Raw genomic sequence first — 144,179 nt, forward strand, 5'->3', positions numbered from 1 at the left:
ACAAATTTTAGTTTCAATTTCAACCTTTTTTTCTTTTATATGTAGGCCTATTTACAACAAGCTACATTTTTCTCGAATGACTTTAAACATGTCACTAGAATTTTTTTATATACACCATTCAGATTCTTATATTTCTGTCATTATCCAATTATGACCTACTTTTGAGTTTTTAATTAATTAAGAAAATAAATGCTTAGGCATTCATCCATTTTTAACCAACATTCATATTCTTCCTGTCACCTGTTAGTATCAACACTTGAAGACTTAATAACTTGTGTTTAAGTGATAATCAGAGCGGTATTTATTTTGTAAGAGCAGGAATGTAAAAATTATAACCAGAGAAATATACTTGAACATTCGGCAGACAGATTATGTCATAAACTAATATGCAAATTGAATTGATACTACTAATAAATAGTTAACATTGCAAACAGTTTTTCTTCAGCATGTGTCTAATCTGTCAGACATTTCTCTTTGAATTTTCAAAACATGAATCTTACATTATTTTTTTCAGAGTAGATATGATTTTAACTAAAAATGTAAAACATAATTTAGTATATATATATATAAATTATTACATTTAATATATAATTTTATGTGTTGACTTGACAAGGCCATGGTGCCAAGACATTTGGTTGCATGCTATTATTTGAATGTTGATAATTATTTCTGGATTAATACAGATATGTGTTATCTGTATTAATTGCAGCTGGGAGGCCCACAACCCTCATGTACCTGAAATTTGGGAAACACCTAAGTCTTCCTTCCCTTGGCCTAAGAGAAGCGCAATATAATAATAACAAAAACCCAGGAAATCTCTAAAGCTTCAGGACAGATCACATAAGTGTTACATCTCTGGCCTGATCTTCAGTAAGCGTTTCCCTAATGGAACCTCATTTAAGGTTTATACAAATGGATTGCGTCTCATGAATATGATTTGATCAGAGTAAATTCTGGGATAGGCATGTGTGTTACAATGTCCCTGAGATGACTCAGTGCCCTGTCAATCATTTCTGTAAATCTTATCCAATGACACAGTGAAACGCACCTGGAGTAGGGTGCACAATTTTTCAAATCCTAAAAGCTGAGTTTATCTGCATGCTTCTTATTTTCCTGTTGTCGCAATACCACTTTTCTGTGAGTGCCACCTTTTTCTTTCTGTTGGCATGGATATGCTCTGAGGATGCTACCTTTCCAATATACTTGGTAAATACAGAAGCTGCTTTTTCTTCAACTATTGGATATATATTTGCAATTCTTTGCAGTAGAATCTGAAATCTATCTCTCAGATCCATTGTGTGGTGTAAGGATGAGATTATTTGAATCAGTAGCCTGAGTAAAGTACTTTGAAACAATATGAATGGGATTCACTTAATCAATTAAAAAAATCTTTAAAAAGACTGAGTAATAAGGAAATTCTTCTGCCTAACTGGAAGAGCTGTTATGTGAGTATTTTTCCTTTCATCAGATTCTAACAGTTGAGCCTATTGGTTTTTGGACTGAATCTACAGTAGCAGCTTTTCTGAGTCTCCAGGCTGCTGACTGCAGGTTTTGTGACTTCTCTCATTTTCCATAATTCCATACACACACACACACACACTTTACTATATATATATATATATATATATATATATATATATATATATATATAGTTTCACAGGAGAACCTTGCCAAATATATTGCACTATATAATTAAAATAGAAATTAAGACAACATAAGATATCATAGTTAAAGCCAGATAGTGATTTAAGTGGAAATTAAATTCTTTAAAAATATTTCAGTCATTAGTAGCATTCATCAGATAGTAAACCCAGTCTAACTTTGTATGTCTCTAACTCATTTCCTTCATTCATAGATAAGAATATTGGGGTCTGAGGGGGAAATTAATTTCTCAAAGGTCTTAGACTTGAGAGTAATATAACCTTATTTTATTTAAATTAATCCATCATTAATTAAATCCAAGAATCAAAATAATCTCAAAATTGTTATATGAATCATATTCTAAGCATAACTGACAAATGTCCTCCAAATCTCACCTTCTGATGTGGAAATGGTCCAAAGACATGGTTTGCTGGGACATAACTTCAAGAATATTTTCTCATCTCATCTCTTGCTCCTTCTTGTGTCTTTGCTTCCTGATCACAAGGGAGTTAAGAGCTTTCCTCTGCTAGGCTTTTCCACCATGTGGTTTATGGCTTAGATCTAGTTCACCATGAACTGGATTCACCGAAACTGTGAGCCAAAATAAAGCCTCTCCTCCTCTTAATTGCAATGTCTAGTATTCTATCCAAGCAATAAGAAAATTAATGCATAAGTAATATTTTTAAAGAAGCCTAAGAAAACAAATAATATTTAACTATAGTATGGAAATATTAAATTTGTCTAAACTTATAATTTACAGATAGCTATGTAAGAAAAATCTCTGGAGTATTAAATAGTTTATAAGAAAGACAATAAATAATAAGAAGTGGAAAACTGATATTATTTTATAAACTTTGGTTAAGAACTCTGTAATTCTGTCTCAAGATAACTTACTGTTGATCTGAGGAAATGTTATTTGTCCAGTGATTAATAAATACTCTGTCATAAACCATAAGAAGGATGTCATATATTTTCATTCAAATGTTTCTTTCAACCTGCCAAAGCAATTTTGTAACTTCCTAGAATCTTTAGAAAAGATATATTGCCAAAATAGTAACTATAGTTTAAAAGATTTTATTCATTCTATTTTTGTGAGTATATTTTAAGCAGAGTTTTAAAAAATATTCAGAGAACATAGAGGCATAAAATCTATAAATTTTTAAATCAAAACATAGTGTCATAAAACCAATCCTCATATTTTGACTCACCAACATTATAAATAGTTGAAAAAGTAAATATAAATCATTAATGTTAAACAAGTACAAAAGCATATATTTCATAATATATGATTCATAGAGCTATGTGTATAATTTTGAAACTTAGACATTGAATATTGCAAAGAAAATACAGGAATCTTTTTCCAGAGATCTTAGATTAGAAACACAATTTAGCAATTTCTTATTACACTAATTGAGACATCAAAATTTTATGATGAGAAATCCACTACATAAACAGATAAATAAAACATAATCTTTGAAAACCCTTTAAAAAACACAGTAAATTTTGACATTTAACTGAAAATAAAAAAATTATAGTTTAATGTAATGTCTATCTTTTTAGAAATTTCACATTAATCATATACAAAACAAACCAAATAATATGATTGAATTTCTCTCTCAAACTTCTTTTTTTGTAAATCAAATAGGAGATGGCATTTGAGAAGACATATCTGTAACTGTGTTGATAAGTTTACTATCAGACTTATTGGCAGGATTACCAAAACACCAATTTTCATAATGGTTCTGCATCCAGAGTTACCTTTAAAATTCACAATGATAAAATTTTCATAGTGAGAATTCTCTTATTCTTTGTAACACCATGACTGATTTTTTTAAACAAATGATCAACAGTTTTATTTACAGACTGATATCTATATTTGGGATTGTCCAGCCTCAAATGTGTTTAATAACTCACACATGAGTTAGAATTTAAGATAGGTTAGTATTTTAATATTTTTGTCTTAATGTTGGCATGAAATATATGTCATATATGACTTAAATGAATCCCAGCAATAGCAGTATTCTAGCTAGACAAAAAATTTCTTTCTATTTTCCATGTTTCTTAATGTACATTATAATAAATCAGGTTTTAATATTTCCTTCATATTTTAGGAAGAAAATATCATCCTCATAATATAGAACATAATCATTGGACTCCTATTTTATCTCAGTCATTTATCTTCTCTATGTTAAACACTGTTAAATGCTTGCTATGTATCTTTCCAAGTTCATTTTTTCCACATTTTATATTCAAAGACTTCTTTATTAACATAAATCATAGTAGATATATCATAGGAAATATATTGTGTTATGTATTAAACAACCTTTCAAATAGTTTATCAAAGGCCTACATCAGTTTTTGTTCTATGTATAAACCTTTCCCTTAGCCTTTATTTTTTTGTGTGTGTGAAAACAGCATTGTAAAGGATATCCCCTTAAATAAACGTTTGTACACCACTCCTTACAATCTGAACATCATTCCTCTGAGGGGAAAATTTCTGGTGAAACAGTATGTATATTTCAGATTTTAATAGTGTCTAGTATAACTATATGCTTCAAGGATTTTTATGAATGTATGTTGGATCTAATCAAAGACTTCTCTGTGTCTACTGAGATGATCATGGTTTTTGTTTTTGTTTATATGATGCATTACACTTATTGATTTGCACATGTTGTACCATCAATGCATCACTGAGATGAACCTTCCTTTATCATGATGAATGAACTTTTTGATGATTTCTTATATTCTCTTCATCAGTATCTTGTTCATGATTATTCTATGTTCATTGAAGACATTGTCCTGTAGTTCTCTTTTTGGTTGGTTTAGTTTTGGAATCAGGATAATATCTCAATCTGATAAAGGCCATTTATTAAAAACCTATGGCCAACATTACATCAGATTGGAGAAAAGTGTAACCATTCTCTCTAAAATCAGGAACAAGGCAATAATGTCCACTATCAGCACTCCTGTTTAAAATAATGTTTGCAACATTAGCCAGACTAATAAGAAAAGAGAAAGAAATAAAGTTGGCTTAGGAAAGGGAGAAATCAAGTTATCATTATCTGCAGATGACATTATACTCTACCTAGAAGACCCAAAAATTCCACCAAAAAAACTTTGAGAATTAACAACCTAATTCACTAATGTAACAAGGTATAAAATCACACAAAAATTAAGTGTTCCTGTACCCTAATAATAAACTCACTGAAAGGAAGCTAGGAAAACAATACCATTTACAGCAGCATCAAAAAACAGTAAATATTAGGAATTAACCTAACCAAGAGAGTGAAAAACCTCTTCAACAAAAACCATGCTTCTCTGAAAGAGAAGATTGAAGAGGACATCATAAAATAAAAAGATAGCATCTGTTCCAGAACAGGAGGAACCATTATAGTCAAAATTGTCATGTTTCCAAATCCGTAAAACACATTTAACGCCATCTCAATCAAAATACCAATAACATTCTTCCCAGCAGTAGAGAAAACAGTCCTAAAATTCATATGGAACCATAAGATACCCAGCAGAAATCCTGAGGAGCTAATGCAAAGCAGGAATCATCACAATCTCAGATTTCAAGTTATATCACAAAGTTACAGTAATAATAATAATAATAATAATAATAATAATAATTGGTACAAAAATGAATATGTGGATCAGTGGCACAGAGCAGAGGATGCAGAAACAAACCCAGGCACACTCAGCTATTGGATCCTTGACAAAGGAGCCCAAAACATAAAATGGAAAAAAGATAGTTTCTTTAAGAAAAGGTACTGGGAAAACTGGATATCCACATGCAGAAAATTGAATCCTCACCAAATTAAAATCAAAATAGATAAAAGATCTAAATGTTAAAACAGAAATACTTAGTTTGTGGGAAGATAAAATAAATAAAACTTTTAAAATCATAGATCTAGGTAAATACTTTCTGAACAGAAATAATACCAAAATCAACAAATGGAATCATATCAAATTTAAAAGCTTGTGCACAGCAAAGGAAACAATGAAAAGAATAAAGAGACAATCTACAGAATGTAAAAATATTTCCAGATATTCCTTGGACAGAGGATTAATATCCAGATCATATAAAAAATTAGATTCCCAAAATAAAAGACCCAACAAACAAATGGACAAGTGAAGTGAATAGATACTTCTATGACCAATATATACATTAAAAATTCAAATTCTCTGAGTTTTAGGTTAATGCAAATTAAAACAACATTGAAATTACGTCTTACTGGGCCAGGGATTTAGCTCAGTGGTGCCGCCGCCAGCCTCGCAAGCACGAGGTCCCAAGTTCTATCCCCTACCCAGTACCCCCCCCACCAAAAAAAGAAATTACACCTTATGCCTGAAAAAAATAATGGTATCATCAAGAATTCAAGTAATAAAAGATACTAACAAGACTGCAGGGGGAAAAAAACCCTTTTCTATTGTCAGTGAGAATTTAAACTAGTATAACCATCACTAAAATCAGTATGGACATTACACAAAAAACTGAAATTAGAAATTTCATTAGATCCAGATAGTCACCTAGGTATCTTCCCAAAAGAGTTAGAGACATTGTATTACCACAATACTTGCATATCCATGTTTATAGCCTCACAATTCATAATAGCTAAATCTTGGAAGCAACCTATATGTCCATCAACAGATGAATGGATAAATGAAATGTGGTATTTATATACAATAGACTATTTTTGTTATAGATAAGACAAACTGGAGTCATTTATAGGAAAATGGATGCACCTTGAGAGCATACTGTTAAGTGAAATATATCAGACACACAAGCTTAAATATTTTTTGGCTTTTTTAAATATAAGAAACCCAAAATTTAAATAAAAACAGAATAAAAACTATAAATGACAATATAGAGAAATCAATGTTTTGTAAATGGGAGAGGGAGCAAGAGGTGGAGGGAGGAGGGGCAGAAAAAGAAGTGTATAAAACATGACATACATTATATACAAGTACTAACTTCTTGCAAAAAATGTAATTATGCATTGAAAACATGTACTAACAAAAAACACAAATTGGAAAAAAATGTAAAAGATAATAATAAATAGTATCTGATAATTCGCATTCTCAAAAGTCATACACCAAAGCCAAATTATTTGAAGGTACCTATTTTCATCCAATTTTCTCACTCTCAATTTTTATAAAATTTGACAACACACTATATGAAATGAGGGGATGTATCCAAGCATATTCAGATATAGTAAAATTTAATATTTTCTTTATTTTTCAGAGTTTTTTTATAGTTATTTTTTCTTATTGACTCATAGCAGTTTTTTGAAAACAAAATTACATTCTGTCCTGTGGCTATAAGAGAAATAGTCAAATTTTTGCTATTTTGATGTTTCATTCAAAGGAAGTTTTCAGTTTCATTGCAAGGAAATTTTCAGTTTTATTGGCTTATGAAAACCATCATTTATTTTTCCTAATCTTCACATTTTCTATATTTTCTCAAAATTTGTCTCATCATGAGTGACTTCAATTCTAGTTAATAGATAAAGTTTAGGAATTCTTCTCATGCCTTAGTCCAGAAAACGTCAACTACTTGGTTATAATTTTCTCCTACTGTTGGCAGATATACATGTGAACAACTCTGACAACATAATCACCTTTTAATCCTCTAGACCAAAAGCATATGCTATACCTCTTCAAATCAAGCCACGTTTGAAGGCCATATTAAAAGTCATGAAAAATGAAGAACATTTATGAGCAAGTCATGCTATTTGCCACTATATTATGAAAAATTTCTCCCAATTAATTGCTGATTTTTTATTTGTGTACAAGGTTTTAAATCTATGTCTCTGAATAAACTATTCCTTTATAAAATCTGAGCTTCATGCCTTAAGTCATCATACTAAAAAGAAATGTTACACTATAATTGTTCAGTTTGGCTTTCATCCATGTTCCTTATCTTTGTTCCTTGTTATATGAATTTAAACTCTGAAGTATAACTTGTTTAATTAATATAATTGCTATTAATTTTCTACAATAGACAATTATAGGTTATTTAAAGGAAACTATTGTCTTTTTACAAGTTGAAGTAGACAAGAAGTTTTGTGTATGGCTTAGTTTCAAGTGTTACAAAGTCATTACTTTGGTTTAAATCCCAACTATACTACTGACTTGTTGATTGGCATTCTGCAAGCTTCTTGGTTCTTGGTTTCCATTTCATTGTCTGGAAAAAAATATGAAAAGAATAGCTGTCATAATGTACAGTTGTGAAAATTTAAGGAACTAATTCAGTATATGAAGAACCATAAGAAATGATACACTCATGAATGTTAGATATGAGCCTGCATTTGTCTACTACATGGAAGTCTCACATTAACAGTAATGGCTTATGACACAGTTTAATTATTTGGCAATTTGGAAATTTAAAGTTCCTATTCTTTTAACACAAACATCAGTAGGAGATAAAAAAAACTAAGTAAAAAGCAGTGAACTAAAAGTTTAGAGCCTGTATTAGCATTAATTCTCACATTGACTGCCTGAGTTTTTACTATTCACTCACAATCATTTTTATTTTGATGATGGAAAATGATGTGAGTCCCTTCTATGATTACAGCACCAGGATCCTCTGACCATGTCTACTTCAATATTTGGTCCATATATCATTGCTGATTGTCCACCGTAAGCTCTTATGGCCAGGTAGGAACCCATATCCATTAAAAGGCTGCAAAATTCCTATCCAATGTTGAAGGAGTGGACTGAATATTTGAATAAGATCAAATTTTACTATGATAATATTATTTGATTCATTATTGTGGGATATTTGGAAGAGTTACAGTATGAAAAATTTGAGACAATCTCATTCATACATCTGTAGATCCATATAATTCATAAATATGCTAATATCTCTGATCTATCTGGACAGCTCTCATCTCTCAGTTGGCAATATAAGTGATAAATTGGTTTGTGGAAGAAATATTCATGTGTCATTGATATGCAAGTGTCAGAAGGTATGCATTTCAATTTTATTCGCTGTGGACTTTCACATGATTTTCTCCTCTATTTTTATTTTTAAGAATACTATAATTTATCAATTGTCAAATGTACAGATTTTAAATGAAGAAATTTCTCATCCATTTTGTTTATATCAGAATTTTTTTGTTGCTTTTAGTTGTGCAGTACTATTTCATTGTATAAATGCACCACATTTATTCCTGTATGTACATTCTCAAAGGGAGAAGACAAGATGACAATTTAAAAAAAATTTTTGAACTCTATGATTCTGATAACTCCCAATTATTATAGTACTTAATTATATATTCTTCAAATATGTAGCATAAGAATTAATTTGAGATTATAGCATACAATTTAGATAATAATCACATGTTGAGTTTCCTCAATAACACATCTTGAGTTATATTTAATCATTTTATTTTTAGGAGAAGTTTTAAACAACATATACATGCCTGAACTTTTGGTTAAATTTTTGGTATATGATTATAAATATATGTATCTGCCTGGGCCCTGCTGATATAAAATCATAACTAGGTTTTAAATAAAACAAGAAGATATTTTATTCTGAGACAAATATTACCTGGAATTTAAGTTACCCTGAATGACATGTTCTATCAAGGAAGAGGTTACATAAACTTTTTTAGCCATAGAACAAAATAAATTCATGAATCAAAGTGCTTACAAAACATATAGTTGAGGGTATCAGGTAAGCACAATAAGGTAGGGCAATCTCTTCCATAGAATTCAGAAGTTATTGCAGTCTTAGCTGCAGGAGCAGTGTGGAAGTTAGGTCAGCTTTGATTAACAATACAGTCTGAGAGTTTTACCTCATGGTCTGAAGAATTTTAGGTCAGATAGACAGGTTAAAAGTAAATGGCTATTTTTCTAAAGGGCCTGAGATAGTCAAAGATGACTTTGGCTCTTTGTCTGCAACATTTCATCTCATACAATCAGGATGCTCTAGTCAGACTATTTCTTCAGGCTCTTCAGTACAGGCATGGATTCTTCACAGAACTGCAGCCCTTTTTCTCATCTGACATCTTTTCTTTTTTTTTTTTTTTTTTTTTTCAGTACCAGGGATTGAACTCGGGACCTTGCGCTTGCAAGGCAGGTGCAGGAACCACTAAGCTAATTCCCGGCCCTATCTGATATCTTTTCTGTTTCCTGTGTTTACATGACAAATAAAATTCATTAATTTGCACATTCTTAAAAGATAAAAATAAAAGACAACAATCATCTCAATATAGATTCAAATGTAATCAGATCTGGAGATCTTAAGTCTAAACCAAGAATATAAATATAAATAAATTTTCACAGATCTGTCTCATTTATTACAATATATTTGTGAAATCCTTCTCTATTTATATTATTATCCTCTTTAAATACCACTCCCCAGATAAGCAAGATATATGTGTATGTTATAATACAAGAGATATGGGAAGCCCTCCTGAAATCACAAACTCTGAGGCTGCTATGAAGTGATTTCATTTTCCTTTGTTCAATACGTCCTATATTGCTAAAATGTTGAACAACAGAATATCAACCAGCAACATTTGAAAGCTCCCTTAGGATCATAATTCCATACAATCTTTATTCATGTCATCCAAATGTCATCCAATCTTCTACAAGAGCACAAATTTACAGAAACTCTATACTGCAAAGTAGATGAAAGGCAACAAGTCTGCTTAATAAAGGAAGTAGGAATAGTTTATTCAGAGAAAAGTACGAGTTACCATCACTCAGGAACATAGACTCAGTTACCCTAAGTGATGTGTTTCACCATGAACAAGATTGCATGAACCTACATAGTCACCATATTCTACTCAGGTCAAGTATTCTCCAGCATCTTTAACATAGATGTAGCTTCTTCAGAGAACTTCAGTTCACAACAAATGGGAAAAGTCTACAATAATAAATCAATCAAAAATAATACATATTGTAAGACTGAAAAGAATACAAAGAATTAATGAGCATGATTTACTATAGTTAAGTTGGTAAAACAAGGCAGAGTGAAAGAGAACATTAAACTGATCATTTAAATTGAGAGAAAGAAGAGAAATTCAGAAGAGCAAAACATGTCTTCTCCAAAAACATTTCATTGGGCAAACAAAAATTTCTAAGCTATTTGAATATTTTCTTTTTTTCCAATCACTTTTATTGTTAGGTTTTAAAAATGTACAATTCAATTGTTTTTATTATGTTTACAGATCAGAGAAATCTTCATGTCAGTGAGTTTTGTATCACCTTAAAAAAAGATATATACCTGTTACCTATCACCCCATGTACTCCATTCCCCAAGATATAAGCACACAGAACTCTCTTTTCTTCCCCTACATATTTGTTTACTCTGGGCAGGATTTATAAATGGTATAATGTGTGATTTTTATGACTGTCTTCTTTTATTTAGCATTTTTCATTCCATCCATGTTATACCTAATTTATTACGGAAGGACAATATTCCATTATATGTATATAACATACTCTGTCTGTCTATTCTCCAGTTGAAGGAGATTTAGAACGTTTACCCCATTGCATCATTATTAACTATTTCACTTATAAACCCATGTAGAAGTTTCTGTCTGACTTATGTTTTCACTTGTCCTGAATATATTCCTAGGAAGGAAATACTGGGTCAAATGTTTAAATATTTGAGGAACTATTTAACTGTTTATGTGGTAATGGCCTTTTCCATTCCCACTAGCAATATATGAATGAATGTTCTGACTTTTTCTTATGCCTTGCTTTTTATTATCTGTTTTTGCTATGCTTTAACTCTAGCTATCCCTATGGGAATATGATACTATCTTGTTGGTCTTCATTTGCGATTATTGTATTCTTTTTGGGGGGGGGTACCGGGTATCGAACTCAAGACCTTGCACTTCCGAGGCATATTTGACTTTTTATGGATAATGTGGTAAACGTCTTTTCATATGTTTATTGACCATTTATATGTCTCTTTTTGGGAAATGTGAATTTCAATCCATTGCCTCATTTTTAATTCGGATTCTTATCATTCTTATTAGATTATAGGCCTATTCTACTTGAGTTATAAAATTTTGTGTTGATTCCCAAGTATTCATCCAGCAGGAAAAGAAAAGATCTTGAGAATAAGATCAAGCTTTCAGTTCATGGTCTAAGGAAAATTAGACCATATTAAAAGTAGTGAGTTGAACTTTCTAGCACCTTAAGAGCTTCATTAGTCTAGACGTTGAATGTGGGTCAGGAGAGTGCAAAAGTTCCCTTTCAAGGAAAGTCAATCCTAATCTAGAGGGTCAGTGTTTTAACCTCACAACCTACTCAATCCATCTCTATTTTTCTGGAGCTACCAACAAGGATGCCAAATGTGATCCATGCACTTGTCCAGTAGAAACTGAATGGGAGCCATCAACTCATTTCTCACAGGTCAGCAAACAGCAATCAAAGGGTAATGGCTTTCCATCACCACCAAACCTGGCCAGGTACAAAGGCTGCCCTGGAGGTTAGAGGTTCTGCATCCAATTACCTATCCCAAGAGCTATCTGTTCCCCTTCTAAAAGGTAATTTTCTCAGTGCAAAATTGAAAGTGTTACCTGATTCGTTGTTTTTTTAGTGCTGCTTTCAAAAATCCCTAAAAGTTTCTAAAAATCTGATGAGCTGGACTCTTTGATATTAAGGAATTTTAACGGAATAGAGATAAGTGAACTAATGAAAGAAATGTCAAGTTATGTTGTGAGAAAAAGTGAATCAAACTTCAATACATGACAAAGACTCTGTTGGGAATCCTCATATAGCCACTGTTAAATGCAAAACAAATTATAACACCACTATTTTCAAGTAACTTTTTCTTTTATAAAATAACTACTGACTCGATGATATTATGGATTAAGTAAATACATTAGCTCATAATAACTACTTTTAAGGCTGCATTGTTAAAAGACTAAAATTATATGAATAGTAGCCCACTTTAAACATTTCATATTTATATAATATGTCCTTGTTTATGGAAATAGTTTGCCTCAAACTGTTCTGTGAACAAGTCCCATATGACCTTTCATAGGTTTCAGGATAGCTTTGCATTAAGTATAATTTCAAAATGGTCAAAAATGAAAATTCAGAATCATTGATAAATGCACATGAAAATAATTATCCGTCAGACACTCACAATATTATAAGTGAAATCCTATGTCCTATTAATTTTTTGTTCATTGATTTCATTATATATCCTCAAAAAGATCCAAAAACTTAGATGCACCCTTATTAACTTTCTAATTACATTTATAGTATATTACAGTATATAAACACTGTTTTTGTGATTTTCAGTCTATGCAGAAATCACTAGAAATAACGTTGGAGCAGGTTCCCCTCTGTGAGCCTCTGGAGGGAGACACAGGCTAAAAAGTGGTTGCAGCATTTTCTTATGCTAGTGTATAGCATGACACAGAGAGATACCCACAGAAAGGCATGCATAAATGCAAACCTAACAATGGATTGCAAACTGATTGTAATGTCTTACTACTTAGAAATACATTTTAAAAATTTCATTATTTACATGCTTACTGTTTTTAGTCATAAGATTACACTTAATTAAACATAAATCACAGGGTTTTTAATTAATAAAAAAAGTTCTAATGTGTTCATAATACTTTACAAAGTAAAATAATTCTCAGAATTCATGAAAATCTTATAATACTCTATATTATTAATTTTAGATATTTCCACAAATATTATATCAACTCTTCATAGGCATTGCCACAAATTATGTATGTATTCTGTCTTATTCAAAGCTAATTACACTTTTGCAGTCATTTTCAGCAAATTTTAATATATTTCTAGGATATTTCACAGAATTGATATATAAAAAGATCATTAAAAACGTCACAGTTTAGAAACATCCTGAGCCACGTTGTTTTAGCAAACAGATATAGTTTAAATTATACAAAAATAATCCTTAAATATTACTAGTTTTTTGCTAATAGCTTTAAACATTTTTTAGCTAACTAGTTGTAGGCTGAGAGAGAAATTGAACAAAGTATAGAAAGTTCACATACACTCATTGCCTCTCTTCCATTAATGCTGCCAATTTATAGAATCACAATACATTTATCAAAGCAATGAAATTATAATGGGTTAAAACTATCAACTAAGCTATAGACCTTATTTGAATTTCATTAATTTTCACTTTAGTTAACTTCAAAAGAAACAATTAAGGATCTCATATTGTGTTAATTCTTGTTTAAGTATCAAATTCCATAATCCCACATTATATCTAGTTTTATCTCTTTAGACTCCTTCTTTTTGTGTTTTATAGTCATTCCTTAGTCTTTCATTCTGCTTTTTCTTTTTTAATAAGAAGTTCATTTATTTTCTGAAGAAGACAGTCATTGATTATTACTGATTATCTCTTGTCACAATGATTTTATTATGCCTTATATTAAGTTTAAAATAAAATCATGATTAATCCTTGGAAAACATGCAAGATTACACAAATATTTATTTTAATAATGTATAGGCATCTTATGATGACCTTATTCATTACCTCATTTTCTCAATATATGTTAGAAATAAGAATCATTAAATTCCATTTTGTAATGGAATTACAAGTAATATACACAGAAAAGTGGTCCAAAACTCAATGATTCCCCATTCTTGACAAACTATTTACTTTTTCTCAACCTACAGCTTTGGTCTCATGTTGAGTTTCCTTGAGTCAACTGAGAAAAGAAGAGAAAACAATCCCAGTTTACAGATGAGTCAGTAGGACAGGTGGGCACTACCCAAAAGTGAACAGCTACAACAAAAAACAGACAAAAATCTCTAGGATAATTCTAATGGACAATAGTGCAGGTAGATCTCTCTGATTCAGTTGGTTATTCACTTCTTGGAAAGAGAAATGGCCAGACTTAGAATTAAGCCGTGGATAATGATCAGGGACATTGAAGAAATGCAAGTACACAGTGCTATGACATAGTTGTGCACGCATATTTCATAAACTGTTCTCATCTACTCAGCATATTTCTGTACCTATATGTCAAATATATATATATATGTGGCTTAGTTGTCTACACCTGTAAACTCAGCACTTGGGAGGTTTGAGACAGGAAGATCGCAAGTTCAAACCCAACTTGGACAACTTAGCAAACAGTGAGTTCCTTTCAAAAGACCATGCCATAGAGCTGGAGATTTAGCTCAGTGTTTTCGCTGCCTGCTGCGCAAGCACAAGGACCCAAGTTCAATCCCTGGCACCAAACAAACAAACCAACAAAAAAGATCATGACATGAAAGAGGCTATGCTCATATCTGGCTCCTCATTTTTCTCTCTGCTTCCTGACTGCCATGTGTTAACCAGCTCTCCATTGTTATGACATTCTGTCTTGGACCCAGATGATGATAGACTGAGTCCACTAAAACTGTGAGCTAAAATAAACCTCTTCTTAAAGTTGTAGATGTTGGATATGTTCCAGCAGTGGGAAAAATGACTAAAACAGAAAATTGGTACTGAGAGTGCTGTTGTTGCTGTAATTATACCTGACTATATAGATCAGAAGGCTTTGGAACTGGACTGTGGGAGGAGTTTGGAAAAGTGTAGAGATGTTAGATAGAGAAGGTCTAGAATAATATGAGCAGTGCCTAGAAAAACCAGAATGCTGATAAGAATGTAGGCAGTAAATGCTAGGCTCATGAAGTTTCTGTTGAAATGAAGGACTCCATTGACAGTTGTACTAGAGGCCATTTATGTTATGCTCTTGAAGAAAATTTGACTATATTTTTATAGTTCTGAGACTATGTGAGAGGTTGATATTAAGGTTGGTAGATTAATTAATGTGGCTGATTAAATTTTAAGGCAGCCTGAAGTTCAGGCTGCATCATAGGTACTGCTGGCTGCTTTTAATCAGACATATAGTAACAATTAGGAACAAAAGGCAAAGTCAAATTTTGTGAATCTTAATCAGAAAGACAGTGACAGTAAAGTTGTGGCACAAGAGACTGTGGTTAATGAAAATGTTAGCATTAAGAAGAAACCAAGGAGGCTGGGGATTTAGCTCAGTGGTTCCTCTGCCTGCCTCTCAAGCACGAAGTCCTGAGTTTGATGCTTGGTACCAACAAACAAACAAACAAACAAAAAGAAACCAAGTATTTTACCTGAGGATAATAGGAAAGATGGTTTGAAGGCATCTCAGGAATCAGCAAGACCCCAACTATCACAAGCTTAATAACGTGAAAGTGTAAACCTTTCATTTGTTAAGAGAGTTTTTGGGGTGCCAGCTCTTTCAGGGATCCCAGGGAAGTATTTCCTGTATCGCCAAGACCCAAGGAGGCCTGGTTACTGCTCAAGTGAGTGGCTAATTTTGGCATCATCCTTGTTTTTCAGGAATGAAGAATGAGAGTTATCTTGTAATGGAGACTTCTAAGCAGATTTCAGAGGAAGGCCTAGAAGGTCAGACAAAAATATATGAAAAGGTCACAGTCCCTGACAGGAGCTCATGGAAGTGTGTGAAGCTCTGAGCATGAAGCCAAAAGTACAGTGAAGACCGCATTATGTTGGAGATGTCAGGAATATAAAATTTCTGCTGAGAAAAGTCACAAGCTGTGAGCAGAGTAACCTCAAAACAAACCAGGAGAGCTAAAACAAATAAGTTCACAGGGGCAAGGCTCACATCTAGCCCCAACATACTCTGGGTGCTGGACATCCAGCTATAGGATTTAGTATTTTCCCTACTGGGTTTCAGTCTTAGTTTGGCCCTAATTTTGTATATTCCTCTATTCCTTTCTTTTGGAATGGAAATGATCACCCTGTGTTATCATAAACTGAAAATGTCTAAATTTCTTTTGCATCTTTACAAAAACTCAAAGCTAGAGTTTGCCTTGGGTCTTAGAGGAGTCTTTGGATTTGTACTTTTCAGGAGTGTTGGAATTGTTGACTTTGGCAACCTTTTCAGGTAAACTAAATGCATTTTCCCTAATAAGATGAACATGAGCCTTTTGAGGAGTAGAGGTGAAATGTTTTGGTTTATATCTAAAATGTCCTCCAAAAATCTTACATTTGGTGGTGAGATCTGGTTGGAATGGATGGATTATTGGAAGTGTGACTATGAAAGGTATTTTCTTATTCTGGTTTCTGCCCTTCTCTCTCAGCTTCCTGACTACCACGGGGTGAATATCTTTCCTCTGCCATGCTATTCTGCCATATCATTTCTGCCTTGAAGCTAGATAACCATAGATGAATCTGCTGAAACTGAGCAAAAATGAACTTCTTCTCCTTCTTTAAATTGCATATGTTGAGTATTTCTTTCGAGTGACAGGAAAGTTACTAAAACACAGGAAGATCATAAGTTCAAGTCCAACTTAATAATGTAGTGGGAACCTGTCTCAAAATAAAAATTTTATAAAGGGTCCCTCAGAAGTGCAAAGTCCTGAGTTCTTTTCCCTGTCCCCCCACAAAAAAAAAAAAATTTAAAAAAGATGTAGCTCAGTATGAAGGCCCTGGCTTCAATATCTAATCACACACACACACACACACACACACACACACACACACACACACACTCACACACTCCCCAAAACAACTGTATGTTCAATCCATACAATGGAATACAGAAAATAGGTAATAAAACTGTAGAATAAAATCTAATTATATTAACTATTGCAGTAAATGTGATATTAAATATGCATTCTAAAGTATTAAAAATTTTAATGTATAAAATCAATACTCAAATATGTGCTTTCTACTACTAGTGTTATGTTTTGAATATGAAAACAGAAACTGGTGTTTGTAACATGGATGACCAAGAAAATAGAAAATTCGAACAGCATATAAGGAGGCAATCATCACTTCATCATTATAAGATAAAATAGACATCTATAAAAATATTAACAGAAATATATTAAGGAATTCAACAATAATCGAAGTATGAATTAATTAGGAGGATATAACAATTATTCTTATCCTTCAAGTAAGACCTTCAATGTTATTGTATAAATTTGAAAATGTAAAGGGAAAAACTATACACTTCAATAACATTTGATGATGTCTTTTTGAGCTGTAAAAGAATAAGATAATAATTAGTAAAGATAGAGGACTGAACAACTTTTGTCAATCACTTTTGTCTAGTTAATATTTATAGAACTCCTTATAAGTGCAAGGTACATATTTGTTTTGAGTATTGCAAAACTAATGAGTAAGATAATAATAATAAAGTGGATAGGACCCATTTTGTTCATACCAGTCATTCTATTTGTTTAGCCACTGTGTTGTCAATCATTGGGCTTAGAGAAAGTGACCATATTTGCAAAGATAGACACTATGCATGGACATGATAATGTGGATTTCCATGAACCAAGCCTAACTTGTATATGAGTACTGTTGAGTATCTATTTTGCCAGCAGTAGATTATATATTCTATCATACACACAGAGAATTTTATAACACATATTTAGCAGATTGAAAATATCAGGTCATTTTAGGATTCTGTCAATCACATATAGAATGTAGATAAAATGTAGTGTTTAAAAGCACAAGTCTTTTTTTTGCTTAATTCTTTTATTGGTACATTTTAGGTATACAATACATTTAAATTTATCATTGGGTGCTTGTACCTGTACATGATATATCTTGGTTCTTATTTTTTCCCCATTACCTATGCGCCCTTCACCCCTCCACCCTTCCCTATTTACATAGACTTCGTTTCCATTTTTTTTCTTTTCTCATAATTTTTCCTTTCCATTCTTTCCTTTCCCCATCTCCTCCCACCACCCCTACCCCTTTGGAACTTTTCCTATTTCAAAGTATCAATTATTAGTTATTAATCCTTTTAATCCTTATTTACACTCTCAGTTTCTCACACTAGAGAAACTATTCAATATTTACACATGTGTGTCCTACTTATTTCACTTAAAACTATGGCCTCAATATGCATCCATTTAGCTATAAATGACTCTAGTTTCTCTTTCTTTATGGCTGAGTAGTACTCCATTTTATAAAAAAAAAATGACATCTTCTTTATCCAGTTTCCAGTTGATGGGCACTTGGGCTGTTTCCAAGCTTTAGCTATTACAAACTGCACAAATTACGAAAAGCATAAAGTTTTGAGCTAGATTTCCTGACTTCAAAACTCACCTATGGTACATATTAACTACGAACTTTTAAGGAAATTTCTTAAATTTAATATCCTTTTGTTTCCTCATCTATAGTATACAAGTTATATTAATGGAATATCTGTGATTAGTTGTATTGAATATAACAAAAGGAAACACTTGAAATCATAGCCATAGGCAAGGACTTCTTGAAGAGAATTCCAGTAGCACAAAAAATGATATTAAGAATCAGCAAGTGAAATTAAATTAAAAAGCTTCAGCACAGCAAAGGAGAATCAAGAGTGAAAAAAACCCCTAAAGAATGGAAAAAAATTCACCAGCACCTCTTCTGACAGAGACCTAATATCTGGAATATATCAACAACTCAAAAAATTAACTTCTCAAAAATAACTCAAGAAAAAATGCACAAATACACAAAAGAATCATGAAAAGAAGAAATACAAAATACCAATAATTATAGTATATAAAATATGTTCAATATCGTTTTCCATTAAGAAAATATAATCAAACAACTCTGAGATTCCATCTTACCACAGTCTTAGTGGTTACCAAGAACATACACACAAAGCAACAAATACTGGGAATAGTGGAATGGTAGAGGAACTCTATGTTGTTCATGAGAATGGAAACTAGTAAAGCCACTATGGTAATCAGTATGGAGATTCCTAAAAAACAAACAAACAAACAAAACAGAAATTCCCTTTGACCCAGCTATCTTGCTTCTTTGTATATTAAAACAAAAATGACAATACTATGTATGTCTAATATGTGTAATTATATTTATGGTAGCACAACTACCAATAGTGATGCTCTAGAAACAAACTACCCATCAATAAATGAATGTTCAAAGAAAATATGATGCATATATATTAGCTAAAGAAGAATGATAGACTATTATATAAAGAAGAGTGGAGAAATGACGTTTATAGAAAAATGGATGGAGCCTGAGACATTAATGCTAAGTGAAGCAAGCCAGGCACAGAAAATCAACCATTGCCTTGGTTTTCTTATATGATAACCCTAAAATATAAAGAAATAAATGACTAAAATATAAGAGAGATCATAGGAAACAAGAAGGCAAGTTTTTCTGGAGATGAGGTAGGAGATTTGGGCAGGTACAGAAGAGGGGATAAAGGGATTAAAAAGATATAGTCTATGAATGTACAGTTCTCCAAATCAAACATAACTATTACATATTGCAAATGTAAATGAATTAAAATAATAATTATGAAAGCTAGTTCATGCCTATTTTTAAGTGTGTATGATTCCATAAAATGTTACTGTATTTAAGAATTATTTTTATTTGTCATTTTTGTATAATAATATAAATTTTGTAGAGTCTTTGTATTTTAGTGAAACTATATTTTAGTTTCTCAGATTGCATGGTAGGTTCTAAAATGGCTCTCTTTAATCCCCTCCATTAGATGTTTATATTCTTGTGCTTCTCTTTCCTTATATGAAGGTTGGACCTAATGATTTGATTGTGAATAACAGAATAGAAAGTGATAAATATGATTTCTTTGATTAGTTTTCTGGCCTCCAAAACTTAGTAGACCTTCCTTGTTGCAATTCCAGGTTTTTCCACTTTGGAGAAGAAAGCTTCCAGGTTGGAGAGCCACATAGCAATAAAAAAAAAACAAAAGTGGAACTCCTGCCAATAGTCCAAAATTGTGGTCCCCAGTTTAATGTTAGAAGAGGATCTGGATCTTGCCAACAACCATGTGGTTTTGGAAGTAGACTGTTGCCCACCTGAGCCTTGAGATTAGCACCACCCAGCCAATACCTTCCATGCAATTCTTGAAAGATCTTGATGCATGGTAACAAGTCTAAACATGCCCACATTCCTCATCTATAGGAAGTGTAGGATAGAAAGAGTGTCATTTTAAGACATGATGTTTTGGGATAATTTTTATAAAGCAATAGGAAATCAATATGATCTTTATGCAGTGACTTTATCATTATTATATCATTTCAGTAGGATCTCATTTCCCAGGTGTCTAGACTTTATTACTGAACAATGTCTCTTCACAAAAAGATAATATTGGTTGGGTATCTTAGAGCCTTTAAAATATGTTTTATTTGAACATATACAATAATAATTTTTGTCACTGAGTTCATAATTCTCAACAAATTATCTTAAAAATAACTGATTGGTATTTATTATTGTGTTGTGTATATTTCAAATTATTAGTGCACTTTTAGTTTTCTATGTTAGCTAATTAATATAGCTTATAAAACTTATATAATGTAAGAAAAATCATGCAAATAGCACTAAGAAGAAAAAAATGGGTAGAATTACAAAATGAGCTCAAATAAATCAGTACAAATTTATGTAAAGTTCTTTACAGATATTAAGGGTTTTTTGCAACTCAGTTTTGAATTTTCATGAAACTTCTAGTGGTATATGGGATGAATTTATATTATTATTATGTCTTTAAGATAGCAAACTAATGGATTCTGTGTGATTTTGTCCTTTAATATGAAAATACCTTAGTTTCCATTACATTCCCTTTTGGCTGTTTATTGAATCATTTTCTTAATTTTTAAAAACAAATTAATTCATGATACATCTTCTTTAGCTTAGAAAAGTTAGTTTCTATTATAATTTTATACATCATTTTGTCCCTTAAATTTTTCCCTTTTCCTAGAAACTACTCGTAAAAATTTTTGATTTTCAAATTTCTGAACACTGTTCTTTCTTACTATTTTATTCACTTTCTCATTTTCTTAAGTTTGATGAAAAATCTCAAGTTTTCCCTTTATCTAACTTCTCTAGTGTTCACTGCATAAATAAAGCCATTAATTTAGTTTTAAATTAGAAATTAGGCTTCTTATTCCTTTGCACTTTTTCCCTGAAACAAAACTGTTGTCTGCTAACTCTAGGCTCATGGGTATCACTCAATTTAAAATTTTATATTAACATAAGTGAGAAATTTTTATGAATACATGATACACAAGAAGTAGTTTCTCTCATTCTCAAGGTAGGCTCTTCCTGGTAAATTGTTTTCATAAAACTGGTGATATTTCATTAACTAATTCTATAATACTCTCTGTCTTTTAGTGATTTAAAATAAAAAGCAGCTGAGATGGTTTTCATGAGTCACTGCCAGTAATGTAATAAATCTATCAGGAAATGCTTACCATCTGATAAAGAATATTTCAGATAAGCCAAAAATTGACCAGTGCACTGATCCTAAGTTTGTGATTGGCAAATAAAGGGCTGATGCTTGAGATGTTTGTATTTCAAAGCCAGATATCTATACAATGAAGTACAGGATACTTCATTTTTATGAATATTAATTTCTCTTTTGAGTTTGTAGGCTAATGCATTCTAAAAACAAGTCTTTGAAGCTCTTACTTGATTATTTTTATTCTTAATTGGACTAAGAATAAGACTTACACATTTGTTCCTATCTCTGGGAGGAAGTTTATTGCTAATATTTACAATAAAGGGTCAGAAAATTTACTTTACTCTTGACAGTAAAATTTACTTTACTCCATCCAAGACACAGAAAACTGGAACTAGCATTCCTCTCTCTCTCTCTCTCTCTCTCTCTCTCTATATATATATATATATATATATATATATTTGTATTAAATTCTTTTATTGGTACATTGTAGGTATACAACACAATTACATTTCTCATTGGGAATTGTACCTTTACATAATGCATCTTGGTTCTTATTTTTTCCCCATTCCTAGCCCTCTGTTCACGCCCTCCACCCTTCCCTATTTACAAAGACTTTATTTCCATTTTTTCCATTTCTCATCATTTTTTCCTTTCCCTTCTTTCCTTTCCCCTATGCCTCCCACTACCCCTACCCCTTTGGACCTTTTCTTCTTATTTTGCATTATCGATTATTCATTCTAATCATTGGTACATTTTAGGTATACAATATAATGCCATTCATCATTGGAAATTTGCACCTTTACATAGTCTCTCTTGGTTCTTGTTTTTCACCCTTGCCCAGCCCTCCCTTCAATCCCTCCAGCCCTCCCTATTTACAAAAATTTTGTTCCTATTTTTCCATTTTCTCATATTAATCCCATTCCCTTCTATCCTTTCCCTTAGCCCTCCCACTTCCTTACCCTTTGCCCCTTTTCTTCCTATTTCACATGACCTATTATACATTTAGTCCTTATTTACATTTTCAGTTTCTCACACTAGAGAAACTATTCGGTATTTACACATCTGTGTCCTATTTATTTCACTTAAGAGTATTGTCTCAATGTGCATCCACTTAGCTATAAATATCTCTAATTTCTCATTTTTTATGGCTGAGTAGTACTCCATTTTATTAAAAAAACCACATTTTCTTTATCCAGTCTCCAGTTGATGGGCATTTGAGCTGTTTCCAAGTTTTAGCTATTACAAACTGCGCTGCTATGAACATGGGTGGACATATATAACCTCAGTTGCCTGTGAACTAGCACAAACAATCAACAAATGGGATCTCTTCTTATTAAAAAGCTTCTGCACAGCAAGAGAAACCACCAGTAGTGTGAAGAGACAACCCACAATGTGGGAAAACATCTTCTCCTGCTCTTCCTCAGACAAAGGTCTACTATCTCGAATCTATAAAGAACTTAAAAAGATCAGACCTCCCAAATTTAAAGACCCAATCCAAAAATGGGCATCTGAAATGAACAGACATTTCTCAGACAAAGAAGTAGAAATAGCAAATAAATACATGAAAAAATGTTCAACGTCACTGGTTATTAGAGAGATGCAAATGAAAACAACGCTGAGATTCCACTTCACTCCAGAAACAATGGCTGCTATCATGACATCAACCAATAACAAATGCTGGCGGGGCTGTGGGGAAAGAGGAACCCTGCTCCACTGCTATTGGGAGTGTAGACTGGTGCAAGCACTGTGGAAATCAGTATGGAGATACCTCAAAGAACTAGGACTGGAAATCCCATTTGACCCCGCTATTCCACTGCTGGGGATCTTCCCCAAAGAATTTTAAGAATTATATATATATATATATATATACAAAGATAGTACAGTATCTTGAAATGTAATGAAAAGATGTAGACCTCCAGATGACAGAAAACCATCTATGGTGACAAAGACAGGAAAAATGTGGGAAACTTAAAAAGCCTCCCCAGCTTCTTACAGGCTCTGGTTACACACACCTGTAATCCCAGCACTCAGGAGGCTGAGGCAGGAGGATAACCATGAGTTAGAGATCACCCTGGGCTCCGTAGTGGGTTTTTAGACAGCCTTAAGTACATAGCAAGACACTGTCTCAAAAAAAATAGAAAAGAATAAAAAAGCCTGACTTGCACAAATCTCCCTCCATCAAGTGCATAAAAGACAGCATAAGACAGGTCCCCTAATGACATAGGTCAAGGTGTAACGTAGCTTTGTATAGGGCCTGAAGCTGTGAGAGCCAAGATCATTAAAAAGTGGAACAACAACAAAGTATTTTCTTAATTAGATTACCAAAGATGCAAAGTAGAATTTGGCAATCGGTAAGGTCACTAAGATTGTAATCTCTAGCTGCAAAGAGAGAGCCAGCTTATGACTGATTTAGAAAAGGACTGGAAAGAATATGCTCCACCATCACCACCCCACCTCCACACATTCACACACTTCAGCACTAAATAACAAGCCATGTCTGTACCATTTTCCATTTTTATTACTTTTATTTGCCTTATGTTTTAAGGGGATTCAGTTCATGACTACTTGGCTGCAAGGCAGAAATATTGCAGAAGTTCATGGTGGAGCAAAGCTGCTGAATTCATGGCATCTGGGAATCAGAACTATTTGAGAGAGGAAAAAGCAATGGGCCACACATAGATCCCAAAGGCATGCCTTGATGATCCACTGAGATACATCCAAAAGTGTATTCCACCAGTCTCCTAGCCAATTAAGTCAACACTCCACTCTAACTTCCACAGGGGTGAAGGAAAAGTTGATTACAAAGGGAAAAAAAGAATATTTTCCAATAATGGAAATGTCAATGCAATTGTGCTTTCAGGTATGTATGCATTTGTTGTAAGTCATAGAGTTACAGAAATTAAGGGCATATTCTCTGTACTTATTTGTACTTTAGCAATCTGACTTAATATAAAAATGCTAAAGTTCACCTTGACTGATTCTTTGCAGGAATTAATGAAGTACAGTAGTTTAGACATTCCCATTCATACTAACTGCAAAATATAATTATAAAATATAATACAAATTTTATAATAATGGAATTTTAATTCAGGCAGGTTTGAGTCAAGATTTTATATCTATTTCTGATGTGAAAATATAATAATTTTTATACTTTACAATTAAATCCTACAGATATCATGTTTACATAATGCAGCTCATAATGATTAAAATGATGGATTTACTAGAAATGAACTTTTTATACTCCATTATTACATAAAAGAAAAAGACAAATGACAATTTTCTGCAATAAATTCTGAAAAATATTCTTTACAAAAAACAACATTGATGATATAAAGCATAAGTCATAATTTTAGACCACCTTAGTTTCATTCTTAATTAAACAACACAATAATGATCACATCTGAACCAATGTTCAATAACTATATTTTATAATCCTCTTCTGTCATAAAGCTATTTAATTACATTTCATTTGAAAATTATCTTAGGTACCTTAATTACCAGAGGTACCTTAATCTAACTAATACTAAACATAAAATCAAACATATTAACAAGTATATCCAGCCCAAATAGTTAATCTTAGTAACTTATCTGCTTTCTTATTCAAATAACTATTGAATTGTGAGATGTAGGATAATTGCAAGTTCAAAGCCAACCTGAAGAATTTAGCAAATTCTGTTTTTAAATAAAAATATATGGGCTGGAGCTTCACTTCCTGGGTCCAAACCCTAGTACCACTATAAATTTATACCTTAGCTGAATATATGAGATAAGAATTAATCATCTACCATAAAGTTTTTATTTATGATTACTTTTAAAAGTCAATTTTTGTATAAGAGAAGTCAAAATCAATGAGTTTAGAGATATCAGTTTTTATTTAGCTCAATCTGCTGTCACTGAAACAAGGGATATGACTTATTTTCTCTAATTTCTTCATACTTTCATTTTTAAGTGAAGTTAACATAGATAATGTGAGAAATCATGAATACTTCTGGAGGATTTTTTAATTTAGCCATTACCATGAGTCATTTTTCCAAACTTTGACTAATAAATTTTTACATAGTTTTTACTTTATGGAACAATAATTGCTTTAAGAAACAAAATTTCACAACAAAATAATAATAATAAGTTAATACACTGTGTATTGTTATTTTCAAGGTAGTTACTCAGAGTACAAAACATCAACAAAAAAGATTCTTACAAAGAAGAAATAAACAGATAATAGCACAAAACTTTCTTTTTAAAAAACTTAAGAGAAACTAGCACTATAGGTTTTCACATGAGAAAACTATAGTATATTTAAGCTTCGGTATCTGATTTATTTCACTTAACATCATGTTCTCAAATTACATCCATTTATCTATGAATTCCTAGAGTTTATATTTGTTTGTGGCAGAGTAATGCTCATTGTGTATAAATATATCATTGTTGATGGGTAAGTACAGTTTCCAAGATCTAGCTATTATAAGTTAAACATTTTTGCATACTAAATTAACATAAAAATATAATCTTTCTTCATTTAAAGGTAACAGATTGCTTTTAATTTTGTATAAATATATATAAAAGCCAAGAAATGTAGTTTTCTTGTAATTTTCTACAAAACTTCTAATACTATAGCATCTACTAAATCGTACTCTCCTAAAAGTGTCAGAAAACTCGTACAATTTTTAAGTAATTCTTTTGCTACTGTGTTTTGCAATTAAATGTGGTTCCCCAGTAAGTTCTTTTTTTTTTCAAGAAGTAATTTGGATCAGGTTATTTTTCTTGAATAGTCTGTATCTCTTTTTCTAAGATAATCATACCAGATATATGTTATATTTTTTACAATGTAGAAATTTTAGTGTACATTTAAGTTTTAATTATTGTTTTTAAAAATAATAGGTTTTAGAGTTTTCTCTTTACTGCTCTAAAGACTTTTCAATGAATTTCAAAAGCTATATTTTATAATCTACTGAGATCATTTTTAAACAGATTTAATTATTTCAATTTGGAGCATAGAATCAAGGAAGTACAACCAGCAAGGAGAAACTTTCTGTATTTGCTTGTCGCAAGGAGAAAAAGTAGAAATTTCTGTGAAGTGGTTCTGTGTATCTTAGATGCATATTCCATTATAGGTGTGAATTAGACTGTTTATTGGCAAATATGTTTGAGTGAAGAGGAAACTAGCTTGGAGAATGCACTGGAAAAATCATCAAGGAGTAAAATTGAACCTCAAAACTACTTTTTTTCTTTCTGCTAGCTTTCATCTGAAAATTTGATACTTAATTCACCACTCTTGGTAATCTAAATGCAAAGTGGTGTGTTCAGTGAACCTTTTACTAACACTGACCATTTCTTGGTGTAGACTTATCAGGGTTTCCTTTTTACAGGGTAGGTAAAGCCTCCCCAGCAATCAGTTAGAATATGATATGCTATCATACATTTACAGAGTAGTGTGAAATTAAGTGTAAATTTACTTTTGCTTGGAGAGTTTGAATTTTATGTCTTATAGGTTTTTGAGGGATGAAATTATTGGTGCTTAATTAAAAATGTTGGACATGAGTGCACAGGGTAGGAAGGATTCAGACAGATAAGAGAATCTCAGACATTACATTTATACTTTGCAAACTCTCTGTACACTGCCTACACCAATTGTATTTATTTTCATAGGAACATTTGTTGAATCTAGCTTAAAACAGTTTCTACAACTTCCTAAAATAACATCAATCAGAATTCTATGTAAATCATTTATCATCCTTCCCCCATCAAAATCCAACAAGAACCCTTCTGAGTTTTGTGTAACATGTTTCAATTGAAGGGACATTTACAGAAAAATATGTGCATGCCATAAATTTCACCATACACCAAGAAACAATCTGCCTTCATAATTTAGTGTGCAGGCTACGTTAAAAACAGAACCTCCAGTGAATTATTGCTCCCTGTAGACATACTGTGCCTTGTTTCTCTGCCCATAAAACAATATGAAAAGTGGCAATGCGATGGATTCAGTAGTTATACCATATGCCAGGATATTTTCCTGGAAATATCTTTTCTTAAATATCTAATGAAACAGGTAGCTCATCATGAGTTGACATAAAGCTGATGCATATGCAAGTCTAAAGCATTTCCTGCATATTTGAGAAGGCCCTAGAGGATAATGTTTTTAACATTATTTCCTTGAGTAAATGATCAGGAGGTTAGATGATGGCACTTGTAAGGTCCAAGCAGCTGATTCTTAATCATGTAATCATATCCACTAAAGGATACATGCTTACAACTTTGTAAGATCTGGATGCTAATATGTCATCTGTGATAATTCTAAAGTGTGGCAAATGCTTAACATTTAGGAGAAGATTGTACTCTGGAACAACAGTAACAGTTTCTAAACTAACACAGTTTGAGAAAGAAATCCTTCTTCTCACAATGTTCGTGGGAATTATAGTTTAAAAAAAGTTGAAAAAAATCTAAGAACCTGTTACCAGAGTAGATAATTCATCCTCCAATAATGGCTTTCTATGAAATATATTTTCAAGGCACAATGCAGCATTTTTAAGACTTGCTTTAGACAGTGGAGGTGAATATAGTAGTAAGATATAGTATCATATATGCTAGGTCATAAGAAGACCTTGTAAATTTGCAAAGAAAAGCTCAACTAAAATTCAATAAAATTTTCCATGTCTGTCTTATTGACTACTCTTATCACCATAGTAAACCATATGTCACATAAATAAGGACAACAAACTTTATATTGATTAATAATTGAATAAAATGTTTTCTATCATTAAAGTTAGTTAGAAGAGTTGTGATACAGTTATATCAAATTTCATTAAACTGATATAATTTGGCATTTCTCCCTTTTCTAGTCTTTTCCCATTCTCTGTAATCTTATCCCATTTATCTTACTTTTTCCCGCCTGATATTTCTCTAGGTAATTGTTTAAAAAACAAGAAAATGTCCAACCACTACTTTTTAAATGTTTTATATATTATAGGAAAATTATCTAATAGTTTGAAGAAAAAACAGTAAACAGAAAAAAATGTTTGGTTTAAAAAGTCTATGTGGTTAAGGCATAAATCTAGACAAGTGATGTTTAGTCCCAAGTATAATCTTTGTAGAAAAAAATAACAAGTAATAGCTTCACTAAGATTTCAGTTTCTGTATGGAAATTATAAAAATAGGACAATATCAGTCATCTTAATTTAACTGTTTTAGCTTTGCTCATAGTTTTATAGGAATTGACCTATATATGTCTGTATAATAAACATGTTTTAATTGCTTTCTGTTCTGATAAATATAATATACCATAGTTTTTAAAATAAACAATGTATATGTAAGCCTGCTATGCACCTACATTAAGCATCAAATTTTATCTAGATGATGCACAACTAGTGCCCATTTTGATTAGGATTTGAGGCACAAAGACATGACATAGTTACTTGGCTATTTATTGCTTTACCTTAACAATTGTTTATGCTTCTGAGGTTTTCATATGTGCACAAAAATGATATTAATAATGTGTACTTCCTGAACAGTTCTAATTGTTCAAGAGATAATGATATTTAAAAACAGGTAATAATTTAAAGAGTAATATAAGTTTTTAAAAGTATTTACTACAGAGAGTTAATGTTTTGTGCTTGGAAAACTTGGACAATATTACTTCAGGCATATGAGGATCTTGATTGCTTTATATTAGTTATTCTTACATTTCAGCACATAAGAAAACATTACATGCTTCTTGAAGACCATGGTATTACAAAGATTGGCTACTCCGTCACCAAGAGATACAGCATATGTGAAAGCATAACATATCTGTAAAATGTTTATACCTTCTTTTATATCATGATAAGTTGTACGTGCTTGCTACTTTGTAATACTTTCATTGAACATTGAAGAAGATATTTTGTTTTGACATCACCCCCTAAAAATAAATAAGAAAGGAAAAGATATAATATGATGTTGTAACAGTCAGTCACATTGAGTATAAAGTAGACTGGCATGTCACCTCAATTTTAGAAAAACAGTGATGGTAACCTTTTACATTAACTTAAAAGGCAATCTTTGCATTATCTGTTCATTCTAAAAAAGTAGGAGAGTATTCTTGTTTTGAGTTTTGCAAATTTTGATGAAATCTCCCTTCTAGTAACATTAGACTATAAATTAATATGGTCTTGAATAGAAAAGGAATTGACTTTGTTGAAAAATGACTGTGATTGATTTTTGTCCCTTCCTATGTTGAATATTAAAGTACTTGCTTCCAAATAGTAAATAGCTCATTTAGAGCTTGTCAAAAAGTGAACTTCCCTTCCATTTCAAGGAAAGACTTTTCTCATATGCTTAAGTCATTAACAGAACATCAGAAGTATTCCTTCATAGTATAGGATTATAGTCGTACATTCACTTTTCTACCAATATCACATTATCGGCATCAAACATATCCTGAGTTCTTAAATTTAACATATACTGTTCCCAATATTACAAATAAATTTGCAATTTGAAGGAATTCTACATTAGTTTAACTCTTATATGATCATGACTTTTTGTTCATGAATTGCTCATGAAATTTCTTCATTTTAAAATGCATTTCTTATTGGAATTTTATGGAATAAGAAATCAGTAAGTGTTTTTATCTTCTAATATGAATAAGAACCTATAGTCAGTGCAATGATTTACCTTAGCTGAGCAAAAGGATAACATAGGTAAGCAGATCTGATGATGTCTGCTACTATATAGAGCTATATATTTTCAAATTAAGGTCACGTGTTGGGTCCGGGATTTAGCTCAGTTGTTCCGATGCTTGCTTTGCAAGTTCAAGGACCTGAGTTCGAACCCTGATACCAAAAAAAAAAAATTAAAGTCATGTGTTTAGCTTGATTTATCCTTAGAGCTCATTTTAATTCCAGATATATATAGCCTATATCTTAATTATAAAAATAATTATTAGGGTATCTTGATTTCTAAGATCTTGTGTATGCCACCTACTTCTGTAATATTCATCTTAGTTTTTTGGTCTATTGAGGTTGATCACAATGAGAATTTAGTATTATTAATAGATGCAAACAGTATGTCCATTACTCTAGTAAATTATTTTACCATAAGATAATAGCCAATTATTATAATAACTAAAATAAATTATGAGGTAAATTCATAAGCTAAGCTACCAGAACAAAAAAGATAAATGAGATTTGTAATGTGCCTGTTTGGTTGGTGAATACGTATATTATATCATCACAATTTATGTGCCTATTGCTAATTAAAAGCTATGTTCATGATGATTATTTATGATGTCCTTTGCATTTGAGAACTTGAAAGACTTGATTAGGAATCTTTTAAAACAAACATTTCATTTACTTCATTTCTCTCACTTTTTGATATTTATATTATTAATCTAGAAAGAAAACTATCTGACTAGTTGACTAAATTTTATTTCTAAAACGTTTTGTTTTTTATGTAAAATTCTATTCTGGCTTGTTGAATTTTTTAAATCCTGAGGCTTGCACATTTTATTTTGAAAATTAGAATATAAAATATAATATCCAAGAATTTGGTGCATGGATAAATGTAATTCGTAATAAATAACATTTAAAACTATGTTATTGGAAAGCCATGTTTATTGACTTATACTTGATTCTTGCATGTTCCATAGTTCAAGAATTTGTTACTTCATAAAACATGTTCTGGCTTAGTAACCCTATCTCTGTCATTACTAACACTAGTAAACTTCAACAACTTACCTCTTTTCTCTTATACATTTATCTCAATAAGCATGTTGGAATAAATATATGCTCACAATTTTCAGCGGAAAATATATTTTCAATCTCAGTGTTTTTTATAAGTTGGTAGGAGCATATGATGTAAGAGATAATAGCATTTCAAAATATATAGAAAGGTACAAATTTAACATCCTCTCTAGAAACTTAAAACTAAATAAAATATAAATTGTACCTTAAGTTTCTAATACATCTGATTTTATCCTTAGATTTTAAAGTTATTTTTGCAATGTGGTAAGATTTTTGGTAGTGCTGGTATGAAATGAATGTATTTTTGCATATGAGAAGGGAATGAGTGGTGAGGCAGGGCAGAGTATTGTTAACGCTATGTTTGTGTCACCTAAAATTCACGTGTTGAAATCCTAAATCTTCCATGTGAAGCAGCTACTGGAGGAAGTGGGGAGTTGGGAGAAAAATGTAGTCTTAGTATAAAAGAGAACACGAACTTCAGATTATAGGATCTAGAGCCCTTAGTAACAATGCATTTCTTTCACTTCAAATTTCCCTGAGTGAGGATGGCACATTTTCCTCATGCTCACTTGTTAGGTCTTGGCAGCTTACCTGTTTTGTGATCCCTGTTTATTTGCTTCTCAGTCTGGACTTGTCACATGTGTTTGTTCACAATTACACTGATGGAAGGAATACAAACAGATGCCCATAAGAATTACCTGGGTTTCATGAATATTTTCCTGTTTCCTGTTGATCAGACTCAATTACCTCCACTAATACGGTGATCATTCTTCTTGCCTCTTCAGGCATAAGAAATCCTGTTAGATCACAACAGCATCTCTAATGTGGATTTCCATGGTACTATTTCTTTTTTCTTTTGATATGAGTGTACCATCTTTGGCTAAAAAATATTCCAATCCTGTGGTGTTCAGAGTTGTACAGAATGGACATGCTTAAAATAATCTTAATTGGAGAGAGATGGTAAGTAATGCTACTGTTGTTCTTTTATTTGGCTCATAGACTCATAATCCTCCTTACAATACAGAATCATATCAAGTTGTCTGAATCGATACACATAATACATCTTAAAAGATGACCTCATCTTTTTCATGGTGTTTCATCTGAGCTAATGCTTAAGGTTCACATTTAGAAAACTACTACAATATCAGTGAGGCTGGCTGTTTACGGATGGTATAGGATGTAACCTGACCGTTAGCTCTTAGGGTCACGGTTTAGGTTTACCCCCTTAGTTTACTCTTGGTTATTCAATGGTTCACTAGTTAAATGATATGCAATGTTAAATATTCAACAATTGCTGGTGGTTCTGGCATTCAGTCTCCCCTTGAGAGTAGGATGACTTAGAAAGAAAAAGTAAATGAACACTGAACTGAGAAAAACAGGTGATCAAAGTCAATGTCAGCAACTTGCTTATAAGCATGCATTTCTCTGGAGGAACCATACTAGACTAGGAGCTCAGTGATGATTTTAAATGTGGATGAACTGGGCATTTAGAGGCAGCAGCAGCAGTAGTTTATTGGGAATCTGTCTCTGTCACCATGCCAGTTTGGGAGAAGCTAAGGATGATATTTGGCGAAGCCCAACTGACCTCCATTGCTGCTTGACATAGTTCCAGCTGGAGGAAAGAAAGGGTGGAACACATCGTACCCTCATGTTTTATTTTTTCTTGCCATAATGTTTATAATTGTTACTCTGATCACAGGAGTCATTGTGTTTGTGATTAACAACAAACTCTCCATGAGGCAAATTGGTAATGATATATTGAAATCTGATCTGGCTCACAAGTCCCAAATTCCAGTTTCTCTTAGTTCTATTGCTACATCCACTTCTAAAGAAACCTCTCCTAAAACCTCCTCTGTTTCCCCACTAGTATGTCTCCCCCTCTTATTGTTGACATTCTATTTACTAAAGAGGTCTTACAAAAAGATTGGAAAGACAGACTTTACATGAAAGAAATAGTGAGAAATGAAAAATAGAAAGAATGTTAAGACAGGTAAATACATTAGGGAGACAAGTTACTCAGTATTTCTCAAACTGCTGTAAATATCTCCTGCTCATGGACTATGAACCTAAATGACATTTAGTTAAGATGAATAGAGGTAAAGTAAAATAGAGAGCTAATAGCAAACTATATTAAACATTGTGCAGTTTCTCAAGGGCCAGCTGGCAACCACAAATTTGACACTTAATTCATTAAATCTTGCTTGTACCCCCGCTGATATAAAGATTTTGATTAAGTTACTTTCTGTTCTGTTTAGGTGTGGGTAAATAAGGGGACAATTGTAATTTTTAAATATGTATTCGTGATGTTCAATGAAATGAAACAGCTTAGAGGAATTGTACTTTGTTTAGTAAAAAATAACCTTTACTTCAATGGAAAATTGCTAAGGCAACTTAAAATGTAAACATGTTCCACCCAATGCCTCCCAGCTATTGCTTAAAGATATAAAAATAAAGTAGACCCTGAGACTTATCAGAGGGAACCTGAACATTGCTTGTGAAGGTTCTTTTCTCATCGCCGTCCCAAGACATCTCCCCTTCCTACCCTACATCGACTGCAGCTGGTCTGTGGCAGATATTCGACTAGCCTCCATTGGCCTAGTCATTTTTTCTCTTCACTGTTTCAGCTAGTTGTAAAGGATACCCTAAATATTCCTTTAGGTACATCTGTGAAGAACTTATTCTTTTTAAAAAAGGTCATAATCACAAGTACCACGTATCAGAGCAGGACTTTCTCATCAACAACAAAGTTTTCAATTTCTTCCTACCTTAGTCATAACATATACATAACATTTATGTCAGATATATGATTTGCAAAATCTTCGCACATGTACTTTCTTTTTACTTCTCTATGGTATCTTTTAAAGCAAGTTTTAATTTTTGTTAAACCTTATTTATCCATTCTTTCTTTCACTACTTTTGAACTTGATTTCATAGCTAAGAAATTATTGCCCAACCCAAAGTCATATGAATAACATCTCTAGGCTTCAACCTAATATTTTTATAGTTTTGTGTCTTGTGTTTGGGCTTCAAAAGTTTTGAGTAAATTTCACTCACTGTGAAACAGGGATCCAAAGTCATTAATTTGAGTGTGGATAAATTTGTCTCAGCAAAGCTTTTGAAAAAGTTCTTCCTCCACTGAAATGTTTATACACTGTTGAAAACCAGTTAACAATAATTATGCCTTTATTTCTGGAACCTTGATGGTAGTCCATTGGTATATAACTCTACTTGATACCAGTATTAACCTTTCTTGATTTCTATAGCTTTTTAAATTTGGAAATGTGAATTCTTCAATATTATTTTTTGAAAGAATCTTTTGGGATTTAAAGATCTAATTCAGCAGTAAAATGCATACACAAATGAGGCCTTAAGTTTTATCCCTACCACAGAAAGAAAGAAAGAAAGAAAGAAAGAAAGAAAGAAAGAAAGAAAGAAAGAAAGAAAAGAAAGAAAATCATCATCTTGGAACCACTGTGAGTTTGTTGAACTTTCATATTTATTTTACTCTTACCATGCCAATTTATGTAACAAAAGAGCCAAATAAGATTTTGATAGAAATTATTATGAATCTGAATCAATTCAGGGAATATTCTTATCTTTACACAATTACTCCCACAAACATATGATCCACAAATGCAGGAAGTTATTTATATTTATGCAGGTCTTCTTTAATTTCTTAAACTGATTTTGTAGTATTTAAGATTTTCTCTTACTTTATTCAAATTATTTTATGTGTTTTCTTATTTTAATGTTATTGTAACAAGGACAGGAAGGATTTATTTAATTATTGGACATTTTCATGGGTATATTTATAAGATCAAAAATTAATGATGTATATGAATCTAGTATACTACAACCTTATTGAAATCTCTCATATAATTTAATAATGTTTTAAATTTTTTTGATTACTTGTTTCTCAAACTACCACTTCCAGGGCAATGTTGAGTAGAAATGGTAAGGAAGTGCTTCTTCATGTTGAGTCTGATCTGAGGAAGAAAGCATTCATTATTTTTCTCACCATTAATTATTATATTTTCTGTAGATTATCTGTAGAGGCCTGTATCAGGTAGAGGGATTTTTCTACTCCTATTTTGTTAATATTTTTGTCAGGAAGATTTTGTAAACTTATTTTTCTGCATCTGTTGAATTACTCAGGAGATTTTTGAACTTTAGTCTATGAAGGTTGAAAATTCTGCATAAAGGTGCATTACATTAATTGACTTTTGGATGTTTACATGTTTGGGTAGAAGAGAAGGGGACCAAGAGATGGAGGGAGGGGAGCAGGAAGGAAGGGGATTGAAGAAAGAATTAAGATGTGTTACATACAAGTAATAGCTCCCCATGAAAAACATAATCATTTTTCACAAGAAGTGTGTACTAATAAAAAATAAAAATTGGGGGAAAAAAAAAACAGTGTAAAAGGCTTTGCTGACAGTGGCAGGTTCCTACTCCAGGAATCCTGCACTGTGATTCTTTCTATAGACTTTGCCATGATGTGTATAGCAAATCTTCTCCCTGCACAGGCCCCTCATCACCATAGGGTCTGCCAGATCCTGTGACTCAAGAGCCATGGTTCAGTGTAACAGAGTCTTGACTTTCTGAGACTTTGGGACTCAATCACAGCTGGCATAATTTCCTGAGTTGACAAGAGGAAGCAATCAATATTTTTGGGTTTCAGAATATGTGTGCTCCATAACCTGAAAAACTTATCAGGTGTTGGTGTGTGTACATGTGTGTGTGTGTGTGTGTGTGTGTGTGTGTGTTCATGTATGTGGATGTCTGTGGATGTGAATAAATGCAAATGCAGCAATTTATCTTTTACTTTGAAGAAGATGTGCCAATAATCACTAACAACTAGAAATTCATTAAAATGATCAGTCTCTAATTCAATGTAAGATTTCTCTTTCATCCTCAGGAATACATATTAAGAAAATGCCAGCTTCTGTTCCTTTGGAGGAGCTCTCATCTTCACTTTGGACATCATCTCCTGCTTTCAGCACAGACTCTTTGGCTTCCAGCATGCTCTGATTCTTCAGCCTTCCTTCTGACATAGACTCTTCAGCCTTCCATCACAGACCCATTGGCCTCTTGATACAGACTCACACAGGACACAGCAGTGAGCTCCAGACCTTCAACTGAATCCTTTGGTCTCCAGTGTGAAGATGATCTGGACACTTCCTCACCTGACACTGGATGGCCATTTTCCCAGGCCCCCAGCTCTGAGGAGGAGCCTTCCAAGCTGCCATACCATCATCCCCAGAAACAAGGAGGTGAGCCACACAGGCACCAGCAGCACACATGTCCCCCACACCGTTGAAATGAGAAGACACCTAAACCATTCTCAAAACTAAACTTTCAGATCACCTAAAGCAACCCCAAAGGGAAATGAGATGGAACAATCTGATACTCAACTACCTGGACTCCCTGAACTGTCAACAAAAGAGGATCTGGAAAAAATGAAATCAGAAATAATTTCTCACATAACACCAGAGATTGTGCCCATAGGGAAAGACATGATTAATAAGTCTAGAGAAGACACAGATAAAAAAAAGAGGATCTGAGGAACATGATGGAATCCCAACATAGGAAACAAATAGAATCCATAAAACAGATACAAACAGATTTCCAGGAGATTAAAAAACTCCATTGAAAGTCTGCGCAGCAGAATGAACCAATGTGAGGGCAGAGTTTCAGATATAGAAGATAAGATTGCAATTAGTGACCAGGAAAAGAAAAATTTCTTTAAAATAGTAAGAGACCATGAGAAATCAACCCAGCAGCTGCTAGACAATGCAAAGAAGAATAGCATAAGATTGATCAGAGTCAATGAAGAAACAAGAGAGAGTGCAGACAACATAAAAAACTGTTCACAGAAGTAATGGCAGAGACCTTCCCAAGCAGGGGAAAAGAAGTCAACATACAGAAAAGTGAGTTAAATAGGACTCCAACAAGCTTTGATCAAAAAAAATCTGAAAATAAGCATATAGTAGTCAACATTCCAGAAACCCAACAGAAGAACAAAATTCTACAAGCAGTTAGAGAAAAGACACAAATCACATACAAAGGAATGCCCGTAAGAATCACAGCAGACTTCTCAATGTGAACACTCAAGGCAAGAAAGCTTGGAATGATATATTTCAAACCCTAAAGGAAAACAGCCTCCAGCCAGATTGATGTGCCCTGCAAAAATATTTTTCAAAATTTGTGGAGAAATAAGATACTTTCATGACAAAAAGCACCTTTGGAACTTCATAAATACCAAACTGGCACTCCAAAAAATTTTAGACAATATCCGAGGAAAAGACAATGAGGATTACAAGCACAGTACCCCAGCAGAATGAATGCACTGGGCATGACAAAAAATTAAAGCAAAGGGGGAGAATCCAACAAAAAGAAAAAGTGAAAACAATGATAAGTCAATACACATCAGTTATAACCATCAATATCAAAGGACTCAATTCACGAATCAACAAAAATAGACTGGCAGAATGGGTCAAGAAGCAAGATCCAACAATATACTTCATACAAGAAACACAATTAAAAAAGAAACCCATAGACTGAAAGTTAGAGGGTAGGAAACAATACTCTATATGATAGGAACACACAAAAAAAGCAGGAGTAGCTATCCTCTTTACAGAACAATTGAATTTCAAACCAACACTGATTAAGAGAGACAGAGAAAGACACTACATCCTTGTAAAGGGAACAATCAAAGAGGAAGAGATCACAATCATAAATATATATGCACCAAACACTAGTGTGTCCAACTATATAAAACAAATACTAATAGACGTGAAAAATAAAATAAACATTGATACAATAATAGTGAGGGACCTCCATACCCCAGTTTCACACATAGATAGATCAACTAGACAAAAAAATAAGCAAAGAAGTACTAGAACTCAATCAAACTCTTCAACAAATGAACTTAACAGATGTTTACAGAGTCTTCCAACAAACAAAATCAGAATACACATTCTTTTCAGCTGCACATGGGTCTTTCTCTAAAATAGACCACATGCTCACTCATCAAACATGTTCAAGTAAGTGCAAAGGAATTGAAGTTATCCCCTGTATATTATCAGACCATAGTGCAATGAAATTGGGATCCATAGCAAAAGAAACGGCAGGAATTTAATAAACAAATGGAAATTGAATGGCACACTACTGAATAACCAATGGGTCACAGAGGAAATCAAAGAAGAAATCACACAGTTCCTACAAGTAAATGACAATGACAATACAACATATCAGAATCTATGGGACACATGGAAATCAGTCTTATGAGGGAAATTCATACCAGTGAATGCTCATATTAGGAAAACAAAGTGAGCCCAATTACACAACCTGATGTTGAACCTCAACCTTCTAGAAAAAGAAGAGCAGGACAAACCCAAAGCTCATACAAGGAAGGAAATTGTAAATATCAGAGCAGAAATCAATGCAATGGAGACAAGAGAACAACACACACAAAAATTAATGAATCCAAGAGTTGGTTCCTTGAAAATATAAACAAAATTGACAAACCCTTAGCCAATCTTATCAGAAAAATGGAAAGAAAAGGCTCAAATCCATGCAATTAGGAATGAAATGGATGAAAATACAATGGACCCAGCAGAAATCCAGAGGATGATCAATACCTACTTTGAGAAACTACACCAATAAAATGGAAAACACAGAAGAAATAGACAGATTCCTATATACATATGAATTACCAAAGTTGAACAAAGAAGACCTAAAAATTTTAAACAGCCCAATATCAATCAATGAAATTGAAAATGAAATAAAAAACTTACCAACTAAGAAAAGCCTGGGTCCTAATGGCTTCACTGTTGAATTCTACAAGACATTTAGAGAGGAGCTACTGCAATTACTGTTTAAAATCTTCAATGAAACTGAAAGGTAAGCAGTACTCCCAAATTCATTCCTGGAAGCAAGCATCACCTTGATCCCCAAAGCAGAGAAAGACCCAACTGAAAAAGAGAACTATAGGCCAATCTCACTAATGAACATAGATGCAAAAATCCTTAATAAGATAATGGTAAACAGAATGCAAAAGATCGTCAAGAAGAACATATACCCTGATCAAGTGGGATTCATCCCAGGGATGCAGGGATGGTTCAATATATACAAATCAATCAATGTAATACACTATATCAATAGAGCCAAGGACAAAAACCATATGATTATCTCCATAGAGGCAGAAAAAGCATTTGACAAAATCCAACATGCATTTATGATAAAAACCCTACAAAAAATTGGAATAGACCATCTCTCCCTCAATCTAATAAAAGCCATCTATCAAAAGCCAAGAGCCAATATCATACTAAATGGTCAAAAACTGAAATTCTTCACACTAAAATCAGGAACAGGACTAGGATGTCCACTATCACCACTCCTGTTCAATATAGTTTTGGAAATATTATCCACAGCAATTAGACAGTAGAAAGAATTAAATAAAGATAGGAAATGAAGACATCAAATTGCCATTATGTGCAGATGACATGATACTCTATATGGAACACCCTAAGAACTCCACCAAAGGACTTCAAGGCTTAATAACCAAATTCAGTAGAGTAGCTGGACAAGGTCAACACACAAAAATCAGTAGCTTTCATCTACACGAACAAGAGACTCATTGAGAGAAATAGGGCAAACAGTTCCTTTCAAAAATTGCATCCAACCTAACAAAAAAAAATCAACCTTACAAAAGAAATCAAAGGCCTCTTCTCTGAAAACTATAGCACTCTGAAAAGAGAGTTGGAGTATGATATCAGCAAATGGAAAGACATCCCTTGCTCCTGGGTAGGAAGACCCAATATAGTAAAAACGGCCATACTTCCAAAACTGCTATATAGATTCAATGCAATCTCAATTGAAATTCCAGCAGCATATTTCAGGGACCTTGAGAAAACAATCCAAAAATTCATTTGGAACCAGAAGAGCCCTAGAATAGCAAAAGGGATTCTAGGCAACAGAGACATAGCAGGGGCTATCACAACCCCCAACTTGAAACTATACTACAAAGTTACTGGGATAAAAACAGCACGGTACTGGCAAAGAAACAGACCTGAGGAACAGTGCAACAGATTAGAAGACGCAAAAACAACTCCAGACACATTCAGTCACCTAATCTTCAACAAAGAAGCTAAACACCCTCACTGTCTTTACTAAACGGTGCTGGAAAAATTGGGTTTCAACTTGCCAAAGATTAAAACTAGACCTATAACTCTCACCATGCACTAAACTAAAATAAAAATGAATTAAAGATCTAAATATTAAAACAGAAACACTAAACCGGCTGGAGCAGAGATTAGGTAGAAACCCCGAAGACATTGGTGTAGGAAAAGATTTTATGAACAAAATCTCAGTTGCCCATGAACTAGCACAAAGAATCAGCAAGTTTGATCTCTTATTAAAAAGCTTCTGCACAGCAAGAGAAACCACCAACAGTGTGACGAGACAACCCACAATGTGGGAAAAAATTTTCACTTGCTGTTCCTCAGATAAAAGTCTAATATCTAGAATCTATAAAGAACTTAAAAAAATCAGGCCTCCCAAATTTAAAGTCCCAATCCAAACATAGACATCTGAAATGAACAGACATTTCTCAGACCAAGAAGTAGAAACAGCAAATAAACATATGAAATAATGTTCAGCATCACTGGTCATTTGAGAGATGCAAATGAAAACAACACTGAGATTTCACCTCACCCCAGAAAGAATGGCTGCTATCATGAAATCAACCAATAACAAATGTTGGTAGGGCTGTGGGGAAAGAGGAACTCTGCTCCACTGCTGGTGGAAGTGTGGACTGGTCCAACCACTGTGGAAAACAGTATGGAGTTAACTCAAAGAGCTAGGACTGGAAGCCTCATTTGACCCAGTTACTCCCCTGCTGGGTATCTTCCTCAAATAATTAAAAGAATCCTACCACAGTTATATATGTAGACTCAAGTTCATAGCAGCACAATTTGTAGTATCTAAAACTTGGAAGCAGCCCAATTGCCCATCAACTGGAGACTGGATAAAGAAAATGTGTTTTTTTATAAAATGGAGTACTACTCAGCCATAAAAAATGAGAAATTAGAGACATTGATAGCTAAATGGATGCACATTGAGTGGATACTCTTAAGTGAAATAAATAGGACACACATGTGTAAATACTGAATAGTTTCTCTAGAGTGAGAAACAGAGTGTAAATAAAGACTAAAAGGTATAATAGATAATGTGAAATAGGAAGCAAAGGGGCAAAGGGGAAGGGGAAGTGTGAGGGGTAGGGGAAAGGAAAGAAGGGAATGGAATTAATATGAGAAAATGAAAAAATGGAAACAAAGTCTTTGTAAATAGGGAGGGATGGAGGGGTTGAAGGGAGGGCAGGGGAATGGCAAAAAAATAAGAACCAAGAAAGCTTATATAAAGGGCAAATTTCCAATGATGAGTGTTATTTTATTGTATACTTAAATATACCAATAAAATTCATTTAAAAAAATAAATAAAGTTCCCAAAGTGCTTCCAGTGTGAGCCATGATGGGACTTACCTTGCGTAGGCCAATAGTCTTCCTATTTTTGCTCACATTTTCCATATTTTAAAATTTTTAAATTATGTACCCTCATCCATTAATCAAACTTGGCACCCAAAATATTTCATCATAATTTTAAAAAGATAAAAAATGTAATTGCTGACAAGTAGTAAATGTTGATATTTAAAAATAAATCTGTTATATCATTCTTTTCTCTCCCACTTTTTGTATATTTTTTGAAGTGCATGAATTCTTAAAGTTAAAAAAAAAGAAAATGTCTACTGTTTTTGCTCATTTATCCAATAGTCAAGTCATCACAGTGTGTAGAAGTAATCAATCACTGCAATGTTCCATGGAATATCCAGAGGTCCAAATGTCTGAATTAAAGGACAATACAGGACAGGACCTTTAATACAACCCTAAAGCAAAAGTTTAATTGAATATTGTGCTTATCCTAGATGAACAATACTATTTCTTATTAACTATTTTAAGTGAAATAAAAATAGATTTTTTAGATCACTATCATATCAATCTCAAAACTATGACCTTATTAATCTTCTTTTTCAGCTGATACTGAAGCTGTGACCAGGCAACTAATTGTTTAAGCTTGTGGCTGGCTATCGTAATTGTCCAGAATTATCTAGTTTCTGTAAATATCACTAGAGTACCTCTTCTGAAACAGGTGTCCAATATAGTTTTGATTTATCGATTGTGGGTCATGGATGACATTTGCAGGGGTTCCCATTTGTCATTATTGTTTGTGATAAGCCTTACAATATAGAACAGAATGTGAATTGTGCCCCAAATCAAATATGTTAGTTGAAACTATGTATTCGCCCCCAAGGTAAGTGACCAATGTATAACCTACAGGAACTGTTGACACACTGTGCATCAGACTTTGGCCAGGTTTTTCATTTCTGACCTGGTCTCTGTAGTCCTCTGTTAATATACACATAGATGAAGACAATTTGAGTTTCAAAGATGATTTAGTAGTGCTCGCAGTGTGTCCTAGAGTTGTCCCTTTTATCCAGTGACAGAATCCCAAAGAAAGCTTGTAGATTCTTTTGCAGAAAAACTCTGAAAAAGATCTTAGTTTCTATTTACTATACTGGAGTATGGCAAACATTTTTCTAGAGTTGTGGCCATATGTCAAGAAATGGATTCTGAATCTGAAAAATTGGGTCATATTTGAGAACTTAGAAAGCACTCTTGATAAATATTTTGATATGGGTCTCTGACATTTTTACACATTTTATAAAGAAAAGCACCAACTGAAATTTATATTGGATTATCTTTCCAAGGATATTTCTACATCAAACAGTCCTTTGAAAGACAGAGTGTTTATCCTTCTATATCAAACAACAAATTTGTTCACTAAGTTTTTCTCTTATAATGTATTACATGTGCAAGTATCACTAGATTTCTTGGTGTCACACACTCAAGTTAGGACATGGAGAACCAATTCAATTGCTGTGAATAATAAACTATTCCTCAACTTTGAACCAGAAATACCCTTTTAATAGTTTATGGCAGAATAACCAGGTTCACTTTTAAAGTGGGATAGAATATTACAATTTTTACACTTCCAAATGAGGGTTATAATATTATTCTGGCAAATACCCCTTTACTTTTACTTTTTTATTCTTATTTTTTTAAAGTTGTGCAACTTTCTTAGTTGCTTACCTATCACATATGATATACACATTTGGACTTTGAAGAATAAAAGTATGGTAGGGATTTGGGCTTGATTCACCAACTTCTTCACTTACAATGAAATAGCTTTAAAAATTATACACATTTTGTATGTATTAATATGATATATGCAAAATATTGAGACTAGAATATAGTTCTGATGAAGTCAATATATTATAATTTTTATTACCTTTTTACTAATATAAAACTTGTAAATATTATGTTACTTGAGAAAGTTAGTTCATGTACATTAACCAGCTCCAAACCTGTGAAAAAATAAATTAACAAAATATTTTATATGATTTGATGTAGAAATTACAGAGGTTATGATTGGTTAATAATTGTTGATTATCCTGTCTTAAATATTGTGTGTACACATTAACAATTTTCAAACCTATCTGAGGCTTTATCTTTATGGTAAAAAGTAGAACAATCTGGTGATGTTTCTATGAATAAATAAACAGTAACAATTTTTATTCTTATTTTGAATAATTACCATTGAAAAATCATTAATGAGAATTTTGATTCAAGTCTAATTTACTAATGATTTTATGAGCAATATATAATGGAATTGTATTTTGAGATTAAACAATAGTAAAAATAATTAAAGACCTTGTGAATTTAAATTTATGAATACAAATGTGACTAGATATATTGGTGACTTAGTGATAATAAATTTACCTTAATTTTATTTCTGTCATCATTCAAGACAAATTGGATTTTTTGTATTTTCATATATGAAGGCATCTTCAAGAATAATTCACTGGATTAAAAAATGAAGTAAAAGAAAAGGAAATACACATATAAACTAGTAAGACATTCAGTGCATTCTTCCATCTAAGTTGTTTTTTTGCCCAACGTTATTGATTTTGGCCCAGAGATAAACCCAGTCACTGTGAGTGATAAACTATCACCAAATCCCATTGACTTTTTCTCTTTTTGTTGTAGTTTTTGTCAGGTCAATGAATTATCCTTGGCTTATACTTTGTTCCCCAAGGCATAAATCAAGATTTAAAAAAAATATTGGATCTTCACGTTTGGAGGGATAAAGCCAAATATAGCCTTAAAAAAATCTAAGTTTTGTTTATTTGAAATGTCTTGGTTTGATTTTTAGAATGCTGATATAATTCTTCTTTATTAATGATGATGTGTGTGCTATTTTAATAATATTTGAATGTGTAAGTAAACAGACAGGAAAAGTTTGCTTTTGTTTTCTTTATCATTTTAACTATCATAGTATGCTCATATAAATGATTTATCTAACTGCAATTAGTGAAGACTAAACCATATAGCCATGATTGTATTAATAATCATATACTTCAGTTGACAGCTTTTACCAGATAAATATTAAATACTGTACATGTGTCTATCCATCCATCCATCTACCTACCAACTACCTAACTACTTATCTATCTCTCCATTTAGAATATTTGTCTTTAACTTCAGGAAAGATACACTTTTATTATTACTATTTAATTAAAATAAAAACTGAGTCATAATGAAGTTATGGAACTTGTTCAAGTCAACAGATTTTGTTTGTACCAAGGTAAAATTTTGAATCCAGCCCTGTGTAGTTTGTGTAGTTAAGCTTTAATTCCCATATCACATGCACTGTTTCTTTAGTGAAACAGAGGAACTGTTTACAAAGCTTATTATATGTTCTATTTTCTATTTATAATTTTAAATTGCTGACAATTAGCTGAAGCTCTGCCAGGCAAATATACTATTAAAAGACACACAAAAATAAGACAAGGCATTTAAAATTAAATATTTAATTAAATAAAAAGGTATTTTGAGGTATTTAGTATGATAGCGCTAGAAAATAGGTATTACAAAATGTAGAGTCATTACAGATCCAGTTTAGAATTTTAGTATATGTGCTGCCAAAGTGCACATGATACAGTTCAGAATTAAACATACAGTGCTCAAGTACAAGATCTCTGAGCTTAATCCCCTGTACCAAAAAGAAAAAAAAAATTATAGTGCTAAAATTTAATCCTTTTTCTCACACAAAATTGCTCTGCAAACAACAATAACATTTTCACATTTATTCACTGTCATAATAATGTTACATTTTCTCACTGTAAAAGATATATTTGACATTACATAATTTTTAGTGAACAAAGGTAACCCATTAAGAGAGAGAGAAAGGGAACCTAACTGTTGTTTCAAAATATATTGAATTTAATATTTTTATTTTCATACAAAATTCCTTCTTCATTATTTTTATCAGTAGGATCAAAATTTTCCCAGATGCCTGCAACATGGCTAACTAGAGATGACTGGCATATTTCTCTGTATAGAAAAGGACTAAAGGAACTGATTTTCCTGTAGAGTGTGTGAAGAAGTTGCAAGAGTTCTGTGACAACATGGCAGACACCGTGGAACACAGAGAATCAGATTGTCCTTATAAAGTAGGAATGAAGCGCATTGTAACAGTCAGTATTCACTAGAGAAACATACAAAAAAATTCGTAAATATATACGAATTTACAAGATTGGCTTACAATGGCTGGCCACAGAGTCAGAAGAGGAAGAGTACAGAAAGTCTGTCTTCACACCGGAGACCAGAAGATTCCATCAAAGGTCTTGAGCTCACTGCAGTGTCCTGTCCAAGTCTATATCAGGAGGCCAATGGGTCTGTGTGATGGAAGCTGAAGAGTCTACACCAGAAGGAAGGCTGAAGGATCCCGGCTGGAAGCCAAAGAGTGTATGCTACAAGGCAAGAGAGGATGTCCAGGGTAAAGATGACAGCTCCTCCAAAGGAACAGAAGCAGCCAGGTCCTTCCTCATTTTCTCTTTATAACATCCAGGCAACAACCTTCCTAGAGTGAATCTCCCACGCCCTAGAGGGTGGAATTGCTTAGTCAGTTTAGCTGATCTTCTCTTAACCAAACTTCTCAAGTTCACACAATCACTCAAACATCACACATATAATATCTAACATCCATCTTCACAAACAAGATTTACCCCATACAAAGAGGATATCATGTTCTGGGTAACGGGCAAGCAGGAGGCTTCCGGAGGTTGCCAACAACACCAAATACTAAAGTGTTTGCTGCTAGAGAAGTCTTTATCATTCACAGGCCCTGAGCCCTTTCTGGGAACCTGTAGGACAATCCATGCTACTGCATTACAAAGAGAAAGTAGCCAGCTCATGTTATGCTCTTCTCTCCCTCAAGTTCCTCCTGCACTGTGCCATCTTAGGACCTCAATTACCTACAGTCCCAGAAACAAGCTGGATGTCCCTAACTACCCTACCATAGTTAGGGAAAGGAGTTAGGATGCTTACTAAGACCCTCCTCAAAGCAGCTAGGTAGTCCATTCTGAGCATCCTGGCCTGCCAGGTCCCCAGGAAGCATCCACACAACCATGAAACAATGATGAGCACACCACTTAGGCCCATTGCTGTAAGTCACTGTGGCCCTTGGACACTAATAAGCAGCTCACCTCAATGTTAGCAGTACCTTCTTATGTCTTTCCAACCACAACAGAAGAGTCTTGCAGTTATTGAAGGGCACCATGCCATTGCTCTTGAGGATATTAAGACATGTACATCTGGTCCTGACAGAGTGTTCCTAACTTCTTACAATCCATTGAAACTGAAAGGTGCCCCACAGCAAAAGCTGTGTGCTCTGCACCTAGATCCTCCAGTGAACTCAGATCCTCTAGTGAATTCATCTTGCATCAGAAAGCTGCATCTCAGTTGGCAGAACCATCCCACAAAACTCCTCAGCCTAAACTACTGAGAAATCTGTAGAGATCCCCTATATGGCTGAAACTGCAAAAGCTGCATGGGCTCTACACTGCTCTTCATTCTTGGAACTAATGCCAGCACACACCCAACAAATATTCTAAAGAATATCATCAAGAAAAAAACTTTTATCTTTGAATTTTACCTACAAAAGCAATAGAAGCAATTGATTTCCTGCAAGAACAATATCAATGTAGGGACACAAGAAGCATAAAAAACAAGGTAATATGTTGCTCCAAATGTGACAGAATATCAGCCTAGAGAAAAAGAAATTGATGAACTTGCTGCAAAAGAATTTCAAAAAATATTTTAATAAAGATAAAGATCTGAATGTGAAATTCAGCTGAGATCAATATAAAAATTATCAAAACCAAAGAACTCAATAGATTAAAAATCCCACACATTCAAGGCCCTCAACTACAGACCATGTTGAACAGAAGAAAGAATTATGGAGCTTGACTGAAACAGGTTTTTCAAAACAATACAGTTACACTGAAAAAATTATAAGAGAATGAAGTACACCTGAAAGTCCTGTGAGACAGTATTTAGTGATGAAATCTTTGCAATATACCTCTTCTAAAAAATAAAAAAAGAGAAAGAAAAATGCATAGAATACCTATTTAGTGAACAGTAGCTGAAGCTTTGTTCCAGTCTTGGGAAAGATATGGACATGCTGGTCCAGGGGGCTCAAAGTACATGTGATAGACTCAAAAAAAAAAAAAAGGTTACTTGCAAAACACATTTTAGTCAATATGTCCAAAGTCAAGACAAAGAAGAAATTCTAAAAAAACAAGAGACAGATAGAAAAGCATCAAATCACATATAAAAGAATTATTGTAAAATTAATATCAATTCTCAGCAGAAAACTTGTAATCCAGAAGTACTGTAACAATTAAAAGTAATTGTTTATCCTTCAGTGATCTTTTCTGACAATCATGTAGCTCAAATAATTAAGTTCCATTTAAACGCCAAATAATCTAGCCAAATTATAACACAAAACATTCTTATAAGTCTACATCACATTTAGGCTTTTCCAAAGCTTTGTAAATATATTCTGAATTTCTGCATATACTTCTTCAAATCTTATATTTGTGGCAAAGAAAAGCCAACACAGGCATAATGGGCAGGAAGGTGAAAAATAGAAAAGAAAACATAAAGAAAGCTAAATAAAAGGAAGGAAAATAGGAAAAATTTAAAATGTGCGGCAAAATTTGAAACACTATTAAAATGTCATGAAGTAATTCTTGGATTCATGAGAAATCAAACAAATTATCTTTCCAAAACCTAAGTGACATCATGCCACTTTCTTTCCTAGAATCTTTATATGTCTTCTCATTGTACATAAAATTAAACACTGTATTTTAATTTGCAAGTCTATGGTTGATCTCATTCCCATCACTCCTGAGCTCAGCACTCACTTTTCACATTCTTCTCTACAATGAATATGATCAATATATTCAATATAAATAATCCTATTCATCATGCTCACATTCTTCTTCCTATTAACTTTATTGAACCAATCACTTCCTGAAATTATCTTTCATTTACTTATATCTTTGCTTACTGTCTTCTCAATTCTGGACTGTAAGTATTGTGAGAGTAAGGAAATTGCATATCATTTTATTATGATACCTTTAGCATTATAAACATTGATACATTCCCAAATTCTCAATATTTGTAATTGAGAAAAAAATAGCCTTTTAGAAATATACCTTGTTTTACTCCATCATTTTTAAAAAATATATTCCTTTCCCCATTGCTCTACTTTCATCCAAGATTCATATACTCATGATGACTTATGAAGAATGTCTTTTAGAATGAAAACCTTAAATATGAATATCAATGTCTGTGAAAAGTTGTGATATAGTAATCAACATGAATTATAAATTATTAGCACTATCCCATATAATTAGTTCTTGAATGTTAAATGACTCAATGGAATGTTTTCCCTTCATATTATGTTATATTTTATGGTTATGTTTGAAAAAAATACTAGATCTATTTGCTATGTAACAAATTACCAGAAACTTACCAACTTAAATAAAACCCAGGTATTAGCTCACAATTCTGTAGACCAGAAATCTGGACATGACCTGGTTGGATTTTCCCATCTACACCTCATCAGGTTTAAATCAAAGTGCTGGCCAGACATTTTCTCTCATCTAGAGTCTGAAATTTTCTTTTCCCAGTTCATATTTGCATGGAAGAATTTACTTCCTTGTGGTTGTAGGAATGAGGTCCTTATTTTCCTTCAGGTTGTAGCTTAGTCATTGGTAGGTCTCATCTGCCACTCTCATTCCCATATATGCTTCTTCATCTTCAGAGTCAGAAGCAAAGACTATCTCCAGTGAAATCCTCTAAACATTTCTTATCTCTTCTAAGTGTTTACATGTTTAGGCTAATCCCAGGGATAATAATCAATTCTCTCTCTCCCTCCCTTTCTCTTTCTCTCTGAATAGACATTGTCATCTAATGTAACACAGCATTAATGATACATTCTTTTCTAAGCCTACATTTGAGGGAGTGGTATGATTACATGAAGCCTATCACCAGCAGGACAAATATTAAGAGCAATTTAGTAATTTCCCTATCCTAAAGAGATAATTACCTTGTTATTTAAACAATATATAAATTTTATAATAATGACTCATATAAATGACTTTAGTTCTTGAAAAAGGTTAAAAGCTGATATGGAATGGAATATTAAAACAGTAAATAAGGAATTCTATTATGGTAGATGTATGATTCATATATCAATTATTAGAATCTAGGGTAGAGAACAACCAATTCTAAATTGTGTCATTTTCAGTTACATATAAAGTTTTCTCAAATAAAATTTGAAGTTCAGGGTATTTGTATATGCATTCCATCATTCAACAAGTACTTACAGAAAATTAATTAATATCCAAGAGAACCAGTTTGCTCAATAATTAGCTTCAACTTAAATAAGATTAAATTGTATAATTAGTTTATAATTTCTACATTTAAATTTGAAGTGATGAAATGTTGCCCGTTTATTAAAATGAAAGTAGAACAAATGTTTTTTGAGCTTATTACTCCTGTGAAGGACACACAATATATATTTTTTTGCTTTTTAAAGGCTCATACTTGTGCTGAAATTAAGGAACCTGCTATATCTACAACCCATTGCAATTAGTTTTAGTTTACAAGAAATAACACCTAGAGAATGAAAGAAAAGCTAACACTTTTCCTCATTTTACCATGTGATCCTGGGCATGTTTTTCTGCAAGATTTCCTTTTCAATTTCCTCTTTTCAAAGTGCACTCAAATGTTGTAGTTTTTATCAATCATGTGTTATTACTTTTCTTGTTGCTGAGACAAAATACTTGACACACAAAGTTAAAGGAGGAAAAGTTTATTTAGTTAACAGTTTGTAGAGGTTTCAGTCCATAATTGGGTGGCCGTAAGGCAGAGTGGCACATGCAGAGGGACAATAGTTCATGGTGGTGGAAGACAGCAAAAGCAACCAGAGAAGGGGGAGGGGCCCTCAACAGCATCTTTATACCCCTTTTATCTTATTCAGATTACTCAGGGTGGGTACCACCCTAGCATTGCACCTTGAATCAATTCCAGGAAAATCCCCATCTGTGACTGCATGCAGCTTTTTGGGGGACATCTAAACACAAGCCATAATAATGCCGATGTATTTCTCATCCTCAAATGCTTTACCTCTGTTACCAACATTGTGGCTACTGTGATGAAACTCTTTATCATTTTTATTTTCTTTACAGAAAGGATCCCAAGTAAGAATCATTCCTCATCTCCCATGCTATGGACATTTCCCACTTTAATCATTTGCTTTGTTTTCAGCCTCTGAAAACCTTCCCTTGACTCTGAAACTCAAGGATTAGATTTTAAAAATGCCCTCAAAATCTTGATGAATTTTTCCCTTTTCTTTTCAAACTTAAAACTGGCATTTTAAGGATACTGCTTTTCGCATTGGCCTCTCAAATAATGTATAACTTCTGTCCTCACAGATTTGGTAACACTAGGTTTGCTGGTGTTTTAGGCTTTTTCTTTCTTTTTTTTTCTTCTTTTCTTTTCTTTTCTTTTTTTTATTAAATTCTTTTATTGGTATCTTGTAGATATACAACACAATTACATTTCTCATTGGGAATTGTACCTTTAAATGATGCAACTTGGTTCTTATTTTTCCCCATTCCTAGCCTTCCCTTCACACCCTCCACCCTTCCCTATTTACAAAGACTTTATTTCCATTTTTTCCATTTCTCATCATTTGTCCTTTCCCTTCTTTCCTTTCCCCTGCCCCTCCCACTACCCCTACCCCTTTGGACCTTTTCTTCCTATTTTGCATTATCAATTATTCATTCTAATCATTGATACATTTTAGGTATACAATATAATGACTTTCATCATTGGAAATTTGCACCTTTACATAGTTTCTCTTGGTTCTTATTTTTCACCCTTGCCCAGCCCTCCCTTCAACCCCTCCAGCCCTCCCTATTTACAAAGATTTTGTTCCTGTTTTTCCATTTTCTCATATTAATCCCATTCCCTTCTATCTTTTCCCCTAGCCCTCCCACTTCCTTCCCTTTTGCCCCTTTTCTTCCTATTTCACATTACCTATTATACATTTAGTCCTTATTTACACTTTCAGTTTCTCACACCAGAGAAACTATTCGGTATTTATACATGTGTGTCCTATTTATTTCACTTAAGAATATCGCCTCAATGTGCATTCACTTAGCTATAAATGTCTCTAATTTCTCATTTTTGATGGCTGAGTAGTACTCCATTTTATTAAAAAACCACATTTTCTTTATCCAGTCTCCAGGTGATGGGCATTTGGGCTGTTTCCAAGTTTTAGCTATTACAAACTGTGCTGCTATGAAGATGGGTGCACATATATCACGGTGGTATGATTCTTTTAATTCTTTGGGGAAGATCCCCAGCAGTGGAATAGCGGGGTCAAATGGGACTTCCAGTCCTAGTTCTTTGAGGTATCTCCATACCGATTTCAGCAGTAGTTGCACCAGTCTACACTCCCACCAGCAGTGGATGCATTTATGATAAAAACCCTACAAAAAATTGGAATAGATGGTCTCTACCTCAAACTGATAGAAGCCATCTGATAGAAGCCAATATCATACTAAATGGTCAAAAATGGAAATCCTTCACACTAAAATCAGGAACAAGAAAAGGGTATCCACTATCACCACTCTTGTTCAATATAGTTCTGGAAACATTAGCCATGGCAATAAAACAAGAGAAAGAAATAAAAGGAATCAAGATAGGAAATGAAGAAGTCAAATTGTCATTATTTGCAGATGACATGATACTCTATATAGAAGACCCCAAGAACTCCACCAAAAGTCTTCTAGACTTAATAACCAAATTCAGTAAAGTAGCTGATTACAAGGTCAAGACACAAAAATCAATAGCTTTCCTCTACACCAATGACACACTCACTGAGAGAGAAATAGGGCAAGTAATTCTTTTCACAACAGCATCCAAAAAACTGAAATACCTAGGAATCATCCTAATGAAAGAAATCAAAGACCTCTTCTCTGAAAACTATGGCACTCTAAAAGAGAGATTGAAGATGATATCAGAAAATGGACAGACATCCCCTGCTCCTGGGTAGGAAGGATTAATATAGTGAAAATGGCCATACTTCCAAAACTGCTATATAGATTTAATGCAATTCCAATTGAGATCCCAGCAGCATACTTCATGGACCTTGAGAAAACAATCCAAAAATTCATTTGGAGCAAGAAGAGACCCAGAATAGCAAAAACAATTCTAGGTAACAGAGACATGGCAGGGGGTATCACAATCACCAACCTGCAACTATACTACAAAGCTACTGTGATAAAACAGCATGGTACTGGCAAAGAAACAGACCTGAGCACCAGTGGAAAATATTAAAAGATGCAGAAACAACGCCAGACACACTCAGCCATCTCATCTTTGATAAAGGAGCCAAACACTCTCACTGGAGGAAAGACAGCCTCTTTAATAAATGGTGCTGGAAAAATTGGGCTTCAACTTGCCAAAACTAGACTTATATCTCTCACCATGCACTAAACTAAAATCAAAATGGATTAAATATCTAAATATTAAAATAGAAACTCTGAACCAGTTGGAACAGAGGTTAGGTAGAACCCTTGAACACATCGGTGTAGGAAAAGATTTTATGAACAAAACCTCAGTTGCCCGTGAACTAGCACAAACAATCAACAAGTGGGATCTCTTCTTATTAAAAGGCTTCTGCACAGCAAGAGAAACTACCAGCAGTGTGAAGAGACATCCCACAATGTGGGAAAATATTTTCACCTGCTCTTCCTCAGACAAAGGTCTACTGTCTTGAATCTATAAAGAACTTAAAAAGATCAGACCTCCCAAATTTAAAGACCCAATCCGAAAATGGGCATCTGAAATGAACAGACATTTCTCAGACAAGGAAATAGAAATAGCAAATAAATACATGAAAAAATGTTCAACATCACTGGTCATTTGAGAGATGCAAATGAAAACAACGCTGAGATTCCACTTCACTCCAGAAAAAATGGCTGCTATCATGAAATCCACCAATAACAAATGCTGGCGGGGCTGTGGGGCTTTTTCTTAATGTAGCTTCCAGACTTCCTCCCACTCCCTAGATAGAAGTCAGCTAGAAGTCAGCTCTCGCTCTCTCTCTCTCCCTCCCTCCCTCTCTCCATTTCTCTCTGTCTCTTTCTGTATATCTCCTTGTCTCTCTGTATCTCTTTCTCTCTCTCTTCCTTTCTTTCCTCCTTTCTTTTGCGTTACTGGAGATTGAACTGAGAGTGTTTGATTGAGCCACAGCCCCACCCATTTCAAAATTATTGTTTTATTCAGAAAGAGGACCTTGGTCTCCTTAAGTCACTTGGCCAAGCTAGGCTCAAATCTGTGATCCTTTTGTCTCAGAACCCTAGAGTGCTAGGATTGCAAATGTGCACAAACAAGCCCAACTTGAGTCATGTTCTTAAAGATTCTATTTTAATATTTTAGCTGTAATCTACTAATAACCTGTAAATCAGTTTTTACTTTGAATATTTACTTTTCTACAATATTTTCTTTCTTTCCTTTACACTACCACTCTAATTCTTTTTTCGTTTGTTTTTGGTACCAGGGATTAAACTCGGGACCTTGTGCTTGTGAGGCAGGAGCCAGAACAACTGAGCTAAATCCCCGGCCTCTAATTTTTGATATTTACATTTTAGTGTATTAAAAAATTAAATAGAACTTCCAGGAATATTTTATGAGAGAAGGGATATATTGAATATCATTCTAGAAATTAATTTTAGTTGGGTTTTTACTAAACAGATGTTTGTAAAATTCACAACAGTTTCTGTACTTCAGAAGAAGATATAGTCTATTTATATTAATTTTTAATAACATTTCTTCTATACTTCTTATATAGGGGAAATGCATCTACAGAGGAGCAAAATAAGAATTATATCTGACTTCTTTTTTAAAGGAAAATTTATTAGTCTATTTTAGATACACAAAATGATCATATTCATCATAGAGAATTTGTACTTGCACATGATATATCTTGATTCTTCTTTTTTTTTCCATTCCTCTCCCCTCCCTTCCACCTCACTTCCCCTCATTTACAAAAATGTTGTTTCCAGTTTTTCCTTCTTTTCTTTTTCCTCCTCCCTCCATAGTTCCCTTTTCCATTTGAACATTTTTTTCCTATTTCATAGTATCTACTATATATTTTAGTCCTTATTTATACTTTGAATTTTTCCCATCAGAGAAACAATGCACTACTTAAACAAATATGTCCCATTTATTTCATTTAAGAGTATGGTCCCAAGGTGCATCCATTTATCTAGAATTGTCTCAAGTTTATCCTTATTTATGGCTAAGGAGTACTCCATTGTATAAAAAAATCTGACTTAAAAGCCAACCATACAAGCAAGAAAATGGTGAAGTGAAAGATTTACACCAACCTAATTTTCTCCACCCTATAACATTATCTTTCAAAAATGAGAAAAGAAGACTTTCAGAGAGATCAAACTTGAGACTTGCCTTGTAAGAAATGTTAACAGATGCTTTTTAGAAAGAAGGAAAGTCATATAAGTGAGAAAATTGTATCTACATAAAGAAAAGATTATCTAAGGTGTAAATGAAGATTTAAAAATATGTTATGGGCTTTCAAAATTCAGAAAAAGCCTACAAGTTCACACATTTGGGAAAGAGATTCTTTCCTATCCTCTAAAAGAAATGTCTCAATGCCTCCCAGCTACACAGCTTTTTCTTTCTTTCTTTCTTTCTTTCTTTCTTTCTTTCTTTCTTTCTTTCTTTCTTTCTTTCTTTCTTTCTCTTTTTTCCCTTGGAGATGGTAGATGTTGAGGAGCCAACTCAGGACACTGCACATGCTAGGCAATCACTCTTCAGCTTAGATATATCCACTGCCCACACCTTGATTTTAAATATCTGATCTCCAGAATTGCAAGAGAACAAGTTTGAATTTTTTTTAAGAGAAAAGATATCATGAATAACTTAAAATAAGTTAAATTATAAAAGTAAACCTAGTCTTGTCACCATTGTAAAAAAGCCTTTGAAGAAAATGAATAATCTAGTGGTAATGGACATCACTAGCATCAAAATTCAGAAGTTAATCATTAAATGCCAGTTCCCACTTTGGGTGGCAAAAAGAACTCAGAGTAATATCTGATTGTAGATATTAGAAAAATGTATATGATAAGCCTGTAACACACTATGGTAACTGGCAGCTATGAAGAGAAAAATAACAAATATCAAAAATGATATTTTGCTTTTGTTGACTTCATTTAGCTAATAGGAACTTTTTGAAACCCAGGCAAGAATTACAAATATCAGCAGAAATATTCTATTTCATTAAATCGGAAGAAAACTGAATAAAAGTCTAGAGGAAAATATCTAGATGATCACACTACTATCATTTTCTGCTAATGGAAGAAAGAGTAAATTTTGCCTCACGTCATTGTAATTGACATTAGGCTTTTGATTATTGATATTGCATGTCTACCTCTACTTTTAAAAAATTTTTGCACATAGAATTTGAATTTTTCAAAGGACATTTTATAGGTGCTAAACAGAATTATAGTCAAAAATGTTTATGTAAAATATTAAACTGGAAATGTTGCATTTAGGTAATAATTGTTGTGAAGTCACGCTACCTAAAGCCTGTTTTAGCCAATAAAATTCTCAACAATGTGTTTCCACAGTTTCTGCTTCTGATTCCTGCTAACTTCTAAACTAGATAAACTCAGTACTAAGTGCATACTTCAGGAGCCTATAAATTAGAGAGCTAGCAGCATTTCTTTGTCTGAGCCCTACTAACTTATTATGGAGTTCTATTACCAAAATAATAACCTTTCTTTTAAAATATGTGGTGTTCAGCTAAAGTAAAATGAAAACATGTCCAAAATTAAATAACATTCCTTAGAGAAATAAACTTTGGTAAGAACTGTTACCTGGATTTCTTGTTCCCAGTCTTTTTGGTTCTTTCAGAGACAAGTTATTTTATTTACTTGGATATAAATATCTAAGGGTCTACTAAGTTTGCACATTAAAATTAATCCAATATATAATTATTATCCTCAGAAAGATCAAGGAGCCTGTGGTAAAAGTCACAATATTAAAGTTAGTATTAAACTATCATATGTTTTCCTGAGTAAATACTTCTAAACCCATCAGGAGAAATTTTTATGATTCACTTGAGTGAATAGGGCTATATTCCTTAGATTTAATACTCTTTAATTATTAGACTAATAAGCAAGGATTATATTTTATTAATCAGTCTTTAAGTGTACTTTGCTTTATTTGTACTTCATTTTTCACTATTTAGAGTAGGAAAAATCTTGGACTATAGAATACTAGAGCTGAACTCTGAGAATAAACAGGGATAACAAGTAGTTTCAAAACCCCTATTCTTAAAAATTTATTTTCCAGAGTCTGACTCTAACTTAACTTTTGCTCCTTTATACTTTCATTGCCAATACTATCTACTTTAGTTTAAACATATATCTGCTCATAATCTGTTTAAAGGCAGTGCCACTATTTCTTGTTACTCCCTCTGTCCTTTGATTGTATTACTTCCAATATCAGATTGACTTCTTTCCTCCTCTCTGCCTGGGTGAATGTCCCAAGATTCCAGTCTAAGTACAGGTTTAGCTGTGAAATCTTTCTTTACTGTGCTTACCCGTGACATTCTCTCTCTCTCTTCTAAATTCATTGTCAGCATGAACCCTGCCATCAAATACTTCAAATATTCTGGTGATTCATAGAGAGCAAACTTCAGAAAATGACTAATGATACAAACTGAAGGCAAGGGAGTCATGCAAACTATTAAGTGCTTGTCTGAGGCAAAGGATATCATGAGGATTAAGTAAGACTGGTGCTTATTGAAAAATTGCAAGAGTCACAGGGTCCTGCAGTCTTTACAGATAAGATTGGGGAATATTAACTATGAAATTGATATAAATGAGAGAAAAAGCTTGTCATTACTCATCTATGAAAAACCTATTAGAAAATATACGAGAGCACATGTTATATAAAAGCTTTTGAAAAGAAAGTCCTTCCTCTCATATCACAGTATTTCCTATATCTATCTCAAAATAACTTGAAAATTATACCATTCCCATGAAATAAGTAAAATTAAATGTAACTTAAATCATTTTCACTTGCACAAGAAGACTTTTGTGCAACTGATAGGAACTTTTGTTGTGTTAAAGAATACGGTAAACAGAACTATGTAGTGAGAATTTGCCTGAGATTCCTTAGCATCATTCAAAAAAGAAATAATCCAATTCTGTGTAATTTCTTCCAAGTATTCAGAAAGAAAATTCTCTAGGGCAGAGAAAGGCAATTCATCTCAGTACTACAGAATGATAGAAATATTTCTTAAAGACAGTCAAACTCCTCTTATTCCAACTCAGTGCTCCCCAGGTAATGATAAGATCTATAGTTTGTTTTCCTGAGTAGACAACATGAACAAAATGAGGACAGTTCCTTTTGATCTATTCCAGTTAATGGGGTATTATTTTCTATCTAAGATTGATAACCAGGTTTAGTGTTTCATTCATCAGTACGTTGTGACTTTGTTCATTTGATTTTTACCTTATTGTGACAATACCACTAAATAAGTTATAATTTTTAAATGGCACATCTAGAATATCTGTACACTCTCTCACTGTGTTCCAAAAAATTAATTACAACAGTTTGCATCTTATGAATATTTGAAATAACCCCAAACTACAGGAGATAGTGATATATATATATATATATATATATATATATCTCACTGATATAATTATATATGTATATACCATTGAGATATAATTAGATTTAATTTTAATCTGATTTTTAAAATCTATTAATGGTTTGAATATTAGCTATTTGATAATTAAGATAAGACTGAAAAACTTGGAAATATAGACATAAAGTTTAAGTATGCTATAAATTTTTAATATTTTTTATTGTAATGATATATTGGCCTTGGTCCTTTATAATTTGTTATATGATTATATGCATCACTGATAAAGAGAATGTGGTTTAAAAAGTAGGAATTTTTGAAAACCAGCTTTTATACTTCCATGCACAAAATTAATTGTAATTCATATATTGTTTCTATAACATAAAAATATTAAAAACAATTTTTGAATAGCTCTTTGGATCTATACATCTCTAAAAATCTTCTAAACAAATAACTAACTCAACTACTCTTTGAGCATCTAGAATAAGTATTTCCTAACTTAAATACTCCAAGTCTTTTTCTACAAAAAGGACTTGGGCTGGTTAAATCAACCATTTGGTACATCATCTTAGTCTTTTCAAACATAGTCATAAAAACTGAAATTCATTTTCAGTTGATGAAGACAACTTGTCAGGATGATGACTATTGGCTTGCTTATTTCTTCACATTTAATTTTCATATTTAGAGAAAGATTCAAGAATACAGAGGAGTTATATAGGCGGCAAATTAATATTGATCATAATTTTCTTCATTTCTCTCTTTTATTGTTCATCACTTAGTTTATTTGCATAAAAACAGGGCCTGTGATTCTTACAAATTCATTTGTATGAACTGCCTCAGGACCCAAATCATAACCTAACCATTACGAAATAAAACTATATGTCCTCCCAACAATAGAATTAAAGGTAAGCAGGACCCCAGAGATAATAGAAGCTACACTTTACAGAGATGATGATAGTAAGCTCCAGAAAATAAATGATTTCACCAACTCTACTTTTTAATAGCAGCAGAATTGAGATGAACTCTTTCTGATTTGCTAATAATTAAATCTATTAAATTATGAAACAGGGTCACCAAGACATTTAGAGAAATTATTTTAGAACTCAAAGTGCAATATTTTCTTTTGATCATGCTGTTTCTTGATGATATTTTGAATGATATTCATTTTCTCTTGGCATTCTTATGACAGATTGTGCAAATGGTAATAGTTTTAGGTGAGCGAAGGTTAGCCTATGTTGTTCTCTTATTTTTAATAATTCCACTTAATGCAAAATAGAAAAACTAAAAGAAATGTATGAGCAACCTTTTTTCTAGATATAGAATTTTTGAAAGATTCTTAAGGAACATGAATAATATAATAAATGGTAACCTACTTTCCAACATTATAAGTGGTGTTTTATTTTGTATCAATAGAGATTACATTAAAGTAGTTTCAGGTTCATAAATATATTGGGGAGAATGTACAAAGAGTTTGTGTATATACATGTCTCTTTTCCCAAGTCCCACCCTTTTCATGCACTATACCTACATAGCTTCCTCTGTTATTGACATATTACATTTCTATGATACAAAAGACCCCATAGTTCATATATGACTTACAGATTAAAATCAGCTTTTATTATTTGCTCTAATTTTCTATGTGTGAATTAAGGCATAATGTCATATGTCTAATATATATATGTATATATATTATATTGCATTATATTATATTTCCATTGTCCTAAGTACATCCTGTGCTAAATTCATCAGTGTGTCTCCACTTCTCCTTCCTGCAATCTGAAGTCATGGAAATGACTGATTGTTTTCCATAGCTATACTTTTGCATTTTCCCAAAAATTATATTCTCAGAGTTATATGGTATATAATCATTTTTATTTAAGATTGACTTCCTTTATTTAAAAATGAAACAGAGACTATCAATAGGAAGAGAAGAGAAACAAACTCCTGGGCCCTTGACTAATAGCATGATTTGTGTTTGCTTTAAGGAAGTCAGAGATTTTTAAAGCTCCTTTTGCAAGGAAAAAGAAAAATAAGTAAGAAAAGAAAGATAAATCAACTCTTCATTTGGACATACAGATTCCCAATGTGTAAATACAAGTAAATCAAAGCTTGAGCTTCACTTTGTGTTATTCTCCTTTATTAACATTAAATTTTGGATCAGATCCATGCTCAACTCTGCATATAGGTATGTTAATCACTTAGAAAGTGTCTGTCTAAAAGCTTGCAATACAAGGTTGATTAGCCCCGAGTTTACATAACCTGTCTTATCCCCTTTGGTACTGAGGACATCAAGATAGAAAACTAAAGAGACCTTCAACTACCAGTGAATGCCAAGAAGTCTCCCATCACTACCCTAATCCTATGGTCACTTTAGACAGAGCCTTTGCAAAATTGAGACTTCTTTAAGCAGAAATAACTATTTTATGGGGACTAAATCAAAGAGGAAGACTCCTCCAGAGCCATCTTGCAAAACTAGAACTGAGAAAATGACTAGCCAGACCCTAGCCCACACCAGGAAATCTGTAAAAGCTGGTCTTAGTTCTTTGTTAGTGCACCTTACTTCTCTATGAGAGCTGTGCCCTCTTCCGTTTATCAAGGTGAAGTCCTTTCCCATATCCTCTTACTTTCTAACTATGTCTAATAAATCTGCCTTTGTACCTCACTGATGCACCCTAAAATGCTTGTCTGTGATGAAGTCAACAAACTGCCCAGGTCAAGTTAAAGTTTCATCTCCTGTTTAGGAAAATCTCCTGGGAACCCATCTGACATTTTAAAACAATGATTTTGTGGGAATAACACAGTCTTATACACTTAGATTATAAAAAGAAATATACAATATTATTAATAGCCATAATGCTACACAGATCTACAAGTAGTTCATTTTGTATTACTGGAAGTTTGTGCATATTGATTAACAACTAACTAACTCCCCATTTTCCCTACCCTAACTGTTACCATTCTGTTTTCTGCTTTAGAGTTTAGCTATTTTAGATAAATCATATTAGCATAATCATGATGTATTTATCCCTCTGTGACTAGCTTATTTCTCTTGGCATAATGATTTCCAGATAATGTGTCATAGCACATTACAGAATGTCTATCAGTTTTAAGGTAAAATTAATTTTCTGTTTCATGTGTACATCTGTGTATGAACATTTTATTTGTTTCCTCATCTGAGCTATTTTTAATAATGTTCCAAAGAGCATTCCTAATGTTCCTTTGAGAAACTTGTATCAATCATTTTGAATTAGTATCCTGAAGTACAGTTACTGGATCATACAGTAATCCAATCTTAAATATTTTGAGGAACTTCTGTAATATTTTCCATAATCCTATTCTTATTTGTATTCCAACCCACTAAAAAGTAAAAGATTACCTTTTCTCCAACTCTCTTCAATATTTATCTCTGTACAAGGTATCTCACTGTGGTTTTGATTTGCATTTCCTTGATGGTTAGTGATGACCAACATTTTTTCTATGCCTTTTGAAAACATTTATATTGTCTTTGGAATAATATCTATTCAGGTCTTATTTGTTTTTTGCTATTGAGTTGTTTGAGTTCTTATATTCTTAGATATTTTGGATAATAAACCCTCATCAGATTCATGTTTGAATCTATTTTTACATGTACTATAGATTACCTTAAATTCATTGATTATTATTCATTGAAGTATTTAATTTTGTATAACACAGTTTTGCTTTTGTTGGTTTCACTTTTGGTGAATCTAAAAATATCATCACCAGGAGGACCAATAAGTTCTTTCATGTACATTTTTTCTAGCAATTTTAGAGTTCCAGAATATATATTTAAAATTTAATCCATTTCATATTAGATTTTATATTTTGGTGTAAGACATTCTTTTTTTTTTTTTTTGGAAATGAATATCCAGTTCGAGGAACAACTTTTATTGAGGAGAACTTCCCTCTCAAGTGTATACTCTTGGAACTCCTGTTGCATATTAATTTGCTATATATATATACACATATATATATATACATATATATACATACATATATACATATATATATGTGTGTGTGTGTGTGTGTGTATATATATATATATATATATGGCTTTATTTTGTGGTTCTCTACCCTGTTCCCTGGTCTATGATCTTGTATTGGTGCACTACTATGGTTTTTATTATATATGGTATTGACTGTTGCAGTTTACTATATGGTATTGTTTTGAAATTAGGTAGTGTGATACTGTATTCCTTACTTTCTTTTCGTTAATTTTTCTTTTGGTCAAGTTTGTTTATTTAGAGTCTTTTGGAGTTTTACACAAATTTTATGTTCATTTTTTCTATAACCTGAAAAAGGTATTGGAAAGTTAATGAAATTGCATTTAATCTGTAGATCAATTTGTATTGTATAGATATGTTAACAGTAAATTCTACTCAATGAACATAGCATGTCTTTTCTATTTATTTGTGTCTGCTGCAATTTATTTTGTCAATTCTTCATAATTTACTGTGTAGTGATCTTTTATTTTCTTGGATGAAGTCTTAATGAATATTTAACTTTATAAGCTGCTAAAAATGAGATTGTTTAATTTCTTTTCAGACAACTCATTGTTATGTTGTAGAAACGCATTTGATTTCTTCACATTGACATGTTGATTTTCCATTGTAGAACTTTACTGCATTTCATTTATTGGTTCTAACAGTGTTGTTTTTGTCTTTTTTTTTTTTTTTTTGAGGATTCAGGACTTTGTTAAATAGAAGGACAAAAATGAGCAATATGCATCTCCTAATATTTGAGGCAAAAATTTCGTCTTTTCACTTTAGTGATTACTGGAGATTGAACCCTTGCCCTTCATAATGAGATACATACCAGCCCTCACTTTCAATATTTTGAGAGGTCTTGCTAAGTCACAGAGTTGTCAAGGCTAGGCTGAAGCTTGTGATCCTCCTGCCTCAGCTTTCTAGAGAGTTAGTATTACTGGAATTTACCACAATACTAGGCTCAGCTATTCAATTTTGAGTATGAAATTATCTGTGAAATATAATGACATGTTGAATAACCCCTCATTATGTTGGATAATTAATCTCACCGAAAAACAAATAGATTATTTAAAATACAGCCACACTTTTGAGTAGTTCATCAGAATTTGAAATATTCAGGATCTCCCACCTTAATACTATCTCCATCACTTTATTAAAATCTTTGTAAACAAAAAGTATATGTATAATTTTTAAGCATTGTGAATATAATACAAATATATTCTGTCTTTAACTTCTATTTATTCTTTTATCATTATAAGGATCAATAAAATGAAACTTTGTATTCTGTTTTTACCCTTTTGTCACCCTTGACCTACAAAACCACAAACCAAAAGATGTATTGAGCACTGCAACTTATCCCTGAAAACACTCAAACTTGTCCTCTAATTCTGTTTCTTCGCAAAGCTCCCTACCTTAGTAAATCCTCCCACATTCTAGCCTATTGGGAAAATTAGAAGCTTGTCTGTATTATTTGATTTCTCATTCTCCCTCACCACTAACTCCCAATCAACACCAAACCCTGGTGTTTTCTTATCATTTTTTCAGTCTTCTCACTTTTCTTATTCACATTCATGATTGTGATCCAAAACACCATGATTTATCATTGGGTTGACAATATTGTCCTAGGAATTCTCTTTGCTCACCTAAAATCTATAATTTACCAAGCAGCCAAAATGATGTTACTAAATCGCTCAATTGAATGCTGACTAAAAAGCTTAACATGCTTCAAAAATTCACTGTCTTCAAACACAGTGCACGTTCCTCAGTGTGACACAGCAGCCTTTTTCTAATCATAGATTTATTTCATTCTCCTAGGATACCCACAGTTTCAACTAGTACATAACAGCTACTTTAGGTTTCTACACATTGTATTTTTTAGTATTACCATACATATGCAGAAGACCCAATGGAAGTCTCAGGGGACTCTAAAGAATGACTAAGCCAAGTGATAAAAAGAACCTGCAGTAAGCATGAACTAAAAAAAAGTAATCATAACAATAATAATTAAGATAGGGAAAGGAGATTTGGAGGTGGAGGGAGGAAAGGTAGGTGAGTGGAGAGGGGAAAGGGATTAAAAAAGAATCGATGTATTTTATATACATTTGCTTACTCCCTAATATGAATGTAAGATGAATGAATCATATATTGCAAACATACACTAATAATATAAAGTTTTATAAAAGAGTCTCTTTCTTTGTAAAATAAAGTCCTCAACTGATTTTCCTAAAAAGTGATTAAGAAAGAAATGTTTTTGTAGTAAGAACTTATTTGGTTTTACAACTGATAACAAAATGTTAAATTTCTATGCACATTAGTGATATTTCCATTACTAATATGTTCAGGAAAAGAAATTTTTATTGAACAAATAATATCCTGAATGGATGGGTTGATTGACATAATAGACTACATTAAAAGAAGGATATTTTGGATGCTATCAGAACAAAATAGGCCAAATGCATGCAGTTTATTTACATATTTTTAGGGCTACTTCTTTCATGAAATTCTCATACATTTGGAGATCTATTGTTTTATGTTAGATCAGGAAACACTATACTTTGAGAAATAAACTCTATTTAGTGAAATAAGGGCACAGAAAGGCAACGACACAAGATCTCATTTATATGTAGTCTTAAAAAGTTGAAGTTTTAGAACCTGAGAATAAACAGTTGATTATCAGGGACTGGAAACACCAGGCCACAAAAGAACAATAAGGACACAAAGGACAATATTCATAAAAAGTACAGAATTTCAATTAAATAGGGGGTATAAATTCAAAAGATCTATTGTTCAGTATAATAACTATGATTAACAAGGTATCATGCACTTCAAAACTGTGAAGAGACTAGATTATAAGTATCCTTACTATTAAAAAAATGATGTTTTGGGGATGTATCACACATGTTAATTAGCTAGATTTAATGGTTCTGCATTGCATATTTATAATCAAGATATGTAATATATATTTTAAATATATACATTATAATTTATCATGTAATATATACATATATATGTTACAATTTGAGGAGTACCTCTGTGACAAAATTTATTAGGTGTGGACTTAATTTTAAAACATTTTATTCCAGGTGAAAAACAGTTTTACAAGTTTACAAATTTCAGTGTGCATTTTAAAGATGTTCCCTTTCTTTATTGACACATAATTTCATTATAAAACAGATACAAACTATACAGTTTTGGTATCAATATATTTATCCATTTCAAAATAAAGACTCATATATTAAAGATTAAAACTTATGAAAGGTAGCATTTAGAAAAGTGATACAGGTTCTCATTAAATTATAGTTATCACTAAAACAACATTCTACTTACTACATGTAAAGCTAGTAGTATCTTTAGATGGATGCATTTAACTGGAATAACTCCTTCTATCTCAAGTAGAAGCCTTTTATTAGCTTTATATGACTTACAGCTATATAGGACAAGAAATAACTTCAAGAATGAAGAAATGGGATCATATCAAAAACTTGTACATAGCAAAGGAAACAACCAATGCATGAAGACACAAACTACAGAACGGGAAAACAGTTTTGCCTCCTATTTCTTAATTACAGGAATAACATCGAGAACATATGAAGAACTTAAAATACACTACCACCCTCCCTAGACTTATGAGAAGACGACAGAGCAGATTTGGAATCTAGACACTGGAATATAACAATGTGGGGAAGAAAAGTGGTGAGGTCAATATCCAGGACCCTGAAAAGATCTGAAGGGAGAATTGGAGCCCACAGGAAAGTGAGGAGACAGAGCTTAACACAGAAAAAGGAGGCGGCAAACTGCATGACTCCCAACTCATGGCATGAGAGACTAGGCTCAAATCTACAGAGACACAGGGAGGGTAAATGAATGCAGAGGCCTGCAGAGAGAATTGCACCAGTGCCACGAAACTGGATGCTGTGAGCTACAACAGTTAATAAGTGACTACAGTCTAAGCATTCCCTGAGGAGAGAGTTTGGCCAGATGCCATTTTAGGGGGGGGGGCAACTGAACCCAGGACTCAGAAGAGCTAAGGGTTGGCTCCATCTCAGGGCTCCCAGTGACTGTGTGAGGGACAACCATGTGAGACATCCATGGTCAGGGAAACAAGGTCAGGCTGGCAGGAGACACCAAGAGTGTTGTAGGCTGAACAACTCAGGAACCAACTCCACAACTAGAAGACAGGATTAGCCTTAACTGTGGAGTTGAAAGCACTAGAATCCGTGTCCTTCTGTGTCCTTCCCTTTTCCAACTGCAGGCTTGGAGAGATTGTCCAGCATAGATCTGGGCTCCATCTTTCTCCTTTGTCTACCAGTGACAGCAGAGACACACCCTGAATTGAATCCTACCATAAAACTGTAGACCCAGAAGAAAACCACAAGCTTGAAATCACAAAGAAAATGTTTTTTTTTTTCTTCTTTTCTTTGCTTTTGTTTTATTTTCTCTTTTCTTGATTATTCATTTTTGCTTTTTCATGGGTGTGAATATTGTTTTTAGTTTATTGTTTTTCTTATTTTTGCTTTTTTCTTCTTTCTTTCCCTCCTGTATTCATCAGTTCCCCAAAGATTGATTAATCTTTGTCCTTTAGCCTTTCTTCTAATCTCTTTCTCTTCTTTTATTTCTCTTTTTCCTCTTAGCTCTTTTAAATTTTCTCCCTTGAGGGTGAAATCACTCTAGTGAGGGGATATTTACTGTGTATAATTTTCTGATTTGTCTTGGGTTTTGTTATATAATTAAAAATCTTGTACCTATGTTCAAAGGTGGAAAATTAACAGTTACCAAAGTCTATCATTTTCTAGGCTGTAGTTGATGCTATTATTATTGCTGATTGTACTACTTTAGCCAAGGTGACATTATTGTGATCAGTTGTTCATCCTTGTATGCCAAGACTATGATTGTTTGGGGGGTCATACATAAGGCCATATAGTCCAGTACCAAGGAGCTGGGTTCTGGGCCAAATAGGCAGCAACTTCTTATCCCCAGTAAATTAAAGAGGCGGGATTTTGGGACAGACTCAAAAGCCAAAAGCTAGGTACACCTAGAAGATATGTTTTAAAAGTAGTCATTTCATAAGCAGGTCTTGATATTAGTAATAAAGCTAGCTACCATAAGCAATTTACAACTATTAATGCAGAAAATATATTTTTAAAAATTAAAATATGAGAAGACATGGAAGTAAGATGAAACCCCAGACCTCCAGCTCACCCAAGGCAAATCCAGGGAACATTAAGGTGATCAAAAGGTAAACAATCAAAAGCCACTCAGCTGAACTTTTTGAAATGGTAGCAGTGGAAGTAACAGAGCAGATGAGTGAGTCTCTAGTAAAAAATAAATCAGAAATAATTTCTCAGATAACTAAAGAGATGATGTTCATAATGAAGGACATGGTTAGTGAGCCTAGAGTAGATACAAATTAAAAAAAAAATAAGAGAGCTTAATGGAGTTATGGAAACCATGAATGACCAACATAGGAAAGAACTAGATTCTGTGAAACAGATTTAAACAGGTACCCAGGAAATTAAAAATTCTATTGAAAGTATTCACAGCAGAATTAACAAAGGTGGGGACAGAATATCAGATTTAGAAGAAAGGCTTGTGGTTAACAATCCTCAAATGAAAGACTTCCTAAAAATAACATGGGACCATGAAAAATCAAATGGTTGCTGGATGATGCAAAGAAGAATAACAAAAAATTGATAAGAATTAGTTAAAAAATGTGAAGATACCACAAAAGACATAAAAAAATTTGTTCAGAGAAATAATGGAAGAAAATTTCCAAAAAAGAATTCCAAAAAGAATTTGACATACAGATAAGTGAGGCATACTGAACTATAATTAGCATGATCATAAAAAAATTCCACCACAGTGTATAATAGCCAAGATTCAAGAAATTCAACATAAGAATGAATATTAAAAGCTGTTACAGAAAAGAAAAAAAATCACCTATAGAAGAAAACCCATCAGTCACAGCAGACTTTGTAACACAAACTCTCACATCAAGGAGTGGTGGAAGTGAAGTATTTCAAGCTCTAAAAGAAAACAACCCAGATTGATGTATCCCACAAAATTATCTTTCAAAATTGATGGAAATTTAAGAAACTTCAATGATAACAAACACATGAGAAAATTCATGAATACCAAACCTTTGGGGACCACCTTATTGATTATCCCAAAACAGGCTGTAAGCAGTGCAGGCTGTGAAGAGTTAACCCCACAACTGACCATTTTTGAGAAGTGAGTCTGGCTAAAGCCTACATGCTGAGGTCAGAGTAACTCTTACCCAAATTCCATCCCCACAATTAAAACCTTCATAACTAGAAGGACAAGATTATTTGCTGACTACAACCCTATATTTTATCTGTGCTATTCCTAATTCAAGAACGATTTGTCTTTTCCAAGTCTCGCCTGCATCAGTAATGTGTCCATAGCAACAGCATATCCCCTCATGTAGCCCTTTACCTCAATCTGACCATGATATCATCAATAAATAGCAATGGTTTAGATTGGCCAGGGCTTTTGCTGCTTGTTCAGCACTGACCAACCTGGTTCCCCACTTTTTAAAAATTTTAATCATGTCTTTAAGTCTTTCTTCAACACTGTGTCATACATTGGGCAGGAGTTCAGAACGCACTGCAAAGGTCTCTGAAAAAACCAGCACTCAAAAAATTCTGAAAGGCATTCTAGAAAAAGACAATGAAGAAAACAATTCTATGAATCCAAATAGAATGAATCCACCAGGCAAGGCAAGCAATTAAACAGAAGGGAACAAAAGAGAATCAACAATAGGAAAATTATATGATAAGGATGTCAATACATATAAATTACAATCATCAATGTAAATGGTCTCAATTCACCAATCAAAAGAAACAGATTGGCAGGATGGATCAAGAAACAAGTATGGGACTGGGGATTTAGCTCAGTGGTTCTGCCATCTGCCTCACAAGTGAAAGGTCCAGAGTTCAATCCCTGGTACCAAAAGAAAAAAGAAAAAAAGAAAAAGAGAAAGAAAAGAGAAAGAAGAAAGAAACAAGTATGTATAATATGCTATATTCAAGAAACATATTTAATTAAAAAAGAAATTCATAAACTGAATGTCAAAGGATGGAAACAGTACTCCATGCAGCATGAACCAAGAAAAAACCAGGGGTAGTTATTCTATTTGCAAAGTGGATTTCAAGCCAAGACTGATCAGAAGAGACAAAGAAAGTCATTACATACTTGTTAAGGGCATAATCACAGAGGAAAAGATAGCATTTATAAATATATACACACTAAATATCAGCTCACCCAAATAAATATAAAACTTAATAAACATGAAAAATCAATTAAACATTAATACAATTGTTATGGGAGACCTCAATACCCCACTGTCACAAATAGATCTACTAGACCAAAATTCAACAAGGTAATATCAGAGCTGAACCAAACTTTTGAACAAATGGCTTCAGTAGATATTTAAAGAATGTTTCATCCCACAACAACAGAAACCACAGTCTTCTCAGCTGCATCTGGGACTTTCTCCAAAATAGACCACATACTAGCTCATAGAACATGCTAAAATAAACTCAAAGAAATTAAAATTATTCCATGTATATTATCAGATCATAGTGCAATGAAATAGAAAATAAATGGCAAAAAACCCCACAAAAACTGTATAAACACAAGGAAATTGCATAATATCCTCCTGAACAATGAATAGATCACAGGTGAAATTAACAAAGAAATTAGACCATTTCTACAATTAAATAATAATGCCAATACAACATATTGAAACTTAGAGGGTGCAATAAAATTCATCTTACAAGGAAATTTTTTAATGGTGGATATCCACAGAAAAGCAGAGTGTGCTCAAATAAATAACCTAATATTGAACCTCAAGCTTTCCGAAAAAGAAAAGCAAGTACCCAAAATATGTACAAGGGAGGAAATTATAAAGATAAGAGCAGAAATTGATGCAATTGAGACTAAGAAAAACATATAAAGAATCAAAGATTAAAAAGCTGGTTCTTTGAAAGATTAAATGAAATAACCAAACCTTCAGCCATCCTTATATAAAAAAAGAAATACTCAGATCCATCCAATTAGGAATGAAAAGGGTGAAATCACAATGGATCCTACAGAAATACAGGTCATGAATACCTACTTTGAGAATGTGTACTCTAATAAGATAGAAAATGCAGAAGAAATGGACATTCCTAGGCATACGTGAATTACCAAAGCTGAATCAAAAAGATACAAAAATTCTAAATAACCCAATATCAGGCAATGAAATTGAAGAAGAAATTATAGAAACTACCAACAAAGAAAAGCCCAGGTCATTACAGATTCACTGCTGAATTCTACAAAAATTTTAGAGAAGATCTAATATAACTACACCTCAAACTCTTTAATAAAATTGAAATGGAAGCAAAACTCCCAAACTCACCCCTGGAAGAAAGTATTATCCTGATACTAAAACCAAGGAAGGATCCAACTGAAAAAGAGAACTGCAGGACAATCTTCTTAATGAAGATAGCTGCAAAAATCCTCCAATAACGTACTGGCAAACAGAATGAAACAAATCAAGACAATCGTATACCATGAATAAGAAACATTCATTCCAGGAATGCAGGGGTGGTTTCACATACACAAATCAATGAATCTAATACACTACACTAATAGAAATAAAGTCAAAATCCACAAGATCATCTCAATATATACAGAAAAAGCATTTGACAAAGTCAAATAGCCATTCATAATAAAAAATACAGCCTAAAGAAAATTGAAATTGAAGGTGTTTATCTTAATCTGATGATAGCCATCTATGACCAAACAAGACCAAACATTACACAAAATGGTCAAAAACTGAAAGCTTTCACCCTAAAATCAGGAATAAGACAAGAAGGGCCACTGTCTCCACTCATTCACTACAGTTCTGGAAACGTTAGCCAGAGCAATTAGATAACTGAGAAAAATAAAATGAATAAGGATAGGAAAGGAAGAAGTTAAATTATTATTTTTTGCACATGACACGTTACCCTACATAGAAGACCCCCAAAACTCCACCAAAGACTCCTAGATTTAATAACCAAATTTAATATCATAGTACACAAAGTCAATACAAAAATCAATACCATTCCTGTACACAAATAACAAACTGACTGAGAAATAAATTAGGGAAACACTTTTCACAAATGTGCAAGAAAAATGAAATATTTAGTAATCAATCTAATGAAGGAAATAAAAGGCCTTCACATTGAAAACTATAGTAATTGTGAGAAAGGAGATTGAAGAGAATATCAGAAAATGGAAAGATAAATATTTTTTGTTGGATAGGCAGAACCAATTTAGTTGAAAATGACTATATTTCCAAAACTGTCATACAGATTTAATGCAATTCCAATCAAAATGCCAATGACATATGTAACAGAATTGGAGAAAACACTCCAAAAATTCATTAGGAACCAGAAGTGACCTAGAATAGCAAAAGCAATTCTGGGCAACAAAACCATAGCAGGGAGCATCACAATCCCTGATTTGAAATTATACTACAAAGCTATTGTAATTTAAAAGAGCATTGAATTGACATGAAATAATAAAATTTTTAAAAAACAAAATAAAAACATACAGGAGGATCAATGGAACACAACAGAAAATACAGAAAAAACTCCTAACACATTCAGCACCCTGTATTTCACAAAAGGACCAAACACCTTCATTGGAAGAATGATAACTTCTTTAATAAATGGTGCTGGGGAAACTGCCTTTCCACATGCCCAAGATCAAATCTAGACCTGTATCTCTCACCATGCACTAAAATAAAATTGAAATAGATCAAAGATCTAAATATAAAGAAACAGAAACATGTAATCTGTTGGAAGATAGACTAGGTAAAACTCTTGAAGACATAGGTGTAGATAAAGACTTTATGAACAAAACCTTAATTGCACAGGAAATATTACAAAGCATCGAAAACTGGGAATAATCATATTAAAAATATTTGCACAGAAAAAGAAGCCACCAACTGATGAGACAACCCACAGAATGGGAAAAAAATTTTACCAGCTATTCCTCAGATGAAGAAATAATAGCTAGAATATATAAATTACTCAGAAAAAGTCAGACCCCCAAAATTGAAAGACCCAATCGAAAAATGGGCATCTGAAAAGAATAGGCACTTCTCCAATTAAGAAGTACAAATAACAGGTAAATATATGAAAAACAAATTCAACATCACTTATTATTTGAGAAATGCTAATTAAAACAACCATGAGATTCCATCTCACTCCAGAAAGAATGACTATCATCAAGGACAATATCAATAACAAATTCTGGTGAGGCTATGGGGAAAAGGGACTCCTTCTCCACTGTTGGTGGGAGTGTAAATTGTTGCAACCACTATGCAAATCAGTATGGAGCTTCCTCAAAAAACTAAAACTAGGGGTTCCCTTTGACCCAGGTATTCCCCTATTTGGTATCTTCCCAAAAGACTTGGAAGTATCATACCGCAGTAATATAGGCATACTGTTGTTTATAGTAACACAATGTATAATAGTTAAATCTTGGAAATAGCTCAGATGCTCATTGACAGATGATGGCATTAAGTGAAATAAATCAGACACACCTTTAAAAATTGCATTGTTTGTCTTGTTTGAGAAACAGAAGGATAAATAAGGCCTAAAATAGATGATAGATATTGCGAAGTAGGAAGAAAATGTTCAAATTGGAAGAGGAACAAAAGAAGGGAGAGGAAGAAGAATGGGGGGAAAAGGGAAATAAGAGATTAGAAGGAAAGAAATAGAGATAAAGGTCTTGTAAATAAGGGGAAGAGGGTTGAAATGAGGGGAGGGGAATGGGGAAAAAAGAAAAATCAAAATATATTCTAAACAGTTACAAATTCTCTATGATGCATGTGATCATTATGTATAACAAAAGTATACCAATAAATTAAATTAAAATTGCACTCCCCTCAAAATAAAACACCCATAAAAATGGACAAATGAAATGAATGGATATTTCTTAGAAAAAAATACTAATATTCAATAAATTCGTCCTCTCTGGACATTAGAAAAATGTAAATTAAAACAACACTGAAATTCAATCTTACCTCAGAAAAAAATGACTATTATCAAGAAAACAAATAATAAATGATGGGAAGTCTGAGCTGGAAAGGAACACTTCTGCATTGATGACAGGAATATAAACTAGTATAACCATTTTGTAAATCTGCATGAAGACTTCTCAGAAAACTGAAAATATAAATTCCATTCAAGTGAGCTATTGTCATTCTATAAGTTTCTTCCCAAAAGATTTAATGACATCAGCAGCCAGGGATTTAGCTCAGTGGTTCCCCTACCTGCCTCTTAGGTGCAAGGTCAGGAGTTTGATCCCAGGTACCAAAAAAGAAAAAGAGTTAAAGACATCATATTTCAGTGATACATGCATATCCATGATTATAGAAGCAGAACTTAGAATAGTTAAATCTTAGGAGCTGCCAATGGATAAAGAGAATGTGGCATTTACTCAGGATGGATTACTACTCTGCCATAAAGGCAAATTGTTGGGAAATAGATGCTTCTTGAAACCATAATATCAAGTGAAATAAATCAGTTGCACAAGCTTAAATACCACATGGCTTCTCTTAAATGAGATACTTAAAGTACAAATAATTCAAAGAGAAAAATAAAAGCTGGACAATAGAAAACAAGCAAATAGAACTTTTTAAAATGGGAAAAGGACCAAAAGGTGAAAGGAGGGAGGAGAAAATGGAGGGAAAGAGGAAGTAAGAATTAAGATGTGCTATACACATGTACCAACTCCTCACAATGAATATAATCATTATGTACTGCAAACATATACAAATAAAAAATAATAAAATAAAACAAGAAAATACATAGATCAAAATAATAGTATTAATAATTATAATAATATAAATACATACGGGAATAAGAAATGCATTTTAAGGAACAGACAGATAATAAAGTTTATTCTTAGTTTTGATATTAGAATATGAACACTAGCATACTCTTCATTTTCTTTGGGGATTTTTTAAGTTGTGCAGTTATTTGAATTCAAGCCACTGAAAGATACTTGTGTGACCATAAATGTTAGAATTTTTTTCCCTGTGGCCAGTCTTCTCTATTATAACAAGTCATGATATGAAAGAGGGAAGTGTTTTCTGATGAACTAAAAGAGAAAAAAAGATTTTATTGGATTAATTCTGTACTTCATTTGTCCCTCCAGGACCACTTCTGGAAGATAATTTGCTACAGTCTGAAGTCTAACATGATATTGATCAGCTATAGGAGGAAAAAGGGTCATGAAAATAAGGAATTAATGGAATAGCAAGGAGAAAACAGATTCTGTTCTGACAAACGTATGAAACCTGAAGCTAAGTCACAAGTACAACAGTATTAATAAAACAGAAGTAGAGAGGAATAATAGTATTGAGAGCTTTAAAATCTGAAAGAGAACTGAGCAGTCATGTCTATTTGAAAGATACCTTTTTCTTATCCAAATTATGAATATTGAAAAGAAAAAGGACCATCAATAGAATATTTATATGAAATACCTCTTTTGAACTTTTCATTACTGATAGAGCTGAGAAAATGTAGGTGGTAAAAAGAGAAACGCTTTATGATTCTTTCGAGGAGCATTTCATGTGAAATATGTCAAATTATCTTGTGGACATGTCTCATTCATTTTTTGTTTCTGTGTTTCACTTTCTTTTTAAAGAAATATGCCACAAGGCCTTAAGGACTACCTTACTGTTCAATGTACACTGTGATCATATTAGCTGAGTTATTGAATCTATAACCTTAGCCCATACCAGGAGATTCTCTGTCCCTTTCATAATTTTAAGAGTAAAATATAAAACAATGTAATGTGTAAAAAGAAAATAGGGTTGAGGAGAAAAAAAATCTATATTATTTGGAAATTAGCTTTAGAAAGAACATACCATATAACACAAATTTGTAAGGTGGAGATGAAGAAGACAGACTGAATTTGATAAACTAGTGATGAGAATGAAAAAAAGAATAAAACAAATGACAATTCTCTCAAGCATCCTTGTTTATTTTTTACAAGTAATTAAAAGTTTAAAAGAAACATTTAACATTTATATATTATAGATAGTAGACCTTTCTTTAAAGAACAGCTGGTAAACATTTTTTCCCACATTGTGGGTTATCTTTTCACTCTGTTGGTGGTTTCTCTTGCTGTGCAGAAGCTTTTTAATATGATGATATCCCACTTACTGAGTCTTTGTGCTAGTTCACATGCAACTGAGATTTTGTTCATAAAGTCTTTCCTACACCAATGGCTTCAAGAGTTCTACCTAACCTATCTTCCAACAGGTTTAGTTTTCCTGTTTTAATATTTAGATCTTTGATCTATTTCAAATTTAATTTGGTGCATGGTGAGAGATAGTTTTAATCTTTGGCAAGTTGAAACCCAGTTCCTCTAGCACCATTTATTACAGAGGCTATCTTTCCTCCAGTGAGGGTGTTTAGCTCCTTTGGCTCCTGAGGTGGCTGAGTATGTCTGGAGTTGTTTCTCCATCTCCTATTCTGTTTAATTGATCCTCAGTTGTGTTTTTTTCCCTGTACCATGCTATTTTTATCACAGTAGCTTTGTCATATAGTTTCAAATTGGGGATTGTGATAGCCCCTGTCTTGTCATTGTTGCCTAGAATGGCTTTTGCTATTCTAAGTCTCTTCTGGTTCCAAATGAATTTTTGTATTGTTTTCTCTAGTTCTGTGAAATATGCTCTTGGAATTTCAATAGGGATTGCATTGAATCTATAGAGCAGTTTTGGAAGTATATTTATAGCATCACAGTTTGCAATAGCTAAATCTTCAAAACAACCCAAATGCCCATGAACTAGTGACTGGAAAAAGAAAATTTGTTTTTAAATATATATATATAATATATATATTTGCTATGATTAGTAGCTAGCTAAAAAAAGAATAACAAAGGCTGATGACAAATATATTGGAGTTGATTTGAGATTCAAATGACATTTCCAAAGAACTTCTGTATGAGGATAAAAGATTGATAGAAAAAATTAGAGGATACTGGAAATGGTGATCAGATGGCCTATATAAGTTATTGAACAAACTGTCACCTGTGGTAATATTGGAGAAAAATAGAAAATGAAATTGTATCATTGACTTGAGAAATCAGAAGGAGCTATATTGAAAATTTGAGCCGGTTGATTTTAGTAGTATTTGATAAGATGCTATAAGAAAGATGAACTCAGAAAAAAGCACTTGTTCATGTAAGAAAGCAAAACTTAGAGACAATGTGAAGAATTCAGATGTTGGAAATAAAAAGCATTATCCTTCACTTGATTGGTTTTCTAGAGCTCTCATAACAATGTGCCAGACACAGGTGATATAGAAAAACAAAAATTGATTGTCCCATAGTTTTTTGAAGCCTGAAATCAGATTTGTGAAGGAGTCATGCTCATTCTGAAACCTGTAGAAGAATGGCATCCTTGCCTCTATAGGCTTCTGGAGCCTCAGATGTTGACTGACTGTCAGCAGGATAACTCTAGCCTTCACACGGCATTCTTTATATCTCTCCACTCATCTTTTTCCTGAGCATGTCTGTCTCTGAGTTCAAATTTTTCTGCATTATGGGGATATCAATCATAATGGATTAGGGAAACCTCTAACAACCTCATTTTAACTTGATTGTCTCTGTAAGATCTATTTACAAACAAGATCAAATTCTGAAGTAGTAGAGTTTATGATTTCAACATTCTTTGGGGGAGACAGAATTCAAACACCATAACACCAAACTTTCCACACAGAAGACTTAATATTAGCCTAGGGGAATATTAAGAATATTAAATACTTGGGTATGATTAGAATTCTCATATTTTAATAGGACAATTTTATTTTAAGAGCTAATCTAGTTTTTCAGAAACAAAATATAGAAAGTCTGTAGACAAGAAAGAGAGGATCACTTTGCCCTAGTTTAATTTTAAAAATAAAAATGTTATTAATATGAATGTGATTTCCTATTTGTCTACTTGCTTCTGGATGAGTAGAACCATACATACATTTGTATACAAGAGCTGACACAATGATCACTAACAAATTAACTTCTTTAAATATTTCATTTCTAGATTACAATAGCCTTGGTCTATTATTAATGATTTTAGCTCACCATTTTTTCAGGTCAAATAGAAAGGCCCTACTTATGTGTTAGTACTTTCAGAGTCCATAACACATTCTGAAACTTGAGATGATTATTATCTTAGTCCTTAAAAATTACAGTTAAACCCACATACTTATCATTACATATGATGAAGAATCGAACCTTTATTTTTGTTGATACTGTTTATTCTGTAATAAATGTACTCAATCATTAATGGTTAGTTTTCATGTATGCTGGAGAGTGAGTTTTCATGTATGCCAGAGAGTGCAGAAGTTCGTCTTCTGGGAGAAACATCTGGTCTCTTATAAAAGAATGTGTATTTCAGGATAATTTCAAAACAGAAATAGATGAATTCCTGCAGGTAAACTGAAAACTAAGACCTTCAGAACAAGAAGCTGAAAAAAAATTTACTTTATTTATCTTCATATGTTTTAATTATTAGTGTTAGTAGTTCACATTATAGCAGTTTCACATATTTATCAGTAAATGAAATTCAGGATTCATAGTTCTATTTTGTCCAGCCAAGTTTCAGTATATACACCTTACTCCAGTGGGAAGCATAAGGTATCTATAGCATGGTCTTAAAACAATTTTAGTTTATATTATGGTTTAGATATAGATTTCCCCCTAAAGCCTCATGTGATCATAGTTATGGGCTTTGGGGAGGTAACTGGGCATGATATTCACCAGTAGATTAGTCCAGTGAAGAGTTTATACAAAAATATGTTGGAGATGAAACTTATTGAGGGAGATGGGCCACTGAAGGTGTTGCCTGGAATGGTATATCTTCCTCCCTCTTCCCATGTTCTCTTTCTACTTTCTGCCTGCCATGCTATGAGCAGTTCTCCTAAGCCCTGCCCCTCAGTTGTATTGCCCTGCCTTGGATTCAACACATTGTGGACTAAAACCTCTACAAACTATGAGCCAAAATAAATCTTTCATCCTTAGAGTTGTGGGTGTCTGGTATTGTGTCTCATCAAACAGAAAGTAACCAAGTCAGCTTAGGATATAAAATGAACTATATATAAAGAAAATAAATATAATTTAGTATAAAAATGTGTACCTAATACTGTGGCACTAGGTTTTAGGTAATGTGTATAATAGTTAAATTTATGTACTAATGTGACTAAGTATGTACCTAGTTGTTTAGTCAATCAGTAGCCTGAATTTTGCTGAGGTTCTTTTCTCTTTTTGTTTGTTTGTTTGTTTTTAGAAATAGTTGATGTTAAATCAGTAGGCCTGGGTAAAGCATATTACCCTCCATAATGTGAATGGGCCTCTTTCAATCATTGAAGGTCCTAAGGGCAATGACTTAATTTTGCTGAGCCAGAAGACATTTAGATTTAAGACTACAGCATAGGAAACCTCCCTGAATGTCTTGGGTGCCTATCCTGCTCTGCAGAATATAGACTGAGATCTTACTTAAGCTTCCAGCTTGGGGAGTTGTCCTGAAATTTTAAGACTTAAGGTCCTCTGTTCTCCACAGAACTGTGAGTTAACACCATTCCATTCCGTTTATAGAAAAAGTATAGCCTCTTCAGCATTCACTTATTTTTCAGCAATTAAAAGTTATTATATTTTTTAAATGGCAATACCACTACTAAAATAATATAATACAAAAAGAATGATGTCTTTTGTTTCCAAAGATTACTGATATATTAGAACAATAAAAAATAAATAATAAAAATGAATTATTTCATGGCAAATATTGGGGGTAAGATTAGGACTCTAATCTATAAATTATTTTAGGGTAAAAACTGCAACCCAAGTGCCATTGGTGATTATTTAGGGGGAAAATAGAACATTTGGTAAAATAAGTTTCTTTCTTCAATTTCTCTCTTTCTCTCTGTGTCATATAAATATATGTGGCTTAATACAGCCAATAACTAAAATGGACATCATATTCATAATATAGCAATAAATTTGAGATCTAATATATACATACATATGTATATACCTATGTATGTATATATATGTATATATACATATATATATACACATAGGTATATACATATATCTATGTATATATATAATTTCAAAACTTTGGATAGGGGCTAGGGATTTAGCTCAGTGGTTCTACCACCTGACTCGCAAGCACAAGGTCCCAAGTTCGATCCTTTTGGATGATTACATCATTCAGTCTTGCACAGATGGTTTCTGCTGTCATTTGAGTCAGCATTCCAATTATTATATACTGATTTTCTTAGATCTCTTCACCATTTTAGCATTACTATCCACTGCTACCAAATGATTTCAGTTACTCCTACTAAAACCTGCTAATGGTAAATTTGCACAACAAGGACCCACGTAGCCAGAGGAGACCATCCAACAGAACCACAGGACTGTGAAAATAGAAAATATTAAGACTACCACATACTATTTTGCACTTATGGTTCTAGAAAATGAATGTTTGGGGAGGAACTCTGAAGAAATAGTTCTATCATCACATTTACAAAAGGTTTCAGTCATCAACAATCATCTGGTGTCACTCCTTTTTACATCCAAATCTCAAAAGCAAATATGTGCATTCAAACTTCAAGATAATTGAGAAAAGTGTATTATTATTTTTTATATAAAAATTTCTGCTGTAGTGAAAAGCAAATTAGGAGGTATCATAGTTTATATCTAAGATGGCCCTTGAAGCCTCATAGGCTCATAGATGGAGATTTTGGGAGGTGATTTGATAATGTGATAACCAACCTGACTCCATTTGTGAACTTCATATGTGTAAAGTCGAGTGATTCACAGTGGTCGCCTTTCCCTTCCCCCTTAAAAGTCCCCTCAGTTAATACATAACAGACCACCCACCGTAGCCTGTGTGTCTACAACTATATGTTATCTTTGTGACCTTTTGGTAGAGGAGTCTGCACCTATGTTATCTTTACTACCTTGTAAACAGAAGACTCCTACACCTCTGTGATACTTCAACTACACTGTGTGAAATTTCCCCGACCTCCACTAGTATAGCAAAGTTCTGCCCCTGAGAAACTCCGCTTGTGCCCTGTTTCCCTGAGCCTTCCCAAATAGAACAGCCCTTAAAAGGTCCCTGCAAACTGCCCTTCCTTTGTCCAGAGTTTTGGAGGCATGAGCCCACTCTGGAATGCTGGCTATAATAAAAGGACTCCATTTAATTCAGAGTGTGGCACATCTCTATAGTTCCAACTGGGGTATGTGTTACTCTTCACTGGATTAGTTCACTGATGGGTTTATATCTAGATGTGATGTTGGGAAGTGAAACCTGGTGGAAAGAGGTACATCAGTGTGGGCATGGCCTGGGAAGGGGATGTATATTCCCTCCATTGGCCTCCAGACTCCATGCCATGTGTGTTATTCTCTGGATGAAAATTTGTCTGTATTTTTCTCATGTCCAGAGAGACATTGTGGAAGACTGAGATTAAAGTTGGTGAACTAATTTAGGTTGTGGAAAATAATTTCAATTTCATATATGTATTCTTTTTCCTCTTTAGAGTTCTTGCTCCTTCCTGCATGCCATGCCATGTCACTTTATCATGAAGACTATGGACTGAAGCATCTACAAACAGTGAGCCAAATTAAACCTGTCTTCTTTTAACTTGTGAGTTTGGGTATTGTGTCTCAGCAATAAGAAAGTAACAAAGACAGATTTTGGTACCAGAGAAGTGGTACCAAAGTGCTATGAGACGACCTGGCCATGTGGTACAGAAGCCTCTGGAACTGGGATGCATGAGGAGTTTGGAAAGTTTTTGAAATGCTTTCTGGAGAAGCAGTCCTAGAGTGCTGTGAACCAAGCTTGATGGGAGATTCTTGTCAGAGCTCAGAAGACCAGAATATTGACAAAAATGTAGCTAGGAAAACCCAGACTCAAGAGGATTCAGTTGGGAAGAAGAACTCCAGGCCATGTGCATTATGCTATGGAAGAAAATTTTTCTGCATTTATCTTATGTCCTGAGATTTTATGGAGGACTGGTGAACTAATCCATGTTGTGGAAAAAATTTCAAGATGTTGTGCCCAGATCGCAAAGTCCCCAAAGACCACCAAGGAGCCGATTCCGATGCAAGCACACGAGGGTCATTTATTCAAGCTCGAGCTGGGACTCTCAACTGTCACCGACGCAGCAGGTCGAGATTGAGAGCCCCGAATTTCAAATTAGTGGGGTTTTTATAGAGGTTACAGCAAGGTTTAGAGATTCTCCACTTAGCAGTTACATGATTGGTTGACAATTAGCAAGCATAAAGTGTACATTCGTGATTGGCTAGGTGCATCGGGGGTTGAGGGGTGGCTACATGTAGGTTTTACGAGGGAAACGAGGGACAAAAGTTAGCGGCCAACTGTCACGTACTGATGGTCAGCAGACACACTGACTAATAGTCATGACCATTACGTACTGACAGTCAGCACATCTACAGATTGTTCTATGGATAGTGGGCATGGAACATTCATTTCCTGGGCAAACAGATGGCTGAGTAATTAACTCAGGAACTTTGCTTCATTACCGATTGTATCTTTTGTCCCAAAGCAAGCACATTTTAACCATTAATTTGTGAGAGACTAGGGGAGTAGTGCATTTTAGCAAAATGGAGTCGCTTTGGTCTCACAAAGACAGTCAAATTTTGAGGTGGTGGCAAGGCTAATGGGGGTTTTAGCCAGCTCTACCTTGAGAATCTAGAGCAAACACCCCAACAGAACAATTTTTTAAAGTTTTTGGATAGAAAAAAAACTCTGGTAAACTTAAAATCAGCAAAGCTTTTAGCAGAAAGAGCTTGGCTGCTGAAAAGGTTAGCATTAAAAGAACAAGCAGGACTCCACCCTTTGCATGCTCAAAACTTTAAAGGTCAAAGACTTTGCTTTGAGAAAAGAGCTCCAGGGCATCATGTTCCAGAATGTTGGAAGATTAGCGAATTTCTTTTTCAGGATTGGAATTCATAGACCTCAGCCATTCACACACTCAAAGACTCCTATGGCCAAGATAGAAGGAAGCGTGGCTACTGCTCCAGTTGATAGCAGACCTTCATGTCATCCACATGATTCAGGTTTTAGGTGCATTCTGAATGCAGGAGTTGTGGGATCAGGGTCCACCCAGATTTCAGAATGTCTGGGAGGCCACTCAGGTTGGCCCTGAGAGTGCACTTCATGAAGTTCTGAGGATGAAGGCAGTGCAGTGGAGAACCCAGGATGTTGGAAAAAACAGGAATGTGGAACATCTGAGGAAAGCCAAAAGAAGTGAGCCAAGTCAGCCCCAGAAAGAGGCCATGAAAGCTGCAACCACCAGCTGTGTCACAGGGGTGGAGCCATCCAATCCCTTTGGAGTTCGCCTGTTGCCACAGATTTACCTGGGTGCAGAACATGAAATTATGGGATTTATTATTTGTCCTGTTGGATTTCAGTCTTGCTTTGGTCCCATTCCTTTCATTCCTCTTATTTCTAAATTTTTAAATGAGAATGTTTATCCTGTATCATTGTATGTTGGTAGTATTTAAATTTCTTTCATTTTTTTACAGCAGCTCACAGCTAACAGTTTGCCTTAAGCCTCAGAGGACCCTTTGGACATAGCTTTCAATCATCATTGCTGAAATCTTTGGGACTTTGAGAACTCTTAGAGATGGACTAAATGTATTTTGGAAAAAGGGAGGCACATTATTTTTTTGGAAGACAAGGGAAGAATGTTATGGTTTACATCTAAAATGTTCCCCAAAGCCTCATATGCACATAGGTGGCATTTTACGGTAATGATTTAATAATGGAGGGGGACGTTGTACTCATCACTGGATATGATGTTGGGAGAAGAGGTGGGTCAGTATGGATGTGGCCTGGATGGATTGTAATTTGTCCTGCAAGGTGAGCAAGTATTTCTAATAAATTTTAACTTGATAAGCAAGGTTTTTCAAAGAGGAGTAGTATTTATACCAAATGTCACATGATCACAATTGAGTGAGAGCTTCTTTTCTGTCTCACTGTGGGATTGTGGTTGATCATGTCCCAACAGCAAGAGGTTATGGAGGAGACCTTCTATGCAGAGGAGTCCTTCACCTCAAATTAGATTAAGGACATATGCAAAATGTGGGAAATTACAAAATTGTGTAGAAAATCACCAGCCAAATAAGCTGTAGTAGTGCAAGCTATGAATCTTTTTAACAACAATGAAATCCTCAAAAGGAGGTAAAGGCAAGTGTGATTGAATAGGTTCCTTGTTAACTTTGCATGAAAAGAAAGATTCCATTGAGCTAATATAAAACAGTAATGCTATTACTGATTATAAAAGTCATCCTACACGATAATCCACCTCTCTTATTTCCCTCACACCAGCCATGAAGGTTTTCAAGGGTAAGTGCAGATTAATTTGTTTATCTTTCTTTATATTTTATATTTTCTTAATTATTTTGTATTACATGAGAGTATTGTAATCATTTTTATATGAATATTTTTGAGTTGTGAAATGAATCATCTGAGTTTCCATTATTTCTTATGGGGAAATTCACTTTGATATACAAGTGATTTGGATTTTAAGCATGATTCTGAAGTCAAATATGCTCACAAATATATCCTTCCTTCTGCCCTGCAACCTCTACAAACTGTGACCCAAAATAAAGCCATCATTTAACTTTTGTGTATCAGGTATCTTGTCCTAGAAATAAGAAAGTAACTAAAACTGAAGTTATAGAATGATCAGAGGATTTAGTAATGACTGGAGTACTTCTCTTCAGTTTTGCACCTTTTTTTTTTTTTTTTTTGGTACCAGGGATCAAACTCAGGACCTTTAGCTTTTGAGGCAGGCACAGTGCCACCGAGCTAAATCCTAGGCCCCCAATTTTGAACTTTGAAATGCACATTTCTTCTCACATTTATAGTCAAACAGTGAAATAATCATAACATAGTACTGCTTAATGTACAGTATGAATATTTCCATAATGCTCCTCCATTATACCTTAGCTTGATGTTTTCTTATGGTTGAATTAAGCTCTACATTTTTATAAAAATATCATGGAGGTAACCTGCTATTGTCAATGCATAATATCAATGTGTATATGATATTCATGTGTTTTATTATGGCAAATATTGGCTTTGTTCACATGGATGTGTTGGTGTCTGTCAGGTTTCTCCATTGCAAAGTTACTAATTTTCTCCACAGAAAGTATTTTAAAGTATGGAATTTAAACTTTTTTTTCTTGAACGATTACTCACTGATAATTGATGTGCTTTGGTAGCTCTTATCGCCAACCATTATTACTATGGTGTCTTCCATTAATTTTTACCATGAGATAATGACGGAAAGGATTTAGGATTCAGGATATAGTTAATTCCCCTTGAAACTAAACCTACTCTCATTTACTCTTCTATTGATTCAGTGATATGAACATTCAAAAGGCCATTTGGTAGTCTCAGCGTCCAATATAATAAAATCACAACTGTTTTCCTTGGTGTAAATGCAGCTCATTTTGATTCTGAGACTTTGAAATATCAGATCATATAGTCCTGGAAGAAGGCAAACTTTTTTTTCCTGTGACTCCACAAGTAAAATAGTTCCCAGATTTTAAATGTAATGTAACTTATTGGTCATTCATTTGAAGTATTTTCTGCATGTTGTAGGTAAGACTTCAACCTTGAATGGCATTACTTTGCAGATAGTACCATAATCAAGATATTTCTGTAATACAATAGGACTAGAAAAGGCCATTCCACTATTCTGTAAAGTCAACTGCTTCTGAAAATATGGTGCATGCCAATAACTTGGTAGCATATAAATGCCAGCCCATTATTTTACCTCTTTTGTTTGTAAAATAAATTCCTTTTTAATTTCAGTACCAGAGATTAAACCCAGGGCCTTTGCACTGAGCTACATTCCCAACCTCTTTTTACTTCTTATTTTGAGGCAGGGCCTGGCTTAAATTGCTAAGTTACCCAGGCTGAGTTCAAATTGTTGTCCTCCTGACTCACCCTCCCAGAGTGCTGGGATTACAGGCATGCACCATCACACTGAGTTAAACAGATTTACTTTCCAGAAGAAATGTTATGCTGGATACACTTAATGGTTACAGCATTTAATAATATACAGATGGCATGGCTATCTGCACTATGTCATCTTTATGGCTATCTGCACTATGTCATCTTTTTGACAATGAAAGCGACTGATACACTTTAAAGATTTTACCATAGCAAGAACCTGGCATAAATCTCTGATGCTGGTTTACTGGTTTTCTGTGGTGCCAGTGCTACAGCAGCCTCAAGAATGAGAAGTGTACACCATTCACACAGCAGAATGTGTATTTGTAGTGCCATGCCTACAGTTCATAAGCTCAATGGGCAAACATTGCAGGCAGAACATTTTATCATCTTATCCAAACATGTTGCAGAAGGACCGTTCTCATCATATTCAATCATCTTCAAATCTGGGTCCATTATGAAAGATCTACCCACATATTTCCCAATACATTGGGTCAATTCGTCATCAATCTTTTTATCTTCATTTTTTCATTTCCCCATTATTACAACCAAAATGTTAATCACTGCTAATTACTCATATGTTGCATATTCAAGCATTGAGTCTAACTAGGCCTCATTCAGAACACAAGATTCCAGGTAAGAAATAGAATGAACATTTACTAAAAATCTGGTGTGTTTTGTTCAAAAACTTTAATAGCCTACAGTGTAATTCTTTTATGTGTGTTTTCACCTGTACCATATGGATACAAACTGTTTTATACAGAAAAATTATTTTAAATCTTATATACTGCAATCCTATACTAATAAAAATGAAAACTGAAAAAAATCTTATATACTTGGGGCTGTGTTTATAAATGCATTAAAAATAATTGGGTAAAATTTTGTGTCACTCTATCTTATCCTGTCATATTCTGTGCTACCTGGTACTACACATGTATTTCTGCATATCCCCAGTTATATAGAAAGTTCCTTGGTTCCTTGGTTCATGACAACAGAAGTTGTTACAAGGTATGATAATTCAAAATTGCATAGTTATTCCTCTAATGCTAGTAATTCTCCTTTCATTCTACTTTCTTCTCAAGATCTCTTCTATGATGATTAATAGCAGTATATATTTTGTCATGCTGACCTCAGTTCAAGTAACTGAATGGTGTTCTTTTCTTGTATTTTTGCTCAAGTTGACTGTTGTTATTTCATATTGTTGTGATAGTAGATTATCAATAAATATTCCCTGGAATGAAGAGTATATCACATGGATTCAGAAATGGATTTATACATGAAAAAAAAAATTTTGCTGCATAAATAGTGTGCAATTCTAGGTTTTTAAGGGGAGATAGATAAAATGTGTCTCAGTTTAGTAACCAGAGTTAGTTATTTAGTAACATAAATATTTTTGCTCTACTTCCAGTGCAATAGCCACATCCTTTATTGACTAAAATCCCTAAAATAGTTTGATAAAGTTTCTCAGCATATTTATACCATTCAGAATTTAATACCTCAATTCCTTTTTTGAAGCTTGCATCAATAAATATTTGCGGTACCTTATTTACACTCTATCTCTAAATAAAATTAAGGTGTACATCTTTCTTTCTTTCTTTTCTTTCTTTCATGTGTGTACTGGGAATTGAACTCAGGGCCTCATGCTTGATGGGCAGGCATTGTGTGACTAAGCCACATCCTAGCCCTAAGGTATACATCTGATTCTGACAGAAGGAATGCTATATAAATAGGAGCTGGTGCCTATCTACTAGCTAAAATGGATCCATGCTATCTACCTCTTCACAGAAACCTAGACCATTCACCTATATTCTGACAGTACCCAGCTCAAATTCTGACACATCTAATTGCTTTAAATGAAGTACAAAGTTTTATAGACACTATTTATGCAGATGTTATTGTTTACATGGAAACATTCCTTAAAGGCTTACATATTAAAGGCCTGGTCCCTAAAAGTTCAATGATAGGAGATGATGTTTTTGAAGTTATTGGATTAATAAGTCTCTGATCCCTAGTGGATTAATCTATTGGTGGGTTCATAGTTGAAGAAGTAATTGGTAGGTAATAGAAAAGGTAGGAGGTGGGGCTTAATTTGAGAAAGTAGGTCAGTGGGAGCATCCCCTGGATCCATGGTGATCTCTCTCTCTCTCTCTCTCTCTCTCTCTCTCTCTCTCTCTCTCTCTCTCCTTCCTAGATACCATGAAGTGAGTACCTTTGCTCCACCATGCCCTTTCATCAAGATGTTGCACAGGAATGGGACCAAGTGACTTTGCACTGAAACTTCTAAAGGTGTGGGCCAAAAATAAATCTTTCCTCTTTCACGTTGATTTTCTCACACATTCTGTCACAGAAAATTGACTAATGAAACAGCATATCACTTTTTTCAGATATTTATAGCATACTTATGTTACACACTACACAAAACTTCATCCACATACGTTAATCACAAGTAAAGGAAACCCTGTAGCTACAAAGAACCCATCAGTTAAACACAGAAGACCCTTCTTCCAACTTTTATTCTTCCAGGAGATTTATTTCGCTTTTCCTCTTCTAGGCATTGGACTTTTGCTGTTGTTCCTGGAAGGGCTCTTGATGGCAGAGATTTTCTATACCAAACTATATCAAATAAAACTTGCAGATTATTGCCTCATGTGGTCCTGTCTCTTTCTTGTTTGATGACAAAAGTTTTAATCTAGCACACACTCTTGGAATTTAGCAAACCTCCATCCACTCAGCACTCAATAAACTGAGCTTATTAGTTTTGAGGCTATTTCATTTTCTGCCTCTCCAAACACTGAGAAAAGGGGGAAGTCCCTAGTTACAGGTAGCTAGTAGGAGAAATGAGATGACTTGGAATATAAGAAACCAAGGGCCACAGGTGATTTTATTTCTCTAAGTCGCATAAAGAGAAGTCACTTAGTGTTTGAAACTTCAAAATTATTGATGATACTAACAACACAGTATGTGCAGGAAGAAAAAGAAACTTTATACAGAATTCAGACAACAGCAATACCAAACAGATTTTAGAGCAAAGAAATGGCAACAGTAAGATAACAACTAATGGCAATGAGGAAGGAATGTGTCCTCAGATGTTCTTTGTTAATTATAATTCCTTAAAAACAAATGTGATTTCTGTTTGTTCCATTCTCTTTATTCCAGTGCTGCTGGCTCTATGACTCATGTCCTAAGTTTCTCTGCTAGAACAATGGAAAATAAAACACAAACACTTTTGCTTCTTTTCTGTAAATTACTGAAATGATAGAGAAAAAAGGAAGATGAAATGCTGATTATATAGTAGTACATGATAGGAGTAGGAAAAGGATGATTTTTATGAGCTCATGTTCTTGCAACTCAATTCATCAGTTTGAAATTCAAACACTTGTCAAACAGGGCAATATCTGCATGGTTATAAGTTGGAAACACTATAGCTATTGATTTTTAAATTTAGATTCTTTGTCTTTTTTTATTCCTAGGAATGCACTGAGTTTAGTAAAATTTACTGCAATTTCAGTGGGAAGAAAATGACACAGTAAATATAGGAAAATAACTCAAGAAAACTGCTCACAAAGTAGTTCTCAGAGAATTATGTATACACAGAGGGCAGGCTTATGTGACAGATTTTCCAGTACAGACTTGATTGTAATATTCTCATTTCTATGACAACACATGGGACTATATGTCCCAATTTTTTACTTAAAAATTAAATTTCTGCATGCACATTTTGATACTTGCTGAACTAGAAAACCAATTAAAACATATGTATTTATTTTATACTGAGTAAGTTTGTCTATTTATCAGGCCACATAATCTCAAAATTACATTTTATTGGCTTTGGTAAAGCTAAAACTAAACAGTGATGAGATTTGTCCACACATACATAATTTGAAAATTAGTTTAAAAACAAATCGAAGGAACAATGTGACCAGCCAGCACAAGGTGAGGACCCAGGCGGCATGGACCCCTGCTCCATCCCGGGCTCTGCCCACCACAACCAGAAGGTGCAGGGTGAGGACCCTGTGAGCCTGGGAGCCCCTGCTCCATCCCTGCACTCCACACAATGTGACCAGCTTAGCCACTTGGGTGCCTGCAAGCCCCATCCTGCTTCTGACCTCCTGGCTCTACTACTACCTGGTTCCACACTACAGAGGCACAGGGGGTCATAAAGGCCATTGTCCTGAGCTCCACAAGATAGAGGAGAAGTGAGCAACAGAAAAGAGGGCCTCTCTCAGGCTCCTTGACAAAAATTGAAGCCCACTGGACAAGTGGAGAGAATCTCTGCAATTAAGGCACACCAGACCACCATACTTGGTAAGTTGAAGGGATCATCACCTCCCATTGGAACATGGACTATCTTCAGGGGAAGGGCAACTGGAACCTGCAGCAGAACCTTGCAGAGTTCAACCCAGCAGGAGCACAGGGAGTTCAACTTGGGATTAGCAGCCAGAAATCTACCTGAATCTCACAGGTCTGCTAATGGCTTGCTGTGACTCATTGACTTATATCTGCACATGGCTGTCCACATTGTCTATTGTGACAGCAGAGACACACCCTGAAAGAGGCCCTTCATTTTTTTTTTTTGCAAAAAAATTTTTTTCTCATATTTAATTCTTAATTTTTATTTTTTTCTACTCTTCAAATTTTTATTTTTCTCTACCTTTTTCTTTCTTTTCTCTTCTCTCTCTCTCTCTTTCTCTCTCTCTCTCTCTCTCACACACACACACACAGACACACACACACACACACACATTATCTCACTGTCCCACATTGTTCTTCATCTCCCTTTTTGTGCCTTTCTGGAACTAATTTGGATTTCTCCTTTATTTTTCTTTTCTTTTCTTTTTCCTTCTCTTGATTATCATTAGTTTTAAAGGAATGTAAAACAGAATCTAGCCTCCCTATTGCTGTTAGGTGGTTCTATTCACATCTTTATTCTTTCATTTTGGCTTTTCCCCTTGCCTTCAACAGTTTCTTAGTTTGCATGATCTTCCTGTGTCTTCTGGCCTCCCTGCTAACATTTTCTAATCCTTCTATCTGTCCCTCCCTCCCTAACTCCTTCTAACTCCCCATCCTGAAGGGTAAAGTTACTATATTGAAGAGTTTATTCACTATAAATATATGTTGGGTTGGTCTTGATTTTGATTTAATTCACACAGTTAAAGGTGATAGATTAATAACTACCACAAATTGTCATTTTCTAAGTTGTGCTTGATGCTATGGTGTTGCTGATTATATCATTTGGGCTAAGATATTGTGATCCCCTTCCTTGTATAATGAAGATGAGATAGCTTCAGAGTCATTAGAGACTTAAAACCAAAAGACCAGCTATATCTGGAAGACACCCCTGAAAAGCAATCATTCCACAAGGGTTCTAAACACAAGCAACAAAGATACTTACAATAAGCAATTTTTAAATATCAACCCAAGAATTAAACCAAGGACAGTATCAAAAAAAAAAAAAATGAGAAGACATTTTAAAAAGGCACAAACTCAGGCTTCCACCCCACAAAAGGCAAATCCTGAAGCAAATGAGGTGGAAAAATATGATAATCAACCACCTGAACACCCTGAACTAATAGCACAGGAAGTAACAAAACAGATGAATGAGGCTCTAGAAAAATTCAAAACAGAAATAATTTCCCAGGTAACTACAGAGATGGTGATCAGAGTGAAAGACATAATTAGAGTCTCTAGAACAGAAACAGATAAAAAAATAGATGGGCTCAGAACCATCCAGGAAGCCATGAATGCCCAGCATAAGAAAGAAATGGAAACCATAATCGCCCAACATAAGAAAGAAATGGAATCCATGGAACAGATTCAAACAGATATCCAGGAGATTAAAAACTCCATTGAAAGTATTTACAGTAGATTAAGGGAATGTGAAGCTAGAATGTCAGATATAGAAGACAGGATTGTGGTTAGTGACCATGAAAACAGAGATTTCTTAAAAATAGTAAGGGACCACGAGAAATCAATCCAACAGCTGCTACATGATGCAAAGAAGAATAACATAAGACTGATAAGAGCACCTGAAAAAACAGGAGAAAGTACAATTGACATAAAAAAAAACTGTTCACAGAAGTAATAGTAGAAAACTTCCCAGACAGAAGTAGAGAATTGGAAATACAGATAAGTGAGGCATATAGAACTCCAACTAGCCACGATCAAAAAAAATCTACATTTAGACATATAATAGTCAAGATCCCAGAAACTCAACAGAAAAACAAAATCTTACAAGCAGTTAGAGAAAATAAACAAATCACCTACAAAGGAAAGCCCATCAGAATCACAACAGACTTCTCAACACAAACCCTCAAGTTAAGGAGAGCCTGGAGTGAAGTATTTCAAGCCCTAAAAGAAAACAACCCCCAATCTAGACTGATGTATCCTGCAAAACTATCTTTCAGAATTGATGTGGAAATAAGACACTTCCACAACAAAGAACACCTGAAAAACTTCATGAATACCAAACCAGCACATCAAACAATTCTAAACAATATCCTAGAAAAAGACATTGAAGGTCACAACTCCATGAGGCCCAACAGAGCAAAGCCATTAGGCAAGGCAAGAAATTAAAGGGAGAGGGAGAAAAATAAAAAATAAAAGAGCCAACAACACTAAGGCATCATGACAAGGACAAGTCAATATCTATCAATTATAACCATCAATGTTAATGGTCTCAATTCAACAATCAAAGAAATAGAGTGGCAGAATGGATAAAGAAGCAAAAATCCAACAATATTTTATATACAAGAAACACACCTAACTAAAAAAAAAATTCATAGACTGAAAATAAAAGGATTGAAAACAGTTCTCCACATGACAGGAACCTGGAAAAATGCAGGGGTACCCATCTTATTTGCAGACAAAGTAGATTTCAAAACAAAACTAATTAAAAGAGACAAAGATGATCATTACATCCTTGTGAAGGGAACAATCCAAGAGGAAGAGATCACTGTTATAAATATATATGCATGAAATACAAATGTCCCCAATTATACAAAACAAATATTAATGGGCATGAAAAACCAAATAAACACTAATACAATTGTAGTGGGGCACCTCAATACCCCCCTATCACAAATAGACAGATCATCTACACAAAAAGTCAACAATGAAATTCTATAACTGAACCAAGCTATTGAACAAATGGATTTAACAGATGTTTATAGAGTGTTCCACCACACAAAATCAGAATACTCATTCTTTTCAGCTGCACATGGGTCATTCTCCAAAATAGATCAACTGCTAGCTCATAGTATATGTTGAAGTAAATGTAAAAGAATTGAAGTTACCACTGTATATTATCAGAGCATAGTGAAATAAAATTGGAGATCAATAGCATAAGAAACCACAAAACCCCCATAAACACATGGAAATTGAATAACAATCTCCTGAACAACCAATGGGTCACAGAAGAAATTAAAGAAGAAATTAGACAGTTTCTACAAGTAAATGATAATGCCAGTACAACATATAGGAATTTATGGGAAACAATGAAAGCAGTTATATGAGGGAAATTCATAGTAGTAAATCCCCATATTAGGAAAATAGCTCTCTAGCTCAAATAAACAACCTAATGTGGAGCCTCGACCTCTTAGCAAAAGAAGAGCATGATAAACCCAAAGCTCACACAACAGAGGAAATTATAAAGATCAGGGTGGAAAGCAATGCCATGGAGACTAAGAGAATGATACAAAAAAAATCAATGAATCAAATCAAAGAGTTGGTTTTTTGAAAAAATAAAATCAATAAACCTTTAGCCAACTTTATCACAAAAAGGAAAGAAAAATCTCAAATCCATGCAATTAAGAACGAAAAAGGTGAAGTCACAATAGATCCAGCAGAAATCCAGAGGATCATCAACACCTACTTCAAGGACTTGTACTCTAATAAAATGGAAAACAGAAAAGAAATTGACAGATTCCTAGAAACATATGAATTGACAAATTTAAATGAAGAAGATATAGAAACTCTAAACATGACAATTACAATGAATGAAATTGAAAACATAATTAAAAATTTACCAACAAAGAAAAGCCCAGATCCTGATGGCTTTACTGCTGAATTCTACAAAATGTTTAAAGAAGAACTATCACCATTACTCTTTAAAATCATCAATGAAATTGAACGGGAAGCAAGGCTTCCAAATTCATTCCTGGAAGCAAGTGTCACTTTGATTCCAAAACCAGGGAAAGACCCAACCAAAAAAGGGAATGACAGGCCAATCTCTGTAATGAACATAGATGCAAAAAATCCTCAAAAAGATACTGGCAAACAGAATACAGAGGGTCATCAAGAAGATCATACATCCTGACCAAGTCGGATTTATCCCAGGGAAGCAGGGATGGTTCAACATATGTAAATCAATAAATGTAATATGCTATATTAACAGAGCCAAGGACAAAAACCAAATCATCATCTCAATAGATGCAGAAAAAGCATTTGACAAAATCCAACAGGCATTCATGATATAAGCTCTACAGAAAATTGGAATAGAAGGTCTTTATCTCAACTTGATTAAGGCCATCTATGAAAAACCAACAGCAAACAACATACTAAATGGTCCAAAACTAAAACTTTCATGCTAAAATCAGGAACAAGACAAAGATGCCCACTATCAGCACTCCTGTTAAATATAGTTTTGGAAACATTATCCACAGCAATTAAACAAAAGAAAGAAATAAAAGAAATAAAGATAGGAAAGGAAGAAGTTAAACTGTCATTATTTGCTGATGATATATTTTACACACAAGAGCCAAAATACTCTGCCAAGAGACTTCTAGACTTAATTAATAGATTCAGTAGAGTAGCTGGATACAAGGTCAACAATCAAAAAACAATAGCCTTCTTATACACAAATAACAGACTCACTGAGAGAGAAATTAGAGAAACAATTCCTTTTATAATAGCATCCAAAAATTAATGAAATATCTAGGAATCAATCTAACAAAGGAAGTAAAAGACCCTATAAAGAAAACTACAAGGGCCGGGGATTTAGCTCAGTGATTTCACCACCTGCTGCACAAGTCCAAGGACCCAAGTTTGATCCCCAGTACCAAAAAAAAAAAAAAGAAAGAAAATTACAGCACTCTGAAAAAAGAGATTGAAGAGGATATAAGAAAATGAAAAGACATCCCTTTTTCCTGGATGAGAAGAACCAATATAATGAAAATGGCCATACTTCCAAAACTGCAATATAGATTTAATGTAATGCTGACTGAAATTCCAACAATATATTTCACAAAACTAGAGAAAACAATCCAAAAATTCATTTGGAAGCAGAAGAGACCTAGAATAGCAAAAGTAATTCTAGGCAACAGCGATATGGCAGGGGGTATCAAAAATCTCACACTTGAAACTATACTACAAAGCTACTGTGATAAAAACAGCATGGTACTGGTAAAGAAACAGACCCAGGGATCAGTGGAATAGATTAGAAGATGCAGAAACAACTCCAGATATACTCAGCCACCTCATCTTTGACAAAGAGCCAACTAACCACCCTCACTGTAGGAAAGATAGCCTATTTAATGAATGGTGTTGGAAAAAGTGCATTTCAATCTGCCAAAGATTAAAACTAGACCCATATCTATCATCATGCACCTAACTAAGATCAAAGTGGATTAAAGAACTAAATATTAAAACAGGAACACTAAACTTGCTGTAAGATAAGTTAGGCAGAACTCTTGACGATATTGGCATAGGAAAAGATGTAATGAACAAATCCTCAGTAGCACGGGAACTAGCACAAAGAATCAGCAACTGGGATCTCATCTTATTAAAAAGGTTCTGCACTGCAAGAGAAACCACCAACAGAGCTAAGAGACAACCTACAATGTGGGAAAAAATTTTTAGCAGCTGTACCTCAGACAAAGGACTACTATCTAGAATACATAAAGAACTAAAAAAAATCAGACCCCCCCCCAAATTCAAAGACCCAGTTCAAAAATGGGCATCTGAAATGAACAGACATTTCTCAGAAAAAGAAGTAAAAGCAGCAAATAAATATATGAAAAGATGTTCAACATCACTGGTCATTCGAGAGATGCAGATGAAAACAGCACTAAGATTCCACCTCACCCCAGAAAGAATGGCTGCTATGAAGAAATCAACCAATAACAAATGCTGGCTGGGGTGTGGGGAGAAAGGAACCCTTCTCCATTGCTGGTGGCAGTGCAGGCTGGTGCAACCACTGTGGAAATCAGTATGGAGATATCTCGAACTAGTACTAGAGGTCCCATTTGACCCAGCTATTCCCCTGCTGCGTATCATCCCAAAATAATTAAATGAATCATACCAAAGTGATATATGTGCACCCATGTTTATAGTGGCACAGTTTGAAATAGCTAAAGCTTGGATAAAGCCCAAGTCCCCATCACTGGAAACTGGATAAAGAAATGTGTTTTTTTTTATAAAGTCGAGTACTACTCAGCCATAAAGAAAGAGAAACTAGAGACATTTATAGCTAAACGGTTACATATTGAGGACATAATCTTAAGTGAAATAAGTAGCGCACACATGGGTAAATACTGAATAGTTTCTCTAGTGTGAGAAACTGAAAGTGTAAATAAGAATTAAAAGGATTACAAGGAATAATTGAGAATTTGAAATAGGAAGAATAGTTCCAAAGGGGTAGGGAAATAGGGAGGGGAAGGGGAAAGGTAAGAAGGGAAAGGATAAATTATGAGAAAAGATAAAAATTGAAACAAAATCTTTGTAAATAGGGAAGGGTGGAGGGGGGGAAGGGCTCATAGGTAATGGGGAACAAATGAGAACCAAGATACATCATGTACAGGTACAAGCACCCAATGATAAATGTAAATGTATTGCATACCTAAAATGCACCAATAAAAGAATTTAAGGAAAAAAATCAAATGTAGTAATAGTGTACTTATTAAATGATAAAGTTGCTATTAAGTAATATAGTATTTCAATGATAATTTTTAAATTAGCTATGTAAAGTATCTGTTGTAATATTAATTATAAACATAAGTAGATTTTGATATGAAATTTTTTTTTGGTACCAGGGATTGAACTAGTAGATATGAAAATGTTAAAGTCATCTATATCATCAGGGGCTTAACAGTTCTTCCTATTTTTTCTGAGCACTAGATTAGTCCACCAAGCAATTTGGGAGAGTTTCGAGATTGATAGATACATTATATGTAAACACACACATTTATATTTTGTTTTTATTTTTTTGATTGTCAATGCTATCTTGTCAAAAGACTCTCTTTATTCTCATACTATGCTTGCAAGTCAGTCAGTATTTGGTACCTGTTTCAAAGGAAATTCAAGTGAATCAATGTAGTGAATTATTTCAGAAGAATAATATACCAAAAAACTGACAAAATAACCCTCCCAAATTTACTTTTATAAAAACGCGTGGCCTTCCATTATACTCACTTCTTTTGATGGGTTAGTTGCTCATTCTGATGGCATGATGAATGCTGCCCTACAGAGAGACCAAAATGAAAATAAAAACAAAAAAGGAAAACAGAAACCTAAGGATTTGTTTGTTCAATAACTAAAGAAAACTGGAAGCCCAGCAACTTGTGAGAACTGAATACTACCCTTGGCTCTGGTAGAGAGCCTAAAATTGATCCTTATTGGTGTGCTCCAACATATTGATTCAGGTTTATGAAGGACACGAATCAGAAACTAAGTTAATCCAGATGGTAAAAGTACATATCCATCACAGCATTAATTGAGGAGGCAACCACTTAAATTTGCTATAGTTCTTTTTAACCATGGTGAGGGCAGTGAGATTTTTGATGACCTATTGGTGTTTATCAGGGCTGCTTTGTTTACAGATAATTGTCACCCAACATAACTGATTACATAATGTGCCTCAGCTACATTACCAAAGAAGCTGAAAAGGAGCCCACTAGGAACTGAGACCTTACGCTGAAATCAAGATTCATCCTACAGATTTTGTTGGTTTGACAAAGAGACAAATCTCATCCATGTGCTAAGAGTATATTGCAGAATTTTTGCCTGGCTATCTCTGAGAATTCCAGTACTGGTCTGCATTCTTTCTCTTCAATATTATCACATGGCTTCAAATTCAAATGTGCAGGGATGGGGTGGTAGCTCAGTAAAAGAGCAGTTACATAGCATTTTTGAGGCCCTGCAAAAATAAAAAAAAGAAAGAGAAATACTCATATAGGTATTTAGTGGACTCATTTGTACCCTTTCAATTTCTGACCTTGCATAGAAAATTATCTCCTCATAGGGGAACACCAAAGAAGAGGAATTTAGTTAGTTGACTTTAGTTTTGGTAACTGTAGCTTAAACTTGCTTGGAACTCTGAGGAAACAAGTAAAAATGTGGTTAATGATTGTTATACTGAAGAGCAGGGAGGCTTGCTCTTTCAGTGACTATATTCTCTCTCTCTCTCTTTCTCTTGTTTTTGTGAATTTTCCCCAACAAATTAATACCTCTACATTTCCAAGTTGTATTTTGTAGGTAAGCAGAGGAGCTCTGTTTTTGGTAAGGCTTCAAGGTAAGAACCAGAGAAATGTCTTTATATGTGGCTTTATGTCCTGGACATGTGAATTAAATTTCCCACTACAGCCCTCATAAGATTGTGTAGTTTGAGGGCATGTGATAAAGCTGTTTCATAAGGTTTTACTTTATTGTTTTGAAAATAGTATGGATGTCCATATGAATAAATGAAGAGCAGGGTGAACAGTTAGAGCATCTGTAAGAGGCATTAAAAATATATAAAATATATTGCTCTTATAAAATAAGAGCAATAAGTCCTAATAAATTTTCCTGACTTACAGCCCCTCTTTCCCCTGATGCAATGGAATAATTCTGGTATAAAAAGTAAAAAGTTGGTTAGTACTATTTTGAAATCATAAAGAAGAAGATGTAACATCTTAGGAGAAATAAAATTTGCTTTCATTTTATTTGTGATGTTTTCCAAGGGTGGACATGCTATCCTACTTTTACTTTTCATGTGAATTTGTGTGCCTTTGCAGAGCTAGGATTTAGAATTTTGTTTTGTTTTTGTTTTTGTTGTTTTTTGAGACAAAGTCTCACTATGTAGTTCATACTGGCTTTGAACTCACCATGGAACCCAGGCTGGCCTTGAATTGGTGATGATCCTCCTGGCTCAGTCTCCCTAGTGCTGGAATTATATTTGTGCACTACCATGCCTGGCTAGATTCAGAATTTTGCAAAAGCCCAGCCAATAAAAATTTTGGACAAATGTATAGGAGAAAGGTTGTAGACAATTCAGCAATTAATTTTTTCCCCTTCAGATTCTTATATAGAACCTTAAAAACAGCAGCTCTCTTTTTCCTGGGTTGTATATGTCATGAGAATATGAACTGTGGGCTTTCTGCTGCCTGCTTCACTGTGATGTGGATAAAACCTGTCAACAAAGTTAAGACGAGCAGAATAAAGAAGAAATAAAATGTGAATTGATGAGATCGTTCTGGGATTCCTTTGAGAGCTTCCTGTTGTAGCTCAAAAAATCAATGTTTTGAATTGCCTCAATGCGATTCTCAGATGACTGACTTTGTAATAACTTTTATTTTTTTATTGACCTTCTTTCAATTTGGCTTTTAAAAATATAAGTTGATGGCTAAAGCATAAGATACAAGATAAATCAAAAAAGGTTAACTCAGACAAATAACTGTTATTTTCTCCATCTCTAAGTAAATACTATTTTCTAAAAGATTTTATATTCAATATTCATTTTGGGACAAATAGATTTATTTTTTCTTTTTTTAAGTTCATTTAATTTTAGTTTTATTCTTAAATGACTCATAGCAATGTTACAAATATGTGAGTTACAATATATTTCCATTCATGTATGTATTGTATAACGAGCAAACCAAGGTAGTTAGAATATACATATACTCAAACATCTGGCTTCATAAAAAGTCTCAGAATTATTTTTTAAAGGTGAAAATTGAACCAGTTAACTTTCTTCTTCACTTTAGGAGTCTCGTACTTTAATACATGTATAAACTGGATTTTTTATAAGAAAAGGGAAAAAGTCACATTGAGTATATATGTAAAACTTTTAACATTCTAATAGAATTGATTTAGGAAAAATTATTCATTTTCTCTTTTTCTGTCTCAAGAGAAAAACTGTCCAAATTGGCATGGAAATTGATGAATAAAGAGAGAATGATGTTTAACAGTTAACATGATTAAAATTTTGGAAGTAGGATCTATGTCTCATACCACTAGAAACTGTAGTGGTACAAATTTTCAAGGAAGCTTGCATAGTAAGGATGCTTGTTACTTTTAAATATTCTATAATAAAATTTTAATTTTACCTGAATGCAAATTTTTGAAAAGAATGAGTCAAATAAAGATAATGGCTCATATTGCTTTCATAAACACTGAGAGATGATAAAATGGAAAAAAGGCCATGGAAGCTGGCAGTTGGAAGCAAATATTGTTCTACTGAGCATGAAAACTATTTAGTAGAATATTAACAATATTAAACAAGATCTCTTGTCTATAGTGGAACCTTGCCAAAATCAGAGTACTCTGTACTTTTATCTGAGCATAAGACAAAGAAAAGGAGGGGCCAGGGATTTAGCTCAGTTACACTGCACCTGCCTTGCAAGCGCAAGGTCCTGAGTACCAAAAAAAAAAAAAAAAAAGAAAGAAAAGAAAACAGTATCACCAAAAAAATACGCTCCACATCTTCTCTGTAATGGCTAAAATTAGTAAGTACTACTTCACCGTTTAAAATTTTAGCCATGCCTCATTTCTCCATGTTATGATAGAACAAGTAGGCATATATTTAGCCCTTAAATTGTCCACTTTCTTGTTGCCACTATTGTATAAACCCCTTCTTCCTGAAAGCCTTTCCAAAATGACCTATAGAGACCAAAACTAAATCTAGCTCAGTTTGATTCCATTTCTGTAAGTCACTCAACTTCCAGTGGTATCCACAACCCCTTGTGTTTAGAAGTTAATAAATATAAATTTGCTTGACATCCAGTATGTCTTAAAATGTGTTTTTTGATGGCATATTGACACTAGCCTTCTTATAAACAAAGATTGTGTATGAGTGTGTGTTACTACAGCTGCATAATGTATTAGAAAATATAAACCCAAACTTAGCAGTGGTTATTAAAAAGAATAATTTAAAATTTTATTTTTGAGTATTTTCTTCCTTCCAAAAACTATATACTTATATTAAACATTTAAACAAAATGTCAAAATTCTAAAAGTAATTAAAATCAATTTTTATGTCAAAACTCAAAAACTTAGCCAAAGTTAAGAAAAACTACTGAAGCAATTGCACTACTTCATTTTAAAACTAATTTAATGTTACTACAGCACACTCCTATAATTCTAGTCTTATGGGAGGATGAAACTATAGGATCATAAACTCAAGCCCCAGCTGGAAAACTTAAAGACTTAGCGAGATCCTGTCTCAAAATAAAAATCAATACTTAAAAAGTTCTCGAAATGTAGCTCAGTGAAAAGGCTTTGGGTTCAATACACAGTATCAAAAAAAAATTGCTATAGTCAAGATAATATGAAATGAGCATAAAGCGTACATAGGAAACAGTAGAAAAGATGTGAGTAATGAATAAGACCTACTACACATGTGTGTAAATTGATTTAGGACAAGCTTCTATATAATTAAATGGAGAAATACTGAGCTTTGAACCAAGCAGTGGTGGACAATGGTATCATCATGTGCAAAAAGATGAAAATCAATTGTCACCTAAAAATCATAAAATTATCATGGAATGAATCATATTTAAACATAAAACCTAATCTATAAATATTCAAAAAAGAAACAGAAGACAAAAATTCTTGTAAGAAAAGATGTGATAAAATTTCTTAGAGCTAAAGAGTCAGTTAATAAAAAAGAAAAGTTTACCAAGTTTAAAAGGAATTGCTATCAATCAGCTGAGAATGTTTTGTTTATTTCTGATAGGAATCACAAATTGGCAAACTTGGTTTCTCTTAAAGTGTTTAGCTTTGAAAGCTAGTAGTCATCAAGTCTTAGTGATCCTCTGCCTCTCTCCTGCAGCAGGAACCAGCAGATATTGGTAGCCTTTGAGAACTCTTAGAGTGACTCGGTGTGGTGGCAACTAACAATCCTCTCTCCTCTCATTCATTGACTACTAGTCACTCTTAGAGTCACCAACCCCAGGTGCCAGCTTCTTTTAGCATCAGCAGCCTTTGTTGTCATTAGCTGCTAGGGTTCTTGGCTCATTCTACTCTATATAAGACAGAAATTAAGAATTGGCAAAAATATATCATACAAAAAATGTATTTTGAATTATGTGGTAGCATAAGGGCAAAAAGCTGATTAAATGGGGAAAAACACAAGCTAATAGATATGCATTGTCAGATTTCTGTTTAGTTATGGGCAGAGGCAGAGCTCCCTGTGAACCTGGTTAGGGGTAGTGGGGTCAAAGCCATCTGGAAGGGCTGTGGGCTGACATCATATGGGATGGACTCATGACTAAAGACTGTTTCAGTTAAAGCAAATGCCTCCAGGAGTGGCTGTGTACCCATTTGATGTAGCTTCTATTTGGGGCATCTCCAGAAGAAAATTAGTAACACCTCTTGGGGAGTGTCAAGCCCTTCTGTCCTGTTTCAGGACTGTTAGTAAAGTGAAAGTAAGTCATAAGAATAAAAGATTTTCTGCAGATGATTTTAAATCCAAGAAATATTACAAATTCAGTAGAAAGAAGATAACAGAAAAGATGAATAAAAAATAGACAAAGGAACTCAAAAAATAATTCACCAAAGAATGATACAAAATAATAATACACATTAGCATAGCTAGATATCCTCTCAAAGCCTCATGTTCTCATAGTTAGGGTTTTTGGGAGTAGACTGGATGGTAGGTATGTGATACTGGATTAGTCCACTGGTGGGTTAATTAGTAGGTATGATGTTGGGGGGCAAGCCTGGTGGGTCACCGTGGGCAAGGCCTGAAAGGGCGTGTGAATATATCCCTTCTTCTGTTTGATGGTGCTGCTTCCTGCCTGCCATGTCACGGACTGTTTCTCCTCTGCCATGCTGCCCTGCTTTGGAACCAGCCAAATATGGATTGAAACCTAGAGACTGTGAGCTGAAACCTAGAGACTGTGAGCCAAAACCTTTCCTCCTTTAATTTGTTACATGTTGGGTATTTTGTCCCAGCAATTGGAAAGTAACTACCACATGCATGTGAAAAAAATTCAATATTCTTAGTCATCTGAGAAATGCAAAAAAATATATATATATATACATATAAAACTATGCTAACTGAATGGTGAAATTTAAGATATCAGAATAATATAAAACACTGACAAGTACATGAAAAAACTGGAATTTGTGTACATTGCTTATGGTATGAAAAATACAGATAATGAGAAAAAAGTTTTGGGAAAGCTTTTTAAGTAAAGTTAAACATAAATGCACCATATGTTCCATAAAACATACTTTTATATATTCAGTTAAGACAAATGAAAACTAATCAATATATCAAGATTTATACAGAAATATACACTATAGCTGTATTTATAAACTTTAAAAGTTATAAATGATGTACATGTATACCATGTCAAGACTGCTTTTACACATGAAGGAATAGCAGCACTAAAAGAATGAATTGGTGACACGTGCAACAATAAAGAGCTTGAAATAAGAGCTCTGAATGCCGTATAAAGCTGAGGGTAGAAAAAAATTTACTTCAAAAGTACTTTGAGAAACTTTGTGAATGATACAAATATACTACATATATTTTATTATAATTATGAATTCATATTAATTACAATTTAATAGGTTTCATCATACTCTTCCCATACATGTGTATATTATACAGTGATTGTATTCATTTCCCTATAATCATCTTTCCTTGTCCTCTTCTTTCTCCTCCTTCCTCTATCCTTTTCCCCTTTTGTAACCGCTCCTTTTCTACTTTCAATCTTTCTTTTTACTTTATACACATGACAGAAAATATGCAAAACTTGACTTCTATGTCTGACTTATTTTGTTTTATTTGATGACCTCCAGTTTCACTCATTTTCCTTCAAATTACAGGATTACAATTCTTTATAACTGAATAATAGTCTATGATGCATATATATATATATATATATATATATATATATATATATATACACATAACTCTATACCCCTGTGAAATATATATGCAATTGTCATTCTAAATGTGTGGATTTTCCTAAGTTATATAGGATTTTTATTTTACAGGCAAGAAAAGAGTAGCTGCAGAAAACAAACACATTTTCCAAATTTAGCAGCTTATTCACAGGTTGAACTGAGGATATAAGGAGTTTAAAGCTAAATTTATTGGATCTGAATAATTAGAGCGTTGATCCCACTGTTCCTGGCCTAGAGGAAGGGGCTTCCGGGCCACCATCCATCCTGACGCACCTGACCAAGATGAAGGAGCTTCTGAGCTACAGTCTCACTGCTACCAGCCCAGAGGAAGGGGCTTCTGAGCTGTCATCCCACTGCTCCCAGCTCAAGGAGGAGAGCCACATGGGTGCCAAGAGCACCCCACACCCCAAGTCAAAATAAGAAGACACATGAACAAGTCTCAGAACCAGACTTCCAGATCACCTAAAGCAACCCCAAAGGGAAATAAGATGGAACACTCATACTCAAGCACCTGGACTCCTTGAACTGGCAACAAAAGAGGATCTGGAAAAAATGGAACCAGAAATAATTTCTCAGATAACAAGAGAAATTGTGCTAGTAGTGCAAGACATGATTAATAAATTTAGAGAGGAGCTGAGGAACATGATGGAATCCCAACATAGGAAACAAATGGAATCCATAAAACAGATGCAAATAGATTTCCAGGAGATGAAAAACTCCATTGAAAGTCTACACAGCAGAATGAGCCAATGTGAGGACAGAATTTCAGATATAGAAGATAAGATTGCAATTAGTGACCAGGAAAAGAAAAATTACTACAAAATTATAAGGGGCCATGATAAATCAATCCAGCGGCTGCGAGACAATGCAAAGAAGAATAACATAAGACTGATTGGAGTCAAAGAAGAAACGAGAGAGTGTGGATGACAAAAAATAACTTTTCACAGAAATAATGGCAAAAAACTTAAGCAGGGGAAAAGAAGTTGACATACAGATAAGTGAGGCATATAGGACTCCAAATAATCTTGATCAAAAAAACCTACACATAGACATATAATTGTTAAGATTCCAGAAACACAACAGAAGAACAAAGTTCTACAAGCAGTTAGAGAAAAGAAACAAATCACATACAAAGGAAAGCCCATCAGAATCACAGAAGACTTCTCAACTCAAACCACCAAGGCAAGAAGAGCTTGGAGTGATGTATTACAAGCACTAAAGGAAAACAACCTGCAACCCAGATTGTTGTACTCTGCAAAACTATCTTTCAAAATTGATGGAGAAATAAGATACTTTCAGAACAAAGAGCACCTTAGGAACTTCATGAATGAAAAACCTGCACTCCAAAAAATTTTAGACAAAATCCTAGGAAAAGACAATGAGGATCACAACCCCAGGAAGTACAGCAGAATGAATGTATCAGGTGCAACAAGAAATGAAATGTAAAGGGGGAGAATCCAACCAAAAAAAAGTCATGACAATGATAAGTCAATACGTATCAGTTATAACCATCAATGTTAATGGTCTCAATTCACCAATCAAAAGAAATAGACTGTCAGAGTGGGTCAAGAAGCAAAATACAACAATATCCTGCATACAAGAAACACACTTAATTCAAAATGAGACTTATAGACTGAAATTTCAAAGAGGGAAAACAATACTTCATGTGACGGGAACCCAAAAAAAAGCAGGAGTAGCTATCCTCTTTGTAGATCAAGTAGATTTCAATCCAACACTGATTAAGAGAGACAAAGAAGGACACTACATCCTTGTAAAGGGAACAGTACAACAGGAAGAGATGGCAGTCATAAATATCTATGCACCAATCACTAGTGCACCCAACTATGTAAAACAAATACTAAAGGACATGAAAAGTCATATACATACAATACAGTTTTAGTGGGGGACGTCAATACCCCACTGTCACAAATAGATAGATCAACTAGACAAAAAATAAGTAATGAAATACTAGAACTCAATTGAACTCTTGAACAAATGAACTTAACAGATCTTTACAGAATCTTTCATCCCACATAATCAGAATACACATTCATCTCAGCTGCACACGGTTCATTCTCTAAAATAGACCACATACTCACTCATAGAACACGTTTAAGTAAGTGCAAAGGAATTGAAGTTATCCCCTGTATATTATCAGACCATAGTGTGATGAAATTCGAGATCCACAGCAAAAGAAATTGGAAAAATTTCATAAACACGTGGAAATTGAGCAACCCACTTCTGAATAACCAATGGGTAACAGAGGAAATTAAAGAAGAAATCAGACAGTTCCTTCAATTAAATGACAATAACAATACAACATATCAGAATCTATGGGACACAATGAAAGAAGTCTTATGAGGGAAATTCATAGCAGTGAATACACATATTAGGAAAACTGAGTGAGCCCCATTAAGCAACCTTATGCTGAACCTCAAGCTTCTAGAAAAAGAAAAGTAGGACAACCCCAAAGCTCATACAAGGGAGTAAATTATAAAGCTCAGGGCAGAAATCAATGCAATGGAGACTAAGAAAACAATACAAAAAAATCAATGAAGTCAAGAGTTGGTTCTTTGAAAAATAAACAGAATTGACAAACCCTTAGCCAACCTTATCAGAAAAAGGAAAGAAAAGGCCCAAATCCATGAAATTAGGAATGAAAAGGGTGAAATTACAACAGACCCAGCAGAAATAGAGAAGGATCATCAATCCCTACTTTGAGAATCTGTATGCCAATAAGATGGAAAACACAGAAGGAATGGACAGATTCCTAGATACATATCAATTACCAAAGTTGAATGAAGAAGACCTAAAAACTCTAAACAACCCAATATCAACCAATGAAATTGAAAATATAATTAAAAACTTACCAACTAAGAAAAGCTCAGGTCCTGATGGCTTCACTGCTGAATTCTACATGACATTTAGAGAGGAACTACTGCCACTGCTGTTTAAACTCTTTAATGAGATTGAAAGAGAAGCAATACTCCCAAATTCATTCCTGGAAGCAAGAATCACCGTGATCCCCAAAGCAGAGAAAGGTCCAACCGAAAAAGAGAACTATAGGCCAATCTCACTAATGAACACAGATGCAAAAATTCTTACTAAGATACTAGCAAATAGAATGCCGAAGATCATCAAGTAGAACATATACCCTGATCAAGTGGGATTTGTCCCAGGGATGCAGGGATGGCTCAACATACGCAAATCAATCAATGTAACACACTATATCAATAGAACCAAGGACAAAAAACATATGATTATCTCCATAGATGCAGAAAAAGTATTTGACAAAATCCAACATGCATTTATGATAAAAACCCTACTAAAAATTGGAATAGATGGTCTCTACCTCAAACTGATAAAAATCATGTATGAAAAACCAACAGCCAATATCACACTAAATGGCCAAAGACTGAAATCCTTCACACTAAAATCAGGAACAAGACAAGGATGTCACTATCACCACTCCTCTTCAATATAGTTTTGGAAGCATTATCCACTGCAGTTAGACAAGAGAAAGAAATCAAAAGAATAAAGATAAGAAATGAAGAAGTCAAATTGTCATTATGTGCAGATGACAAGATACTCTATATAGAAGACCCCAAGAGCTCCACCCAAAGTCTTCTACACTTGATAACCAAATACAGTACAGAGGCTGGATACAATACAAAGTCAGCACAAAAAAGTCAATAGCTTTCCTCTAGATAAACAACAGACTCACTGAGAGAAATAGTGCAAACAATTCCTTTCACAATAGCATCCAAAAAATTGAAATACCTAGGAATCAGCCTAATAAAAGAAATCAAAGACCTCTTCTCTGAAAACTATAGCACTCTGAAAAGAGAGATTGAATATGATATCAGAAAATGGACAGACATCCCCTGCTCCTGATTAGGAAGGATCAATAAAGTGAAAATGGCCATATTTCCAAAACTACTATATAGATTCAATGCAATTCCAATTGAGATCCCAGCAGCATACTTCATGGACCTTGAGAAAACAATCCAAAAATTCATTTGGATCAAGAAGAGACTCAGAACAGCAAAAGCAATTCCAGGTAACAGAGACATGGAAGAGGGTATCGCAATCCTCAACTTGAAACTGTACTACAAAGTTACTGTGATAAAAACCAGCATAGTACTGGCAAAGGAACAGACCTGAGGACCAGTGGAAAAGATTAGAAGATGCAGAAACAACTCCAGACACACTCGGCCACCTCATCTTCGATAAAGGAGCCAAACACCCTCACTGGAGGAAAGATAACCTCTTTAATAAATGTTGTTTGAAAAATTGGCTTTCAATTTGCCAAAGATTAAAAAAGACCTATATCTCTCGCCATGCACTAAACTAAAATCATAAAGGATTAAAGATCTAAATATTAAAATACAAACGCTGAACCAGATGGAACAGAGGATAGGTAGAACTCTTGAAGACATCAGTGTAGGAAAAGATTTTATGAACAAAATCTCAGTTGCCCATAAACTAGCACAAACAATCAACAAGTGGGATCTCTTCTTATTAAAAAGCTTCTCCACAACAATGGAAACCACCAACAGTGTTAAGAGACAAACCGCAATGTGGGAAAAAATCTTCACCTGCTTTTCCTCAGACAAAGGCCTACTATCTGGAATCTATAAAGAATTTTAAAAAATCATACTTCCCCAATTTAAAGACCCAACCCAAAAATGGGCATCTGAAATGAACAGACATGTCTCAGACCAAGCAGTAGAAATAGCAAATAAATACATGAAAAAATGTTCAACATCGCTGGTCATTCGAGAGATGCAAATGACAACAACACTAAGATTCCAGTTCACTCCAGAAAGAATGGCTGCTATCATGAAATAAACCAATAACAAATGCTGGCGGATCTGTGGGGAAAGAGGAACCCTGCTCCACTGCTGGTGGCAGTGTTGACTGGTCCAACCACTGTGGAAATCAGTATGGAGATACCTCAAAGAACTAGGATTGGAAGTCCCATTTGACCCAGCTATTCCCCTACTGGGTATCTTCCCCAAAGAATTAAAAGAATCATCACAGAGATATATGTGCACACATGTTCATAGCAGCACAATTTATAATAGGTAAAACTTGGAAATGCCCATCAACTGGAGACTGGATAAAGAAAGTGTGGTTTTTTTATAAAATGGAGTACTACTCATCCACAAAAATGAGAAATTAGAGACATTTATACCTAAATGGTTGCACATTGAGTCGATACTCTTAAGTGAAATAAATAAGACACACATGTGTAAATACTGAATAGTTTCTCTACTGTGAGAAACTGAAAATGTAAATAAGGACTAAAAGGTATAATAGATAATGTGAAATAGGAAGAAAAGGAGCAAAGAGGAAGGGGAAGTGGGAGGATTAGGGGAAAGGAAAGAAAGGAATGAATTAATATGAGAAAATGAAAAAATGGAAACAAAGTCTTTGTAAATAGGGAGGGATGGAGGGGTTGAAGGGAGGATAGGGCAAGGGAGAAAAATAAGAACCAGGAGAGATTATGTAAAGGTGCAAATTTCCAATGATGAATGTCATTATATTGTATACCTAAAATATACCAATTATTAGAATGAATAATCGATAATGCAAAATAGGAAGAAAAGGTGCAAAGGAGTAGGGGAAGTGGGAGGGTCAGGGGAAAGGAAAGAAGAAAAAGGAAAAATGCTGAGAAATGGAAAAAAGTGGAAACAAAGTCTTTGTAAATAGGGAAGTGTGGAGCGGTGAAGGAAATGCAGGGAATGGGGAAAAAATAAGAACCAAGATACATCATGTAAAGGTACAAGTTCCCAATGAGAAATGTAAATGTATTGTATATCTAAAATGTACCAATAAAAGAATTTAAAAAATAAAAATAAAAAATAATAATTTAAGCATTAATTATAAAACAATAAAGACCATTAAGACCCAAAGTATAAATATACTAACTTGCTATGCCTAATTGTCAGATTCAATGTAGCAGGTGTCTTCCACCATATTAGATTTTAGTTCTGTTACTTAATTTTATCCCTTAGTTTCCATTTCTAGCCTACACAAAGATCTCTAAATGAGTATTTTTACCAGTTTGGTTTTAGTCAAATATAGAATATATGTATAAGATAATAAAATAACCCATCAAACATTAAAGTATTAAAAATAGTGTTGAATCATATCATCTAAAAGCTACCTTATGACAAATTAACAGATTAAAAATTACTACTTTAGCAGTTGAATGAAAATAACTTTTCTGTTAACTTTAATATATACATCCTCATAAAAGATTTTTTTTTCCTATTAGAAGTGTATAGTAACTTCAAGTATGGTTATATAATTCTTGTGAAAGAACTAATTATGAAACAGGAATTCTATAAAGGATTATTTTTAAAAACACACCAGAAACTTAACTTTGTACATTATCTCCATATTTAGGCACTTGTATAATTAACAAGTAATGCAGTATTTCACAAAAGAGATTATACAATGCTTGTAATTATATAATGTCTTAAAATGTCTAAATCAGTTTTAGAATAAATCTTTATCAGTTCTGAAGATGTTCTGAAGTTGCTTATTATTATTAATTTATGCTTTCTAATATTTCCTCCTTAGGCCAATAACAATGTGTCCTCTATTGGTCCTGAAAGGTGTGATAAATAGCTTTCTCAAAACCTACAAGAGAATTTTAGCAAACTCTGCACACAAAAGCTATATCAGTATTTGTTCATTCACAGTTCAAAATAATCATTAGTAATTGGGCTTTTAGCCTCTGTGTCTTTCTTAATCTAAAATTTTAAAGTATTTGAGTAATATATTTAGTAGTGAAAGAAGCGATGCATGTGTCAACTTTTCCTACACAAATTTAAATGCATTAATGGTATCTAATATATATGTTAATGTGAACTCATGTAATTCTTCCACTTTTATTAAGAAAAGGCTGAGACTTTACAATATAGACAATTTTCACCTTTGGTTCAAATTGCTGAATTAAAGAGCCCACATTTCATTCAGGACAGTGTAAGGACTCAATAAATATTGACCAAATAATAGGCTGAGCAAACTTTGCATGTAAGTATGAAAAATTTAACCTAAGGACAGAAACTAAAACATGGGAGTTCAGGTTGTTAAATTTTTTAGCAATTTGTGTTTAGCTTAAATTAGCTAGAATTCCTTAAGACAGAAAAAGAAAAGATGAACTTTTATGAACCTCAAATGAAATTTTTTTCAAATACATACCATTGGAAGCTGATCAACCTCCAATCACCTGACCAAGGCTAAGGTGGCAGGATAACATAAGGCAAGACAAGATCTTTACTGCACAAATGAGGTGGGGCAGGATGGTCAGAGCTCTTACCTGGCTAAGACGCTGTTTCCTGGAGCTTGCCACTATTATTGAACACACAGCTTCTTGAAGGGGGAAGGGACAGAGCAGGGAACAGTGCAGTGGAGAGCATTGACTGGGACAGGGTCCTAGAAACAAGGGAACAAGACATTCTAGTAGGAACAGATCATTGATTAATGGGAAATTTGTTTTTCCCATAGCTTAATTTCTGCCTCTATGGAAGTTCTGTGTATGAGTCATGTTGCCCTTGGGTGCAATATTGTCTTGCTGTCCAAGACCTCACAGCGTCACGGATCACTGAGACCTCAGCTATAACCAATGGCATGGCAAGGTTTTCTTTTCCCACACATCAACTGCTAGCTCTTCAGACAAGGCATTGTGGGAAAATAGACAGACTTAGACTTTTCTTATAAATTTACAGCTTGCTCAGGGTGGTCTCCATCAACATACCATCTGGATAGCAAAAAAAGACCATTTTAATTTATAGAAATTTGAAAATAGGGGTTGCAAAGAAATGTTCAATTTGGAAACTATAGCTTCCTTGAATACTTTGTTCTTTAAATGTATCTGCTATTTTTCTTTGTAAAATTAAGGTCAATATGGTGGTTGTATTTCTGAACTTTCTGTTTTGTTCAAGACTTTGACAATAGTAATATTTGTTTACCTAATATGTTTCCTGTGTTAACACTCATTTATTAATTATCCAACAATTACACGAAAGGGCCAAGAAGATGGAGTAGAAGGATAGAACAGAGGCATGAATATAAATTACAGAATTTATAAATCTCTAATAAATGTTTTACAGAGTTTTCTGTCCATCAGTGAAATGTGTCCTTTTTGACCAATTAGAATTTTAATATTCATATTATTAATTTGAGTTGAATATGAATAAAGTTTCATAAAAACATTTTCATTAAAATTGCACATTTAACAGCTATCTTCTGATATAATGGAGACCAAATGATTACAAGTTTATATTCAAAAGAGTGACTTGGTCAAGACTAGCCTCAGATTCGATGCCCGGTACCAAAAAAAAAAAAAAAATACTATTGGAAGACTAGCCTCAGAGAAAAGATCACAATTGCAGCCTACGTCTTCATGCATCAAGTATGCTCTCTGAATCATCTCATTACTATCGCACACTATTATAGCTTGTGTTTAGATGTCCCCTCAAACCTTCAGTTGGATGAAGTAGTCTTTCTTTTTCAGAGGTGGCTGTATCTAGCGTATGTGATGCTGGGATTAAGGGCATGTGATTACAAAACCACTACACGTGAGTGATTGGTTTGGCACTGACTTAATCCCTGTAGTTTGAGGTAAAAGGAACAGAAAGACGTTGTTAAGCTCTCTTGCTGCTTTTGTTGTCTTTAGCAAATTTTCCAGTTTTAGAGCATTTTGGATTTTGAATTTTTGTATTAGGGATGCTCAATCTATTCTGTGAATTGTGTTAGAAATTAGTCTAAGCTCAAAAATAAGAAAAACAATGCATGAGGACATGATCTAGATTTTCTTTTGCATTATATTTGTTTCACAAGTCTAATAAAAATAAGTAATGTAAGAAAACACCTTGTAGAATTAGGGTTTTCAAAGTTTTTTTTAAGGGTTTTTCAAACTTTCAATTATTTAACATAGGTATCACAGATATTTATTACCATAAACAGCCAGTTTGTTATTTCTAAAAACTAAGGGAAAGGAGAGAGGGAGAGAGAGGAAGAGAAAGACAGAGAGAGCCAGACAGACTGATAGAGATTGAATTATACTTTGGTAAATAGTAACATACACTTTCATTAAATATTTAATGCATAGTGTTGAAAATACTTTATAAAATAAATTACATGTTACCTAATCTTCAAAAGAAATTGTTTCATGTTAAAATTGAGTTGAGAATTTTGATTTTCTTTATAAATTTAAGCAGAAGAAAATGTAAGTGATGTCATTGTAATTTGCATAAATAATACTTGAATTTTATATTACTATTCTCTCTTCTAAATAATCCTTATTTAGTAAATAGCTTAAGATTTAAATATGAGTAATATTTAATTCTGGAGAAAGTGAATATTTTCATAGGAAATAAGTATAACTTCAAATTCTTTTAAAATAATAGAAACTAGAATCCTCCAAATCCATTACTTTAGACTATACCTTTATGTTCTTTTGTTTTCATGATACTGTGAATTGTACCTGCATGCCCCATTTCTAAAATCTTTCAATCAGGAATAATCTTATTTGTCAGAAGATATTTACTTAAACAATACATTTAATAAAGTTTCTCATTATATTTTTGACATTGAAAGTGGGGTTTGTTTCTTCAAATACTTCAAATAGGTAAGACTTCCTCATAAATGTTTAGGTATATTTACATCACAGCATGAATTTTTACTGTGCATATGGAATTATAAAGAAAAAATTTACATAATATACATATCATTCAGATTCAGAAAGTATGTAAGCATTTGGAATCTTTATACTTTTATGAGAAACTCATTTCTGTGGTGCCTGTAATTTCAAATGTTCATAATTTTAAGTAGATTATATTTTATTTCTGCAATACTTCATATATACTGACATTGCAAATATAAAATGCTTTAATATTTAAAAGATAATTGACAAGAAGTTTGTCTTCTGCTTCTTTATAGAATGCCTTACCTGAAATATATTTTAATAGAGTTATGCTTCATAAAAGCATAAGAACTTTTATTGAAATATAGCATTTATGGAAAAATGATATACTTCCCTATCACAGCACTGTCTATAAATTATAACTCATCTCAAGTTATCTAACTGAAAGAAAAAATGACAGATAAGCAATATTTTCTCAAAATTTACTTATTTAAAAACCCACTTCTTGCAACTATTTCAGATCTCCTGAGTCTGTAATTTTAGATAGACTTCCCAGAAGTCAAAATTCTGCATAAGGATTTTATGAAGAATACAACTTAATATTTATTATTAAATAATATTGTTAATGAATAACATAAGCATATATGAATGGTGTTAATTACTATAATTAAACTAACATTTTTCTTGTCAGACTAGCATAATATATTAAATGTATTGATTCAATTTTAGTAACAACCTATACAAGATAAGAAATTAGAATAATATATAGTAATAAAGAATGAGGCTATATTTTTATTCTAATTATGTTTTTGAATAGAAACTGAAAGTATACACCTTTAAAGCATTTTGTAGGTATATATTCATAAATAATATAATGTCTAATATCAAATTTCTTTTTATAATTCTTAATTTTTCTTTTTTCCTCACTTATTCAATGAGGCCTAACAAATCCCTAAACCCTGGCAATTTTTTGAAATAAAGTTTCAAATTTTTAATTGTGTCATGGGAGACCAAAAACACAACCCTGTGGTAACCGAAATGTTTTACATAAATGACAATTCACATATTGTAACAATACCTACTGCATTTAAACTAACTTGTAAATAAACACGCACACTCTTTCATCCAGTATGTGTTCTCAGTACATAGCACAAAAGCCTTAGATGAAAAACCATATTAGAACAGTTTTACAAAAACAAGGACAACTTGACAAGTCAGCTATTATCACATTCTTAGGACCTACTTCAGAAGAAAATCAAGACTTTCTGTTGGTTTTGCTGCTCTAGCAATTTACAATGTTCAGTGAATCACTAAACATTCAAGCTTTAGAGTCCTAATGTCAAGAAAGAAGCAACTCAGAGAAGTTCCACAAAGAGGGCTCATCCTCTGGGAAATTTTATGACTTCTGAAAGTCAGAGGGATTTTTTTTGTTTGTTTTTTTACTCTCATAATGTTATTTCCAAATGTGTGATAAATTTAATTCAGCAAATTGAGTTATACAGCTCTTAAATAATTAAAAGATTCACTTAAAAATAACTGCTAATGGTTGTAAAGATTTTAATTCCTTAGGTGATTCATATCTTCAAATAGGAACGGCCTTGACTGTATTTTAAAAATTCCTGAATTGATTTTAGTAACCATGAGAAATTTATACATGTTGTGCAAATGTATAAGATTATTAAAACTCATTGCTGTTGGCATCATAAATATAGAAAGTTTTTCAAATCATCTAAAACATGTCTTTATAACTTTTGGTACAACTGAAAATGTCATAATAAAACTAGATAAGAAATTTTGCTAATGCAAGTCAGGCAATACATTAGAAAAGAATTTCAGCCAAAAGAAGATTGACAGTAGCTGTGTTGGAAGAAAAATGGAGCTGCCAAAATATCTGTTAATACTGATATTCTTAGCAGAAGTATTTAAAGTATATTGAATTCATGTTCATATATGATGAGGTAGTTAAAAATAAAGGGATGCCCAAATAACATTTAAATTATGTCTAACATATAAAAATGTAATGGGTTTAAAATTTCATGTCATCCACATAATTAATTCAGAAATCAAATATAGTTGTGTAAATTAAATGAAGCTTTTGTAAGCAATAAAACTTGCTTGTAATTTTAATCACTGTGTAGAAGGATACATTTGAAAATTCCTCAGAGAAATCTTAGGATTTATTTTTAAAATCATATTTAATGAACATGTTTTATATATTTTCTTCAAATTGATGCACACTTTCAACAGTTTTCACAAAATCTGGGGAAAATAAATTAAAATACTCTATTAAATCAGAAAATAGGCAATAGATGTGTGAGCTGCCTGGTAAGCAACATGAGGTTATGAAAACATGCAGGAAGTATGTTACAAAACCCAAGACAGAAAAGAACAGAAATACCTGGGGTAAAAACAGCTTGATTAAGATAATCTCCAGGGAATGTCTCTAGGGAACTCTGTATTAATAGAAGGATTCCAATTTCTACTATTTGAATCATATGGAGAACCTAGAAGTCCATCCTTATTTTAAGCATGAACAATGGAACACAGAAAGTCAGATAAATTCCCCAAGGACACTGATCAAATAATACAAAGCTAAAATTGTATCTCAAAGGTTCAAATCTGAAGTCTAATGATCTTTTCCCATTTGTCAAGTCTCTTTATTTAAAACACAGTATCAAAATGATTAGTTTTTCAAAATATTGCTAAATCCTTTAAAACATTTATTTTGGTAAAGCAAAGATAATACAGTGAAATCAATTTAAGGTACAATTTCCTTTTAGAAAAATACAAAAATAAACATTAAGTTCACAATTCATGAAAAATATGAAAAATATTCAATTTAAAAAGGATGAAATAACACGCTATAATCATAATATGCTCTTGATATTTACAATCAATATGATTCCTCAAATATGCCTGGGAATTCTTTGAAAATAAAGGAAAGTTTGAATTGGGTTAAGGAAGTCATATTCATGTTTCTCACCACTCCTCTCCAAAAATGTCAGGAATATTATATTTTTAAAATAATATATTTTGAATTGTGCTCAAGCACATAGATCTACCTTGTTTAAGCAAATGGCAATAGATTGTATTAAAATACTATTCTGTCTCTCTTATATTTCAAGAAAATGAGATTTTTCATGAGAGTTCTCTATTTTTTAAAATCCCATTTCTCTTTTCTATCTCAAGGAGTTAACAGTTTTCAAACAGTTGCATCAGAATCATTTGATGAAAACCACAGTTCTGACCTTGGACCCATAGTTTCAAATTCAATAAACATAAAATGAGACCTGATAATTAATATTGCTGACAGCCTGAGATTGTTGGTACTGGTGGTTTGATGAGTACCCTTGAGTCCTGAGTTACAGTTAGGAGAGAGAAGCTCTTGTGTGCTGGGGCACAGTAGGGTGAGTAGAGATGACTACTACGTATACTTCAGAAAACTGGAAGAACTTTCAATGCATTCTTGATCCATATCTAGATGATAAATATTTAAGGAGGTATACATGTTTAGCTTTATTTAAACATCATACAAGGTATACATTGATCATGACATAACATCACATGTTCCCCATAAATATGTATTATTTATATTTTATATATCAAAACTTATTAAGGGCCAGGGATTTAGTTCAGTGGTTCCACCACTTGCCCCGAAAGCCCAAGGACCCGAGTTCATTCCCCGGTACCAAAAGAAAAAAAAAATTATTAAATTTTAAAACTTATAAAGATTACTGTTTCACTGGCTCATTTATTTGTTTTTTGGTTTACATTATTATTCATGTTTAATCCTTTATGTCAGTTATGCAATTCTCAATATACATTTCTCTGTAAGTTGTTTTTGTTTTTGTTTTATTTTTTACTAACTTGAGCTGCAGGAACATTTCCTGAGTTAATTTTCATCCCTACTCTCTCCTATTGTTAAAAAACAGTATACTTTAACCCACTGAAACAAAATTATGATGTTCCAGTGCCATATGGTTTAAATATATATTTATCATTTTAGTATAAAGCTATTTTTTTCTTTAAATACATTGAGTGTAAAGTAACTATTTCCTTATTAATAATTTTCTGAAATATTTAAAAGCTTACATGAAATAGATAACTGGATATTTCCTCAAAAAATTCTCTGATGAGCAAACACTTATGGCAGATCTTGTTGGGAATGTTCAATTTGATGGGTTGTGAAGGACAGCCAGCCAGGTACCATGGGAGCTATTAATCACTTTGGTTTTTCTTCAACAGTTTTTTCTTCCTGAATTATGAGTTTATTTTTTGGTACTTCCTTCAACTTCTCAGAAATTTAATCTATTAAATTGTTCTCCCTTGTTCTTCTCACTCTAATAGAAATGAGTAAAACTATGAAATATTTTTGAGTTTGTAAATTCACTCTAGTGTATAAAGATGAAGTTATCTGTATATCTGAGCACACATGTCTATACATGTGAAGCTTCTGTAGAGACTTGGAGAGGGGAATGATTTTTCTCTCTGGCATCGCACTTTCTCCAAAGTTGTTCTTTCTATATGTATGATTTTTTTTAAACTATATTACCTGGTCAAATATTTAAGCATTTAATATTGTACAAATATGAAATTGGAAGATAATAAAACTACATATCTGTAGAAATGGCAAAATCTTTGAGAACTTCATAATAGCTTGAACGTTGACAGTAAATTTCATGACAAAGATAATGCTATGGGCATTTACGAGTTCCTGGATCTTTGAAAAACAAAGAAAACTAGCATTTATTGAAGAGCCATAAAACTGACTAGGAAAAAAAATCCCTAAATTCAAAATGATTATTATAAATACCTAGGAGTGTTTTGATATCAGTTGGAATACATTATTCTTAATGGACAGGTTTTAGAACTCTGGATAACTTTGTATTCTCTTAAACACTGAAATACATGATTTTATATTAAAGCAAAAACTGTCACAGTTGTAACTGAAATATTTCAATAGCTGGCCACAAGTTTACTTTCATGAAAGCTCTTATTTTTGAGCTCAAAAAGAAGAAAATATAAATATCGTGCTGTTGTTACTGTTGTTGTTGTTCCAAAGTCTTCTATAATCTTGAATTAAAATACTGATAGGAACCATGTTAGAGTTTACTGTGCAATACCTGGCAAGCATCCTGTAGGCCATGAAAACCTACAGGATCACAAGTGTGCTCCTGCACCTTCCGGGCATATTTATCTAGGTTTACTTTGGTACTTGATTCTCGAATTCTGTTACTGGAATTTTAAAAACCTTTATGTGTTTTACATCTTAATTTTAAATAGTCTGGTTAGTTTTCTAATATTCCCATTTGATGATATGCAATAATAAGTGTTATAAGAGAAAACAAATAGAATTTATTCTAAGATTATTTTATCAACTTATTTTATAAAATGTAGTATTACTCTCCTATAAACTATATGGCAAAAGAGTGATTTGTTAGAAGTAGATTACTTTTGGGCTGGGGATTTAGCTCAGTGGTTCTGCCACCCGCTCTGCAAGCGCAAGACCCAAGTTCTATCCCTGGTACCAAAAAAAAAAAAAAAAAGAAGTAGATTACTTTTGAAAAGTAAGTCATTGAAACATATAGATATCTTTATGCAAAACTCTAAATATAGAATGAATGATTGTGAGGGAATACTAGCTAAAATTTATTGAGTGACGGCTATAGCCTAAATATGTACATAGCAATGTACAGTTATTGTATTGGTAACTATTTGCTGCAAAACAGTCATCCCAAAACTTAGTGTATTAGAAATTATAAAATTTAAAATCACAAATATGCTAAATACCCTGAGTAAATCATTACACAATTTAAACATGAATCAAAATATCACATTGTAAATCATAAATTTGCACAGATATTATGTGTCAATAAAAGTAGTACACAAAAATTAGAAGTAGAACACAAAAAATTGTTATTTCTCTACAGTTCTGTGGAAGGCAAGGTGAGATTTTTGGGCTGGGCTGATTTTAATGGGGCTGGTTTCACATGTTGGAGACAACTGCGAAAATTAATAAAATGCCAGAGACATTCTTTCCACTGGTCCTGTTTTCCATGTGTGCTCTTGTCATGCAACCACCCAAGACTTCTTTACATAGACTGTGCTGTTTGTATCATAGTGGCTACTGCTTTGTCCAAAAGAGTTACAAATTGTTATGGGTTCAAAAAATATATTGAAACCCTGACCTTATTGAAAGTGATAGCCAACACAAATAATCACTGAAAAAGAGACAATCTCTCACATATTCCATTCACCTTACTACCTCTTTTTTTGTATATTCTTTTACCCTGCCTAAACTGTTTTTAAGAAAGAGCAAACAAAATAAAAAGCAAAAATAGGCCTCTCCAATCTTCCTATACTAAAGTAAAACAATTGCAAAATATAATGTCTTAAATACTTTCTTTACTTTTAGTTGATGCATATTCATAATACAAAATAACATATTTCCTTATGGCATATTGGTAGGTGCATACAGAATATTTTGATTATTTTCATTCCCATTACTGTCACTTTATTTTTCCCTCCTCCTTGACTTCCTTTCTCATCTCAAAACAGCTACCTTCTACTTTCCTGCAAACTTTTCTTCCTCTCTTTCCCTTTCTTTCTTTCTTTCTTTCCTTTCTTTCTTTCTTTCTTTCTCTCTCTCTTTCTTTCTCTCTCTTTCTCTCTTTCTCTCTCTTTCTCTCTTTCTTTCTTTCTTTCTCTTTCTTTCTTTCTGTCCTTGCTTACATATATAAGTGAAAACGTGTAATACATAATTTTGTCAGACTAACTTATTTTGCTTAACATGACAGTCTCCAGTAACAGCCATTTTTTTTGTACTAAATGAAAAGATTTTGTTATTTCCTGAATAACACTCCACCATGTGTACTTGCTACATTTTCTTTATCCATTCATCCAGACTGTTTCCAATACTTAGGTCTTGTGAACTTCGTGTGTATAAATATGTGTGCAATTATCGCTATAGTATGCTGTTAAATTCTTTAAGGTATTAATTTTCTGAGGAACTAACCTACTGATTTCCATAGTGGAAAATATTGTTGACATTTCCCAAAAGTGTTTAGAAGGTTCCCATTTTCTCCGTATCTTCACCAACCTTCATTAATTTTGTATTCTTGATGATAACTACACTAACTAGGTCTAGATGGAATCTCATTGTGGTTTAGATTTACATTTCCCTAAGGGCTAAAGATTTGAACAGTTTTTAATATACTTATTGGCCATTTGTACTTCCTTTCTTGAGCATTCTTTGTTGAATTCATTTGTTCATTTATTGATTGGTCTATTCATTTCTTGGTTTTAGGATTTGGGGTTCTTTATATGTTGTAGATATTAATTCTCTATCAGAAGAGTAGCTAGCATGTCTTTCTCACTTTGGGGGTAATACTCTTACTTTGTTGATTGTTTCCTTTGCTGTGCAGAGATTTTTTAAATTAAATTCACAAATCTGATTTTGCCCTTGGCTCTTGCAGTTAGCATTTCTACTTTAAACAAAGAACATTTCTTTAGAGGCACACAGACCAAAATTTACAATTTACTTAAGATCAGATTCAGTGTCCCATACAGTATTTAGCTATGAGTTAAATGTTACCGTTTTCTGTAATGTCTTTCAGTAGAATTTTATGATATTGTGAATGAAGTAATTTCAATTGGATTGACATTTGTTTAATAGAAATATAAGCTCAATGATCTTAACAAATATTTTAAAAATTAAGTAAAATCTTTCAAATTAATGAAGAGTATCATATGTTTGTAATATGTTTTTTTACTAAACAAATATTTGTGGAAATTTGCTTTGTTTTACATTGTTGGATTAATTATTTGTTTCTCAGTAGATTTAGTAGAAGGGAAACAAGAAATAGCTCAAATGACATAGTAGGTGTGAACAAGTTTAAGTTTCCATTCCTTCCTAATTTCCAGTCTCTCAAATTTCCTCTTCTGTAATAACTATAGTTTATAATTTTGTGCATTTCAATTGAGAGAGGTTTTATGCAAATATAAAAGGCATTAAAAAGATTTAAAGTGGGTTCCTGTCATGCCAATTAAAGAAAATATAGTTTAATAGCATATAGTTTTCCCTAATTACTTTAACTCTTCCAAACATTGATTTTTAATGTTCACTTTAATAGAAATGAATTGAATGATATATTTCTTAGTCTTTGTTCTCTTGGATAATAATAAAATTATTAATGTATTTATTGTAATAAATAAATACATCCCGAGATCTTTAAGTAGGTTTATATCTTTAGCATTTTATTACTATCATCTCTTCTTATATGGAATATTTTCAGCTCTTTTAAAAAAATTTACCCTGAGTAAAGATATAATATTATTTACATATATTATTTAACTATATTATATACTATTCTATATACATCATAACTTATTTATTAGTAACTGATTTGTTTTCAGGAACAGTGTTAGTTTTTATGGGCTATTTTTAGAAGAGAATAATCTATTATATATTGTTACTATGTAGTAACTTAAGTCTTTATTTTAAACATCAATTTAAACAGATCCTCAAAAAGCTTCAATTGCTATTTTGTTTCACAATTATTGAAAACTCAGTTATCAATTGGGTTCTACTCAGTAAAATTTAAAAATTTAAAAATTTATTAGAAAACAACTGATCTTCCCCACAGAAAGCATTCTTCTATTCTGCTAATTGAGTACATCTGAAAATCATTCTCTGGACCTATGAGCTGGTTTTATTTTTTCATAATTTAGAGCCCTTAAAAAATGAACATATCTAACTGGAGAATTTCTTATTTTCTATAGCATTTCAAATGACACAAATCAATACTATTTAGAGCAGAAATAGCCTTTGGTAAAAATGTAAGCTGATGGGAAAATATATAAATAGATTAATGAGTGATCAATAATAGATAAATAGATAATGGAGGTGGAAACAAATAGAAATAGAGATAAAAATACTGATTGATATGTATCTCTGTCTACATCTACATCTGAATACCTCTCAAGAAATCTGAAGTGAAGAATTTTGGACCCATAAAAGTAAATAGATTATACAACCCTCATTGGACATTATCACAATCATACTATTTGTTCTTGTAATAATTCCCCCTTACCTTGTTTTGAGTTCATTAATCTTTATGAAATTAATACTCATTTTATTGGATTCACTGAATTTGTATCTAAGTGAAATGTATGTATGCATAAATATACTTTCTCTTATTTAGAGGTTAAATATATACATATAATTTTTTCACTTTCCACGGGTATGACAAAATACCTTAGAATAACAATTTCAAGAAGAAAAGGCTTATTTTAGAAGCAGAGTGAGAGTAAGAGAGCCAGAGATGAAGGAACTAGGGAGCAGATATAATCTTCAAGGCTATATCTTTATGTGTACCTCTCTTCCACTAGTTCCCATCACCTCCCAGTAATAGCATCAAATTAGGCGTTCATCAATGAATTAATCCACTGATGAAGTTACACACCTCATGATCCAACCACCTTCAGAAAGTCACATCTCTGAACATACAAGCCTTTTAGGAGACATTTTAGATCTAAACCATAAAAATTATTTTAAAAACTAATGGCATCAAACATTTGTGATTCAATATTTTAGCTCAAGTTGTCTTAATATTTGTAAATTTCTCTTTGAATTGCTGAAAAATTGATTGCATTTGTATACAATGTTTTGCTTTTCCATACCATTATTGCTGGAAAGCAAAGATGTATTCAATACATTACTGTCTTAAGCAATGAGCAGTCAAAGCATTTCATGTTGCATAATACATGTGTAAGGCCACTTGTGATTAAATTCCCCGTGCATATAAGAAGCATCCTATGTCAAGGGAAGAAAAAGTAGCAGTTTTTGTTTTCTTCTTTAGGAGAACCAGAGTAATTTTGGCTCAGTGAAGAATTATGAAAAGTTAACACTCCGATCCGCAACAACTAGAGGACTTAATAAATGACTAAGACACAGCCTGTGGGTCAGAGCTGGAGTGTGGTTTTCATGTTTCCTGGTTTGGGCATTGATATAATTCAGCTCTACTTGTCCTCAGAGGTTATCTGCTCCATAAACACACATTAGACCCTTTTTCTTTTGCACCATCACACTTTTCCCACTACTTTTCTCTATGTTCCTTGGATTATATCCTAAATAAATCTCTTAAGTCCTTGTCACAAACTTTGAGAGAAACCTAATGATTACACACTTTTATGACAAATATTCCTACTTATGTTTTCTGTGAATTTATTTTAGATTTCTGGTGGTAAACATGCATACAATAATGTGAAATATGAGATTATTGTACCGAGTTCACATTAGAATCAGTTAATTGAATTCTGGGACCCCTGTAATAGAATTATATACTCATGGCCATGGCCATGTGACCTCACAGTGCCTCCTACTACTATCCACCCCAAGAAGCCCAGTGTTCCTGGGTCAACAATGCACAATTTTACTACTTTTCCTGTGTAATAATTCAAAATATCCAGTGGAAGAGACTTCTATCCCCCATTCCACTCCATGGAGCATCTTACAAAAAAGTTCTATTAATTCAAGAACATTTATTATTACATAATAATTTTAGAATCAGTACTCCAAGATTTTTTTAAAATTCTTTGTCTAGTGAGTGAAATTTCATGGGTCATAACAATTTAGAAAAAATAAACATCCTTACAATGTTAGTGTCCATACAAATATAAAGTTTATAGTATTTTCAGGTCTCTTAAAAATAAAATTTAATGAAATTTTAAAATGCCAGCTAAGACCCTATATACTTTATCCTCCAGAGCCTGTGCATGAGTGGTAAATATTCAAAGAGTCCCTAGCATACATCTACCAGCTAATTTCAATTCTTCATAGAGTTTTCATTTTAAATGAGATTTCCCAACTTATGTTTTTATATGTCACACTAACTATATAAAATATCCCTATTTATATTCAATAACATCCTACCTTCTGCTTTGTGGACTTAATAAAGAATTTTATATAATTTATATAATTATTTCATATTCCACACTAGACACATGGGTTCTTATGCTGATACTGCATAAACAAATTTACTTTGGAAATTCTCCTAAAATATATAGCATGTCAATACATTTATCATAATAATTTAATAATTGTACATGTAGGATGAAAATAAAGTTAGTGTCCCCTGATCAATAAATATATTCATCTCAATATAGTACAGGATTCTTATTTTTCATTTATCACGATTAGTCAGAAGCTAACACTAGCTTTATTGACTTCAAAATGATTAACCTAATATATTCTAGTTAAAACACAGATGAAGTAATTGTACTACTTGCATACATGGAAAAATCTTTCCACTACAACTAATTACTCTTTATCTCCCATCTATCTTCCTCAAAAGTTTTTCATGAGGTATCTACTTTTTTTGCCTCTTTTCTTGCCTTTTATTACTTTAAATACTCCATGATATGACTGGCTTTCCCCAATTGCAGAATACTTTACAAAGAAATACAAATAAAGATTTGAGGAACTGAACAAAATATGGTAGGAAATAGGATAGTTTTCCCTCAATTTTATGAATAAGATAAAACAACTGTGATCCATGAAAGTAAGTGACCCATTCAAATTAACATGGGTAAATTTTTCTATCATTAGAAGTAAAATCTTTTTCCATCGTTTATCCACCATTCTGACCCATATCATGTTAGCAGGATCTCAGTAGCCTTCTGGCTGAAAAAATTGTGTTCTGCTGGTTTTACATTTAGGTCATTTAATCAGCACTTGGCTGTCATTCCCACATCATTTTTCTTAATTCTGTTGCTTCAGCTTTTCTATCCTGGCCTTGGCCAGAATATAAATTTTTATTATTTTCTTTCAGCTTCATTATTGACTTGTGATTTCACAGCTTTATTGAGAGATTTTCTCAAAACTTAAGAATAAATCCATGACTCACCTAAATGTATCTGTTGTAAGTTCTCATCCATTTATAAGAAAATTAGTGAATATAAATGTTTATCTCAAGCTGCTTTGTTCACGAAATATTTTACATTTACTCTGTAACTATACCAAGATTATATGTTTTTGTAAAAGTGAGCATAAAGTTATTACAGGCTAGAAAATAACTTATTTTTATTTATTTATTTGTTTACTGGAATTGAACTCAGGACCTTGAGCTGTCCAGGCAGGAGTTGCACCACTGAGCTAAATCCCTGGCCCAAGAACTTATTTTATAAACAAGAATATACATCAAAAGAAATAAAACAGACCACACAATTTATTATTGTTGTTATTATTATTATATTTAAATTTTTATTTGCTTTTTTATTCAGTTCTAATTTGATTCTTTTTTCCCCTAAAGGGATTTATTCAGAATATTCTTACACAGTTTAGCAAAATGTAGGTAATCAAGGCAAAGTTCCCTTTAATGAACTAAAAATGGAAAAGATTTGCCATATTCAGTACAAACTTTAAAAAAATCATATACTACTACAATGAACTGCATTTAGCATTCAGTTTTATGAACCTATATTTGGAAGGATTACTATTTGAACTGACTAAATCTACTTCCAAATCTCCACAATGAAATCTTCATAGAAATATCTTACCCTACTTTCCAAGAATAAGACCTAGCCTGAAAATAATCAGCCTCAAAAAGTAGAAATCAAAACTGCCAGCCGCAGTCGGCCTATGCCCACCTTAGCGGCCATCACCATTCTGCTCAGTGGCTGCTCTATGATGCAGGTAAGGCAAGGACAGGCTGACTGGGGCTGGCAGTTCGGATCTGTAGTTTTCAAGACAGATAATTTTCCAGCTAGGTCTTATTTGGGGGGATATATGGGTAGATTATAGTGACAAAAAATAAGTTTGAGCCAAAGAATTAAGATGTCTGTATTTCTTGACAGAGGAATAAACTCTTACACACACACACACACACACACACACACACACTTTTATAGGGATCCTTTATAAAAATAATCTAATTTAGAAAAGCATAGAGAATAGGAGGCAGAAAACAAATTCTCAGTTGCTAAAGAAATAATTTTAAAAGGCCATTTTAATACAAATGGATTCCAATATCGCTGTCAGATCTTCATACAGTAAGAATCATCATTCTTGCCAAAGTAGGTTATAAATACATTTCAAATGGTTAAATTGACTTTATACTTTGCACACCTCCAACCTCAATCTCTCTTACCCTTTCCCTCACACTCCCTCTCAAAATAAATTGCCATGATGAATTGGACATTACCATGTTTAAAATGTAGTTTCAAGAAAAATATAGTAATATACAGACTGCTGCTTCTATGCCAGACACTAACCTACAAATTTCACATTGTCTTATTCCATTCAGGCTCCTATGTACAAAATATTTTAGATGGGACAATTTAGAAAAAATAGATATTAATAGCTTGCTGTTCTAGATGCTGGGAAATCCAATATCAAGTCATCAGAAGACTTGGCTTTCAGTGAGTTCATGTTAATCATAGAAAAGGTCTCCTGATCCTCAGGTGGTGGAAAGTCAATCAAGCACTTTTCAGTCTTTCCCAAGGCCAATGCTCCCATCCCTAAGGGCAGTACCCTCATAATAGAATCACTCTCACAGAGGTTCTGCTTTTTAATATCATTATTTGGATATTAGATTCTGATATGTGAATTTAGAGGAAACATTATTATTAGGATCATGGCATATGTATCTTATAAAACTACATAATGCATAAATGGGTTATGTATAGCAACAAACAAAACTATGAACTATGTCTTTTCTAGGCACTGAGCTAGGAGGTTCACATGCACTAATTCTTTCAATACCTATAACAAAGGATGCTCAGTGCCACTGCTCACATGCTCACATGGTCAATTCCACTGTTTTCATCCTCATTTTACAGAAAGTGAGGTAAAAGGAATAAAGTAGCTCAAATAGATAACATCACTAAAAAGTGGTGGTGTAAAATTTAAACTAAGTAATATACTATGGAGTCAATATTCTAAAACACTAAGTAATTAGATCTTTCTACTTAAGTTTTATGATACTTAATCTTCAGAACAACTTGAAACAGTAAATAATTACAATGAACTCACTATACATGTGAGGAAGCCGAGGATTTAAAAAGCTTCAATAATTTCTAATGACCATATATATGTATATATATATACATATATATATATATATATATTCAAAGTTCTCAAGGAGATCTAAAGATGATTCATCTTTACATCATTATATGAATAGCTCATAGATAAATGACAGGAACTCTATAGAGTAGTTTATTACAAATATGTCTTGTAGACAATATCACATTTATGATAATAAAAGCAAGAATTTCATTAATTTTTACATATTTTCAAAATGCAATATCCTGTCATTGCTCATATGAATACCTACATTGTCTAGTTTTAAAAATCAAATTCAAAACAATATTTTCAAAGACTCAAATTGAAAAATGCAAGTGATTTTGACAAAATGTCACTTTACAAAGAGAGATTTCAGAAACTATATTATTAAGGTTTATTAATTTGTATTTACTCTAAAAAAGATTGCAGAGTTACAAAACAGTGGTATCCTGAAGAGGTCTTTGATTTAGTAATTAAGATGTGATCTAAGATTTACTTCTGAATAAATATTATGAAACACAAAATTATTTTTATCAGAATGAGTACAAAGCCAACTTTTTTTAATCACTAAGAAAAAACTGCCTAAAGCACAGAGTTTTTGCTCATTCTTAACTTTAAGCATTAAAATTTAGGGAAAAATAATAGCAATAATAATAATTATATTAAATTTTAATAGTGTCCTAGATATGCTGTGAAGCAAATAGGTTTTAGAACTAATACATTGTTGTGAAATCATTATTAAACCTTCCTTTAGGGTTCCAATATTTATTATTCCAGGGACTTACTTGGAGGTGATATAGGACAAAGTAAGTAATTTTAAGACAGAACTCCAATTTTTTAAAGGATTTTTAAATTTAAGAAAATTTTCTTTTTGAAGAGAAAAAGAACAACTTTTCCATCTATCTTCTATAGTCAATCAAATTCTTAATGCAGAAAAATACATGTGCTATTAAGGGAAGAACAGTACAAAATTAATAACTTCTACTTCATTTACTAAGTGTTATCAGAAGATAAAACAAAAGCTCTGACAGGGGCCTCAAGTGGCACCACACCTACCTTGCAAGTACAAAGGTCCTGAGTTCGATCCCCGGTACCACAATAAAAAAAAAAAAAGCTACAACAAAAACATTATATAGATATTAACAAAGTAGTACAAAGCCCTTTTTTAAAAAGATAATTACCTATGTATATGATTTATATGTAGCATTAGCATTCTTGAAGAAAAATTATTTGTATTGTCAAATGCAGTTTATTTTAGTCTCAAGTGTGATTTTCAGCTTTTATCTTTCCCTTATGTGTCACTCTGCTAATCTTCAAACATACAGAAACAGAGAGGTCTTCGCTGAACACCCTGTGCAATTACCGTCTCTTGTGTAATTGTTCCATTTCAGTTTTCCAGCTTTTGTAGTCCTCTTCTTTTTGATGTATTTCACGTACTTTATTGCTAAATACGTAAAAATCTATACATTAATTTGAATTTCTTATTTTGAGAAGAGTATAATTAATTTATAGTAATATGCATACAAATTAAGTAATTGTACATATAATATTAAGGCACTTACTGTTTCTTGTTTCTGCTTTAAATTTTACATCCTTATCTTACACCAGATGTCCCTGTTTCACTGTAATTCATATATTTTAAATGGCAGAAATCTCAATGAATCTTGTCGTTCCCTAGCCCTTTGCCAATATGCCGCTTATTCTCATCGGGATACTAATATGTCATTTAGCTTTGTATGAGACTGCTCTCTGTAACATTCTTACAAGAATATTGAACCAAAGGAGGCAGGCATCAACATTTAGTAGTAGCAGAGGAAAACAGAAACAAACACAAAAATGCCGAAGTATAAGATAATTAATCCTTAAATGAAAGGTCATTTATAATTGGAGTATACAAAATGACATTACTAAAATTAATAATCAGGACTTAATATACAGGATCTATTTTCCTGACAAAAACGAGCCTGCATACATCTCAGTTATATTATTGTACGCTATTAAAGGCAATGTTTTTAGCCTAAAGTCATGGTACATTGCTAATGTGAAATGTTGCCTGAGGTTTACAAATGATAACACTTGATTTTTTAACAGGTCACCTCATAAAATCAATTACCTCTGCTCTAAATAAATTCTTAGTAGCTTTGTAAATAATTAAACTTAGGGGTATATAGTACCAGAATATTTCCATCAACTTCAAAAAGAAATTTATCACTGCAATCTTATGTCTTCACTAAAGGACATTTTTCATAGAGATAAAAAGTGGTAAAAACAGTACATAAAATTGTAATGTCTACAAAATACTTGGCTGCTTTAATTCTCCAGAAAGCCCTATTCCAGACAATGTTAACATAATTTGGATGCCAAGCCATCTCATTTCAATTCTGTCTCTGGGCTTGTCTCTTCTAAAAGAGTTTAAAATAAATGTGAATATTTTTCTACCACACTATATATAAATAAAAATGTGTCCCAAGAGATTCAAAATTCTAGTAAATATCAACACTGTTAGAAGAAATTACAGATTGCTTATATGTATAGTCCAATATCAACTCCAGAAATATACAGTATGATGATCCAGCCTTGCAGTGGCATCAATGCACTGAAGAAAAAAGAGCATAGACAAGCTCCATTTGCAAATCATGTGCTGAATTTAGTTAATTTTTCATCTCACAAAAGAAAGTCTTCAAGATTTAGAACTCTAGGGTTTGGTATTTTATGAGTTCTATTTTTTCAAAATTGTTTTCTTTGGCAACATTTCACGTTTCACCGTAGTATAAAAATGATCAGAAATAGTAAAAGTAAATCAGATGCTGAGCCTGAGTTACAGAATTTAGTTCCAGAGAGAAGGTGATAGTCAGCTAAATAGATTAGATATACACGCTCTTTCCAATTCATAAACTTGAGAGTGAAAAAGCTTTAAAAAGTCATTTTTTTGCTATAAAATATTTATACTTTAAATTATTAAATATAAAAAAGATATATTTCTTGTCAAAAGACAGCTATAATTTGTGGACAAACGTGTTAAACAGGGCAATACAAAGATGGGAGGAGATTTAAAATAAGGAGATAACATATATTGCTACAAAATAAGAAATGTTTATTAACCCATAGCCTTATTACCATCTCGAACAATAATACCACACCTTTATTTGAAGCAGGTAAGAATGATAAAACTACTTTATCATGTATTACCAGATTTAAAAAAACAGTAAAGTTCAATATTTACTAATAAAAAATTACGCTGGAGTGTGTTCTTCCAGAAGCTGTCCTAGCAAAGCCATTTAAGCTATATACTATGTAAAACTATGTTTCCGTTGTTTTTCTGTTTAACATTTTATTTGTCAATAATATTATAGGTAATGTGGCATTTTATTTTAGGGAACACCAGGAGTAAGTATAGGAAGTAAAGTTATGTATATTAATAGAAACTTTAAAATAGACCAAAAATAAATACGCTGCTCATTCACCCATTCATTCTTTTATCTTGAAAATGGTCTGTTGGTCTAGTCTGAAAATGAATTTTGTGGTAAATGCCAAGGCAAAAAGTCTGGCCCAAGAAGTTGATTTATTCATGACCCAACTCAACCCGGAAAGGACACCACGTTCAGGTCATACTGACATTTGCCCAAGATTCAGGCATTCAGACAGCAGTCTGATCCTATATATTATATCTCTTCAACACCTCTAATCATTCTCTCCTGGAAAAACTTCTTATGATTTTGACTTTAAAAAATTATCCTTGGTAATTGATGAGTAATACATTATTGGTTCTCTGGGAAATGTATAAGATAAAGGATCAATATGAGTTTATTGATTTGCAACTGATCAATAAAAGGACATGTAATACAATAATTAAGAAAATGATTCTAGAATCAACTGAATAGGTTGAAAGCACGGTCGTGCAATTGTTGCCAGTTGACTTTAAAGAACCTCTCTGTTTTCTCATCTGTAGGATAATATAATTGTAGGAGTTCCTCACAGAATTATTATGTGGTAGATAAAATATTGCATTTTAAATACTTAGGACAGAGCCAGGTCTATGTTATGAATGAACTCTTCATTATTTATGGAGATGGAATATTTTTTAAAAAGTAGAGATAAGTGAAAAAATAAAACCAATATATGTTTGTATAAGGTAAAACTGTGTATCAATTTTGTCTTGGGATCTTGATACATTGAACATGACCTTATGCATCTCATGTCTTTCTTATTCTCCTCTATGTTGAGTTTGAAAGAGAATGTGTTTATGTAATGCTCTCTCAAAACATAATTTTCTTTAAAATATGCCTCGATTTCAGAAGAAAACCTATTGCTCTTTTATACCTTAGTCACCCAAAAACCTCTCTGAATTCTCAGGTATAAGCAACAGGAGATTGAATTTCAATTTGCGGATTGATTGATAAGTAGATAAGTAAATATTTATTCATACAAAAATAAACATTCATTTAACATCTAGAGGCAAGAGCTTATAGTCCTTGTTTGTTGGTTGGTTTGCATGCTTGGTTGATTGTTTTGGTGCTACGGGGATCAAGCCTGGGAATCACACATGCTCTATTACTGAGTGACAACCTCTATCCTAGAAGATTATATTCTAACAACAACGACAAAGGAGAAATTAGAAAACAATATGAGATTACTACAATGAAGGACTTCTTAAGCTACCTAGCAACACATCAAAAAGACACTGTACTGAAGAAAATGGAGTCAAGGAGTAGAGCGGTGCTGAAGGATGAACAGTTGTCAACCAAATTGAATGTGAAGGAAGAAAACAGCAGGTAGAGAAACAGCATGCGTAAAGGCAAAAACAATTTAGTGTAATTGAATAATAAAGTGTAAGACTGATGATAAAGCTGGAGGAACAGGCATACAGCAGAAAATAAAATAATAATAACCATGGCAACATAGTGATCAGACTGAAAAATATGAGAAACTAAGTATAAAGAGTCATTTCTACCGATATTTATATGCAGAGATCTCTATGAGAAACTGCTTTCATTTGATCTGCCATTCAGGTGAGAGTCTGGCATGGAGAGAATTAACACTATATATATTTTGTATAAATAGAAAAGCTGAAAGGGGCCCAAAATATGGACGAGGTTTTGTTATTTTTGAAGTTGTTATCTAAATCTTTCAAATTATTTTTCACTATGAAATATTAATGGAAAAAAAACCTGGGAAATAATTTAGAGTCTTAAAGGCAAAAATTATTAAATATCTAAGTGGATAATTGACCAAACACATATGAAAATCTTTGGCATGAAATTTGGCATGAAAATGAACTACAAGAATGAAAAAGAAATAGGCAACTTAAATTTTGGGATGTGGGTTGTAGAAGATAACCTAGGAGGATAAGCATCTATCAAATTATTTCCCAAATTAATAAATTAGAAAATACCCCTAAAGCAAGAGTGAGAGATTTCAAGTTTTTAAAACAAGGATTATGTAATATAATATTTTTCTCAAAAAAGACCATTGTGGATGCAGCATGGAAAACTTTTAACAAGCATTGACAACAATTTTGTGGTTATTCCACAATGCAGATGAGAAATTATGAAAGTCAGTATTAATAAATTTCCATAGGTAGTAAGAAGGAATCATTATATTGTAGCAGGACCTTTAGCCTGTTTATCCTAAGTGTATTTCTTTGCTCTAAACTCTATATAGGTTCACTGCCACTGAGATCCACCTATGATTTTTTATTTATAATTTAAAAAATAGAAAGACATTTAGAAAATGGTTGTTCCTGTGGTAGGAGGAGAGCTGATATTGATGAAATAGATTGCATTTATCAGTGCATATTTGAAGACTCGATTCTTTTGTTCTTTTTTCTTTAATGATTTTACTGTATATGAGGCTTTTTCAGGGACAAGAGGGGGATGTGTAAGAATGAGGGTAAAAGTCCCATCAAGTGTGAATTCCCAGCCTAGTTCTGGTCCTTAAAGACTGCTGTTCTCTGTTTAACCTGGAGACACCATATCCCTGTTGTGCATTATCAAATAACAACAAGCAAAACTAAAAGGAGACCAATTCCTCAAGGTAATTGCAGCACTCACACATTTATAAAATTCTTAAAATGTTTTAATCAAAGGAACAATGCACATCTATGGAAAACTATAGATTGCAAACACACAGATTGAGTAATAATTATAATAAAAGAATGGATCTTTTCTTACTCTGCTTCCTACTTGATTTGCCATGAGCTCTTTCTCTACTATGCTGCCTTGCCTTGGGAACAGTCAACTATGAACTGAACCTCTATGAACTGTGAGCCAAAATAAACCTCTCCTCCATTAACTTGTGGATATCAGGTATTTTATACCAGCCACGAGAAAGTGACTTATTTCTACACTGGTGTCTTGCCTTTTAAAAAGTATGACCATACACTGTTCTGCTTTAAATCAGGAATGAACAGCAAAACTCTTATGGCTCAGAATCAAGGCTTTTGGAAGGGGATTGGGTCATATAGGTTAGCTAAGTGTAATGTTAAGAGATGGGTCATGGTCAGAGGAGGAGGTTCTTGGGGGCAAGAACTGGAAGGATCTATCTCCTTCCCAGGCTCCTCCTTTATTTCTCTGCTTCTTGGCCGCCCTTGACACAGGCAGCTTTCTTCAATCCATGCCCTTCTGCAGTACTGTTTCTTGGAGCTAGCCAGTGATGGATTGTAACAGGAGCCAGAATAATCCTCTCATCCTTTAAGTTGTGGGTGTCTCAGTAAAAATAAAAGGCTAAAAATAGTTCTACGGAGAGATTTCTTTAGAAATTGGCTGTACATTTCTAATGATATGCTATATTATTACTTCACATTTCACCACATTTTAATTCTTTTTATTCCTGTACCCCTCTGCTTTCTTTCTCCTCCTTCTATCTCTAAATTCCTTCTGCATTTGCAAAAGATCAATCTCCCTGTTGCCTATTGTCTATCTTTTATTTTGTCAAATTATTTATTCTTTGGGTTATTCATATAAGACAGAGTATAAGCTTGAGTGTCTGATTTATTTCACTAATTGTTCTGGTCTCAAGGTGTCTTAGTTGCTTTCTCATTGCTGGTGTAAAATACCTGACATCCACACGTTAAAGAAGGAGAGGTTTATTTTGGCTCACAGTTCATAGAGGTTTCAGTCCATAGTTGACCATTCCCAAGACAAGGTGGCATAGCAGAGGAGAAAGAGCTCAGGGCAAATCAAGTAGGAAGTAGAGAGGGATGAAAGGAGGAGAAGGGATATAAGATTGCTGCCCTTGCTTGCTTTGGGGTTTCTGATAAGTAGTATATTGTTTTCCACCCATTGATTTTTCATTCATGATTTTTAAAAATCATTTTGTCTCTTGTACACAGCAAACACTTCATTTTGCTTTTTGGTATAGTTCACAATCTATCTCTCTTTTTTTTTTTTTTCTATCTCTTTCAATTGGGGAGTTGAAGCTATTGATATTGAGAATCATGACTTAAAGCTATTGACTTATTCCTGTTCTTGTACTATTCTTTTCTGTTGTTGATTCCTTTACTTCTCCTCTTTTTTAAACTACTTATTGTATATGAAGTATTCATTCCATCAGATTTGCGGGGGCATTGTTGAGTTCAAGTTCTCTGGAATATCCTTGAAAATTTGTTGGAGTGCTGGTTTGGTAAGCATTGATCTCTTAAGGTGTTCGCTGCCATTGAATGCCCTTATTTCTCCATTAATTTTGAAAGATATTAGCCTGAGTTGAAAGTAATTTTCTTTTAGAGCCTGAAACACTTCATTCCAAGCTTTCTTGGCCTTTAAAGTTTATGTACTGTAAGCTTAATGAGTTTAGCTTTATAACTGATTTTGTGCTTCATTCTGACACTCTGTCCTTGTGTTGGACTTCTGGGATTGTGACTACTGTGTGTCAAAGGGAATTTCTTCTCTCATCATAATTATTGGCATTCTGCATGCCTTACATACTTGCACAATGTGTTTTTTCCCCATACTTGGAAAGTTTCCTGCTGTGAGTTCTGTTCATAGATTTTTTTATTCCATGCATGCTGCTCTCTGAATTTTCTCCAACTCTTAGGTTAGTCTTCTTAGCATTATCTAGTAGCTTTTGGACCAATTTTCTTTGCTTTCTTATTGTATTTAAGATTTCTCTGAGTACATGGTCTTGTGCTTCTAATCTGTTCTCAAAGTCTGACCTCTTTTCACACTGCTCATTTTTGATTCTCATACATCTAATGTAATTATTTAAATTTGGAATTTCCATGTCAGAACATTTATATGGAGTTTATTTCTTTGTTAAATTTTTCATTCCTATTTTGAAAGATTTTGTTTAGCTCTTCTACTCTTCTTTAAATAAATTGGTCAGTTTGTTAATTCCACTATCTTTTGGTTATATCATCTTTGAGCTATTCAAGTTTCTTTGCTTCCTCTTTGATCATTTTGTACAATTAATCTATTTGGTGTTTGGATTTTTCTCCATTGATGCCCCATGGATATGTTTTGGGAGAGTTGAGAGTCACTGGAGGCATTTTGTTGCCTGTTTTTTAATGTTTCTTTCTTTTCAGTTTTTGTGCTCAGGGTTGAGTTCAAATAAAGTGAAGAGCCTTTTTGTTGTTACAAAGATATCTTTAGTTAAATTGTGTTTTTAAGTGATGTGATCTTGACTCTATTTGTCAAGAGTTATTGTCTACTGCTTCAAACTTCAATCACTTTGTTGTAATAAGAGAATTCCTATTACTTATATCAGCATTCACAATTCCAACCATGTATCAATCACAAACATTAAAACTGTTTTGACAATTTAACTCTTTTATCTCTGCCCCTTATGGAATATAATATACCATACTATACTACATTATACTCCATTAGTGGTTAGTCTGGGATATGGAGGGAGGGGGTGTTATGGCTTGAACCTAGATGTCCCCCAAAAACGTCATGCAGCCATAGGTGGCCCTTTTTGATGCTGGAATTAAGAATGTGTGATTACTAAATTAATCTACTGATTGGTTTATCATAATTATGGATGTGGATAATGGGAAGGCAATCTTGGATGTGGGTGGAACCACCCTAAAGGTAGGTAGACTGGAAGAGATAAACAGAGCGGCTACTGCCTCTTCTGCTACTGCTTGCTCATTCACTGCTTCTTCACTACTTCACTGCTTTACTGCCATGGACTGTTTCTCTCTCTGCCATGCCACCCTCTCTTAGAACCAGATAGCTATGAACTGAAACCTCTGAAAACTGTGAGCTACAATAAACCTTTCCTCCTTTAACTTTGAGTGACCAGTATTTTGTCTCAGCAACAAGAAAAGTAACTAAGACAGGGGATATAAAAAAGGAAGTAGAGGGGTGTGGGGAGAAAGGAACCCTTCTCCATTGTTGGTGGGAGTTCAGACTGGTGCAACCACTACGGAAATCAGTGTGGAGATACCTCAAAGAACTAGGGCTAGAAGTCCCATTTGACCCAGCTATTCCCCTGCCAGGTATTTTCCCAAAAGAATTAAAAGAATCATACCACAGAGATATATGTGCACCCATGTTTATAGTGGCACAGTTTATAATAGCTAAAGCTTAGAAATAGCCCAAGTGCCCATCAACTGGAGACTGGATAAAGAATATGTGGGTTTTTTTTACAAAATGGAGTACTACTCAGCCATAAAGAAAGAGAAACTAGAGTCATTTATAGCTAAATGAATGCATATTGAGGCCATACTCTTAAGTGAAATAAATAGGACACACGTGTAAATATCTAATAGTTTCTCTAGTGTGAGAAACTGAGAGTGTAAATAAGGATTAAAAGAATTAATACCTAATAGTTGATACTTTGAAATAGGAAAAGATCCAAAGGGGTAGGGGTGGTAGGAGGAGATGGGGAAAGAATGGAAAGGAAAAATTATGAGAAAAGAAAAAAAATGGAAATGAAGTCTATGTAAATAGGGAAGGGTGGAGGAGTGAAGGGCACATAGGTAGTGGGGAAAAAATAAGAACCAAGATACATCATGTACAGGTACAAGCACCCAATGATAAATGTAAACATATCGTATACCTAAAATGTACCAATACAGGAATTTAAGCAAAAAAAAAGGAAGCAGAAATGGAAGGGGCTGAGTCAGAAAGAAGAGGTGAAGTAAGAGAAATGTTGATAGGTGAAAAATAGATAAGAGGTCAGATTCAAATATGTTTAGAGCTAGAGTAAAAGCTAGTATTGAAAAGTTTTGAGAATATTTGTGGAGGCAGGAGGAGGGATACAGAAGGAGGGAAGTGTAATTTGTGGGAAACTATGACATGGTTGAAATCTGTTAATATATTTGTAGTTAGGTTTGTTAGGATCCTCCAAGGACAGTTCCTTTCAGGGTTACCCCAACATGGCCATGAACAGTTCCATTCAAGTTAAAACAATGGTCAATGCTTATTCTCTTTTGAAAATATATAGGTACCTATTATACATGCCATATGGAATGTGGGGAGGATAAGAGAGTCGATTAGGGGTTAGGAAAAAAGAGGAAGAGGGAAGAAGAAAATAATATGGAGGAAGGGCAGCTAAGCATGGAAAAGAGAAGACTAAGAGAGAACAGACTACTAAAAAATCTTAAAGAATTAAAAAGTAGAATAACAACTATTAATAAAGAAGGAAAAAATCAAAGAAGAAAAGAAAAGAAAAAATAAAGAAAACTCATAGCAGACAAATAGGCAATGAAAGGAACAAAAACCCTCACTCCATTTCTACTCCATACATTGTCCACAGTTCACTTTATGCAGTACTTGTAGTCTGATGGCTGGTAACCAAGCCAGTTTCCTCACTGTGGATTACTAAATTGGCTGCCTGGGAGTGGTGAAGGATGTTGATCTCTGGACCTGCCTCCTGTCTGCCTGCTGTGCTTTGGCCATGGCTATAACTGCAGACCTTTGTCTCAGTCCCCAAATCCTCATTTAATTCAGGAAGAAGAAATGTGCTCTAATTTGTCCAACACCTAGTTCTCTGACAATTTCCACTGGGCACCTCCCACTGTCACTCTCTTCACTGTGCTCACTTGGTTTTTGTGCTCTCCTTTCTGGGGCCTTCTGCTCAATATATCATTAGAAACCCTCTGACTCAAACAATGCTTTCAGTCTCTTTGCCTTTGGAACTTTATCCCACTCTTGTCCTTGCCTCAAGAGCTCCAATTTTCAATGCAAAAGAACTTGATACAGTTCAGGTTTCCTAGGGAGCCTCCTTTGCGGATAGGGTGGTTCAGAGATGGGAAAGATTACATAGTGTCTCAGATTTTCCAGTGTTTCTGGGAACTGACAGGAAAGCAACCTCTCTTATCCAGTTCTACTGAATCCCCCGCCACCCTGCCCGCCCCTGCCATTCCTCCAGGGATGTGATCCACAGCTCCCCGCCGATGAGTTTCATGATGCACCCAGCTCACAGTGTTCCATCTCTCTTTTGCTAGGGTGGGAAACTTCTCTTTTTTATTTTGAATACTGCATTGTGGGCAGGATGCCACAGGTGTGCAGTGTTCCTGAATGAGTTTGTAGTGGGGAGAAGGAATTGCTTTTTTAAAAATTCTGCTGGCTCTCCTTTTCCCTGGTTGCAGTCAGTGGCTTCCCTGGGACCCTAACTTCAGTTGATGCTGATGCTGAATTTCCTCTTCCAGGTAGGAGGAAGGGTATGTAGGGAGTCTATTTCTATAGCCTGGTCTCTGCAGCACTGGCTCCTTCCCTCATGTTAAAACCATTACCAAGATAGTATGTTTGCTGCATAAAGAATTTACAGAGACCTTTAAACAGTGGCAACCCCATTTCTTTTTTCAATCACTCAGATATTTGGTTTGATCTAGAAAATCTGTCTTTAAGATGAATTGTCTCTATCTGAGTGTGCTTGCCTCCCCTTTCGCAGAATACCTGCATAATCCACACTCTCTCCTCTTAACTTCTCCTGTGTACCTCCTTGTCTAATCTGCCATGTTGGAACCTTGAACTGTTGGCTTCCTTAGATTTAGATTATTTCATCAGCTACTGCCCTCTTTCATCTTCCTGTATTCTTTGATGAATGAATAATTAATGTTTACATTTAATAATGAAAACTGTTATTCACTTTAAAGCCAAGCAGTTTGCTATGATTACTCTTATGTATCACTTTTCCGTTCTTCTGTAAATAATCAGCTTGCTTTTGTTAAATACTTAAAATGGGTATATATTTTAGTTTTTAATACATCATATATTTAATTCCTTTTTGTTATATTTCTCTTCTTAAAAGATCAAAAATTGTTGCTAGTGGGCCAGGGATTTAGCTCAGTGGTTCCGGCGCCTGCCTCACAAGCACAAGGTCCCAAGTTCGATCCCTGATACAAAAAAAAAAAAAAAAAATTGTTGCTAGTTAAAACTAAATATCATGTATCATATCTGCAATAAATTACCAGTACCACTTAGTTACAGCCTTTCCCAACTGAAAATATTACTGTGTCTTTAACAGGCTATTGTACTTTTCTTTCTAACCAGCTACATATAATGTTGGCAGTGCATGGTAATAGCTTTGAATTTCAAGAATATATGATCAAGTAGTGGATTTTTTTTGCTGTAAGATAATTTATTTTTCAGAATTCATAATAATGAATAAAGAATCCTATAAATCTATAGGTAATTGTGCAAAGATAAAATTAGAATCCATAATAAATGGTAATTTCAGAAAGAACAATTTATCATTTCCTCCGTGGTGGAAAGTTTATATCATCAACTTGGCAACAATTGTGCTAGCTGTTCCACCCTGCAATGATAGAGAACTAAATTGAGGGCTAAGTACTAGTCTCTCCCTGGTAAGTTAAATACTTGTCAGAAGCAAAAGCCAGTTTATCCTTGAAATAGAATTCCATATTGTTATGCTTATACTGAGCTTGTATTGTTGGTGCAATTGAACAAGCACAAATTAGATAGGAAATAAGGCTGATTAACATCCACAAATTGGTCATCTTATGCACATGACCACTTAGAGCCCCCACTAAATAGAACTCCATATGAAACTCAAATATTTGCACTTTTAAGCTATTCTAAAATATCCACACACAAACTTCTTCCCAATATATTCGTGAAATCAATTTTCCTGTACTATATTTCTACACTTCTATGCATCAACTAAAATATTAATAACAACCCACTAATCACTTTAGATCTATTCTGAACTATATGTTATACAGAATAAAGTATCTAATACTGTGATCTCCCAAACTTGGTTCAGTACTCATTTATGTGATTTGCCTTGTTCAAAGATATGTCATCGTATTTGAACCAAGGATTGAACTAAACATTAGGGCTTGATTATCAGCAATATTGACCTCTGGCTATACAGGTTGCTCACTAATCTTACAGAAGGGATGGCAGACACGTTAAGCTGCAGCTACTCTACCCCCATGAGTATGCCAGCTGAAATGATCTAAAGCCAACCCTATATCTGATCAATACTGATAATGCGTGAGCATAGAACCAAGTTTCGGAGATCATTTGATGTAGTAGAAAATGATTAATTATTCAAGGATTTAATCAGACAAGCTTATAGGATCAGAAGCGGACTCATCCACAATATTCTTCTGCACACTGGTGATTCAAATATCTAGCAACTTCTCAGTTCAAAACATTGGAAACCACAGAACAAAAAGGATCAAAAATGTAAATAAGGACTAAAAGGTATAATAGATAATGTGACATAGGAAGAAAAGGTTCAAAGGGGAAAGGGAAGTAGGAGGAGTAGGGGAAAGGAAAGAAGGGAATGGAATTAATATGAGAAAATGAAAAAGTGGAAACAAAGTCTTTGTAAATAGGGAGGGGTGGAGGGGTTGAAGGGAGGGCAGGGAATGCAGAAAAATATAAGAACCAAGAGAGATTCTCTAAAGGTATAAATTTCCAATGATGAATGTCATTATATTGTATACCTAAAATGTACCAATAAAATTAATTTTTAAAAATATAATGGCAGTCCTGTACTAAAGGCTTGGAAGCTTCCTGGAGAATTGTTGTTATGACTCTCCACTAAAAGGCTAAATAAACTGGACTCTGATCTCCACAGGCCATGGCAGTAGCAAAAAAACACCCCCATGCAAACAAAAGAGAATTTTTAAAATGCAGTATGATTTCTTTCTTCTTCTGCTTTCATTTCATTAGGACTGCAAGCTAATTGGATGATGTAGTCATCAATATTCCTCATTAACCTCATTTATCTGCATGCCAGTCACCTGTTGAAATATCCCACAGACACACCCAATTATGCACTTTACTAATATCCCAAGCATTTTTAATCTCACCAAGTTTACATTCACAATTAATAGTAATTATCCCTCTGTTTTCAACTGGATACCCAAACACATCCTTTTAAGTCATACTTAATCTCTCAATAAAGATAATAAGAAGTTTATTATTCCACCTAATATGATAAAACTATACTGCATATATTTGGAGATTCACTAATTCTCTTCTCAGAATAGGAGGCAAAGATTTCTGTGAGTCATGCTTACTCTTCTTCTGACTTTCCATAATTTAAACATTAAAATGCAGATATAATAATATTACCCATATTAAGACAATCACTATTATGTCACATGTTTTATAAATACAAAGAAAAAAACAAAGCTGATTAATATGTGAGTATATATGAACAAACATTTTAATAGGAAACATTTTCATGGGAGTTACAATCCTTATTTCTGTAACTGGCCACATGGTCATATGATCATATGATATTTATAACCACATTCTTCTACTCCCCAATTTCTTTGCCTTTGGCCTTCAACAAGTACCTCAGCAGTTGTTGACTGTTTAGTTGCCAGATGCCCCACATTTTCTTTCCTTAAGGCTCTGGGATAGTTGTCATTTTTCTTGGAATGGGTTATTTTAGTTTCTGTTGCTCTACGTAACAGGGCATACCTAAGACTACCTAAAAGAAACCCTACCAAGGTTGGAGACACCCTAAGGGTTCGAGTCTTCTTCATTATAAATCTAATATTCCTTGCCTTCATTGTGGAGTGGTAGTCAAAGTTCCCCTTGATAGTCAGAATCTATCACTTTCATCAACACCAGAACTTCCTTTTTCATTTATTGACTCAATGTATGAGGAGCCCAAAATAAGAAAAAAATCTTAACTTTCACTTAATAGAATTATTTCTTGTCTTCTAGTAGAAATCTTCTCCCTTTAAAACTAAGTCTGATAGGCCAGCAGAGGATAAGGCCAGCACAGGAACAGGAAGCAAAAGTTATGCTATTCAGTTACTAGTGCTAATTGTTACTGGCACTATTCTCATTTTGACCTTTGCACTACTGATCCATGAATCCTGGCTATGGGAGAACCATTAATATATGTTGATGCTGATTTACAGCATATAGAGCCTCCTGGATGAACATACCTGCAAGTATTGACCTAGTTGGAACTGTAACTTCAGTATCAAAAGGGCATTTCACAATTCTATCAATCCATCTACATCTGGATGATGGGAAACATGGTAAGACAGGTGAATTCCATGAACACAATCCCACTGTTGCACTTCTTTGGCTGTAAAGCACATTCTTTAGTCAGAAGCAGTGCTATGTGGGGTATTATGACAGTGGAGGAGGCATTCTGTAAGTGCATATATGGTAATTTTGGCAGAAGTTTTATGTTCAGGGAAGGTAGGTCCATATCTAGAATAAGTGTGTAAGGAAATGATACCAAAGCATTTATTTATTTATTTAGCATTCATGAAGAATATCCAAGGTCTTGCTGTGGAGTAAGGAAAAAAATACTGAAGCAGAAATAAATTCCAGAAGCTTATGAGTTATCTACTCATGAAAATAATTTGAATTTTCATGAGGTTCTTCACCCAAGTATCTTATATACCATTTCGACTTCATAAAACATTATGACTAGTTATGTCTTGATATATTTAGTACATGATATCTGATGTCAAATAGCAAGGTATGAAGTCATGATGAAGTTCATGTAGCAAGCCACAAGCTATTCCTTCAAAAAGAAAATAGTTATTCACATAAGTTAGCTTGATTTTCCTCCAAAATTTTATGAGTCTTTTATTTGAGTTTCTATTTGCAGCAGTGTGTGATGCATTCTCTATACCCATCTCATTTGTGAATGTGCTTTAAGTATCATTCAGCCTGTCTGATAATTAGGTCCAAATGGCAGACTGCTTCTGCATTCAGTCTAGATCACCCTCTCAGTCATCAAAGCTGTCATAATCAGTAAATATTTTGGAGTGCCACATTAAAATGTGTTTTAGGCAGTCTATTAAATATTATCACACATGCTGAGACAGAAGAAACAGAGATTGAATACAGCCTGGATAATTTAATGTCTTAGCTAGACCCTGTCTCAACATTTTAAAAATTTATAAAAGGGCTGGGTGCAAAGTCCATGGGTTCAATCTCCAAGACAAGAAACAAACAAACAAACAAGTAAATAAATATTAACACTCATATGAATTGTGTCTTTTTCATTTATTGCTTTGTTTTTTGTTTGCAGGGCTAAGTGTCAAACTAAGAGACACAAATATATGTTAGGCCATGTCTCTAAACTGTTATATAGAGAGGTACAGCAAATTATTTTTAACTTTATAGCAGATA

Source organism: Heterocephalus glaber, unplaced genomic scaffold (genome assembly GCF_053883595.1).
Source record: "Heterocephalus glaber isolate CG9 unplaced genomic scaffold, H.glaber_assembly_v1.0 deba00000122, whole genome shotgun sequence".
Taxonomy (NCBI): Eukaryota; Metazoa; Chordata; class Mammalia; order Rodentia; family Bathyergidae; genus Heterocephalus; species Heterocephalus glaber.